Below are 144,179 nucleotides of genomic sequence, written 5' to 3' on the forward strand. Positions count from 1 at the left end.
CAAAGTTTCATCCTCTGGGCTCCTTGCTGCCTTCCATAAGACCTACCCAAAGGCCCTGCTGGGCTACTCACTGTTCACTATCCCTGCATGTCAACTTTTTACCTGTGCACAATTATGCAAGCACAACTCTCCTCAGTTCCTGGAAAGACCTGAATGCAGCCAGGGCCTCAGGTAAGAGGTCACAGATCTGGGTAAGAACCTACTTTACCTTACTAGTTCTGTGACACTAGAAAAGTGGGTTTGGGGGCCTTTCAACCTGTACAGTGGGTAACATGCCAGCATCTCCTTCCTAGGGAACTTGTCAGGTGTGTATGAGATAAAACTTGTAAAACTCATAGTGTGGTATCCCATGTAGATAATGCACACACTTAGAGATAAAATAATTATGAGAAAGAATGGGAGACAGCATAGAATACAACTCAAACAGGCCTGTGTCCAGCAGTGTGATATTGGAAAGTCACTTCCCCTCTCAGCCTCATTTTTCATTCCACACCAATAAGAGTTTGAGATGAAATGAAATTCAGATATTGTCATCCTCTGACATTGCTCCCCTTTCAGTGCCTTCTCATTATATTCAGAATCAGACCCGTGTCCTTCACTTTGGTGTATGTTGTGGGCAGCCTACAGGAAGGTTCACAACACTAAGGGGTTAATGATTCACTTCTGATGAACAGAATGCAATGAAAGTGATGGGATAACACTTCTGTCTTAGGTCAGGCTGTTATAGCAAAGATAGACTGAGCCACTTATCAAAAACAGAATGTTCTTTCTCACAGTTCTGGAGGACAGAGGTTGAAGGTCATAATGCCACCATGGTTGGGCTCTAGTGAGAACTCTCTTGTGAGTTTCTGACTGTAGACTTTACATTGTATTTTTAGCTGACAGATAGTGGAGGAGGGAGCTCTCTGGGGTTTCTTTTATAGAGCCAGTAATCCCATTCATGAGGGTATCACCTTCAGAGTCTAATTACCTCCCACTTCCTAGTACTGTTACACTGGGGGCTAGGGTTTCAACATATACAATTTTTGGTAGGAAAATGTTCAGTCTATTGCAACTCTCGTTATGTTATTATCAAAAAAGCTGTCATTTTCTCCTAGTCACTTTTTTCTGTGTTTTCTCTCTCAATCTGTCTCTCTATTTCTCTCATCTCTTCTACTTACTCTGTCCAGTGTTTTCTCCCTTATTCTCTGCCTATGTCTTTCTCTTTCTCTGTCAATATATATTTCTCTCCCTGTCTTTCTACTGCATTCCTCAAATTCAAAAAGCAAGTTCCAGTGTTATGAGCTGCCCTATGCAGGGGCCTACACAACAGAGAATAAGGAAGTGCTCAGGCCCCCAGAGACACTCAGGCTCTCAGTCTACACTGAATCCAGCCAATACCCACATGAGTGTGCTTGGAAGCCAATCTTCCCACAACCCAGCTTCAGCTGAGAACACAGCCCCAGCCTCATGGAGCCCAATGTGCAGGCAGCCAGTGAAGCTGTATCCAGATTTGCATGCACATAAATCGTGAGACAGTAAGCATTTGTTGTTTATAGGTGATACATTTGGGGACAATGTTGTCAGAGAGAAGCGGATCACTGTCTTCTTCTTCCAGGCCCCAGAGTCTCCTCTCTCCTCTTCTCTTTCCCAGGTTCCCTCTAGCCCCACTGGCCTCTTTCTCACATCCTCTGCCAAAGTCACTTCTGCCTGCATGTTTCTGCACCAGGAGTGGTATCTCTCTGGCACACAGTTCCCAGACTTGTGCAGGGCTGGCCCTCTGTTGTCATCCTGGTCATGGCATGAATGTCACCTCAGTGAGTCATTTGGGTCCCTCAAATGTTATGGCTCCCCTGCCCTCCCTCCCAACATCCTGCTTTATTTTTATTATAGCATTTACTCTTCTTTTACATGCACTTGCACTAGTGTTTTGTCTATACATCTTCAGACTGTGGGCTCCTTGAGTGGGATAAAGGGCCACTCAATCATTTCTCAGCACCACATGCTGGGCCCGCCAGGGCATTTGGCACAGATTTAGTTCTGTGGCAGTGTTGCTGAATCTATGAGGGAATGTCTAACCTCCTTGTCTGCTTCTAATTGCCTCATGATAGTATATATATATATTTTTTTGGAAACACAATGATCATTACAGTTGATAATAAAACATGAATGGCAAAATAATAAAAATTTGTGGTTTCCTGTTGAGTATTTGTAATAGCTTTTATTATATAATTATCTCTGTTATTATTATTTAAAGTTTCATGACAATTTTAACATAAGTAGTTTGATTTTTAATGAAAAACTGTTTTATTTAACTCTGAGTTGTGACAATAAATTTTGTAGTCTATCTCCAAATTATTCTATAGTTTAATAATTTTATTCTTGTTTTTATGAATGATTTCGACCCCAATATTTATTTTGGAAAGAGGAATTCTACAAGTTTCCTACCAAGTCGGACCAATTACATTGTGTCATCCAGGATTTAGCATCTGATGTTCCAATTAACAGGTATACAAGTTCATATGTCAAGTAACCCTGGGCCATATGTGCCCTAAATAATTCTAAACTATTCGATGAATATTTAAATTTTTGTTTTGTTTTCTTTTTTAATTTTATTATTATTATACTTTAAGTTCTAGGGTACATGTGCATAACGTGCAGGTTTGTTACATATGTATACATGTGCCATGTTGGTGTGCTGCACCCATCAACTCGTCAGCACCCATCAACTCGTCATTTACATCAGGTATAACTCCCAATGCAATCCCTCCCCCTTCCCCCCCATGATAGGCCCCGGTGTGTGATGATCCCCTTCCCGAGTCCAAGTGATCTCATTGTTCAGTTCCCACCTAAGAGTGAGAACATGCAGTGTTTGGTTTTCTGTTCTTGTGATAGTTTGCTGAGAATGATGGTTTCCAGCTGCATCCATGTCCCTACAAAGGACACGAACTCATCCTTTTTTATGGCTGCATAGAATTCCATGGTGTATATGTGCCACATTTTCTTAATCCAGTGTGTCACAGATGTTCATTTGGGTTGATTCCAAGTCTTTGCTATTGTGAATAGTGCCACAATAACATACGTGTGCATGTGTCTTTAGAGCAGCATGATTTATAATGCTTTGGGTATATACCCAGTAGTGGGATGGCTGGGTCATATGGTACATCTAGTTCTAGATCATTAAGGAATCGCCATACTGTTTTCCATAATGGTTGAACTAGTTTACAATCCCACCAACAGTGTAAAAGTGTTCCTATTTCTCCACATCCTCTCCAACACCTGTTGTTTCCTGATTTTTTAATGATTGCCATTCTAACTGGTGTGAGATGGTATCTCATTGTGGTTTTGATTTGCATTTCCCTGATGGCCAGTGATGATGAGCATTTTTTCAAGTGTCTTTTGGCTCTATGAATGTCTTCTTTTGAGAAATGTCTGCTCATATCCTTTGCCCACTTTTTGATGGGGTTGTTTGTTTTTTTCCTGTAAATTTGTTTGAGTTCTTTGTAGGTTCTGGATATTAGCCCTTTGTCTGATGAGTAGATTGCAAAAATTTTCTCCCACTCTGTGGGTTGCCTGTTCACTCTGATGGTAGTTTCTTTAGCTGTGCAGAAGCTCTTTAGTTTAATTAGATCCCATTTATCAATTTTGGCTTTTGTTGCCATGGGTTTTGGTGTTTTAGACATGAAGTTCTTGCCCATGCCTATGTCCTGAATGGCATTCCCTAGGTTTTCTTCTAGGGTTTTTATGGTATTAGGTCTAACATTTAAGTCTATAATCCATCTTGAATTAATTTTCATATAAGGAGTAAGGAAAGGATCCAGTTTCAGCTTTCTCCTTATGGCTAGCCAATTTTCCCAGCACCATTTATTAAATAGGGAATCCTGTCCCCATTTCTTGTTTTTCTCATGTTTGTCGAAGATCAGATGGCTGTAGATGTGTGGTATTATTTCTGAGGACTCTGTTCTGTTTCATTGGTCTATATCTCTGTTTTGGTAGCAGTACCATGCTGTTTTGGTTACTGTAGCCTTGTAGCATAGTTTGAAGTCAGGTAGCGTGATGCCTCCAGCTTTGTTCTTTTGACTTAGGATTGTCTTGGCAATGCGGGCTCTTTTTTAGTTCCATATGAATTTTAAAGCAGTTTTTTCCAATTCTGTGAAGAAACTCATTGGTAGCTTGATGGGGATGGCATTGAATCTATAAATAACCTTGGGCAGTATGGCCATTTTCACGATATTGATTCTTCCTATCCATGAGCATGGCATGTTCTTCCATTTGTTTGTGTCCTCTTTTATTTCACTGAGCAGTGATTTGTAGTTCTCCTTGAAGAGGCCCTTTACATCCCTTGTAAGTTGGATTCCTAGGTATTTTATTCTCTTTGAAGCAATTGTGAATGGAAGTTCATTCATGATTTGGCTCTCTGTTTGTCTGTTACCGGTGTATAAGAATGCTTGTGTTTTTTGCACATTAATTTTGTATCCTGAGACTTTGCTGAAGTTGCTTATCAGCTTAAGGAGATTTTGGGCTGAGACAATGGGGTTTTCTAAATATACAATCATGTCATCTGCAAACAGGGACAATTTGACTTCTTCTTTTCCTAATTGAATACCCTTGATTTCTTTCTCTTGCCTGACTGCCCTAGCCAGAACTTCCAACACTATGTTGAATAGGAGTGGTGAGAGAGGGCATCCCTGGCTTGTGCCAGTTTTCAAAGGGAATTTTTCTGCATCTATTGAGATAATCATGTGGTTTTTGTCTTTGGTTCTGTTTATATGCTGGATTACGTTTATTGATTTGCATATGTTGAAGCAGCCTTGCATCCCAGGGATGAAGCCCACTTGATCATGGTGGATAAGCTTTTTGATGTGCTGCTGGATCCGGTTTGCCAGTATTTTATTGAGGATTTTTGCATCGATGTTCATCAGGGATATTGGTCTAAAATTCTCTTTTTTTGTTGTGTCTCTGCCAGCCTTTGGTATTAGGATGATGTTGGCCTCATAAAATGAGTTAGGGAGGATTCCCTCTTTTTCTATTGATTGGAATAGTTTCAGAAGGAATGGTACCAGCTCCTCCTTGTACCTCTGGTAGAATTCAGCTGTGAATCCATCTGGTCCTGGACTTTTTTTGGTTGGTAGGCTATAAATTATTGCCTCAATTTCAGAGCCTGCTATTGGTCTATTCAGGGATTCAGCTTCTTCCTGTTTTAGTCTTGGGAGAGTATAAGTGTCCAGGAAATTATCCAATTCTTCTAGATTTTCTAGTTGATTTGCATAGAGGTGTTTATAGAATTCTCTGATGGTAGTTTGCATTTCTGTGGGGTCAGTGATGATATCCCCTTTATCATTTTTTAATGTGTCTCTTTGATTCTTCTCTCTTTTCTTTTTTATTAGTCTTGCTAGTGGTCTATCAATTTTGTTAATCTTTTTAAAAAACCAACTCCTGGATTCATTGATTTTTTGGAGGGTTTTTTGTGTCTCTATCTCCTTCAGTTCGGCTCTGATCTTAGTTATTTCTTGCCTTCTGCTAGCTTTTGAATGTGTTTGCTCTTGCTTCTCTAGTTCTTTTTTTTTTTTTTTATACTTTAAGTTCTAGGGTACATGTGCATAACGTGCAGGTTTGTTACATATGTATACTTATGCCATGTTGGTGTGAAGTTATTTTAATTGTGATGTTAGGGTGTCAATTTTAGATCTTTCCAGCTTTCTCTTGTGGGCATTTAGTGCTATAAATTTCCCTCTACACACTGCTTTAAATGTGTCCCAGAGATTCTGGTATGTTGTATCTTTGTTCTCATTGGTTTCAAAGAACATCTTTATTTCTGCCTTCATTTCGTTATGTACCCAGTAGTCATTCAGGAGCAGGTTATTCAGTTTCCATGTTATTGAGTGGTTTTGATTGAGTTTCTTAATCCTGAGTTCTAGTTTGATTGCACTGTGGTCTGAGAGACAGTTTGTTATAGTTTCTGTTCTTGTACATTTGCTGAGGAGTGCTTTACTTCCAATTATGTGGTCAATTTTGGAATAAGTGTGATGTGGTGCTGAGAAGAATGTACATCCTGTTGATTTGGGGTGGAGAGTTCTGTAGATGTCTATTAGGTCTGCTTGCTGCAGAGATGAGTTCAATTCCTGAATATCCTTGTTAGCTTTCTGTCTCTTTGATCTGTCTAATGTTGACAGTGGGGTGTTAAAGTCTCCCATTATTATTGTATGGGAGACTAAGTCTCTTTGTAAGTCTCTAAGGACTTGCTTTATGAATCTGGGTGTTCCTGTATTGGGTGCATATATATTTAGGATAGTTAGCTCTTCCCGTTGAATTGATCCCTTTACCATTATGTAAAGGCCTTTTTTGTCTCTTTTGATCTTTGATGGTTTAAAGTCTGTTTCATCAGAGACTAGGATTGCAACCCCTGCTTTTTTTTGTTCTCCATTTGCTTGGTAGATCTTCCTCCATCCCTTTATTTTGAGCCTATGTATGTCTCTGCATGTGAGATGGGTCTCCTGAATACAGCAGACTGATGGGTCTTGACTCTTTATCCAGTTTGCCAGTCTGTGTCTTTTAATTGGAGCATTTAGTCCATTTACATTTAAGGTTAATATGGTTATGTGTGAACTTGATCCTGCCATTATGATATTAACTGGTTATTTTGCTCGTTAGATGATGCAGTTTCTTCCTAGCCTCGATGGTCTTTACATTTTGGCATGTTTTTGCAATGGCTGGTACCGGTTGTTCCTTTCCATGTTTAGTGCTTCCTTCAGGGTCTCTTGTAAGGCAGGCCTGGTGGTGACAAAATCTCTAAGCATTTGCTTATCTGTAAAGGATTTTATTTCTCCTTCACATATGAAACTCAGTTTGGCTGGATATGAAATTCTGGGTTCAAAATTCTTTTCTTTAAGAATGTTGAATATTGACTCCCACTCTCTTCTGGCTTGTAGAGTTTCTGCTGAGAGATATGCTGTTATTCTGATGGTCTTCCCTTTGTGGGTAACCCGACCTTTCTCTCTGGCTGCCCTTAAGTTTATTTCCTTCATTTCAACTTTGGTGAATGTGGCAATTATGTGCCTTGGAGTTGCTCTTCTGGAGGAGTATCTTTGTGGCGTTCTCTGTATTTCCTGAATTTGAATGTTGGCCTGCCCTACTAGGTTGGGGAAGTTCTCCTGGATGATATCATGAAGAGTTTGTTCCAATTTGGTTCCATTTTCCCCCTCACTTTCAGGCAACCCAATCAGATGTAGATTTGGTCTTTTTACATAATCCCATACTTCTTGCAGGCTTTGTTCATTTCTTGTTCTTTTTTTTCTTTAGGTTTCTCTTCTCGCTTCATTTCATTCATTTGATCCTCAATTGCTGATACTCTTTCTTCCAGTTGATCGAGTCAGTTACTGAAGCTTGTGCATTTGTCACATATTTCTCGTGTCATGGTTTTCATCTCTGTCATTTCATTTACGGCCTTCTCTGCATTAATCTAGTTATCAATTCTTCCACTCTTTTTTCAAGATTTTTAGTTTCTTTGCGCTGGGTACATAATTCCTCCTTTAGCTCTGAGAAGTTTGATAGACTGAAGCCTTCTTCTCTCATCTTGTCAAAGTAATTCTCCATCCAGCTTTGATCCATTGCTGGCGATGAGCTGTGTTCCTTTGGAGGGGGAGATGCGCTCTTATTTTTTGAATTTCCAGCTTTTCTGCCTTGCTTTTTCCCCATCTTTGTGGTTTTATCTGCCTCTGGTCTTTGATGAGGGCAATGTACTGATGGGGTTTTGGTGTGGGTGTCTTTCCTGTTTGCTAGTTTTCCTTCTAACAGTCAGGACCCTCAGCTGTAGGTCTGTTGGAGATTGCTTGAGGTCCACTCCAGACCCTGTTTGCCTGGGTGTCAGCAGCAGAGGTTGCAGAAGATAGAATATTGCTGAACAGTGAGTGTACCTGTCTGATTCTTGCTTTGGAAGCTTCCTCTCAGGGGTGTACTCCACCGTGTGAGGTGTGGAGTGTCGGTCTGCCCCTAGTGGGGGATGTCTCCCAGTTAGACTACTCAGGGATCAGGGACCCACTTGAGCAGGCAGTCTGTCCGTTCTCAGATCTCAACCTCCATGCTGGGAGATCCACTGCTCTCTTCAAAGCTGTCAGACAGAGTCGTTTGCGTCTGCAGAGGTTTCTGCTGCTTTGTTGTTGTTGTTGTGGTGGTGGTGGTGGTGGTTTAGCTGTGCCCTGTCCCCAGAGGTGGAGTCTACAGAGACAGGCAGGCCTCTTTGAGCTGCTGTGAGTTCCACCCAGTTCGAGCTTCCCAGCGACTTTGTTTACCTACTTAAGCCTCAGCAATGGTGGGCACCCGTCCCCCAGCATCACTGCTGTCTTGCCCTTAGATCGTAGACTGCTGTGCTAGCAATGAGGGAGGCTCTGTGGGAGTGGGACCCTCCTGGCCAGGTGTGGGATAAAATCTCCTGGTGTGCCCGTTTGCTAAGTCCCTTGGTAAAGCACAGTATTGGGGTGGGAGTTACCCAATTTTCCAGATGTTGTGTGTCTCAGTTCCCCTGGCTAGCAAAAGGGATTCCCTTCCACTTGTGCTTCCCAGGTGAGGCTATGCCTCACCCTGCTTCAGCTCTCGCTGGTCGGGCTGCAGCAGCTGACCAGCACCGATTGTCCGGCACTCCCTAGTGAGATGTACCCAGTACCTCAGTTGAAAATGCAGAAATCACCTGTCTTCTGTGTCGCTCGCACTGGGAGCTGGAGACTGGAGCTATTCCTATTCGGCCATCTTGTTCCGCCCCCCTAATATTTTGTTTAGTTTTTTAAAGGATTTTATTTCTCCTTTGTTTATGAAGTTTAGTTTGGCTGGATATGAAATTCTGGGTTGAAAATTCTTTTCCTTAAGAATGTTGAATATTGGCCCCCACTCTCTTCTGGCTTGTAGGGTTTCTGTAGAGAGATCCACTGTTACTTTGATGGGCTTCCATTTGTGAGTAACCTGACCTTTCTCTCTGGCTGCCCTTATCGTTTTTTTCTTCATTTCAACCTTGGTGAATCTGACTTGAATGTCCCTTGGGGTTGCCCTTCTCAAGGAGTATCTTTCTCGTGTTCTCTGTATTTCCTGAATTTGAATGTTGGCCTGTCTTGCTAGGTTGGGGAAGTTCTCCTGGATAATATCCTGAAGAGTGTTTTCCAACTTGGTTCCATTCTCCCTGTCACTTTCAGGTACATCAATCAAATGTAGATTTGGTCTTTTCACATAGCCCCATATTTCTTGGAGGCTTTGTTCATTCATTTTCATTCTTTTTGCTCCAATCTTGTATTCATATTTTATTTCATTAAGTTAATCTTCAATCTCTGCTATCCTTTCTTCTGTTTGATCAGTTCAGCTATTGATACTTGTGTATACTTCACAAAGTTCTCATACTGTGTCTTTCAGCTCCATCAGGTCATTTATGTTCTTCTCTAAACTGGTTATTCTAATTAGCAATTTATCTAAGCTTTTCTCAAGATTCTTAGCTTCCTTGCACTGGCTTAGAACATGCTCCTTTAGCTCGGAGAATTTTGTTATTACCCACCTTCTGAAGCCTACTTGTGTCAATTCATCTAACTCATTCTCCATCCAGTTTTGTTCCCTTGCCGATGAGGTTTGTGATCCTTTGGAGAAGAGGCATTCTGGCTTTTGGAATTTTCAGCCTTTTTGCACTGGTTTCTCCCTAGCTTTGTGGATTTATCCACCTTTGGTCTTTGATATTGTTAACCTTTGGATGGGGTCTCTAAGTGGACATGCTATTCCTTTCTGTTTGTTAGTTTTCCTTCTAACAGTCAGCCTCCTCTGCTGCAGATCCCCTGGAGTTTGCTGGAAGTTCACTCTAGACCTTCTATGTCTGGGTATCACCAGTGGAGGCAGCAGAACAGCAAAGATTGCTACCTGTTCCTTTCTCTGGAAGCTTCATCCCAGAGGGGCACCTGCCAGATGCCAGCCAGACCTTTCCTGTATGAGGTGTCTGTCGGCTATCTGTTACGAACAGATAGATGGGAGGATGAAGGAATGGATGGATGGACAGATGTTTTTAAAAGCAGAAAGAAGAAAACAGTGAAAATGAGATCGAGAATGTAATTGAAGAATCAGGACAGATGCATGGAATAGAGGCACAATCTCCAGCCTTCCTTTGTCTCACCCAGCTGCACCACCACCTCCTTTGAGAAGCAGTGACATGTGATTTCAAATGATGTCCCCAGTCACCATGCTACTGCTGCAGAAGGTGTCCTAGACCTGGAGCCAATCATAGCTCATGAGGTATGTGCTGAGGGTGAGTTAGGAAAAGCCTCAGCACAATGAAGTCAATGCAGAAGGTCTTTTCATCTGCCATGGCTACCTGACCAGGCTCTAATGTTCCATTCAGTGTAAACACTCTGACAGGCTCAGAGGGAGAGATAAAGTTCTGCGATCACTGCAAATCAAAGCTTAATGTTAAAGTGAGAGTAAGACCCTTTCAGGTCCAGAAACAGCCCCTGGGTCCATAAGTTCAACAGGCCTAGAGACAGCATGCTTCAGTGGATTAATGCACCCACTCACCCACCTACCTTCATGGGTCACCTTCTCCCTGGACCACACAGGCCTGGATTGCATGTGTAAATCCGATGAGGGAGCGTGCACGGGAGCCAAGGCTTTGACATCACTATATCTGCCAACTGTAGGGCTTAACTGGTTGTCCCCAAGAAGCAGCATACAATTCTGTAGCCAAAAGATGTTAGAATGCTGTTGGAGGATTCCAGGATCCCACAGTCTGGTATTTTAGAATCCTGAACTTTAGACTTGTCAAGGACATGTGCTCATCTGTGGTTCAGACACAATACACTATATTTGCTAGATGGTAGCTCTGTGCATTCCACTCTTCTAAATATGTTTCAGCTATTAAGTCATTTAAGGGAGTCCATGAGGCTGATACTACTATCCCCTCTTTACAGAGGACACTGAGCACAAACAAGTAACTTGCCCACTGTCACAAAGGTGGAAATGGCAGAGCAGCTGGGATGTGAACCCAGAGGCTGTGTACCTAACCACAGTGCAATTCTGCTTAACTGCAGAACAAGGTTATGGGGGCAAGCTCTGATCGCAAGGCAGGCTGCACGGGTTTAGATTCTGCCTCCTTTACTGTGGAGCAGCATGGTTTTGAGTGAGTTAGCTGCCTGTGCTTCAGTTTCCTCCTCTGTAAGATGGGCATATAACAGTACCTCCTATGATTGGAATTTTGTCAAGACCTAGCCTCCCTGGGTTCCTCTGTCTCCTTCTTATTCTGTGCATCAAGACCTGCTTGTAATGAGCTCTTCCCATCACCCACCAAGACTTTGGTGAATTCATGTCCCTTCAGGGTGTCAGTGACTGATAACATCAATTTCCTTTCAGCCTAATCTAGTAATATGTCTTCCTAAGAATAGCATTCTAATGTGAGATTTTGTTCCTGAGGACAGGCTGATGGGAGAAATTAGATCCCTTTACAGTATTACTGGAAAATGAGGACTATCAGTATCTCTAAAAGAAAATGCTCTCTTGGAGTGTTGATGGGGTTACATGGCCAATGCAGGATAAAAGGCTTTCATTTGGCTCCCTGATTTGCTGGGTTTGGGAATTTTCCTGTTCCTGGTTATCACTTTCTCTCTTCTGCTCAGCATCGCTGTGTTTGGTCCCTAAACTTACACCTGTGCTCACACCTACACAGTGGGGACATGGTTTCATTCACAGCTATATACCCACGGGCTAGAGCAGGGTAGGCCCTGGATATATATGTGTGAATGGAGGGGCAGATTCTAAGTGCCTGAGATAGGGAGGTGGAGATAGGAAAATATGGGCAAGAACCCTCCTGAGGCTCAAGCACCTGGTATTTCTCACAGAGGTTATGCAGGGGAGAGAAATGAATCAGAGATTAATTTTTGATTAGGAAGCAAAAGATTCATGTGAGCAATAATTAGCAGCTGGAAGATAAATGGGAAATTTCTAACTTGGACTGCCTGGTTAAGGTGGAGAACTCCAAAGAAAAGGGTCACCAGCCCACCCAGAGTGTAAGAGAATCCCGGAAATGCCCCCAAGGAAAGCATGAAAGACATCTGAGCTCTGAGGGCCCCTGACTCTCAAGCTTCTAGTGGCCAGCACAAGATGGGGTCTGAATAGTGGGTGAAGAAACTGGACAATTGGGTCCAAGGGGAAGAAGACCATGGAGGAAATAGATGCCTACTGGAGGCCGCAGAGTGGCAGAGCTGGCTGTCATGTAGCTTCTTTGTAGCCCATGTTCACTGCGAAGTCACTCTGGCTCTTAGAAGGGGACAGAGACTCACCTTGGTCAGGAGACTGTCTCCCTCCGTGGCCCTGGCTCAGCCCCCTCCGAGGTGCTGGTGACTTTGGGCAAGACCCTACATCTCCTGCAGGCTTTCTGTTAGGACACAAATGAGTGGATTAGAGAGAAAAGCCAAAAAGGTGTTTATGTGCTTCCAGCCCTCCCCTCCTCTGTCCCTTTAGCATCTGTCTGGTAAAGTGGTGCCTCTTGGTCATGCATGCAACTCATTAGGTCACCTGTCCTGGGAGATATTTCTCACATTGGGGTTAGGAGGTTCTATTATTAACCCTTTAGGAATTGCAGATGGTCTAATAAACCCAACCCTATATGTCCTGCCCAAGGTCACTTTAAATCTACACCTTTAGACCCCTGGATTACCCCGAGTTAATACCAAGATGGGAGAAGCCATGAAAGGAGAGAAAGAGAGGAAGGGCAGAGACACAGGAGGGGATCTGGGGTTTAGTGATGGGGGAAGGAGAGGGTTAAAAAAGATCTGCTGGTGTTGAGAACCCGGGCCCTGAGAAGAGCTTCTGAAGAGAAAGAAGGCAGTGCAGAGGGGCCCCAGTGATCTTGGCTAGAGCAGAATGCAAGGGGGAGAAAGTGGAGTATATGGGAAAGTTAGAAGGAAGGGAAGAGTCAGACTTCAGAGACCCCTTCTCCTCAGACCAGCATGAGGATTTCAAATTTTCAAAGTCCTGGGGAGTGGGCAAGGGGGCACCATCTAACCTGGGTTTCAACACCTCACTCTGGCTTGGTAGTATAAAAGTTTTCTTATGCGAGAAGGCTGATGTTGTAATACTAGCTAAAAACATAATTGGGAAATATGTTTTCCTCATGGAAAGAGGAAAAAGTCACTTCCTCTGAAAAAGTCTCCAATAACAAAGATACTTATTTCACTAGAAAAGTTATGAAACTGTTAAAAATGGCATTAGTTAACAGATACAATACTGCTCAGATACAGTATTCTTGAACAGAGCTAAATAAATTGACTGGATTGTTTTTGTAATTGAATGTTAATGATAATCAGATCCAAGTAGAGTGGAAAACATGTGTTGACCCTTATAAAATAATCATTATACAGCCCATGCACCTAATAATAAAACCTTATGTATCTTCTGTTACTGAAGTCTAATATTTCCAAATGCAGAAAGGCTTTAATGCATTATGACAAAGCATATTTTCACCAGGTAAAGAAAGCATTTAGTAGTCTACTAACTGAGGACAATAAAACCCTTCATAATTTAGAACCCAGAGATTGAGTCTCCTTGCCATCTACAATGCAGTAAGACTTCAGAACCTTAAATCTGGGGCCCATAATTTCATAACTTAGACGGGTCTCTCCCCAAACCCTTGCAACTGTGTACTCATTGGAGATCTTAAAGTAAAGCTAAGCAGGGAAGTTTCTCCTCAAAAGCAGATGGCAACCTTGATGTAGATAGCTTTTTTTTGTAGAGGATTCTGCACCCAACCTTATATGTGAACTAACTTATGCCTTGATAAATAAAAGATAAAAGGCCAATGTGAGTGTTAATTTTTTTTTTTTTTTTTGGAGATGGAGTCTCACTCTGTCACCCAGGCTGGAGTGCAGTGGCATGATCTCAGCTCACAGCAACCTCCACCTCCCAGGTTCAAGTGATTGTCCTGCCTCAGCCTCCTGAGTAGCCTGGACTATAGGCTTATAAATTTTGGGGAGCAGTATGCCTATTTTAATAATATTAATCTTTTCTGTCCATGGCATGAAATAGTTTTCCATTTGTTTGCATCATCTCTGACTTCTGTAAGCAATATTTTGTAATTCTTGATGTAGAGATCTTTCACCTCCCTGTTTAGCTGTGTTCCTAGATATGCTATTCTTTTTGTGACAGTTGTAAATGGAATTGTGTTTTCAATTTGGCTTTTGGCTTCGATGTTGTTTATGTACAGGGATGCTACTGATTTTTGTGCATTTATTTTGTACCCTGAGATTTTGCTGAAGTTGTCAGTTTAAAGGGCTTTTCTGCCAGGGCTTTTCTGTAGGGCTTCCTAGATATAGAATTATGTCATCTACAAACAGGGATGGTTTGGCCTCTCTCTTCCTGTTTGAATGCATTTTATTTCTTTCTCTTGCCAGATTGCTCTGGCCAAGACTTCCAAGTCTGTGTCGAATAGGAGTGGTGTGAGAAGGCATCCTTGTTTTGTGCCAGTTTTCAAAGAGGAATGCTTTCAGCTTGTGACCATTCAGTATGTTGGTTGTGGGTTTCTTATAGATAATTCATTAGTTTGAGGTATGTACATTCAATCCCTAGTTTGAGAGTTTTTAACATGAAGGATGTGAAATTTTATGCAAGCTTTTTCTGCATCTATTGAGATAATCTGTGGTCTTTAGTTCTCTTTGTGTGATGTATAACATTTATTGATTTGCCTATGTTAAACCAACCTTGCATTTCAGGGATAAAACCTACTTGATAGTAGTGGATTAGCTTTTTGACATGCTGCTGGATTTGGTTTGCCAGTATTTTGTCGAGGATTTTTGCATCAAAGTTTATCAAATATATTGGCTTGAAGTTTTCTTTTTTTGTTTCACCCCCTATCAAATTTTGGTATCAAAATGATGCTTTTTTCTTTTTCTTTTTCTTTTTTTTTTTTTTTTGGTACAGAGTCTCACTCTGTCACCCAGGCTGGAGTGCAGTGGCATGATCTCAACTCACTGCAACCTCTGCCTCCCGAGTTCAAATGATTCTCCTGCCTCAGCTTCCCAAGTAGCTGGGATTACAGGTGCCCGCCACCACACCCAGCTAATTTTTGTATTTTAAGTAGAGATGGAGTTTCAACACATTGGTCAGGCTGGTGTTGAACTCCCAACCTCAGGTGATCTGGCCGCGTCTGCCTCGCAAAGTGCTGGGAGTATGGGCATGAGCTACTGTGCCCAGCCGATGCTATTCTTACAGAATGGCTTGGGGAAGAATCCCTTCTTAATATTTTGGGATTGTTTTAGGAGGCATAATACCAGCTTTTCTTTGTACATCTGGTAGAATTAGCTGTGAATCTGTCTGCTCTTGGGCCTTTTTTTTTTCTTTCTTTCTTTTTTGGTTGGTAGGCTGTGTATTACTAATTCAATTTATTAATCTATTCAGGGATTCAGTTTCTTTATTGTTTAGTCATGGAAGGATGTATTTTCCAGGAATTTATTCATTTTTTTCTAGGTTTTCTTGTTTGTGTGTCTAGAGATGTTTATAGTAGGTGTCAATATTTATTTGCATTTTTGTGGGGTCAGCGGTAATGTCCATTTTGTCATTTCTAATTGTGTTTATTTGGATATTCTTTCTTCATTAATCTTGTTAGTGGTTTATTTATGTTACTAATTTTTTCAAAAGCTTAACTCCTGGATTTCTTGATCTTTTATATAGCTTTTCTTGTCTATATCTTTTTCAGTTCAGATTTGATTTTGCTTATTTTTTACTTTCTGCTAGTTTAGGGGTTAGTTTGCTTTTGCTTCTCTCATTCTTACATTTATGATGTTAGGTTGTTATATTGAGATCTTTCCAACTTCTTGATGTGAGTATTTAGTGGTATAAATTTTCCTCTTAACACTGCCTTAGCTGTGTTGTAGAAATTCTGGTATGTTGTACCAAATGTTCTCATTTGTTTCAAAGAACTTCTTGATTCCTGCATTAATTCTACTATTTACCCAAAAGTCATTTTGGTGCAGGTTGTTTAATTTTCATGTAATTGTATGATTTCAAGTGGGTGTTTTTTTTTTTTTTTTTTTTTTAATTATATCTTTATCAGACTCTGGTCTAAGTGTGAGGTTGGTATAATTTGGGGAGTTTTGAATTTGCTGAAGATTGTTTTATTCCTGATTGTGTGGTCAATTTTAGAGTATGTGCCACATGGTGATGAAAAGAATGTATACTATATTGGTTTTAGATGGAGAGTTCTGTAGATGTATATTAGAAGTATTTGGTCAAGTGTTGAGTTTAGGTCCTAATATCTTTGTTAATTTTCTTCCTTAAAGAATCTGTCTAATAGTGTCTGTGGGGTGTTGTAGTCTCCCACTTTTATTGTGTCAGAATCTTAAGTCTCACCATAGGTATCTAAGAACTTGCTTAATTCATGTGTACCCATGGATTTTTATAACTCTCTTTTCTCCTCTGCTTTTTCCCCTAGAAACATTCATGTGCATACAGTGTGTCCAAGGCTACTCCTTAAATGCCTGAATCCAGTGTCTACTAAAGCTCAGATTCCAAGAGTTCAAGAACATGTCCAGAGACCTGGCTATTGTAGAAGAAAATATAAATTTGAAATAAGAGGTTTTATTCTTCTACCTGAAAATAAGGGAGAATATTTTGTTCATCTCTTTTTTCTTAAAGCACTTAGATTATATGTAGCAATTTTTCTCTGCTTTTTTGAAATATATATAAATTATATTAACAGCTAAGTTAACATTTTGTCATTTTCTTGACTCAGAACTGTCTTTATTTAGAACCTCAGAACCATTGCTTTGGTTTTGCTTTGGTAAATATTTACTTTTTTTATTTTTAGTCTTTTCAAGTGGACACAGATTTGTTTAGATTAAAGCTCATTTTAAGAACTCACAAAAGTTGAGCACAAACACAGGATTAAATTTAGCATTACAGAATGATAAAGACTGAAAGATACCGAGTAAGTTCCTTTGATAGAAAACTGCTTATTCAAGGTAATTATCTGATATTTGAGGTTGAAGTACTTAACACCGCAAAAACAATAGCAGTTCCATGTATAAACTGAACAGTGGACTCTAGCTATATTTCAGTTTATATTTATTACTTCAGAACAATTAGCATAGTTATGTGTAGTGTTTGTAGACAACTTGCATTCATGTCAGTAGAACAGTACTTTCTGCAATAATATAAATATGAGGCCACAATATTTACTTTGAATAAATCCCTTAAAAAGTCATGTTAATATTGTTATTCATACTTTTGAAATATAAAGCATTTTAACTTAATTATGGTTACTGACTTTTAAAAAAACTTACATACATTATCATTAGTACATTAAAATTATTTATACTTAGATATTTATATCTAATATCCAAAGAAAATTTACTACCAAATTGTTACAGTAGATAGTAGGCTGACATGCTTATTAATTTATCTAATAGGTATAATTATAGTTAAGCATAATTGTAGTGTCCTTTATTTGACGAAATTTGAATGCTGCTGTTACAGGACAAACAAACACAGATGATGTAGCCACCCAAAAACCCTAATAAGTCTTAAGTTAGCTATGTTGCAAGCTCAAATATATTCAGCTATATAAACAAAGTCAGAGTCCAATTCTTCATCAAAATGTGCTGGTTGAAATTGTCAGATGTGTTCCAATATAAATCCCCCATTCAGTAGCTAGATGAAAGAAGAGCAGAAATGAAAGAGAAACCTTAGAAAATTCTGCTGAGAATATGCTTCTTCATAATGCTCATTTTTTTCATGCTGAGAGTAGCTCTACACTTTGGGTGTTTAGAGATGCATTTCTTTGAGGGGAATATTTTCTGGCTAATTTGATCTTATATCTAATATAGGTTTTTTCTTAAGATATTTTTAATTTCTTTTTTTCTCTCAATACTGTCTTCCTCAGACTGAGAGATGATTTTCTCTTCAGTGCTTTGGGTGTCTTTCAGAAGCCCTATTAGGATTCCATGGTATCTGTGGATGAGGTGGGCTGTCACAGTGAGAAATACTCAGACTCACGCTGAAAATCCAGCAGTATTTTTTCCATGTCACCATAATAAATACAAACTGAGGCTGAAACACTCCTTCATTTCCCATTATTGTGAAGGTGCAATTCTACCCAGGAGGCCTGCAGACTCTCCTCCTGCAGCTGAGGCTTCACTCCCTGATGTAGCACTGAAGTGCTGCTGTGGCAATTGAGGTTCACGTAAGGTGTGAGCTGCCAGCTATGAGCTCTGTGCTATGGACTGTGCCTTAGTGGCAGATTATAGGAGTCAAAAAAGGACACTAGCCACCAGGAAAGAACAAACAGGAGTGATACAGTCCAGTGCTCTGGGAGTAGAGATTCATTGCTTTAAAATGTAACTAGCCAAAAAGCACCCTTCCAACTATTTCTGTTGCAGAGTGAGAGCCTAATTTCAGTAGGGACCTGGCTTCAAGTTGCAAAATAACCTCCTTTTATGAAAATTTAAAAAGTTTATTTTGTCATTGAATATAACCAATTAGTATACATGGATGGCCTCCCCAGTTACCAAGTGAATTCAGAATGAACTATTTATGACATGGTGCTGTAAATTCATACACTTGTGGACTGATTATGGTGATCATCCTTCTGTCTTTGCAATCTCTTAAGCAGATTGACTGTGACACATGTCACATTTTGGTTTAATTGTGTAATAAAAGTTTTCTTTCTGTTCTATCATTGTGGAGTTCCTCTGGGACTGGAGAAAATTTTTCTTTTAAATATATTTTGCAATAACTGGCTGGAATTACCAGACATGATATAAACATATAAGGTGCAAAACAAGCTTTACTCTAGAGAAAACTTACCCTATCAGCCTTCCAATTATGCTGTAAAGTATATGCCATCCCCTAAATATGCAGGCAGAATTGTATCCCTGCATATTTGGTATTCATAGTCCTCTACAATCACTTTTAGAGAAGCTAGATAAGATTTCTACAAACCTCACAAAGCAACAATCAGCCATTTTACCTCTTTCAATGACTCTTGTGTCTTCAGAACTGAAACTGATTCAGAGACTATGGGGCCCAGAAACCCAATCAGAGTAATATATGTGCACTGAGTAGACATCTGGATGTAAGAATCTCCACTTTCACCTTCCTCCTCTTGGTAAAATGCCTACAAATGTTCAGGTAACACATGCTGCTACTCCACCCATTGAGGACCTAAATCTGCAGCTCCAGATACTGAATCTAGCTCTTGAGATGTGAGAAAAAATACAAACTTTTATCTGAAGAATGCAAGTCTTTTTAGTTGTCAAACTTAGAAAGACCTTAAAACGAGAGCACAATTGTGTCTTTGATGACCATTTGAGCTATGCATTCATCTGTTGAAACTGTTCACTATTGCAACAAGTAGCTAAAAATTAAACTAATAATGCCACACTGGGCAATATAACTTATACCCTAAGTTTTAACAATGCATATTCAATCAAAACTCAAAGTTATTTCTGTAATAAATAAGAATTTTTGACAAAGGACTTTGTGTCAGTCCACTTTCTGTCCCTCTCTTTTTGCCTTTAAAAATCCACTTGTAACTGCTGCTAATCAAAGTAGATTCCAGGCAACTTGAATGTTTGCCCTCCGATTACAATCCTCAAGCTTGGCTTAAGTAAACTATCTACTTATATTCATATTGCCTCAGTTTTTTTCTTTTACGTAAACATTATTTAGAATGTGCTAGAGCAGCCTCTATGAGGGGAATCCCTGTTTTGATTGTATTCTGCTTGCTGTAACACCCAAGAACGCAGAGCCAGGTTGATCCCAGAATCTGCACATAAGGTCTGGTCTCTGCCTGGGATTTCAACACAGGGCCAGGCTTTTGATTGAGAATGTACAGGAAACCAACAGGAGGCATTTTCTGCACTGAGACATGTCAGCATAGATATCTTAAAGCCTCTGTTTGAAACTCTGGCTCTTTGAGCTTTTTAGATCTTTTCCAGTAACCTGCTACAGTTATGTGAGAAGCTGCAGGTGTGAATCGAATCTGATGGCAGAATCTGTTTTTTGTTTTGTTTGGTGTTTGTTTGTTTGTTTGTTTTTGAGACAGGGTCTAACTCACTCTGTCACCCAGACTGGAGTGCAGTGGCACCATCTCGTCTCACCGCAACCTCCTCCTCCCAGGTTCAAGCGATTCTCCTGCTTCAGCCTCCTGAGTAGCTGGGATTACAGGCATGTGCCACCATGCCTGGCTAATTTTTGTATTTTTAGTAGAGATGGGATTTCACCATGTTGGCCAGGTTGGTCTCAAACTCCTGACCTTGAGTGACCCACCCACCTCGGCCTCCCAAAGTGCTGAGATTATAGGTATGAACCACCATGCCTGGCCTGATGTCAGAATCTGTAAGTGTAAACAAGCATCTTAAGAGTGAGAGATCAAGGCCACAAAGTACCCAGAGCCATGATCACACCTATACCCAACCACCCATAACATCTGATACTAGAGTATTATTGATGTTCTTCTTACTCAAAGGCTAGCTGATCTGGACAATGGATCCAGGTTTTGAAGCTCCACCAGAGCAATTTTATTTTCTATTTGAAATCAGCCTGAGTCTCTCCTGCCTGGCTTGTCATTGGGCCATCAGCCCAGGGTCACTAGGAACCCTCTCACAATCAGCTGGGCATCTGTGAGATATTTGAGGATGTCCACAGGAGAATTGTGTCAGTCTGAAAAGAGTGGTTAATTCTGCTTCTGTCTCAGTGTAAGAGAAATGAGCCATCTTATGTTACTCTCCTCATACAAGAGATGTCTTTGGTTGGTACCTAGATGAGAGTTTCTCCTGTTTCCTGGTACTTGGGTAAAAAATAAGGAGGCAGTCTGGAGACTCAGATAAATTAATTGCTTCCATTTCATATGGCCATGTCAAAAATAGATGAAACAGTCATGGTCCCTACCATCCAGAAACTTTTAGTCTAGACTAGCAACTAGATAAAGAATGAAACAACATATGGTTGTTGCAGTGAATAAACATGTGCAAAAATCCTTGGCCACTTTATATTGTTGTAACTTCTAATGTCATCATCTAAAGGGATATTTATGGACAGAAGAGTTGTTGTTTTTATTATTTGAGATGGAGTCTCACTCTGTCACCCAGGCTGGAGTGCAGTGGTGCGATCTTGGCTCACTGAAACCTCTGCCTCCCAAGTTCAAACAATTCTCCTACATCAGCCTCCCAAGTATCTGGGACTACAGGCACGCACCACCACACCCAGAAATTTTTTTTTTTTTTTTTTTTTTTTTTTTTTTTTTTTTTTTGCATTTTTAGTAGAGACAGGACTTTGCCATGTTGGCCAGGCTAGTCTCGAACTCCTGACCTCAGATGAGCTACTGTGTCTGACCAAGAGTTATTATTATTTTTATTTCTTTTACCTTGCTAAGAAGACATGTTTATCTTCTAATAAAACCTTAAGAGATTTGTTTACATTGCTTATTAGTATATGTTATAAAATTGATAAGGCAGTAGCTTAAAAAAATTAAAATTACAGAAACTCTGAGTTTTAATTTTCTCTTAGGTAAGCTTAGGAAGAACAGTACTGGAAATACCCCAGTGGCATAGAGAACAGAATTCTATATAGGTTTCCCTCCTTGCCCCAGTTCTGTTCAAATTCACTTTTTGGGGGGACCTTATTTAGGTCTGGCCCTACCCTGGCATCCTGCCTCATGGAACTAATTGGAATAGATCAGAGTTTGAATGGTGAATCCTGCTGCCCTTTTAGAGCTGGTATTCAATTTTCTGACACCCAAAAGCAGATACATGGGAAAAATAAGGTATGTATTTTAGGGTCTTAATTTTTAATTTTTTAAAATAAAATCAGTGTTTGCAGAAATATTTCATTTAGCAACTGATTTTCTATACCTTCAGATACAGTGGTTGCTCCACAAGTCACAAAAATGTAAATATAAACACAATAAACATTTTCAAAACTACATTAAACTTTTTTCTGTATCCTTCTATCTGTCTCTATTTAACTTTTATTCTATACATTTTTAAAATCAGTGACAGAGAAACAGAAAAAGAAATAAAAATGCTGGGCCCTTTATCTAAATCCTGGGAATTATTAAACACTTAGTATCAACTTTCAGGGTGTTATAAGAATTAAATCACATATTGTGTTATTCCAAGCACAGTGAGTGTTCTGTAACATACTCTTAAGCACATAGTACCTGCTTAATAAACATTGCATTAGTACATGCATGCATGTTGTTTTCTAAATGCAGACTTATTCAGACATTGTTGCCTTCTGTTTATTTGTAAACTTGAAAGAACCAGCAAAGAATATGATACTTTAGGATGGCAACTTGGTTGTTTTCTGTTGTACTAGAAGTATTTCTGTTGTGATAAGTGTGCTGAATATAAGGGAGTCTGTGCTGTGCCTACTTTCTCTAACTAATGCTAATAATAAGCCCAGTGGGAGCAACATCAGCATTGACAGGGCACTTGTTTAAAACAACCATTCATGAACCCTTTGCAAACCTTCAGAATCGCATTACATAGAATGGGGCCAAAATTACGAAGTGATTTATAAGCTCATTACAGCTCAAGAGGCAACGCTTAGCTAGATGGTTGTCAGCCCAGGCTTCTAGTTAGGATTACATAGGCAATTTGCAGAAATATCTTTACTTGTGCTCTCCCGACAGTTTCTGCTTATTGTTCTGGGTGGAAACATTGATGTTGTTTTATTTAAGTGCCTCATAAGATGAGGCCAGAATCAAGTGTGAGGGGTTCAATATCCATTCATGAGAGCTAAGTTTAACCTTTATACTTAAAGGCTTCCCATAGGACCTGTTCTGTTTGGGTTTGGTAGAGACAGAACAGGGTGGCCCATATTTCCATTACTGTGGCAGAAATTGCTGGTGTCTGTCAAAAGGAAGGGCACCTGAGGACAGAAAAGGTGAAACTTACATTATTATGTCCATGGAGAAGCTCATTGTTCCTGAATCTCTTCTGTTATAAGGGACAGAAATGGCTACACTTTTTCTATGGGTCTTGGTCCTTCTGCTTGTGGGTATAATGGCAGTAGGTAAACAGATGTTGCTGATGCCTTTAAAGGAATATTCTTAAGATGCAGGTGTAATTTATCCAGAGAATCTCATCTGAGGAATCCCAGAGAAGGAGGAAAAAACTGACTTTTTTTTTTTTTTCTTTAAGCTAAACATGTCTCAGATCAAGAGTTTTGTGCACGGTACCTCCTGGAACACTATGCATTTGCTACTTGCAAACCTTTACTTCTCTACTTGTGTTTTTTCTCTATAATGAATGTAACTAAACAGTCAAGGGTCTCTGAAAAAATGTTCTTTCCTGCATGTCAGAGCCTTCTCTGTATTTTCTAAATTATGACTTCTTCTATGCCCTGAAGAATTCTCACCATGAATTTATAGTTTGCATTATTAAAAATATTTCCTTTTTGGTTGTTGAATATGGGAAGGTATGGATACTTGAGTTTTCTATTGAGGAAAAGAGTTATTATTTCTTAATAAAGATGGAGAATATGTAATGAGGTTCAATCTGTGTTGTCTATTAGCTGTATGCAGAACAGGATTAAGAAAATGCTTTTTAAAACAGGGTGGCATTTATTGCCCAGAAAGCTCTGAAAAAAACTTTTGGGAGATATCTGCTCATAGGGTGCTAAAAAAAGACTACCTAAAATCACTATTAAAAATTACAGAGGCTGGGCACAGTGTTTCATGCCTGTAACCCCAGCACTTTGGGAGGCCAAGGCGGGCTGATCACAAGATCAGGAGTTCTAGACCAGCCTGACCAACATGTTGACACCCCATCTCTCCTAAAAATACAAAAATTAGCCAGGTGTGGTGGCACATGCCTCTGATCCCAGCTACTCAGGAGGTTGAGGCAGGAGAATCACTTGAACCCAGGAGGCAGAGCTTGCATGAGCCAAGATCACACCACTGCACTCCAGCCTGGGTGACAGAGTGAGACTCCATCTCAAAAAAAAAAAAAAAAGAAAGAAATTACAGAACATTGGAAATATCTGTGTATTTAACTTTGCATAAAACTGATTTTTTTATGATTAAATTCAGACTATACTTTTTGGGGGGCAATATTTAAGCAATGATGCTGTGTCCTTCTGTGTTCATCATCACATCATAAAAATTTGTCCTAGTGCAGTTAATGTTATCGACTTGGGTAGTGAGCTCTGTGACAGAGTTTTTCATGATAGAGTTATTTTTCTCTTCATTGTTAAATATCTTTATACATACATTTAATACATTTAGTCTGGCAGCTGCTCTTTCTTAGGTTTTCTTTGCATATATCTGTGTTTGGGAAATTAAAGTTTTCATCTTTGCTTACAGGCAAGAAAAACTGGGAAAAGCTGGCTTTTTCACTTACTGGATGTTTAACAAAATAGTCTTCTCGGGCTAAAAACATTGGCTTTATTGCTGAGCTTGTTAGAAATGCAGAAACCCAGAGTTTATTTCAGATCATCTGAAAAAATAATCTGCATTAACTAGATCTTCAGTTTATTATACACACTAAAGTTTGAGAGGTACCTTCTAACTCAACATGTCTTTTCCGCCCAAAAAAAAAATACACATAACTCATCCTGAATAATGTAAATATAACACTCAAAAATGTACATGTTTGTGTTTATCCCCTTAATTTTATATTTTATCATCCAGGAAAGTTCATATATACACTGATGTTGTGGATCTTATGTCACACTCTTCTAAGAGTCAGAGAATACATTACAGAATATTTCTGTGTTGAAAATTATTTTATTGGATAATTTCAGTCATTCCTGTAAGTCAGAATCAGTTCTTTTTACTCCATCATTTCACCTTGAGTCAAATTTAAAATTTTGCACATGGCCACTTGGTAAATGTGTTTGTTTGTGTGTGTGTGTTTTTCAGGAACTGTTGACATTTATGGATATGGCCATAGAATTCTCTCTGAATGTGTGGCAATGCCTGGACCCTGTACAGCAGAATTTATATAGGAGTGTAATGTTAGAGAACTACAGAAACCTGGTCTTCCTGGGTGAGAATAACTTCAATACATAATTCCTAATATACTCTAAATGTTTTATTTCTCTTTTTTTAGAATGTTTTTTTCTGATAATTTATGTTTTGCATAAATGTGTTTCATATCCCTGTTTTCAAAAAAATATATTAGGGATTTGTCCACGTGAAAAAGAATTTCTTCAAGATGGTTCATCTAGACCTGAACTTTCTACATTCCTGAGCTGATCTGTATCTTTTACTCTAGATTAGTGGTAATTCCAGAAACTTAGTGGCATAAAACATTGTTGCCAACACATTTAAATCTAATCATCACCACCAATTTTTGACTCAATGGTACCAGGTAGTGAAATAAGGAACCTACAAATTTAAAATATTTTCTAAATATTTAGAAATTCTGTTATAAGTTAGTGTTTGGGGATTAATTTACTAGAATATTTATTATATCCTCTTTATTGAGCACATTATTAAGTTGGTGATTGGAGAATTTAAGCAAGATTCATGTTATTTATTTTTAATAAAACAGGTATTGCTGTCTCTCAGCCGGACCTGATCACCTGTCTGGAGCAAGGAAAAGAGCCTTGGAATATGAAAAGACATGGAGTGATAGCCAAACCCCCAGGGAGGTAAGAGAATACAAAAGATGAGAGGTTCAAAGGTCAAGGAGAAAGCCAGTGATTTGGGAAGCTGTGTTCCAAAAGAGATAGTTTCTGAGAAGCCTGAGTTCTTTTTCTTTCATTCTCACATACCCATCTTCTGTCTTAGACATTTTTGTTTGTTTGTTTATTTTTCTTTTTTTTTTTTAAATGAAGTTTCACTCTTGTTGCCCAGGCTGCAGTGCAATGGCACAATCTTGGCTCACCACAACCTCTGCCTCCTGGGTTCAAGCAATTCTCCTGCCTCAGCCTCCTGAGTAGCTGAAATTACAGGCATGCACCACCATGCCTGGCTAATTTTGAATTTTTAGTAGAGATAGAGTTTCTCCATGTTGGTCAGGCTGGTCTAAAACTCCCAACCTCAGGTGATCTGCTCGCCTTGGCCTTCCAAAGTGCTGGGATTACAGGCGTGAGCCACTGCACCTGGCCTGTCTTAGACTTTTAAATTCTCCAAGGATTCTAGTTTCCCTTCAGTGCTCTTTAAGTTTACAGTAAGAGCCACAGTCCTCTTCATGGAATATGAGAGTGCACAATCGATTGCTTTGTCATTTTTTTATACTCCACACAAGTATCTGCATAATTTTAAAAAACTTTATGTTAAACTATGTTTTAAGTTCTTTTCTTTTGCATTATGTCTGAAATGTGTGAGTGTAGTGGTTTCTGTTCCACTGTTTTTTTGTTCATTTTTTCTTGCACAGTCCATCCTGTTTTTATTACTGTAGTCTTAAAATATAGTTTGAAATTATAAAGTATGATGTCCTTCTGCTTTGCTCTTTTTCCTCAAGATTGCTTTGGCTACTCAAAGTTTATTGAGGTTTCATGTAAATTTTAAGATTGTATATTTTATTACTGTGAGAAAAATACCACTGGAATTTCAATAGGGAGTTTATTGAATCTATAGATCACTTTGGATAATATGTCACTTCTACATTACTCCTTTAATTCATAGATGTGAACTGTTTTATAATTTATTTGTGTCTTCTCTAATTTCTTTCATTGATACACCTTTCATTGTAAAGATTTTTTATCAATTTGGTTAAATTTATTCTCAGAAGTTTATTATTTTAATGCTATTGTAAATAGAATTGTTTTCTTTATTATATCAGATGGTGCTTTTTTACATGTATAAAACCATAACTTATACTTGTATGTTAATTTTATATTTTGCTAATTTACTGAGTATATTCGTTAGTTTAGACAGGATTTAATGTACTTTTTTTTTAATACATAGAAGATCATATGATCTACAACCAATGACTTTTTACACTTATTTGTCTTCAATTTTAATTGCTTTTTAAATTATTTATTTATTTATTTATTTTTGCTAATTCTGCCACATACTTCCAGTGTGACATTAAAATAAAAGCATTGACAATGGGCACAACCTAGTTTTGCATTGGTGTCTGTGAATATGCAAAACACCTCTTTCAAGTTTTTATAAACTGGTTTCAGAAAGTAGAGATCTTGTTTTGTTGGGCTCCAGGGTGATGAGATGCCCTCTGGGTTTGTAGTGGAGAAGAGTTGTAGCTTAGTCACAAAGCTGCTGCGTCTGCCCTAGGGTCCACTTTTAGTTGGCTTGTTACAAGAGGCTTGGGTAGTTGTAATTTCCATTACATATTTGAACAAACTAAATTTCTGTAGGGCAAACATTAGGGCAGGTTTTTGCAGTCAGGTGTGCATATGATGGGACTTATATCAGGATATGGATGAGTATGGCTTTTACTGAGTACCAGAGAGGATTTCCCCAGGTCACTGTATGGGTTTCTATGTAGGCAGAAGTGGCCATGAACTGTGGTTCAGGAAGCTGGAACTGAGTCCTTAAACTGCTTCAGAGATCACAATAAAGGTCAATATCTGCAGGTCACCCTGCATGGATATAAATGAGTATCTTTCTTAAGGCCTCTGGAAGGACAGGACTTCTCCCAGACTGTAGCTGGGAGAAGTTTGGAATGTTTACAGAGTAAGTTCAGAATTCTCAGGGGGACCAAGTTGGGTGGGCCATTTTCTGGTATGTAGCCAAAAACAGAGGTTTTGTAGTTTGCCACCTGAGTGAGGGCCTGCTTTGGGAAAAGAGCACTCTAATTTTAGGCTTTTGCAGTTTCACAAGTCCCTCCCTGGATCTCAAAGCTATCTTAAAGGCACTTACTTTTGAGATGAGGTCTTGCTGCATAACTCAGGATGGTCTTGAAACAGTGGCCTGAAGCAATTCTTCAAACTTAATGTTCCATGTAACTGTCATTACAGATGTGAGCCATGATGCCTGGTTCTCTCATGAAGACATTTTTATCAGTGATGGCTGACAAATTTTCTTGCTGTGGGGAGAGAAGAAAATAGGGCACCTTTTATTTTTCCATCTTACTGATGTTGCTCCCTCTATACATTTTTACTTTCTATTTTCCATTTCAAATTTGTCTGTAATTTTAGATTCAGACATTTAGGACAATATGCCAGAATTTGCATGTTATGCCTGAAGTAAATTAGATAATTAGTAGGTACTTCATGTTTACTAAAATAATTACTTGCAAATCTAAGTTTTCTGAAGGCAAAAAGAAATTACAGGATTTGCACCCACTTCTTCAGTCTGTATCTAAATAATAGCATAATTTATTTCCAAATATTTATTTTATATATCAGAGGCTCTTGCCATATTCTGCAAAATACACTTTTTTGTGTGTGTGTGTTTGTTTGTTTGTTTGAGTTGGAGTCTCACTCTGTCACCTAGACTGGAGTGCAGTGGCATGATCTCAGCTTACTGTAACCTCTGCATCCCAGGTTCAAGTGATTCTCCTGCCTTAGCCTCCCTAGTAGCTGGAACTATAGTTGTGCACTACCACATCTGGCTAATTTTTGTATTTTTAGTAGAGACAGGGTTTTACTATGTTGGCCAGGCTACTCTCAAACTCCTGACCTCAAAAGATCTGCCCACCTCAGTCTCCCAAAGTGCTGAGATTACAATAAATTTTTTCTTAGCAATGTAAGACTATTCTTTGCTTCTAAAATTGGATTACAGCAATTTGATCTTGTGTAAAATAGCATTTATTTAAAACATAAAAATTAACTCTAGTTTCTTCTAAATGCTTATCTATTAAAAGTTTTCCATTAACTCTAGTTTCTTCTAAATGCTTATTTATTAAAAGTTTTCCATTAGAATCTTCTATTTATGATTATACTGCATTACATCTGAAAGTTTATTGCCATACAGTGCATGCCAATGATTCACAATACCTGCCTTCCATGAGTACACAGTTACAGTCAAATATTGTAGTTTCCTAGATAACTTCTTTTTAAATGGTACATCAATGTTGCATATCAGATTTTTATGAGTAAATATTCTCCTTGTTGTTTCACAGTTCCATATTAGTGTGCTTTTTCAATATATGTTTTTTAACATTGATTTGTTTTTTGGTTTTACTTATGTATTATCAATTTAGACAATTTACCATTTTGTTTGTACACTTGAAGTTCATGTGGTCTTTAATTAAGAGATAAATCAGTCACAGGCCTATCACAATCAGATTTTGTGTGTGTGTGTGTGTGTGTGTGTGTGTATTTATCTCCAAATATAATCCCAATTTTGGTTATGGCTTATTTTGTATATATTCTTTTTTAGCTGATTTTCAATGGTTGTTTTTATATTGCCTAAGTGAATGGAAATAGTCTTGGAAGTCATGGAAATAGTCTTGTTTTCACCATGTGTTTAATAATGAATATATATTTTCTTTCTGTAAAACATTTTTGTGATTTGATGGTAATTTTTGGAAAGATTTATAATTCTGTATTTTTTCAGTTTTTGTTTTAAAAAATACTCATTGTCGCAATAATGCAACAGTCTTTCATTGTCTGAGACAATGCCTGGAGTTCTTTGTCTTACCTCCAAGAAAATTAAGAAGCACAGACATAAAGGGGAAGTTAAACCAAAAGTTTAATAAGTGAAATAAGAAAGCTCTCTGCCAGCAGAGAGGGGGTCCTGATATGGGGCCTGTTCTGGGGTTTTTATGAACCGGAAAGGGGAAGGAATGTGCTTAGTCTGCAGGCTTTCTTGGTGAATGTGTGACTCAGCTTGGCCTGGGACGTTGGCCCAGGAACAATCAGGAACTGAAATGATGATTCATAGATGCTGCTTAGCCTGACTTAGGACCTATCAGAAGCTGAAGTGAAAGCTTGGCCCAGATCTTAGCCGAGGACCAATCGGCGGCTGAAGTAATTCATAGAAGCCGGACTTACAGTCCTAATAAAGAAAAGTACAGCACCCACCTGAACCTACTGGAGTCCACCATGCCCATGCCCACCAAAAAAATAAAAAAAGAAATTTTTCTGGGAACCTGCTAGTATACAAAGGACAAAGGCATTTCTATGCCAGGCTTTGTTCCCTTTTCTGAGTGAGTTGGAGGTTTTGTGCAAGTTTTTATCCAAATGGGCTGGAGGTTTTTCTATCTGTGCAGCTGTGGGCATGTCTCTAGGCACAACTCCCTGTGCTAGTTCCCTTATCCGTGCCTGCAGCCTCAATTTTTTTCCCAGGCTGCTTTTTATGTTATGTGGGGATGAAGCAGTGACCCATGGCCCAGGGGCTCTCCGGGGACCCTTCCCTTGCTATCTACCTAAGGCAAGCTAACTCCTTTCAAAAACACATGCTATAAAATTTGCAATCTTAAATCTATTTAAGTGTACATTTCAGGGACAGACAAGATGAGGGTTCACCTCTGTAATCCCAGTATTTGGGGATGCCAAGACAGGAGAATTGCTAGAGTGCAAAAGTGTGAGACCAGCCTGGGCAACAAAGGAGGACTGCCCTCTCTACAAAAATTTTTATAAATAGCTAGGCATGGTGGTGTGCGCCTGTAGTTTCAGCTAATTGGGAGATTGATCAGGCAGCATAACTTGAGCCTGGGAGTTTGAGGCTGCAGTGAGCCATAATTGTGCTACTGTACTCCAGCTTGGGTGACAGAGTGGGAGACCCTGTCTCAAAAAAAAAAAAAAAAAAAAAAGTTGTACATTTAATGCATGTTAAGTATATTCAACTTCTTATGCAAAAGACTTCTAGAAATTTTACATCTTGTGGAACTAAAACTCAATATTCATTAAGTAACAGCTACCCATTTTACCCTCTCTCCTCCAGCCCTTGACAAACACCCTTTCTTTTTCTGTTTTTATGAATGTGAATACATAAGATACTTCATAAAGTGGAATCATATAGTATCCATTATTTTGTTACTAGCTTATTTCAGGTGACATGATATTCTCAAAGTTTACCTAAAATGTGACAAGATTTTCTTTTTAAGGCTGAATAATATTCTATTGTATATACATTTTTGTGTTTATAAATCAAGGGACATCTGGGTGGCTTCAGCCTTTTGGCTTTTTTGCATACTGGTACAATAAACATGGATGTTCAAATATGTTTTTTAGGTCCTTTGTTGCATATTTTAGATGTAGATTCACAAATTGGATTGCTGTAGTTGATGATAATTTTATTTTTAATTATTTGAGGAACATTGATAACATTTTAAAATAATAGCTGCATCCTTACTTTCACCAATAATTAATGTGGGTTTCATTTTCATTGCATTACCAACAAATGTGGTGTTTTTAAAAACTTTTTAGTGGTCATTTTAATTGGTATAAGGTGATTTTTGTTTTCATTGTGATTTTTATGCATTTCTCTACAAATCAGTAATTTTGCATGTTTTTTTTTTTAATTATTATACTTTAATTGCTAGGGTACATGTGCATAACGTGCAGGTTTGTTACATATGTATACTTATGCCATGTTGGTGTGCTGCACCCATCAACTCGTTAGCACCCATCAATTCATCATTTATATCATGTATAACTCCCCAATGCAATCCCTCCCTCCTCCCCCCTCCCCATGATAGGCCCCAGTGTGTGATGTTCCCCTTCCCGAGTCCAAGTGATCTCATTGTTCAGTTCCCACCTATGAGTGAGAACATGTGGTGTTTGGTTTTCTCTTCCTGCGATAGTTTGCTAAGAATGATGGTTTCCAGGTGCATCCATGTCCCTACAAAGGACGCAAACTCATCCTTTTTTATGGCTGCATAGTATTCCATGCTGTATATGTGCCACATTTTCTTAATCCAGTCTGTCACTGATGGACATTTGGGTTGATTCCAAGTCTTTGCTATTGTGAATAGTGCCGCAATAAACATACGTGTGCATGTGTCTTTGTAGTAGAATAATTTATAATCCTTTGGGTATATACCCAGTAGTGGGATGGCTGGGTCATATGGTACATCTAGTTCTAGATCCTTGAGGAATTGCCATACTGTTTTCCATAATGGTTGAACTAGTTTACAATCCCACCAACAGTGTAAAAGTGTTCCTATTTCTCCACATCCTCTCCAACACCTGTTGTTTCCTGACTTCTTAATGATTGCCATTCTAACTGGTGTGAGATGGTATCTCATTGTGGTTTTGATTTGCATTTCTCTGATGGCGAGTGATGATGAGCATTTTTTCATGTGTCTGTTGGCTGTATGAATGTCTTCTTTTGAGAAATGTCTGTTCATATCCTTTCCCCACTTTTTGATGGGGTTGTTTGTTTTTTTCTTGTATATTTGTTTGAGTTCTTTGTAGATTCTGGATATTAGCCCTTTGTCAGATGAGTAGGTTGCAAAAATTTTCTCCCATTCTGTAGGTTGCCTGTTCACTCTGATGGTAGTTTCCTTTGCTGTGCAGAAGCTCTGTAGTTTAATTAGATCCCATTTGTCAATTTTGGCTTTTGCTGCCATTGCTTTTTGTGTTTTAGACATGAAGTCCTTGCCCATGCCTATATCCTGAATGGTACTACCAGGATTTTCTTCTAGGGTTTTTATGATATTAGGTCTAACATTTAAGTCTCTAATCCATCTTGAATTAATCTTCGTATAAGAGGTAAGGAAAGGATCCAGTTTCAGCTTTCTACTTATGGCTACCCAATTTTCACCGCACCATTTATTAAATAGGGAATCCTTTCCCCATTTCTTGTTTCTCTCAGGTTTGTCAAAGATCAGATGGCTGTAGATGTGTGGTATTATTTCTGAGGACTCTGTTCTGTTCCATTGGTCTATATCTCTGTTTTGGTACCAGTACCATGCTGTTTTGGTTACTGTAGCCTTGTAGTATAGCTTGAAGTCAGGTAGCGTGACGCCTCCAGCTTTGTTCTTTTGACTTAGGATTGTCTTGGCAATGCGGGCTCTTTTTTGGTTCCACATGAACTTTAAAGCAGTTTTTTCCAATTCTGTGAAGAAACTCATTGGTAGCTTGATGGGGATGGCATTGAATCTATAAATAACCTTGGGCAGTATGGCCATTTTCACAATATTGATTCTTCCTATCCATGAGCATGGTATGTTCTTCCATTTGTTTGTGTCCTCTTTGATTTCACTGAGCAGTGGTTTGTAGTTCTCCTTGAAGAGGTCCTTTACATCCCTTGTAAGCTGGATTTCTAGGTATTTTATTCTCTTTGAAGCAATTGTGAATGGAAGTTCATTTCTGATTTGGCTCTCTGCTTGTCTGTTACTGGTGTATAAGAATGCTTGTGATTTTTGCACATTAATTTTGTGTCCTGAGACTTTGCTGAAGTTGCTTATCAGCTTAAGGAGATTTGGGGCTGAGACGATGGGGTTTTCTAAATATACAATCATGTCATCTGCAAACAGGGACAATTTGACTTCTTCTTTTCCTAACTGGATACCCTTGATTTCTTTCTCTTGCCTGATTGCCCTAGCCAGAACTTCCAAGACTATGTTGAATAGGAGTGGTGAGAGAGGGCATCCCTGTCTTGTACCAGTTTTCAAAGGGAATTTTTCCAGTTTTTGCCCATTCAGAATGATATTAGCTGTGGGTTTGTCATAGATAGCTCTTATTATTTTGAGGTACGTTCCATCAATACCGAATTTATTGAGCGTTCTTAGCATGAAAGGCTATTGAATTTTGTCAAAAGCCTTTTCTGCATCTATTGAGATAATCATGTGGTTCTTGTCTTTGGTTCTGTTTATATGCTGGATTACATTTATTGATTTGCAAATGTTGAACCAGCCTTGCATCCCAGGGATGAAGCCCACTTGATCATGGTGGATAAGCTTTTTGATGTGCTGCTGAATCCGGTTTGCAGTATTTTGTTGAGAATTTTTGCATCGATGTTCATCAGGGATATTGGTCTAAAATTCTCTTTTTTTGTTGTGTCTCTGCCAGGCTTTGGTATCAGGATGATGTTGGCCTCATAAAAAGAGTTAGGGAGGATTCCCTCTTTTTCTATTGATTGGAATAGTTTCAGAAGGAATGGTACCAGCTCCTCCTTGTACCTCTGGTAGAATTCAGCTGTGAATCCATCTGGTCCTGGACTTTCTTTGGTAGGTAGGCTATTAATTGTTGCCTCAATTTCAGAGCCTGCTATTGGTCTATTCAGGGATTCAACTTCTTCCTGGTTTAGTCTTGAGAGAATGTAAGTGTCCAGGAAATTATCCATTTCTTCTAGATTTTCTAGTTTATTTGCATAGAGGCGTTTATAGTATTCTCTGATGGTTGTTTGTATTTCTGTGGGGTCGGTGGTGATATCCCCTTTATCATTTTTTATTGCGTCTATTTGATTCCTCTCTCTTTTCTTCTTTGTTGGTCTTGCTAGCGGTCTGTCAATTTTGTTGATCTTTTCAAAAAACCAACTCCTGGATTCATTGATTTTTTGGAGGGTTTTTTGTGTCTCTATCTCCTTCAGTTCGGGTCTGATCTTAGTTATTTCTTGCCTTCTGCTAGCTTTTGAATGTGTTTGCTCTTGCCTCTCTAGTTCTTTTAATTGTGATGTTAGAGTGTCAATTTTAGATCTTTCCTGCTTTCTCTTGTGGGCATTTAGTGCTATAAATTTCCCTCTACACACTGCTTTAAATGTGTCCCAGAGATTCTGGTATGTTGTATCTTTGTTCTCATTGGTTTCAAAGAACATCTTTATTTCTGCTTTCATTTCGTTATGTACCCAGTAATCATTCAGGAGCAGGTTGTTCAGTTTCCATGTAGTTGAGCGGTTTTGATTGAGTTTCTTAGTCCTGAGTTCTAGTTTGATTGCACTGTGGTCTGAGAGACAGTTTGTTATCATTTCTGTTCTTTTACGTTTGCTGAGGAGTGCTTTACTTCCAATTATGTGGTCAGTTTTGGAATAAGTGTGATGTGGTGCTGAGAAGAATGTATATTCTTTTGATTTGGGGTGGAGAGTTCTATAGATGTCTATTAGGTCCGCTTGGTGCAGAGATGAGTTCAATTCCTGGATATCCTTGTTAACTTTCTGTCTCGTTGATCTGTCTAATGTTGACAGTGGAGTGTTGAAGTCTCCCATTATTATTGTATGGGAGTCTAAGCCTCTTTGTAAGTCTCTAAGGACTTGCTTTATGAATCTGGGTGCTCCTGTATTGGGTGCATATATATTTAGGAGAGGTAGCTCTTCCTGTTGAATTGATCCCTTTACCATTATGTAATGGCCTTCTTTGTCTCTTTTGATCTTTGATGGTTTAAAGTGTGTTCTATCAGAGACTAGGATTGCAACACCTGCTTTTTTTTGTTCTCCATTTGCTTGGTAGATCTTCCTCCATCCCTTTATTTTGAGCCTATGTATGTCTCTGCATGTGAGATGGGTCTCCTGAATACAGCAGACTGATGGGTCTTGACTCTTTATCCAGTTTGCCAGTCTGTGTCTTTCAATTGGAGCATTTAGTCCATTAACATTTAAGGTTAATATTGTTATGTGTGAACTTGATCCTGCCATTATGATATTAACTGGTTATTTTGCTCCTTAGTTGATGCAGTTTCTTCCTAGCCTCGATGGTCTTTACATTTTGGCATGTTTTTGCGATGGCTGGTACCGGTTGTTCCTTTCCATGTTTAGGGCTTCCTTCAGGGTCTCTTGTAAAGCAGGCCTGGTGGTGACAAAATCTCTAAGCATTTGCTTATCTGTAAAGGATTTTATTTCTCCTTCACTTATGAAACTTAGTTTGGCTGGATACGAAATTCTGGGTTTAAAATTCTTTTCTTTAAGAACGTTGAATACTGGCCCCCACTCTCTTCTGGCTTGTAGAGTTTCTGCCAAGAGATCTGCTGTTAGTCTGATGGGCTTCCCTTTGTGGGTAACCCGACCTTTCTCTCTGGCTGCCCTTAAGATTTTTTCCTTCATTTCAACTTTGGTGAATCTGGCAATTATGTGTCTTGGAGTTGCTCTTCTGGAGGAGTATCTTTGTGGCGTTCTCTGTATTTCCTGAATTTGAATGTTGGCCTGCCCTACTAGGTTGGGGAAGTTCTCCTGGATGATATCCTGAACAGCGTTTTCCAACTTGGTTCCATTTTCCCCCTCACTTTCAGGCACCCCAATCAGACGTAGATTTGGTCTTTTTACATAATCCCATACTTCTTGCAGGCTTTGCTCATTTCTTTTTCTTCTTTTTTCTTTTGGTTTCTCTTCTCACTTCATTTCATTCATTTGATCCTCAATCGCTGATACTCTTTCTTCCAGTTGAGCGAGTCGGTTACTGAAGCTTGTGCATTTGTCACGTATTTCTCGTGTCATGGTTTTCATCTCTGTCATTTCGTTTATGATCTTCTCTGCATTAATTAGTCTAGCTGCCAATTCTTCCACTCTTTTTTCAAGATTTTTAGTTTCTTTGCACTGGGTACGTAATTCCTCCTTTAGCTCTGAGAAGTTTGATGGACTGAAGCCTTCTTCTCTCATCTCGTCAAAGTCATTCTCTGACCAGCTTTGATCCGTTGCTGGCGATGGGCTGCGCTGCTTTGCAGGGGGAGATGCGCTCTTATTTTTTGAATTTCCAGCTTTTCTGCCCTGCTTCTTCCCCATCTTTGTGGTTTTATCTGTCTCTCGTCTTTGATGATGGTGACGTACTGATGGGGTTTTGGTACAGGTGTCCTTCCTGTTTGATAGTTTTCCTTCTGACAGTCAGAAGGACTGTCTGTTGGTCTGTTGGAGATTGCTTGAGGTCCACTCCAGACCCTGTTTGCCTGGGTATCAGCAGCAGAGGTTGCTGAAGATAGAATATTGCTGAACCGCGAGTGTACCTGTCTGATTCTTCCTTTGGAAGTTTCCTCTCAGGGGTGTACTCCACCCTGTGAGGTGTGGGGTGTCAGACTGCCCCTAGTGGGGTATGTCTCCCAGCTAGGCTACTCAGGGGTCAGGGACCCACCTGAGCAGGCAGTCTGTCCGTTCTCAGATCTCAACCTCCGCGTTGGGAGATCCATGGCTCTCCCCAAAGCTGTCAGACAGAGTCGTTCGCGTCTGCACCGGCCCCCGCTGCTTCCGCTGTTCAATTTTGCATGTTATTTCAAATACTTTTCACCATTTTTGTATCTTTCTTAATGAAAATTTAATTTGTTCATTTTTAAATTGTTAGTCAACTTTATGGTTTAGTTTTAAGAGTTGTTTATATATTCTGAATATTGACTCATCACATGTGATTTGCAAATATTTTCACTCATTTCCAGGAGGCATTGCCACTCTATTAAATGTTTTTTTTTGGGGGGGGGATATGCAGAAATTTTGAAGTATAGTGTAGTTAAATTTTTCTGTTCTTCTCTTTATTGCCAACGCACTTAATGTCACATCTAAGAAAATGGTGCCAAGACCAATGTCATGTCTTTCCCCTATATTTTTTCTAACAGATTTTTTAGTTTCTTTTTAAGTCTAACTATATTATTTAAAATATTTTTTTGTAGATGGCTTAAAGAAACGATCTGAATTTATTGTATCAGTGTAGATATCCAGTTTTTAACATTATATTTTGAAGAGTTTATCCTTTCTCTATTGTGTGTTCATGGCAACTTTGTGGAAGAGCATTTGATCACATATAGAAGGGTTTATTTCTGAATTCTCATCTGTTTATTTGTCTTTGTGTCAGTACCACATTGCTTCTGTTATTGTAGCTTTTAATATATTTTAAAATCAGAAAGTATAATGACTTTGTTTTTTTTTTTTTTAATGGATGTATGGCAAAAGCTCATAATAAAATTTAAAAATTTTAAACAATATTTCTGTAAAAAACTGCTATTGGGATTTTTATGCAGATTTCATTGAATTTGTTCACCACTGTAGGTTGTGTTGACATCTTTAAAAAGTTAAATATTTTGACGCTTCAGCAAGAAATGTTGGATTGTATTTTATTTTCACGTATTTTTGATTTGCCAGTTTTACTTCAGCTCTCAATTTGTAGTTTTATTCAGTGTCAGTCAGAAGACACAAATTGTATAATTTTGATCTTAAATTTACTTGTTGTTGTTATTGTTATTTTGAGATATGATCTTACTCTGTCACCTAGGCTGGAGTACACTGGCATGATTTTGACTCCCTGCAGCCTCAACCTCCTGTGCTCAACTGATCCTTTCACCACAACCTCCTGAGTAGGTGGGAGTACTGACATGCACTACCATGTCTGGCTAACTTTTTGATTATTTTAATGAACAGGGTCTCACTATGCTGCCAGGCTTGTTTTAAATCTGCAGCCCCAAGTGATCCTCTCTTCTTGGTCTTGCAAAGTGTTGGGATTACAGGCATGTGCTACCCACACAGTATTCCTAAATTTAATAAGACTCGACTTATTATGTGGCCTAACAGAATACACCAGATGCAAATAAGAATATTGTGTATTTGCTTGCTTTTGACTGGAAAGTTTTGTACATGTCTGTTAAGCCCATTTGGTCAATGATATGGTTTTGATGTGCATGTTCTCCAAACCTTATGCTTCTATGTAATCCTCAATGTTAGATGTGAGACCTGGTGGGATGTGTTTTGGTCATTGGGGCAAATATTTCACGAATGGCTTGATGCCATCCTCTTGGTAATCAAAAACATTACACTCCATTAATTCAAATGAGAGTGACTTTATTAAAAGAACCTGGTTCCTTCACCTCCACATTTGCTCTGTCTCTTACCATGTGATATGTTCAGTTACTTTTTGGCTTCCATTATGATTGTAAGCTTCCTGAAACCCTCACCGGAAGCAGATGCTGGCACGTACTTTCTGTACAGTCTGCCAAAATGTAAGCCAAATAAACCTTTTATCTTTATAAATTCTCCACTCTCAGGTAATCCTCTATATGCAAAATAATCAATACTGTCTCTATTGTTGTCCATGTTTCATGTTTTCTTATTGATCTTTCATCTGAATTTTCTATTTATTATTGAAAATGAGGTCTTATTATGTTGCTATATATTTCTAGTTTCACTGTTGTTAATTTTCCTTTATGTATTTTGGAGGCTGATGTTATAAATACACATACCTATAGATAGATAAATATATTAGTTTTAGATTCTTGGTAAATTGACCTATTTTACCATTATATAATGCCAATATTTGTCTCATACTAGTACTTGATATAAACCACATTCTGTCTAATATAATTATGATGACCTCACTGAATTGTAGTCACTATTTGCATGGACTAGATATTGTTTCTACTCTTACTTTCAGCCTATTTGACTCTGCTAAAATGAGTCTCCTGTAGGAAGCATATTGTGTGTATTTTTTTATAAACCACTCAGGCATTTTATGTCTTTTGCTTTATATACAATTATTTATTTACTTATTTATTTATTCATTTATTTTTGAGATAAGGTTTCACACACACTGCCAACCAGTCTGTTTTGCAGGGGCATGATCATCGCTAACTGCAGCCTCAACCTTCCAGACTCTGATGATCTCATTTCAGCCTCTCAAGTAGCTGTGTTACAAGTATGTGCCATTACACTGAGATAGTTTTTTTATTTTCTTTATTTTTTACTTTTTTAATGTATTTTGTAGAGACAGGGTTTTGTCATGCTGCCCAGGCTGGTCTTAAACTCCTGAAATATGTGATCAGCCCATTTTGGCTTCCCAAAGTCCTGGGATTACATTTCTTTTTATTAAGTAATTTAATTAATTTATTATTTTTTGGGGGGGGGTTCGCCTTTTTTTTTTTTTTTTATTTATTTTATTTTAAGTTCTAGGGTACATGTGCATAACGTGCAGGTTTGTTACATATGTATACTTATGCCATGTTGGTGTGCTGCACCCATCAACTCGTCAGCACCCATCAATTCATCATTTATATCATGTATAACTCCCCAATGCAATCCCTCCCTCCTCCTCCCTCCCCGCTCCCCATGATAGGCCCCAGTGTGTGATGTTCCCCTTCCCGAGTCCAAGTGATCTCATTGTTCAGTTCCCACCTATGAGTGAGAACATGCGGTGTTTGGTTTTCTCTTCCTGCGATAGTTTGCTAAGAATGATGGTTTCCAGGTGCATCCATGTCCCTACAAAGGACGCAAACTCATCCTTTTTTATGGCTGCATAGTATTCCATGGTGTATATGTGCCACATTTTCTTAATCCAGTCTGTCACAGATGGACATTTGGGTTGATTCCAAGTCTTTGCTATTGTGAATAGTGCCGCAATAAACATACGTGTACATGTGTCTTTGTAGTAGAATACTTTATAATCCTTTGGGTATATACCCAGTAGTGGGATGGCTGGGTCATATGGTACATCTAGTTCTAGATCCTTGAGGAATTGCCATACTGTTTTCCATAATGGTTGAACTAGTTTACAATCCCACCAACAGTGTAAAAGTGTTCCTATTTCTCCACATCCTCTCCAACACCTGTTGTTTCCTGACTTCTTAATGATTGCCATTCTAACTGGTGTGAGATGGTATCTCATTGTGGTTTTGATTTGCATTTCTCTGATGGCGAGTGATGATGAGCATTTTTTCATGTGTCTGTTGGCTGTATGAATATCTTCTTTTGAGAAATGTCTGTTCATATCCTTTCCCCACTTTTTGATGGGGTTGTTTGTTTTTTTCTTGTATATTTGTTTGAGTTCTTTGTAGATTCTGGATATTAGCCCTTTGTCAGATGAGTAGGTTGCAAAAATTTTCTCCCATTCTGTAGGTTGCCTGTTCACTCTGATAGTAGTTTCTTTTGCTGTGCAAAAGCTCTTTAGTTTAATGAGATCCCATTTGTCAATTTTTGCTTTTGCTGCCGTTGCTTTTGGTGTTTTAGACATGAAGTCCTTGCCCATGCCTATGTCCTGAATGGTACTACCTAGATTTTCTTCTAGGGTTTTTATGGTATTAGGTCTAACATTTAAGTCTCTAATCCATCTTGAATTAATCTTCGTATAAGGGGTAAGGAAAGGATCCAGTTTCAGCTTTCTACTTATGGCTAGCCAATTTTCCCAGCACCATTTGTTAAATAGGGAATCCTTTCCCCATTTCTTGTTTCTCTCAGGTTTGTCAAAGATCAGATGGCTGTAGATGTGTGGTATTATTTCTGAGGACTCTGTTCTGTTCCATTGGTCTATAGCTCTGTTTTGGTACCAGTACCATGCTGTTTTGGTTACTGTAGCCTTGTAGTATAGTTTGAAGTCAGGTAGCGTGACGCCTCCAGCTTTGTCCTTTTGACTTAGGATTGTCTTGGCAATGCGGGCTCTTTTTTGGTTCCATATGAACTTTAAAGCAGTTTTTTCCAATTCTGTGAAGAAACTCATTGGTAGCTTGATGGGGATGGCATTGAATCTATAAATAACCTTGGGGAGTATGGCCATTTTCATGATATTGATTCTTCCTATCCATGAGCATGGTATGTTCTTCCATTTGTTTGTGTCCTCTTTGATTTCACTGAGCAGTGGTTTGTAGTTCTCCTTGAAGAGGTCCTTTACATCCCTTGTAAGCTGGATTCCTAGGTATTTTATTCCCTTTGAAGCAATTGTGAATGGAAGTTCATTCCTGATTTGGCTCTCTGCTTGTCTGTTACTGGTGTATAAGAATGCTTGTGATTTTTGCACATTAATTTTGTATCCTGAGACTTTGCTGAAGTTGCTTATCAGCTTAAGGAGATTTTGGGCTGAGACAATGGGGTTTTCTAAATATACAATCATGTCATCTGCAAACAGGGACAATTTGACTTCTTCTTTTCCTAACTGGATACCCTTGATTTCTTTCTCTTGCCTGATTGCCCTAGCCAGAACTTCCAACACTATGTTGAATAGGAGTGGTGAGAGAGGGCATCCCTGTCTTGTGCCAGTTTTCAAAGGGAATTTTTCCAGTTTTTTCCCATTCAGTATGATATTAGCTGTGGGTTTGTCATAAATAGCTCTTATTATTTTGAGGTACGTTCCATCAATACCGAATTTATTGAGCGTTTTTAGCATGAAGGGCTGTTGAATTTTGTCAAAAGCCTTTTCTGCATCTATTGAGACAATCATGTGGTTCTTGTCTTTGGTTCTGTTTATATGCTGGATTACGTTTATTGATTTGCGAATGTTGAACCAGCCTTGCATCCCAGGGATGAAGCCCACTTGATCATGGTGGATAAGCTTTTTGATGTGCTGCTGAATCCGGTTTGCCAGTATTTTATTGAGAATTTTTGCATCGATGTTCATCAGGGATATTGGTCTAAAATTCTCTTTTTTTGTTGTGTCTCTGCCAGGCTTTGGTATCAGGATGATGTTGGCCTCATAAAATGAGTTAGGGAGGATTCCCTCTTTTTCTATTGATTGGAATAGTTTCAGAAGGAATGGTACCAGCTCCTCCTTGTACCTCTGGTAGAATTCAGCTGTGAATCCATCTGGTCCTGGACTTTTTTTGGTGGGTAGGCTATTAATTGTTGCCTCAATTTCAGAGCCTGCTATTGGTCTATTCAGGGATTCAACTTCTTCCTGGTTTAGCCTTGGGAGAGTGTAAGTGTCCAGGAAATTATCCATTTCTTCTAGATTTTCTAGTTGATTTGCGTAGAGGCGTTTATAGTATTCTCTGATGGTAGTTTGTATTTCTGTGGGGTCAGTGGTGATATCCCCTTTATCATTTTTTATTGCATCTATTTGATTCCTCTCTCTTTTCTTCTTTATTAGCCTTGCTAGCGGTCTGTCAATTTTGTTGATCTTTTCAAAAAACCAACTCCTGGATTCATTGATTTTTTGGAGGGTTTTTTGTGTCTCTATCTCCTTCAGTTCGGGTCTGATCTTAGTTATTTCTTGCCTTCTGCTAGCTTTTGAATGTGTTTGCTCTTGCCTCTCTAGTTCTTTTAATTGTGATGTTAGAGTGTCAACTTTAGATCTTTCCTGCTTTCTCTTGTGGGCATTTAGTGCTATAAATTTCCCTCTACACACTGCTTTAAATGTGTCCCAGAGATTCTGGTATGTTGTATCTTTGTTCTCATTGGTTTCAAAGAACATCTTTATTTCTGCCTTCATTTCGTTATGTACCCAGTAGTCATTCAGGAGCAGGTTGTTCAGTTTCCATGTAGTTGAGCGGTTTTGATTGAGTTTCTTAGTCCTGAGTTCTAGTTTGATTGCACTGTGGTCTGAGAGACAGTTTCTTATAATTTCTGTTCTTTTACATTTGCTGAGGAGTGCTTTACTTCCAATTATGTGGTCAATTTTGGAATAAGTGTGATGTGGTGCTGAGAAGAATGTATATTCTGTTGATTTGGGGTGGAGAGTTCTATAGATGTCTATTAGGTCCGCTTGGTGCAGAGATGAGTTCAATTCCTGGATATCCTTGTTAACTTTCTGTCTCGTTGATCTGTCTAATGTTGACAGTGGAGTGTTGAAGTCTCCCACTATTATTGTATGGGAGTCTAAGTCTCTTTGTAAGTCTCTAAGGACTTGCTTTATGAATCTGGGTGCTTCTGTATTGGGTGCATATATATTTAGGAGAGTTACCTCTTCCTGTTGAATCGATCCCTTTACCATTATGTAATGGCCTTCTTTGTCTCTTTTGATCTTTGATGGTTTAAAGTCTGTTTTATCAGAGACAAGGATTGCAACCCCTGCTTTTTTTTGTTCTCCATTTGCTTGGTAGATCTTCCTCCATCCCTTTATTTTGAGCCTATGTATGTCTCTGCATGTGAGATGGGTCTCCTGAATACAGCAGACTGATGGGTCTTGACTCTTTATCCAGTTTGCCAGTCTGTGTCTTTTAATTGGAGCATTTAGTCCATTAACATTTAAGGTTAATATTGTTATGTGTGAACTTGATCCTGCCATTATGATATTAACTGGTTATTTTGCTCGTTAGTTGATGCAGTTTCTTCCTAGCCTCGATGGTCTTTACATTTTGGCATGTTTTTGCGATGGCTGGTACCGGTTGTTCCTTTCCATGTTTAGGGCTTCCTTCAGGGTCTCTTGTAAGGCAGGCCTGGTGGTGACAAAATCTCTAAGCATTTGCTTATCTGTAAAGGATTTTATTTCTCCTTCACTTATGAAACTTAATTTGGCTGGATATGAAATTCTGGGTTTAAAATTCTTTTCTTTAAGAACGTTGAATATTGGCCCCCACTCTCTTCTGGCTTGTAGAGTTTCTGCCGAGAGATCTGCTGTTAGTCTGATGGGCTTCCCTTTGTGGGTTACCCGACCTTTCTCTCTGGCTGCCCTTAAGATTTTTTCCTTCATTTCAACTTTGGTGAATCTGGCAATTATGTGTCTTGGAGTTGCTCTTCTGGAGGAGTATCTTTGTGGCGTTCTCTGTATTTCCTGAATTTGAATGTTGGCCTGCCCTACTAGGTTGGGGAAGTTCTCCTGGATGATATCCTGAAGAGTGTTTTCCAACTTGGTTCCATTTTCCCCCTCACTTTCAGGCACCCCAATCAGACGTAGATTTGGTCTTTTTACGTAATCCCATACTTCTTGCAGGCTTTGCTCATTTCTTTTTCTTCTTTTTTCTTTTGGTTTCTCTTCTCGCTTCATTTCATTCATTTGATCTTCAATCGCTGATACTCTTTCTTCCAGTTGATCGAGTCGGTTACTGAAGCTTGTGCATTTGTCACGTATTTCTCATGTCACGGTTTTCATCTCTGTCATTTCGTTTATGATCTTCTCTGCATTAATTAGTCTAGCTGTCAATTCTTCCACTCTTTTTTCAAGATTTTTAGTTTCTTTGCGCTGGGTACGTAATTCCTCCTTTAGCTCTGATAAGTTTGATGGACTGAAGCCTTCTTCTCTCCTCTCGTCCAAGTCATTCTCTGACCAGCTTTGATCCATTGCTGGCGATGGGCTGCGCTCCTTTGCAGGGGGAGATGCGCTCTTATTTTTTGAATTTCCAGCTTTTCTGCCCTGCTTCTTCCCCATCTTTGTGGTTTTATCTGTCTCTGGTCTTTGATGGTGGTGACGTACTGATGGGGTTTTGGTATAGGTGTCCTTCCTGTTTGATAGTTTTCCTTCTGACAGTCAGAAGGACCTGTCTGTTGGTCTGTTGGAGATTGCTTGAGGTCCACTCCAGACCCTGTTTGCCTGGGTATCAGCAGCAGAGGTTGCCGAAGATAGAATATTGCTGAACAGCGAGTGTACCTGTCTGATTCTTCTTTGGAAGTTCCTCTCAGGGGTGTACTCCACCCTGTGAGGTGTGGGGTGTCAGACTGCCCCTAGTGGGGGATTTCTCCCAGCTAGGCTACTCAGGGGTCAGGGACACACCTGAGCAGGCAGTCTGTCCGTTCTCAGATCTCAACCTCCGCGTTGGGAGATCCACGGCTCTCTCCAAAGCTGTCAGACAGAGTCGTTCGCGTCTGCACCGGCTCCCGCTATTTCCCCTGTTGGTCTTTCAGCTGTGCGCTGTCCCCAGAGGTGGAGACTACAGAAACAGGCAGGCTTCCTTGAGCTGCTGTGAGCTCCACCCAGTTCAAGCTTCCCAGCGGCTTTGTTTACCTACTTAAGCCTCAGCAATGGCGGGCGCCCCTCCCCCAGCCTCGCTGCTGCCTTGCGGATAGATTCGGGCAGACTGCTGTGTTAGCAGTGAGGGAGGCTTCGTGGGCGTGGGACCCTCCCGGCCAGGTGTGGGATACACTCTTCTGGTGTGCCTGTATGCTTACAGCGCAGTATTGGGGTGGGAGTTACCCGATTTTCCAGGTGTTGTGTGTCTCAGTTCCCCTGGCTAGGAAAACGGATCCCCTTCCCCCTTGCGCTTCCAGGTGAGGCGATGCCTCGCCCTGCTTCAGCTCTAGCTGGTCAGGTTGCAGCAGCTGACCAGCACCGATTGTCCGGCACTCCCTAGTGAGATGACCCCAGTACCTCAGTTGAAAATGCAGAAATCACTGGTCTTCTGTGTCGCTCGCGCTGGGAGTTGGAGACTGGAGCTGTTCCTATTCGGCCATCTTGCTCCACCCCTCGGGTTCCTTAATTAATTTATTTTTAAAATGAATGCTTAAAGAAATAAAGTTAGCACTACCAGTTTCAGTGTTACTGTTTTATGTGTTTTTTTGAAGATATGTTTTTATTTCCTGTTTTACTGCTTTATTTTTTATTTTGCAGTGATGTTTTATTTTTTGTTTTGCATACTTTCTATAAATATTATCTTTGTAATCATCTTGAAAAATGGAGACTGCATAAAACATCTTAAAGTTAAAACAATATATTTTATCTCATAACAACTTTAATTGAATAGAAAAACTATACCTCTATATTTCCAGTTTGTTATTGATACTAAAAATCATTTTATATTGTATATCTATTAACAGATTTATGCAGATTTATGTTTTGTTTTTTATATTATGTAGATGAACTTTCAGGGTTCTAGGCACCATCATTATAATAGTAAAGGATTCTATAAGTGTCGTTATATAATATTTATAAGGACATAGATGTCCTTATATTTAATAGATGTTTACATTTAATAGAGCTTTATATTTGTATGTAGTTCTATGATGCTGTCCAGTATCATTTTATTTTTCAACATAATGGACTCATTTTAGCATTTCTCCTTTTTTATATGCAAAGTCTCACTATGTTGCTCAGGCTAATCTTGAACTCTTGTTCTCAATTAGTCTGACTGCCTTGGCCTCCTAAAGATGTAGGATTACAGGCATGAGCCACTGTGCCTGGCCACCATGTAGCATTTTTTTGTAGGACTGTGCTAGTGATAAAGAGTACCCTCACCTTTTATTTTGGAAAGTCTATTTATATATTGTTTTTGAAGTAAAACAATTTTAACTCAAGTATTGGTTAAGAATGTTATTACATCAAAAAAGTTTGCAGCCTTTTTTATCTTCAAGTAACCTCTACATTACTTTTTCCCTATATTCTTCTAAGATTCCTTTCATGAATATATTGATCTACTTAATGACCTCCAATAAGTTTTACATTCCATGTTTTAAATTTTTGTGTTATATATTTTAGGGTATGCCACCTCACACCAGTTAATTGTGTTTCAGTTTTTTTAGTTTATAATATAATTCTGTATGACAATACTTAACTTTGTGCAATTTAATATAGTGTGGAGCAGAATCAAATATGAATCAGCTGTATGTCTGTTGCCAATATAATTATCTCTGTTTATTTGTCTGGATAAATTTATCCCTGTATTTTTTAATGACATGTATATTTGTTGCATAGGTTTGTTATGAATGGTTGTTTAATTCTGTCTAGGTGAGTAGTCATAAAAGCTTTTCTAATTCCAACATCTATTTGGGAATCTATATTATTTTTGTGTGGGATAAACACTTTTGGAGTTGATGATAATTTAAAAACTATCCTAACTCTGAATCTCTTTTAGATATTATTGTTCACTTTTACTTGTCAAAAACACAACACAATTTACAATACAATATTTTCAAATATTGAAGTTAGTCATGTTAATTATATTGGCATTGCTATGCAACATATTGCTAGAATGTTTTTATCTTGCAAAGCTAAATCTCAATACACATTACACACCTTTGATTTTTCTCATTTCCTGGCATGTTTCCAACACCATTCTGTTCTCTGTTTTTAAGGGTGTAACTGCTTTGTATATTTTATACAGTTTCTGTCATTTTGTGGCTGGCTCATTTCATTTTGCATAATGTCATCAAGATTTATCTTTATAGTTGTTAGAATATTTTCTGCTTTTTGAGAATGGAGTAATATTCCAGTATTTTTTTATTTCAAATTATATCTACTGAATGACATTGTGACAGAAATTTGCATTGCTTTTACCCATTGGCTTTTAGTAACAATGTTGCAATAATTGCAAATGACTATTATGACCATATATGTGAAAGTTTGTATATGTGCTGCATTCTATTTTATTAGTATACTTTTTCACCTTTAGACTCATACTAATTTGTTTTAATTCTGTAGTTTTGCAATGTGTTTTAAAATCAGAAACTGTAATGCCTCCATCATTATTCCTTTTTTGAAGATTGTTGAGTACTTTATTGCCTCTTGAAATTCCATATACTTTTGAGGTTACTGCTTCTATTTCTTCAAAAATGCAATGAGAAGTTTGAAGGGCATTGCATTAAATCTGTAGATTACATTGAGCAGTATAGACATATTCATAATATTAATCACTTCAACCTTTGAACAAGAGCATGTCAAATAGTGTGTTGTTTAATTTCTATATATTTGTGAATTTTTCAACTTTTTTCTATCATTATTTTATACTCTCATTCCATTTTGATGATAGAAAGTAATTTATAAAAGTTTAGTTTTAAAAAATTAGTTAAGACTTTTTTTTGGCCTAACAGGTGATCTATCAAGAAAAATGTTTTATTAGCTATTGAGAAGGGTATTCTGATGTTTTGAAAGTGTTCTCTGTACCTCTGCTAGATATAATTGTTTTATACTGCCTTGAAGTCCTCTCTTTCTTTACTAATATTCTGTCTTTTATTTTAATTACAGAAGTGGGGTATTGAAATATTCTATCTAATTATATTGTTCTCTGTTTCTTCAATTCTGTCAATATTTGCTTTATATATTTGGAATCCTAATGTGAGATGCACACACACATACACACATACGCTTGCAAACACACATACATACACATATATACAAATTTGACATAGATTTATAGTGAATGAATCCATTATTGCTTAATGTCCTACTGTGTGTCTTTGGAGTTTTAACTTCAGTACATTTTATAAAATATGACAGTTTTTTACCTAAGATGTAGCTTATCTAATATTATTTTTATGTCTTCTGCTCTCATCTGGTTAATATTTACATGAAATGTTTACTTCTATCTTGCCACTTTTAATCTTTCTTTCATCATTAGATCTCAATTGACTCTTGTAGAAAAGCAAGTTGGATCTTGATTTTTACATTTTTAAAATAAATTCTTTTATTTAAAGCATGTCCCTTGATTGGAAAGTTAAATACATATATAACTTTCTGAAAGAGAAAGACCTATTAATGTCATTTTGTTTTATCTTATTCTTGTGTCTGTGTCTCTCATTTTCTCTTTCCATCTTTCTGTCTTTTTGATTTTTGTATTAATATACTTTCACCTATTTCTTGTTTTCTTTTGTTTATACATACAGATTTTTTGGTGTGTGGTATCTTGGAGATTACATAAAACCTCTAAAGAATATAACAATATATTATAATCTGGTAAAAATTTAACTTCAGCTGCATACAAAAGTTTTTCATTACATCTCTTGTTTGTTACTGATATTGCTAATTATATTAACAGATGTTTATAATAATTTCTATGCTTTTATCTTTCAAATTTTAGAGAATAAAAATGTTTCTGCACCATTGCAATGCTAACAAATTCTATTTTTGAATATGTGCATATCTTTCCCAGAATGTTATATATTTTCATCTGATTATATGTTCCTTTCTTTGGATCATGTCATTTTTAGTGGACGGAACTTATTTCAGCTGCTTTGATATGTAGGGCATATAGATTGCCAATATACTTTCTCAGAATTTGATTATTTTGGAAGGTCCTTTTTTTATTTGGCAGGACAGTTTTGCTGATTGTATTATTCTCACTTCACATGGAGTTTTGTAGTTTTTGTTTTTGTTCTTGTTTGTTCATTTGTTTGTTTCCCAGAACTTTGACAATATCACACAGTTCCATTCTGGCCTGCAAAATTTTTGTTGACAAATTCACTAGTTATCTGATAAGACTATGCTTATAAATGACACATCATTTCTATCATCCATCTCCTAAGATTCTTTTCTTGTCTGTGACTTTTGAAATTATGTTTATGTATTTGTTTGTTATAAATGTCTCTGTGTATATCCTAGTTTGCTTATTGAGCTTCATTATATCATTTTTTTCTTACTGTCAGAATTTTTCAATTCTTTTTGTATTTATTACCTCAAGTTTTTTTTTTTGATGTTTTTAATATTTTTGTTGTTATTCTTAATTTTCTGATTTGTAATAGTTGTCTGTGCTCCTGTTTCACTAATTGAGTATTAATCATACATCTTCATTTTTATATGGTTGCTTTCTGAAAATTTTGTAATTTTTTTAATGGGACCATATTGCCCTAATATTTTGTATACATTTTAATTTTTGACTGAGATTTTGGACGATTAAAAAAAAAAAAAAAAAAAGCTCTGTTTCCCAATCTTTATAATGTAGCTTTGTCCTGGCATAGTCTGAAACCAATTATCTTGGCTAGAGGTCCTGGGAGTCTCTCAAACATGTCCTTAAGATGTGTCTTGTCAAATTTTTTTGTTTTTTCATAAAGGAGTTATTCATGTTCCTTCTTAATAGTCAGTAGTCACTTGCTACACCTGCTTCCTATCTGTGGTACTGGAGTCTCTCTGCTGCTGTAACATTTACCTTTGGTCTCAGCAGACTCAAACTGTCATTGCAAATTATACCACTATTTCTTTCAGCATTTTATATCATGGAAGACAGAAACCAGTGTCTGAAAAGGCCCCTAGAAGCCAGAAAGAAAGATGTATGTGACACTGTTTTTCTTCTCTTCTGAAAAAGAAACCAGGAGACAGGGAGCAGTGGCTCATACCTTTAATCCCACCACTTTGGGAGGCTGAGGTAGGTGGATCACATGAAGTCAGAAATTTGAGACCAGCCTGGCCAACATGGTGAAACCCCATCTCTACTAAAAATACAAAAATTAGCTGAATGTGGTGGTGGGTGCCTGTAATCCCAGCCACTCAGGAGGCTGAGGCAAGAAAATCACTTGAACCTGAAAGGTGAAAGTTGCAGTGAGCCAAGGTCATGCCACTGCATTTCAGCCTGAATGATGGAGCGGGACTCCATCTCAAAAAAAAGAAACTGGCAATTTATTTCCAAAGGCACTATGTTATACTGGGGTGCCGGAAGAGCTGTGTTGTTTAAATGTAATGGATTTTTTTTTCTTTTTTTTGTGGCTCTTTAAATTATTCTCACCTGGAGCACAGTACACACTTAACTCATTATATTTTCCACAAAAGTATTTTGGTCTGGATGTTTTTGTTACATTTATATGTCTCTGAAGAAACTTGAGTCTGTGATATTTTACTGTGCCATCTTGCTTTTATGGTTTCTATAATCTTATAGGTTAGATTTGTAACATATATTTGAGTCTAGTAAGTGGAGTAATTTGGTTTTTCTTATTTCCTTCAGTTATGTGTTCTCATTTTCCTCAACTTCTTTGGCCAGAGGAAGACATGAAGGATTCTTTCCAAAAAAAAAAAAAAAAAAATACTGAGAAGATATGAAAAATGTGGACATGAGAATTTACAATTAAGGAAAGGCTGTAAAAGTGTGGATGAGTGTAAGGTACACAAAGGACATTATAATGAATTTAACCAATATTTAACAACTACCCAGAGTAACATATTTCAATGTAATAGATATGTAAAAGTCTTTCACAAATTTTCAAATTCAAATAGACATAAGACATACTAGAAAGAAACCTTTCAAATGCAAAGAATGTGGCAAATCATTTTGAATGCTTTCACAAGTAAATCAGCATAGGAAAACTCACACTAGAAAGAAGTTCTACAAATGTAAAGTTTGTGGCAAAGGCTTTAACTGGTCCTCAAGCCTTACTAAGCATGAGAGAATTCATACTGGGCAGAGACCGTGCAAATGTGAAGAATGTGGCAAAGCCTTTAACCAGTCCTCAAATCTTACTAAACATAAGAGAATTCACACTGGAGAGAAACCCTTCAAATGCGAAGAATGTGACAAAACATTTTACCAGCTCTCAGATCTTACTAAACATAAGAGAATTCATAATGGGGAGAAACCCCACAAATGTGATGAATGTGGAAATACCTTTAACTGGTTCTCAACTTACACTAGACATAATATAACTCATACTGGGAAGAAACCCTATAAATGTCATGAATGTGGCAAAGCATTTTACTGGTCCTCAACCCTAACTAGACATAAAAGAATTAATACTGGAGAGAAACCATATAAATGTGAAGAATGTGGCAAAGCTTTTAATCATTCCCCACACCTAACTAGACATAAGATAATTCATACTGGAGAGAAACCCTACAAATGTGAAGAATGTGGCAAAGACTTTAGTTTATTCTCAACTTTTACTGAACATAGAAGAATTCATACTGGAGAGAAACCCTACAAATGTAATGAAGGTGGCAAAAGCTTTATGTGGTCATCAGTTCTTACTAAACATAAGAGAATTCTGGAGAGAAACCCTGCAAGTGTGAAAAATGTGACAAACCTTTTAACTGTTCCTCACACCTTACTAGACATAAGAAAATTCATACCAGAGAGAAACCCTACAAATGAGAAAAATGTGGCAAAGTCTTTCAGGTATTCTCAATCTCTACTGAACATAAGGTAATTTACACTGAAAAAAACCCCTACAAATGTGCAAATGTGGCCAAGGATTTAAATGGTCCTCAACCCTTACTAAACATAAGATAATTCATACTGGAGAGAAACCTTACAATGTGAAGAATGTGGCAAAGCCTTTAACAAGTCCTCAATTCTTAACAGACATAAGATCATTCATACCACAGAGAAACTCTACAAACCTGGGAATTGGTACAATGCTTTTGACAACACCTCAAACTTTTCTAAACATAAAAGAAATAATAACAATGAGGAACCCTAGAAATGTGAAGAATATGAAAAAGCCTTTAAATGTTTGTCACACTTGATTGTATGTAAGATAATTCATACTGGAGAAAACTCCTACAAGTGTGAAGAATGTGAGAAAACTTTTTACAAATGCTTACACCTTACTGCACAGTAAAGCATTTATACTTGGGGAAAATTATATCAATATAAAGAATGTGGGAAAGCCATTATTATCTGCTCACAGTGTTCTCAACCTCAGAGAGTTTGTACTTAATAAAAGCACTATAAATGCAATTTTTGTCCAAAGATCTTTCAGGAAATGTAACCCTTTAAAGTGAAGAAGAGTATTCTGGAGACAAACATTACAAATATAAAGAGGGTTGTAGTATCTTTATTTGTTTCATAGATCTTATTCTACACATTTTGTGCTACAGGAAAACTCTAAAGCCAGTTGCTCAAATTTTGTTCAACAAGATGGAGTTTATATTGGGGTTTAAAAAACCTACAAATGTAATGAATTTGGGAAAGCATTGTTTTCAAAAACTAAAGTTTACAAAACACAGGAGCATTCGTACTAAAATATATTTTTGCAAATGCAATAAATTTGAAAACATATTTAATCCAAAATTAAGTCAATGTAAATGTCAGAGAATACACAGCAGTAATACCTAAGCCATTGAAACTTCAGACACTACTCAAAATCAGAGTTTTGAGTACAGAAATTTATGTAAAACTAAAGTTGTTAAATAAATTATTTGCATATAACTTTAAAAGGAGTAGAAGATTTTTTGGAGAGTTACTACATTCAAAGCACACTTTCTTGAGAAAACTATAGATTTTTTGAAAAGCAAATAAGGGTATTCCGCTCTCAAATTACACATGTGAAAGCATATGATACACTGTTACTGCATCAGAGATATGAAAAATTATTTCTTATTAAGTGGGCATTTTTTATGACCCTTTCTATGAAAGAGGAAAGACATTAAAATGTAAGATGCATCATGGAAATCCGAATAGAGAGGTCTCTGTGGTTAACTTATAATATTGAGTGAAGCATGAGGTAGGTGTTCAGGATAATATTCTTCTGCATTATCGTGAGAAAAACATTTTTAATTGTAGTTTAAATTAAAGGTAATTAATTATTGGTATATCATTTTACTAATTGTTTGGGGTTTTTTTGTATGTGTTTTTGATATAGAGTGTTGCTCTGTCACCCAGGCTGGAATTCAGTGGTGCAGTCTCAGCTCACTGCAACCTCTGCCTCCTAGGTTCAAGTGATTCTCCTATCTCAGCCTCCTGAGTAGCTGGGATTACAGGCACCTGCCATCATGCCCAGCTAATTTTTCTATTTTTAGTAGAGACAGGGTTTCGCCATGTTGGCCAGGCTGGTCTTGAACTCCTAACCTCAGGTGATCCACCTGCTTTGGCCTCCCAAAGTGCTGAGATTACAGGCATGAGCCACTGTGCCCAGCCCTAATGGTAATTTTATGCAATAGAATGCAGTACAGTTTCAAATTTTTAGATTACATGTGAACTTAATTTTTTAATTCAACATTTTTTAATATGTTAAGACTATTGTTCATTCAAAGAAGCATTATTATGCCACTAACTTTAACCTATCCCAGCTCACTAAAAAATGTAGATAAAAGATGGTAATGATATATTATTTGGTGATATGGTTTGGCTGTTTCCCCACCCAAATTTCATCTTGAATTCCCACATGTTGTGGGAGGAACTCAGTGGGAGGTTATTGAATCATGGTGCAAGTCTTTCCCACGTTGTTCTTGTGATAGTGAAATAAGTCTCACAAGATCCAATAGTTTTAAAAATAAGAGTTCCCCTGCACAAGTTCTCTCTTTTCCTGCTGCCATCCATGTAAGATGTGACTGGTTTCTCCTTTCTGTCCACCATGATTGTGAGGCTTCCCCAGCCACATGGAACCATAAGTCCAATTAAACTTCTTCCTTTTGTTCATTGTCCAGTCTTGGGTATATCTTTATCAGCAGTGTGTAAATGGACTGGTACAGTAAGTTTTTACTAGTAGAGTGGGGCACTGCTGAAAAGATGCCCCAAAATGTAGAAGTGACTTTGAAACTGCATAACAGAGGTTGGAACAGTTTGGAGGGCTCCAAAGAAGACAGGAAAATGTGGGAAAGTTTGGAACATCCTAGAGACTTGTTGAATGGCTTTCACAAAAATGCTGATTGTGATATGAACAATAAGGTCCAGGCTGAGGTAGTCTCAGATGTCAATGAGAAACTTGCTGGGGACTGGAGCAAAGGTGACTCTTGCTATGTTTTGGTAAAGAGACTGGCAGCATTTTACCCCTGCCATAGAGATTTGTGGAACTGTGATCTAGAGCAGCAAAGCATTCCAGAGGTGACTTGGGTGCTGTTAAAGGCATTCAGTTTTATAAGGGAAGCAAAGCATGAAAGTGTGAAAATTTCACAGTTTGACAATGTGCTAGAAGAGAAGATTCCATTTTCTGAGGAGAAATTCAAGCTGGCTGCATAAATTTGCATAAGTAACAGCCAAATGTTAATCTTCAAGACAATGGGGAAAATGTCTCCAGGTCAGAGCTTCATGGCAGCCTCTCCTGTTGGGGGAAAGAAAGAGAGATCAGATTGTTACTGTGTCTATGTAGAAAAGGAAGACATAAAAAACCCCATTTTGATCTCTCTTTCTTCTCCCCACATCTCCTATCACAGGCCTGGAGGCAAAAGAGGAAAAAGTGGCTTCTTGGGCCGGGTCCAGGGTTCTCATGCTGTTTGGAGCCTAGGGGCTTCGTGCCCTGCCTCCCAGCAACTCCAATCATGGCTGAAAGGGGCCAACATAGAGCTCAAGTCATGGCTTCAGAGGCTGCAAGCCTCAAGCTTTGGCAGGTTCCACCTCTTGTTGAGCCTGCCAATATACAGAAGTCAGGCATTGGGATTTGGGAACCTCCACCTTGATTTCAGAAGATGTATGGAAATGCCTGGATGTCCAGGCAAAGTTTGCTGCAGGAGCAGGGCTCTCATGCAGAACCTCTGCTACAGCAATGCTTAAGGGAAATGGGTCAGAGCCCCCCCATTGAATCCCTACCATGGTACTGCCTAGTGGAGCTGTAAGAAGAGGGCCAATGTCCTCCAGACCCCGGAATGGTAGATCCACTGACAGCTTGCGTTGTGTGCCTGGAAAAGTCACAGACATTCAATAGCAGTCAATGAAAGTAGCAAGGAGGGAGGCTGTACCCTGCAAAGACACAGGGGCAGAGCTGTCCAAGACCATGAGAACCCACTTTTTGCATCAGTATGGCCTTATTGTGGGATTCAGGAGGACAAGAGAGACCTCAGGTTGAAACAGGAGAATCTTTATTGAGTGCACTCAGGCCCAGCTGACTCAACATCCAAAAGACTGGATCTGGAACAAAGATAGCACCTGACTTTTATACACACTTCACAAAAGGGGGTGGGCTAGCTTGAAGGATGCTCGAATTGGTGTGAAGCAGGGATACAGAGGCAGGACAAAGACAGGATTGCACATGACCATTGCCAAGCAACCCAGATATCCATTATCTAGGTTTGCCTGGGCACGGGCTTATCTTATTACCTTCACTATGGTGCCCAGGCAGCTATAGTTCAGGCCTACTCAAACTTCTCATGACCTTCATTGTACTTAGATCAAAGAGAATACTTGAAGTCACTAGTTACAGAGAACAGGAATCTATAAACTCATTCCATAAAACAAAGAAAGATGTGTTTTTCTTCTCCTTATGTTGAGGGTGTGCTGGGAGAGTCTCTGGAGCACATTAGATAATATTATCAAGACTTTTTCTAAGTCTGGGCTGTGCCTGTTGCTGCCTCTGGGACAAGTCAGCCTAACACAGGAAAACTTATTTCTCTTTCTCTTTAGTTTTGTTTTTCTTTAATTTCCCGCCTCAGCAAGGATATGAGATATGGAGTCAAAGGAGATCATTTTGGAACCTTAATATTTGATGGCTGTGCTGGATTTCAGAATTGCATGAGGCCTGTAGCTCTTTTGTTTTGGCAAATTTCTCCCATTTGAATGGTTGTATTTACCTAATGCCTGCAACCCCATTGTATGCAGGAAGTAAACTGCCTTTGATTTTACAGGCTCGTAGGTGGAAGGGACTTGCCTTGTCTCAAATGAGACTTTGGATTGTGGACTTTTGAGTTAATGCTGGAGTGAGTTAAGACTTTGGGGAACAGTTAGGAAAACATGATTTTTTTTGAAATGTGAGGACATATGATTTGGGAGGGGCCAGAATGGAATGATATGGTTTGGCTGTGTCCCCACCCAAATCTCATCTTTAATTCCCACGTGTTTTGGGAAGGAGCCATGGGAGATAATTGAATAATGGGGCAAGTCTTTCCCATGCTGTTCTCATAATAGCGAATAAGTCTAGCAAGATCGGATGATTTCAAAAAGAGGAGTTTCCCTGCACAAGTTTTCTCTCTTTGCCTGCCACCATCCATGTAACATGTGACTTGCTCCTCCTTACATTCCACCATGATTGTGAGGCATCCCCAGCCACATGGAACTTTAAGTCCAATTAAACTTTTCTCTTGTAAATTGCCCAGTGTCATGTATGTCTTTATCAACAGCATGAGAATGGGCTAATATATTTGTAATATAATGAACTTACATCTCCAGTAATCTCTTTTGCCAGTGTCTTTAAAGTGCAAATAAGCTTAGGAATATTGTTCCTGTAGGTTAAATTATTATTTTTTGTCTTTAAATTTGTTTTTCTTAATTTTTGTGGCATATAGTATGTATAAACATTCATGCCAGCTATGGCACATTTTTATACAGGCTTGTAATATGTAATAATCACATCAAGGTAAGTGAGGTATTCATTACCTCTAGCATTTATCCTCTGTATTAAAAACAATCTAATTATACACTTTCAGTTAATTTAAAATGTACAAGTAAACTTTTATTTCCTACAGGGTCATTTTAATGATTATAACAAAAATTACATACATGGATAAAATCCAGACATTTCTGAGTCCTAAATAATTATTTTTCTGAGGCAGAGTCTTGCTCTGTTGCCCAGGCTGGAGTGCAGTGATGTGATCTCAGCTCACTGCCATCTCTGCCTCCCCAGTTCAAGTGATTCTCCTGCCTCAGCCTCCCAAGTAGCTGGGAATACAGGTGCCTGCCTCCACTGCCAGCTAATTTTTACATTTTTAATAGAGATGGGGATTTGCCATGTTCGCCAGACTGGTCTAGAGCTCCTGACCTCAAATGATTCACCCACCCAGACCTCCCAAGTTACCAGGATTTTGGGCATAAGCCATGGTGCCCAGCCCCAAATAAATTTTGTTTAATTTATTATATATTTTTATTTGAACATGTTGCCTCTCTGCCTGCAAACACATATAGACTTAGTTTTGATTTACATAGAGTTAAACATACACATATATTAGTTTAAAGATAAACCTTTGGCATAAGGAAATTGTGGAGTAAGTAAATGTGTTTGTGTCAGTATAAGTTTGTATCTATTTTCAGAAAACAAAAAGCAGTATTGGAAGAAACAAACCTTTTAAGGAGACTAATTCACTAGAAAACTAAAAACCTCAAGAATGCTGAAAGCAAATCTATACTCTGCTTTGTATTGTATTCATTACTGTAAATTTTATGGTTTATGGTTCAACATCTCCCCATGTAAATTCTCTTTTACTTCTCTGGTACTCATGCTAGACCCACAATTTCCTTCTTTCTTGTCTTTTTGTTTTGTTGTTTTATAGTGTATGGAGTATTCATCATGTGAGCTGGTCAGAAATTACATGAATGATTTTCATAAAATGTAGTAGTGCACACATAATAACTGTTAGATGTAATTTCACAGTTAGTGTATTAAGTTACATTTCATTTAGTTAGAACATTCCATTTTGTTCTTTCAATTGGAGAACTGTATATAAGCCTACTGATTTTTAGTTATTGTGTCTTTCACTTTTTGTAATTAACATAAGTAAATTTATTTTCCGATTGAGCTAATTTGTTCAGGTGAATAGTAGGGAGGTTACATTAAGTTAAGAGGACATTATATATAAAGTATCAAACAAACATGACAATGCTTGCTGTGTAATAGATTCTCCATGATAAGCCATAAATATTCCTGCTGGAGTTAATTTGTAACTTCAAGTCAGATATAGATATATCAGTGGTGAAGAAATAACATTGATTTTTTCTTTTTTTGACACCAAAGTCTTGCTCTGTCACCCAGACTGGAGTTCAGTGGCACGAACTCACTGAGGCAGTTCAGGCCTCACTGCAGCCTCCTCCTCCCAGGTTCCGTGATTCTTATGCCTCAGCCTCCTGAGTAGCTGAGACTACAGGTGTGTGCCACAATGCCTGGCTAATTTTTGTATTTTTCAGTAGATGTGGGGTTTACCATGTTGGCCACTTGATCTCAAACTCCTGATCTGAAGTGATCCACACACCTCAGCCTCCCAAAGTGCTGGGATTACATGCATGAGCCACAGTGCCTGGCCAACACTGATTCTTTATGTTTAGTAGACATTTTGTTCCAGGCTACAAAGCTGACTCTTGATGAATTTAAAGAGAAATTCTATCTTTAATTTCATTTTTCTTATTATTTGTATTCCAACTATATATGCATCACAGCCCTTTTGTAAAAAATTTTTTTCTGAGTTAGGGCTGTTGTTTTCTCACTGTTGCCTTCATGCCACATTACTTTACATGGTACTTTGTGGGTTCTGATGAGACAGTTGGTATTTTTTAATGCACTGAAAAATTGGTTTTACCTGGAGAATTTGCCGGTCAGTGTAACTTTCAGATCAGTTAATTAAGATAAGCATACACTGTCCAAAGGTAAGATTACATCAGTTAGCATTGTTTTTCTTTGTTTGTAAAAATAAAATGTTATTAGATTCTTACACAAAGTGTGACAAAGGTAAAATTATTAGAAAATGCATATTTAAAATTAGATTTTTAAGAGAGTTGACATGGTAAGTGAAAATTTCTAAATTTAATTTTCTATGATACGCTTAGAGCACAACTTATGTTTCCATGCAGAATGCTCTACTTTTAAGTGTGAATGTTACATGTTGCAAAATAATCTCTGGATTTGAAATTTAAAACAATATTTCTTTTCCATATTGATATTACAATTTGGAGAAATTTCTCACTCTTATTCTATTTAAATTTTTAGTGGGTGAAGTTCAGTCTACAGTTTTTATCCTGAGTCACCTAACTGTGGCCAACTCTTTGGACACTTTCTCTGGAAAAAGTTTGAAGATCATGGCAGCTTTTGGATTAAAACATTTTCTGTTATTTTGTATGCAAACTTGTTTACTGTGTTCACAGAGTGGCCAGTCAATGGGACCATAAGCAACACCTGCCCTTTTAGTGTCTTTCATGACATTACCATCAGCACCAGAAACTCCAGGTGCCAGAAGCTTAAAGTAAAAGCTGAAGTACATTGACTCCTCCCATTTCCTGTCCTGGGTCTAGAAAATGCTGTTAAACATCAGCATTTCTATGGTTATGTTTGACAAATTAATTTCCTATATAGCACAAAAACTATATATTTTTGATACCATTTAGCCAGTTTATGTCAAAGACAGTATTTGAAATACTGGTATCCTATAATGTTTTAAAAATCTATTTTTAAACTTGACAGATAAAATATGTATTTATTTTATAAAACATGATGTTTTGAAGTATATATACATTGTCAAATGCTTAGTTCTAGGTAATCAGTTCTTTACCACACACAGTTACATATTTGTTTTGAGACCACATGAAACTGTCTTAGTATTTTTTAAAAATTTAATACAGTATTATGAACTATAGTTACTATGCTATGCAATAAATCTCTCAAACTTATTCCTTCTATCCACCTGTAGTTATGTATTTTTTAGCAGACATGTTTCTGATTCCCCCTTTCTTCTAAATACCTTGGTATCTGGCAATCACCATTTTACTCTCTACTTCAGTGAGATTAAGTTTTTTAGAATCTACGTGCAAGTGAAATTATGAGATATTAATCTTTCTGTGCCTGGCTTATTTCAACTAATATAATATCCTCCAGATTAATCTATGTGATTGAAATTAATATAAATTTCTTTTTTAAAGAGAAATAGTATTCAGTTGTGTATATATACCACATTGTCTTTATTTACTCATTAGACATTAAACTGTTTATTCTATATTTTGGCTATTGTGAAGAGAGTTGCAAACAACATAGAAGTGCAAATGCTTCTTCATTCTGATTCCTTTTGTTTTGGATATATATCCAATAGTGCAATTGCTGTATTACATGGTAGTTTAATTCTAAATATTTTGAGAAATCTGTTTTTTTTTTTAAATAATGACTGTCCTGATTTACATTCAAACCAACAATGTGCAAGCATTTTCTTTGTCTCACATCTTTACCAACACTTCTTTTTCTTTTAGTAAGAGTCATTCTCCTCACAGGAGTGGATTGATACCTCATAATTTTTGTGGATTGTCTTTTCCTTATAATAATTGACATTGAGCATTTTAAAATATATCTCTTGGCCATATGTATGTCTTTTTTTGGAAAATATTTAAGCCTTTTGCTCTTTTTTAGTAATGATTTGTTTTTTGTTGTATAGTCATTTGACTTTCATACATATTTTCATAGTAAACCCTTGTCACATGTATGATTTGTAAAAATTGTCTCCCATTTTTTAATTGTCTCATCTTGTTGATTGTATCAGATTCTGTGCCATGACTTGTTAATTTTAAGTAATCTGACTCATCTGTTTTACCTTTTGTTCCCTGTGATTTTGAGGTTAAGTTTAAAAAGTCACTGCCACAACCAATGTTATGGGACTTTCAGTGTATATTTTTTGTAGTAGTTTTAGAGTTTCAGAACTTACATTTAAGTATCCAATTTATTTTGAGTTGATTTTTATATATGATGTGAGATGAGGGTCTCATTTTATTGCTGTACATGTGGCTATAAGTTTCCTCAACACCGTTTATTGAAGATACTGACCTTTCTCTAAAAAATTGTCACCTATATCTAAAATCATCTGTAAATACATGAATATATTTCTCTTCTCTCTTTTCTGCTCCATTGGCCTATATGTCTGTTTTTATTCAAGTACCACAATGTTTTGGTTGCTATAGTTTTGTAGTATATTTCAAAATCAGGTAGAATGATATCTTCAGCCTTTTTTGCTTGATTGCTTTGGCTATTCAGGGTCTCTTGTAATGCCATACAAATTTTAGACATATTTTTTAAACTTTCTATTAGGTATGTTACTGGTATTTTGATAGAGACTTTATCATCTCTTTAGATCATTTTGTGTAATACAGATACTTAAGAATATTAATAAGGCCAATTCATGAATGAGTAATATTTTTTATTTGTTTATTAATTCCTTACTTTAATTTTCTTTAGATTCTAATATATAGGTGTTTCAATGTTTTAGTAAAATTTATTTTAAAGCATAGTTACTACCGTTATTGTAAATAGGTTAGTTTTTAATTTTATTTTGAGATACTTAATTATCGTATAGAAGTACTACTAACTGACAGGGCATGGTGGCTCAAGCCTGTAATCCCAGCACTTTGGGAGGCCGAGACGGGTGGATCACGAGGTCAGGAGATCAAGACCATCCTGGCTAACACGGTAAAACCCCGTCTCTACTAAAAAATACAAAAAAAAAAAAAAAAAAAAAAAAAAAAAAAAAAACTAGCCGGGCGAGGTGGCGGGTGCCTGTAATCCCAGCTGCTTGGGAGGCTGAGGCAGAAGAATGGCATAAACCCGGGAGGCGGAGCTTGCAGTGAGCTGAGATCCGGCCACTGCACTCCAGCCTGGGCCACAAAGGGAGACTCCAGCTCAAAAAAAAAAAAAAAAAAAAAAAAAAAAAAAAAGAAGTGCTACTAACTTTTGGAATGTTAATTTCTTATTCTCCAAGGGATAATTTAACTTATTTTTCTGCCCCTCCCACCCAATCGGGATGCCTTCTACTTTATTCTCTAATTTGTTTGAAAAAGAATTAGAAAACTTCTAAGAAATAATTTGAGTTATACCTGCCTGAGGCCACATATCTTACTTGATTAGATCAATATTTTCTGTGTGTTTGTGTGTATGACTAAATCCTTATAGCTTTAGGAAACTTAGGAATTGCAATCAGGAAAATAAAAAATTTAGGCTTTGAGAATTTAATTCAGCATTAAAGATATTTACAGAACCTGCATAATGTCCCTTGTAATATATTCCAGGATTATGTTTTCATCAGAATCTACTGAACATTTTCATTTTAAGTAGTTTTTGTTGTTGTTGTTGTTGTTGTTGTTGTTGGAGACAGAGTTTTGCTCTTGTTGTGCAGGCTGGAGAGCAGTGGCACAATCTCTGCTCACTGCAACCTCTACCTCCTGGGTTCAAGTGTCTCCTGCCTCAGCCTCTGGAGTAACTGGGATTACAGGCATACACTACCGCACCTTGCTAATTTTTGTATTTTTAGTAGAGACGTTGTTTCACCATGTTGGTCAGGCAGGACTTGAACTCCTGACCTCAGGTGATCCACCTGCTTCGGCCTCCCAAAGTGCTGGGATTAGAGGCATAAGCCACTGTGCCTGGCCTTAAACAGATTTCTTAAAGATTAGATTTTCATTTAAAAATACTTGGTTTAAAACTCTAGGTAAAGATACCTGAAGTTCTGTAAAACTCAGTGAATAAACATTTTTCTTGTCTTCTACTACATTCATAGAATTTATAATAAGAGATGCCCAGAATAATATTCATAGAAAATAGGCCTAAATGTATTATGTAGAAAATTATGGCATTATGCTAAGGCATTATATTCAGGATAAATAAATTACAAATTTATTTTAAACAATATGGTGAAATTGATCCCTAATCTCCACTTAATAGCTACATGAACTAGTCGATATATGAACTAGGTTTTCTTTGTTCCCCTCATTAGTTATTTCAGTTCATGGTGAAAACCGTGTATAGATATATTTTCTTGCTGGCTTTCATGTGAAAGCAGTTTTACTGAGAATTTTATTTTCCTCAGATATTTTGTTACATTTGGTTCTAGAACATCTAGTTTCACAGCATCAGCTAATTTGAAGGCCCTGAATTTGCTAATTCTTAAGATTATACTATTTTGAAAATTATTATTTTAATCAAGGTAATAAATATTCAGAGGTTATTTGTTGTAAAGTCTAGGTCTGTTCCCCTAATTCCTTTTTTCTCTGTTTTAAATTAAACCATATAAACTCTAGAAATTGCCCTTTGTTACTGACATATACTTGAAAACCACTTTTCTGTCAACTTCCCTTTCCCACTCCTCTAGCAATTCAAAGTATTAACAGCGTAATTTTTACCTAAACTTGTACTCAGTGAATGCTGTAAGGTAATTAATTAAATATTATTAATGACAGACCCAAGCAGTATACTATGATTTTATTACCTTTTGGATACAAATTTATTTCTTGAATTAAACAATTATTTTAATCTATACTAGTTTGATTTTGTTTATGCTTATTGAGTTCTGCTGAAATACTACCACTTAACTTATATTTGTCCTGAAATAGTTTTTCATTTATTGACAAAACTTTAAATTATCTGTGGGTTACATTTTTCTCCCCTGCAGATGTCTCTCCTGCAGCCTGCCTTCCTCCTCCTCAGATTTGCTTTCTTTCTAGACAGTGTGAAGCTGTGAATGGATGCCCCGACTCTGGGACCTCCTTTTTTTCTGCTGTCATTTTTCTTGCTGACTCCACAGAGAGTTAGCATCCTGATGTCCACAGAGAGTGTGCATGTTAGGTAGATTTTTTGAGATCTTGGATATCTAAAAATGAATGCATTCTACCCTTTATATTTGATAATTACATAGTTTGGATATGTGTCCCTGACAAAATCTCTTGTCAAATTGTAATCCTCAATGGTGGAGGTGGGACCTGGTGGGAGGTAAGTGAATCATAAGGGTGAAATTCTCCCTTTGGTGTTGTTCTCATGTTAGACTTCTCTCAAGATCTACTTGTGTGAAAGTGTGTGGCATCTCCCTCCTCCATCTCTCTTCCACCTGCTCTGGCCATACGAAACATGCCTTCTTCCCCTTCACCTTCTGTCATGATTATAACTTTCCTGAGGCCTCCTCAGAAGCCCAAGAGATGATCAACACTATGCTTCCTGTACAGCCTGTGAAACTGCGAGCCAACTAAATCTATTTTTAAATAAATTTTCCAACCTCAGGTATTTCCTTATAGAAATGTAAGAAAAGACAAATGCAGATGATTTTATTTAAAGTGAATTTTTGTTTATTGGGCTCCTACTGTCTATCATGCATTATTCTAGGAACTGAGGATGTGAGAGTAAATAGGACAAAATAAAAATGAACTAGGTTCTAATCTAAAAAGAGCTTTTATTTTGGGGGGCAGAAGAATATAGATAAATAATAATAACAATGTGTCATTCACATATAGAGAGATATATGTCAACATGTCTATATATACACACACATGATTATGTAAGAAAAGCAGGGTTAGGGTCTTGGAGAGTAATGGTGGTGTTTAATTTTCTCTATGAAAATCTCAGGCTCAGAAAATTTGAGCAGAGACCTAAGATAAATGAGGTAATTAACCATTTCTATATTTCAGATGAGAGCATTTGAGACAGAGTAAAGAACACCTGACTTCTGCTGCTCTGACATTGAACCAAAGATGTGAATTTCTATGATATCTCTACTGAATTAGCTTGCTTGGCCACTGCAGAGATTAATGCACCATGTAAAATCTCTAGGGTCTCAGTGGTCTTCAGATTGTCAAGACAGCCTCTTCAATGTGTAAGAAAATGTTTTGCACCTAGAAACATGTATCTCTGCAAAAGAGGCACAACTCTTGTTAACCCCTTTACATTTTGGAGACAAACTATGCCATATTTGAGAATGCTGCTTCAACACATGCACAGAGTAACTGAGAAAGCTGCCCATCTTGACTGAAACTCAGAGCAAAAGACATCTCTGCAGAGGTGCAGCTGGAGGGAAGGCAGCTCTGCAGGATGGTGCTTGAGCATCTGCAGCAGGCCACTGTGCTGTATGGAGTCTCCAGTAAGCTCAAGGGATATCTTCAGTGCAGAATTCCACGGATGTGAAAAAACATATGTTTCTGTCAATTATCTACTGAAAATAGCTCCTGGCTTGCCACTGCACTCTTGTAGAGATTGAACAACTGATCATGGGATTCCAAGTAACAAGATCTGAGATATTTCTTATGAACTGTTATAAAATCTACTGGGAAATAGCATGGTATGCACAGGTGCTGTGTATAAGCAAGATACACTGGTCTATAGTCTATCAAGCTGAAGCAGATGTGGTAGGCATGAAAGGATTACATGTGGAGGTGACTCAGACCTCCATGGCACCTACTACCATGCATTGAGACTCCCCTCTCAACCCACAGCTAAGGCAGTCCCATTGGTGTTTCTTATGAACAGCTAACCAATGGAGGAAAAAGAGTACCTATATACAGATGTTATTACCAGTATAATGTAGGCTGGTAACTATTTGGCCCAAACAATAAACAAACAAACAAAAAAAACCCACAAAAAACTGGAGAAGAGAAAGTCTTCCAAATGGCAGAAATTTGGAAAGAATATCTGTTTTTATTTACATCATCTAAAGGTATGCACCTGCATGAATTTATTACTGATGGCCGTAAGTTTGGAACTGGAAAGACCTTGATATAAACAGGAGATTCAGCAATGAATCTGCAATGAGGTGTATGACTGACCAGCTGGAATGAGTAGAACATGAGAATGTTTGTTTCCCATATGCATGCTCTTTATGAGTATGAGGGGCTACCCATAGTAGAACCAATAAAGAACTGAGGTGTAAATATTAGACTTTTTTTCACAGTTTCTTCAGTGTTTGCTTAATAGGTTCATGGGAGACATTGTGGCCATGTTCAGAGTAAGGAGGTTTTTCACGAGTTCAAGAACATGGACTTTCCTTTACCAATACTGGCTACTGACCCAAATGAGCACCAAGATTGCCAAAAATGACCAATGCTTAAACCCTGGAAAAGTGAGCTACTTTGACTAGACCAGTTAGATTCCTGGTGAGATTCTAGTAATATTCTTTCTCTTTTGTCCTGGAAGTGGTAGAGAATTTTTCTTACTGGAATTAACACATATTTCAATACTGATTTTTCTCATTTCAAATTCATAATTTGAACTATGCTTTCCCTAGCATCAAATTACTGCATTTGCTGAGTTCTTATTCTCTGTCCTGATACCTTACATATGATTGCCACTGATGACAGAGCTCATTTTCCAGAAAAAGAAGTACTGCAGTAGGCTCCAGTCTATAAGACTTATTGGTCTTGTGATGGCCCACATCACCCAGAGCATAGTCTTAAAAGAATCAGTTATTTTGTGAACTGTGAGACCATATTCTAAGAGGCTAGGTTTATATTATGCAAGATGTGGTGTATATTCTGGACCAGGAGCCAATACATTGTCTCATAGCTGGAACACATGGTTCCATGCATCAAGAATCATTTCACACTGTTTATTGAGCTTCCTTTGTAGAGCAGTGGATGAAAAACCACAATCTCCAGAAATGCTGCTTTTTGGGTCTTTGTCCCACTCATTTCTTTCACAATTCCAGTGTCCTAGAAAGCTTCTGAAGCATGTTTCTTGATTGTCTACTTTAAAACTAACTGTGTTACTTTATATAAAATTTTGATTGCAGAATGTGCGGATGTAGAAAAAAAAGTCCTCATAGGTGTTAGAAATGATGCTGCATGGCTTTGTTTTTATGAATGTTTTTACAAGTGGTAACAACAATTTTTCTTGTTCAGGTGTAAATAAGCAGTTAAGATGTAAACAATTTATGTATGCTGTGACTTAGTCTACGGATTAATTCCAAAACTGCTTGGTCACCATGCAGTGTCTGTATTTTTATATAAGTGTTCATATATACATAATGATTGTAATACATAATAAGAATGAGGTGGTATTACATCGTTCCTAATAATAGGGATAATGCTGTTCATTCTCAAGAAGGAGTAAATTTGTTCTCCTCAATTAATGCCCTTTTATTTTGGGACCAGGCTTTTCTTTTCCCTGATATTATTTCCATTTAATATTCTTTTCTCTCAAGAAAAAAACATTTGTTCTTTCTTTATTGCCCTTCATAGCAGACCAAATATTGCCTCTCTGCCATAGACAGCTACTGTCCACACATGCTATAATTTGACATTCTGGGTGGCAGATATAAGGTATTTAAAATCTATTTATGCTTTATAGGGAAATCAGACATTAAAAGTTCATGCATTACTTATTACAAATTACTCTGCCTTATCCAAATTTACATCTAGCTATTAGGATTTTCATCCCAAGTAACAGGAGTAATTCTATGGTTTTATTTTTCTGTAAACAACTGAAAGAAAAATTAGATCATATTCTGGTATGTTCTGAAATATCTTTAAGACTGATCTCAAAAACTAACTTCTAAGATGATTTCATCTCCTCATAGCATAGAGTTTACTTTCTACATGTTTGAAACCAACTACTGTAGAAGATGAGGAATCTATTTGTAATTTTTTGCTTTATTTTCATCTGTCAACGGACTTATTTGAAATTTTCACTTGAGTCAAATTATTTTTTATATTAGTTTTTCATGCAAACTTAAAAATAGCAATCATTTTAAATTGCCAAAATTTCCAAATTACTGGTAAAAATTATCTGAAGACAAACTTATGGGTAATAAAGGCTAGTCAGAACCCTATATACATAAAGTGTAGTTACCGTACAGATTAATATGTAGCAAAAATGTATGCTTGATAATTCTGAACTGTGTTAATTTTTCTGCTGTATTCTAGCTGAGCAAAACAATATTAAGAATGCATCTTTATAAATGGGTGCTGATCAGTAATGGAAACAATTTAGTAATGGAATATATAGGATGTTAATGAAGCCATATGTTTATGTCTGAATTAAAACATTTTAAACAATCATTTACTATGTCATTTTTCTTTGCCTTGAAGAACATAAAATGTTATTTCAGTTCTACAAGTCAGCAAGATATTATTTATGGCAAGAAATATTCCATTGAAATGTTGTGCTGTAACATGGGAAAATGTAAATGTTTTTCGTGGTTTCTATAAATGTGAAATAAAATTTAATTTTGAACAAAAAATCAAGCAATTTTATGTATTTGAGTGGGTATAATGTACAAGAATATTTTTTAAAAATTGGTTGTACAAAGCTGGAGGCATCACACTACCTGACTTCAAGCTATAATACAAGGTTACAGTAACCAAAACAGCATGGTACTGGTACCAAAACAGAGATATAGACCAATGAAACAGAACAGAGCCCTCAGAAATAATACCACACATCTACAGCCATCTGATCTTTGACAAACCTGAGAAAAACAAGAAATGGGGAAAGGATTCCCTATTTAATAAATGGTGCTGGGAAAATTGGCTAGCCATAAGTAGAAAGCTGAAATTGGATCCTATCCTTACTCCTTATATGAAAATTAATTCAAGATGGATTATAGACTTAAATGTTAGACCTAATACCATAAAAACCCTAGAAGAAAACCTAGGGAATACCATTCAGGACATAGGCATGGGCAAGGACTTCATGTCTAAACCACCAAAAGCCATGGCAATAAAAGCCAAAATTGACAAATGAGATCTAATTAAACTAAAGAGCTTCTGCACAGAAAAAGAAACTACCATCAGAGTGAACAGGCAACCCACAGAGTGGGAGAAAATTTTTGCAATCTACTCATCAGACAAAGGGCTAATATCCAGAACCTACAAAGAACTCAAACAAATTTACAGGAAAAAAACAAACAACCCCATCAAAAAGTGGGCAAAGGATATAAACAGACATTTCTCAAAAGAAGACATTCATGCAGCCAACGGACACATGAAAAAATGCTCATCATCACTGGCCATCAGAGAAATGCAAATCAAAACCACAATGAGATATCATCTCACACCAGTTAGAATGGCAATCATTAAAAAGTCAGGAAACAACAGGTGCTGGAGAGGATGTGGAGAAATAGGAACACTTTTACACTGTTGGTGGGATTGTAAACTAGTTCAACCATTGTGGAAAACAGTATGGCGATTCCTCAAGGATCTAGAACTAGAAATACCATATGACCCAGCCATCCCATTACTGGGTATATACCCAAAGGATTACAAATCATGCTGCTATAAAGACACATGCATACATATGTTTATTGTGGCACTATTCACAATAGCAAAGACTTGGAATCAACACAAATGTCCATCAGTGACAGACTGGATTAAGAAAATGTGGCACATATACACCATGGAATACTATGCAGCCGTAAAAAAGGATGAGTTCGTGTCCTTTGTAGGGACATGGATGCAGCTGGAAACCATCATTCTCAGCAAACTCTTGCAAGAACAGAAAACCAAACACCGCATGTTCTCACTCATAGGTGGGAACTGAACAATGAGATCACTTGGACTCAGGAAGGGGAACATCACACACTGGGGCCTATCATGGGGAGGGGGGAGGGGGGAGGGATTGCATTGGGAGTTATACCTGATGTAAATGACGAGTTGATGGGTGCTGACGAGTTGATGGGTGCTGATGAGTTGATGGGTACAGCACACCAACATGGCACAAGTATACATATGTAACAAACCTACACGTTATGCACATGTACCCTAGAACTTAAAGTATTAAAAAAAAAAAAAAAAAAAGACAGAGTGAAATAATGATTACCAGAGGCTGCAAAGTTGGGAGATTGGGCCAAAGTTGGTCAAAAGAAAGAAAATACCAGTTATCAGAAAGAATTTCAAGAGATCTATTGTGCTTCATATTTCTCTCTTTTTTCTTTCTTTTTTTTTTTTTTTTTTTTTTTTTTTGAGATGGAGTCTCATTCATTGCCCAGGCCGGAGTTCAGTGGCACCGTGTCCAGGAATTTATCCATTTCTTCTAGGTTTTCTAGTTTATTTGCATAGAGGTGTTTATAGTATTCTCTGATGGTAGTTTGTATTTCTGTGGGGTCAGTGGTGAGTTCTCCTTTATCATTTTTTATTGTGTCTATTTGATTCTTCTCTCTTCTTTATTAGTCTTGCTAGTGGTCTATCAATTTTGTTGATCTTTTCAAAACACCAGTTCCTGGATTCATTGATTTTTTGGATGGTTTTTTGTGTCTCTATCTTCTTCAGTTCTGCTTTGATCTTAGTTACTTCTTGCCTCCTGCTAGCTTTCGAATGTGTTTGCTCTTGCTTCTCTAGTTCTTTTACCTGTGATGTTAGGGTGTCAATTTTAGATCTTTCCAGCTTTCTCTTGTGGGCATTTATGCTATAAATTTCCCTCTACACACTGCTTTAAATGTATCCCAGAGATTCTGGTATGTTGTGTCTTTGTTCTCACTGGTTTCAAAGGACATCTTTATTTCTGCCTTCATTTCATTATGTACCTAGTAGTCATTCAGGAGCAGGTTGTTCAGTTTCCGTGTAGTTGAGCGGTTTTGATTGAGTTTCTTAATCCTGAGTTCTAATTTGATTGTACTGTGGTCTGAGAGACAGTTGGTTATAGTTTCTCTTATCTTACATTTGCTGAGGAGTGCTTTAATTCCAACTATGTGGTCAATTTTGGAATAAGTGCATTGTGGTGCTAAGAAGAATATATATTCTATTGATTTGGGGTGGAGAGTTCTGTAGATGTCTATTAGGTCCATTTGGTGCAGAGCTGAGTTCAATTCCTGGATATCCTTGTTAACTTTCTGTCTCATTGATCTGTTTAATGTTGACAGTGGGGTGTTAAAATCTCCCATTATTATTTTGTGGGAGTCTAAGTCTCTCTGTAAGTCTCTAAGAACTTGCTTTACCAATCTGGGTGCCCCTGTTTGGGTACATATATATTTAGGATACTTAACTCTTCATGTTGAATTGATCACTTTACCATTATGTAATGACCTTCTTTGTCTCTTTTGATCTTTGTTGGTTTAAAGTCTGTTTTATCAAAGACGAGTATTGCAACATCTGTCTTCTTTTGTTTTCCATTTCCTTGGTAGATCTTCTTCCATCCCTTTATTTTGAGCCTATGTGTGTCTCTGCATGTGAGATGGGTCTCCTGAAAACAGCAAACTGGTGGGTCTTGACTCTTTATCTAATTTGCCAGTCTGTGTCTTTTAATTGGAGCACTTAGCCCATTTACATTTAAGGTTAATGTTGTTATGTCATTATGAATGACAGAATTTGATCCTGTCATTATGATGTTAGCTGGTTATTCTGCTCATTAGTCAATGCAGTTTTTTCCTAGCATTGATGGTCCTTACATTTTGGCATGTTTTTGCAGTGGCTGGTGCCAGTTTTTCCTTTCCATGTTTAGTGCTTCCTTCAGGAGCTCTTGTAGGGCAGGCCTGGTGTTGACAAAATCTCTCAGCATTTGCTTGTCTGTAAAGGATTTTATTTCTCCTTCACTTATGAAACTTAGTTTGGCTGGATATGAAATTCTGGGTTGAAAATTATTTTCTTTAAGAGTGTTGAATATTGGTCCCCACTCTCTTCTGGCTTGGAGAGTTTCTGCAGAGAGATCCACTGTTAGTCTGATGGGCTTCCCTTTGTGGGTAACCTGACCTTTCTCTCCGGCTGCCATTAACATTTTTTTCCTTCATTTCAACTTTGGTGAATCTGACAATTATGTGTCTTGGAGTTGCTCTTCTCGAGGAGTACCTTTGTGGCATTCTCTGTATTTCCTGAATTTGAATGTTGGCCTGCCTTGCTAAGTTGGGGAAGTTCTCCTGGATAATATCCTGAAGTGTTTTCCAACTTGGTTCCATTCTCCCCATCACTTTCATGTACACCAATAAGATGTAGATTTGGTCTTTTCACATAGTCCCATATTTCTTGGAGGCTTTGTTCATTTCTTTTTACTCTTTTTTCTCTAGACTTCTCTTCTCACTTCATTTCATTCATTTGATCTTCAGTCACTGATACCCTTTCTTCCAGTTGATTGCATCAGTTACTGAAGCTTGTGCATTTGTCATGTAGTTCTCGTGCCATGGTTTTCAGCTCCATCAGGTAATTTAAGGACTTCTCTACATTGGTTATTCTAGTTAGCCATTCGTCTAATCTTTTTTTCAAGGTTTTTAGCTTCTTTGCGATGGGGTCAAACTTCCTCCTTTAGCTCAGAGAAGTTTGATTGTCTGAAGCCTTCTTCTCATTCATTCTCTGAAGTCATTCTCTGTCCAGCTTTGTTCCATTGCTGGTGAGGAGCTGCATTCCTTTGAAGGCAGGGAGGCACTCTGGTTTTTAGAATTTTCAGCTTTTCTGCTCTGTTTTTTTCCCCATGTTTGCAGTTTTATCTCCCTTTGGTCTTTGATGATGGTGACATACAGATGGGGTTTTGTTAAGGATGTCCTTTCTGTTTGTTGGTTTTCCTTCTAACAGTCAGGACCCTCAGCTGCAGGTCTGTTGGAGTTTGCTGGAGGTCCACTCCAGACCCTGCTTGACTGGGCATCAGCAGCAGAGGCTGCAGAAGAGTGAATATTGCTGAACAGCAAATGTTGCTGCCTGATCATTCCTCTGGAAGGTTCATCTCAGAGGGGTACCTGGCCATGTGAGGTGTCAATCTGCCCCTACTGTGGGGTGCCTCCCAGTTAGGCTACTTGGGGGTCAGGGACCCACTTGAGGAGGCAGTCTGTCCGTTCTCAGATCTCAAACTCTGTGCTGGGAGAACCACTACTCTCTTCAAAGCTGTCAGACAGGGACATTTAAGTCTGCAGAGGTTTCTGCTGCCTTTTGTTTGGCTATGCCCTGTCCCCAGAGGTGGAGTCTACAGAAGCAGGCAGGCCTCCTTGAGCTGTGGTGGGCTCCACCCAGTTTGAGCTTCCTGTCTGCTTCATTTCCCTACTCAAGCCTCAGCAATGACAGGCACCCCTCCCCCAGCCTTGCTGCTGCCTTGCAGTTAGGTCTCAGACTGCTGTACTAGCAATGAGGGAGGCTCTGTTGGTGTGGGACCCTCTGAGCCAGGCACGATATAATCTCCTGTTGTGCCATTTGCTAAGACCCTTGGAAAAGTGCAGTATTAGGGGGGGAATGAGCAGGTGCTGTGTGTCATTGTTTCCCTTGGCTAGGAAAGGGAATTCCCTTACCCCTTGCACTTCCTGGGTGAGATGATGCCTTGCGCTGCTTCAGCTCTCTCTCGGCGGGCTCCTCCCACTGTCCTGCACCCACTGTCTGACACGCCCCAGTGAGATGAACCCACTACCTCAGTTGGAAATGCAGAAATCACCTGTCTTCTGCGTCGTTCATGCTGGGAGATATGGCCTGGAGCTGTTCCTATTCGGCCATTTTGGAGCCACCCCCACCAGTTTTTTTTGTTTGTTTGTTTATTTGTTTTTTGTTTTTGTTGTTCTTTCTGGTGGGATATTAACAAGTAATAAGGTCATGTGGTCCTCTGCTCCACCCGTCCCAAAATCCACAGTGAGCCCAGGTCTCCCAGGCCCTTTTTCTGGTCTCTCTAATGGAGGCATTTCAGGCACTGTGGTCACACGAGGGAAGAGTTGGGGGAGTAAGGTCCTCTGCTTGCTTGATTTAGAGGCCTCCAGCAGGGAGGGACAGTCCCTGTCCTCTGACTCCCTGAATCCCCTCCCCACCACAGGTACACTCTCCTGCTGCTGCCCCAGATTTGCTGGGTTCCTCTCCAGGGTGACCAACTTGGAGGTCCCCAACCGTTAGGGTCAGGGGCAAGGTCAGTGAGATTATCCTCCATCAACCATTTTGCACCCCAGCCACACTGATCTCAAACCCTGGTTAACTGACCTTGATCAGCTGATGCAATACCCCCACTACCTCCAGTGAGCCCTGATTCTAGACACTCCCAGCTCCAGCATTCACTGCTTTGCAACCTGGGCATGAAGCCAGGCCTCCTGGAGGCTTCTTTCTCATCAAGAAAGGGCAATGGAAACCATGCCTACCTCAGGGCCTCCTGAGGACTCAGTTGAATGTGACTATCACCATTGTTCTCATCATTATATTTATCAAGAAGAGCCAGATGCAAGGACCCTCAAATTCCCTTTCTCCCTTGAACCTCATCAGGACCCTGTAAGGCATGCACAACAGGCTCATTATTTGTACATTTTTCAGATGAGGAAACAGAGACCTGCTCAACCAGGTCTCCTGAGACACTGCATCTTACTTCCTCCATGGCTGAGCCTGGAATGGAGATGCCCATAGAGTCCAGAAGATGGAACCCTGGTCAGTAGTGTTGCTGGGGTGTGTGGTGAAGGTAACTGGGACAGGGCCTCCAGGTGGGAGGAGGAGTTCGTCTCTCCTGTTGGGACCTAGGCAAGTTACTGTCTGCTTTGGGTCTCTGTTTCCTGCCGTGTTGAGGTGCAAGACAGAATTACCAGCAGAGGCCTGGCTTCCTAGGGAATTGCTGGGTTAGTCTGGGGAAGAAAGGAAGCCCCACCTGCCACATCCAGCCCACAGCCTTGAAAGAGCTCCATGCCAGCAGGATGGACCAGCATGGGAGCCAGAGCCCTGCTAATTCTGCCACTCATCACCCTGCTCAACAGCCCAGCTGCCATCACCCCATTCCATTACCAGGGTCATCTGAATACCAAAAAATTTAGTGTTAAGCACGAGTATGAGGACACCCATGTCTGTGTTAGTGACTACCTTGGGGGATGTGTTCAAAACACAGGAGGCACAGTTGGAAGCTCTAGCTGCCATTTGTGCAGCTGTGAGGGTGGAAATTGCACTGGCTGAAAGTGGAGAACTGCCTTGCTAAACCTGACTGGGAGCCTAAGATCTGGAATCATCAGAAAGCATCTAGTGAAGACAGAATTTACCACAGAAGAGGTGTAAGATTACCTTCCCCATTTTAGAGCAATCCACTCATGCAGCAGAAAGCAAAAGCCCAACACATGGAGCTGGGAAATAATGGACAGTCTTTGCAATAAACCTGAACTGTCTGAGAGTACACCTTTGTAGAACTATTAGACATAGCAAAAATATTTAAATAGTTGCTGAGAGGAAGATTAGCCACATGGATGGTGTGACTAGGACTCTGATAGAAATGGCATCTCCCTAGCTGACAGTGAAGCTAAAGCAATTAACAAATAACCACTCATCCTGCTTTGAGACAATGTTTGCACAAAGCTAGAACTGTTCAGGGCAATCACAGTGTTATGGACTTGATTATCATGACCATGAGCGAGGCCTGGCCAAAGGAAGGAGACTTCTCAGGTCAGACCCTGGCATGGCCATCGCTGGAGGAAACATACATCAATTTAAGCAAGTTGGGTATGTGGCAAGCCATATATATCCAATAATTTGAAGGATGAGACAAGGCTGTGTTTACCATGGTCATGAAAAATCAGTAGTTAACAAGATGTCCCTTGGGATTGACATGGTGCCCTCATATACATCTTGAGTTCCCTCATGGGAAAAGATGTGTATGATGTAGGAGAACTGTAGCTAATCTTGGAGAAAGTGAAGAAGGAAGAAGTAAGGTCTGATTGGTTACCAAAGGAAAAGGAAAAGAAGGACATGCCAAGTCTTTCAGGTATAAAGACTCAGTTAGGGTTATCAGAAAAACTAATGTATAATCTAATCTCAGCTGCGGTAGACAAAGAAAACGCCATGTTTGTGGGCCTTTGGAAGGAGTTGACTTCTGCTAGTTCCCTGCCTAGTGCCCCAGCAGAAGAGTAGAAAGAAGAGAAAACTTTGCAGAAAAGAACTCCAATCCCTGTATTCAATGAGTGGCGTTCTTCCCAGGCTAGAGAATAGGGTTAAGGCCAAGGTTGCCTTCATGTATGAGCAATTGCAGGTGACCAGAGCCCCATGTGGAGTTCACAATTCATTTAAGTCCAGAAAACAAGCAGAGGACCTTAGCAGTGGTGGGCCCAGGTGTCAAATGCACCTTAATTCATGGAAATGCAGAAAGACATCCTGGTAAGTGGGCAGCTACAGACGGCTATGGGGATGAACAATCTGAGTTAAACACACTTCTTTCCTCCTTGGTTCTGGGTAGAACCTCCTGCTTGCTTTACTGTATCTCATCTAGTCCAGAAAACATCTTGGGTACAAATGTCCTCTTAGGGCACACTTTAAAAATATCTGTTGTAGAATTATGCCTACGGATTTGGGTAGTAAAAGCTATGTTAAGAGGGAAAGTAAAATGAAAACCTGTACACCTTTCTTCCCCACAGTGTGCTATATTATTTGGCCAGCCCAGAGTCCCTTCAACAGTAGCAATGTCTTTGGATGTGACCATAAGTCCTGAGGGGAACACTTGGGCTCTCTGGCAAGTCCAGAATAAAAAAAAAAAAAAAAAAAAAAAAAAAAAAAAAAAGTTCCCCTAGGATGTTTGTGGATGAGTGGTGAAATCCACTGTTTTGATTGAACATGTATACAAGGCTTGCAGCAAATGGGTTCCATTTGCTGGTTTGCAAAAGGGCAAACCAGACAGCCACCATCAAGGGCTTGAAGCAGCTCAGTGTCATATATGGATATCCTCAACACATTGATAGTGAATTAGGTACACATTTCACTGAATATGCTGTCCAAGTTTGGGTACATGAAAAGGATATAGACAGGGGACTCCATTTACTATGTAATCCTCAAGTGGCAGGTTTGATTGAAGGGAAAAATAGCACTAGACATAACTATGAGCACTCTTAAAATCTAATATTTTGCATGGCTGTGTGAAGGTTTTGCCTCCAACCATTAGATACCTTAATTCAGTTGAAACAAATATAGGGTTGGCACTATACCAGTGATTCAGGATCCCCATAAAGGAGGGTCTATTAACCATCATTGGAAAGAAAATCCAACCAGATCCATTTCTATTGTAGCTAATAAAAGGCCAATGGCATTAGGACTCCCCAAGACCTCAGCCAAGAGAAGGAGCCCTTCAATAGTGGTTGGACTGGCAAATTTCCCCTGGTTGGTCCTATCCAACCAGAGAGAGACAACTTCCCCAGCCAGCTAAAGTGGTCTCTGTTGATCCTGTTGGAGTCTATGCAAAAATGCTCCAAATACCAATACACTGGAACACAACTTCTTTTAAAGAACACTTTGTTCAGTGGTTTAACATGGTCTTTTGCTGTCCCTGTAACTTTACAGATAATACTGGCACATTTACCCCTTAGGCCCCATGTTTGGTGTGCATTCCCAGCCCATAATCCTTTGGCTGCCTATGTCCTAAATAACAGGGACAAAGTCACTACAGTCATTCTGCTTGATGGGAAAGAACTGCCCTTTCAACTACTGTTAACACTTGTATTTCCACCCATAGTCTTCTGTTCCTGCTGCTGCTGTGCTGTATTTTCTCTACAATGGGCTCAACATTATGCTGGCAGTTCATAAAAGGATGCCTACTGGCATCAGTGGTTATTTCATTCCTGCACCTCTGGTATGCCTTGGTATGTATCACCTTTGCAGAAAAATGACTTGCAGAATTTACAGATATTCATCAAGGGTCTTCAACAGTGGAGTACACCTTTAGAAGACATGACAAGAAGTGATGTAATTAGTTAGCGTATTAACAAGACACTTAACAGTTATAGACATGGACAGCCCTTTTCAATAAATGCCACACAAAAGCATGTAGTAACCAGAGCTACGCCACAACCAAAGGACTCTAAGGAATAAGTCTTATTACAAGACCTTGACATTCTCACTGTAAAGAAGGTCTTTTTAAAATTTGGGATGGTTTCATTTGGCTGACACCAGCTATAGGGCATTTATGTCAATTAGTGCCCCTATGTTGTGAGCAATGAAACCATGCCTCATGGCTCAATTATACCCATAGTAAGGGCTGGATGTCCCAGGAACAATGCTAACACATTGTAATACTGCAAGGTTTACTCAGACTCATCTTGACAACCTGGAATAAATTGGCAGCTCCAAATGGTACTGAACGGTTATGTGGATTTAATCTCTGGCCTTGGTCACCATTGGGGTGGCTAGGACACTATATGTTAAGTTTCCTATTGGTCCAAGGATGATGGAAAAAGCCAACTGATAAACCTGTTAATTTCCCATATGTGACTAGTAGGTAGATAAGGGCTTTCTTTTATTGGTATGATTATTTAGCTTCAATCTCTGTGCCATTTGTGGGCATTGAAAACACACTAACTGCACTCAGCTTTTTCTCAATGACAGCCTCCAAGGTATTTTTTAATGAACTCTGACATGACCCCCATGCCGAAGGCTATTCTACAAAATTACATGGTATTCGATGTATTAACTGCTGCACAAGGAAAAGCTTTTGCCATGATTAAGATGGAATGTTGTGTATTTATTCCTGATAATTCTAGCAGTATAACTCTAGCCCTACAAGACACGCATAAACAAATAACCACAATGTCTGACTCTAAACTTTCTCCCAATGGCTCTCTTCCTGGTTTGGATCCTGAGGAACATGGTGGCAGAAAGTGTTATTAATTCCGTGTTTGATACGTGTCATAGGAGTCATTGCCTGTTGTTGACTGTATTGTTACTGCGGTATCTGCTTATAAGCAAAAAACACATTGATAAAACATGTCACCTACAGTCTCTCCACAAAAGCTAAGGGACCATCACAGAAGAGCAGAATGCATGAGATGGTAACAGGTGGATAAGATGGGTGGAGTGTAAAGACTAAAGTAACTCCATTCTGAATTACAATTTGCCATTTGACTATGACACACATAGATAGGAATCTCATCATTTTCTGGAAGGTCCACTTTGATTGTCCTGCAAATTGGTCATATGCCCTTTTCCATAGTGTATAAGCCCTGGGTCTGGAGGGTTACAGTGCAGAGATCTACCTGTACTGCAGCTGCCAAAGATCATGCTTCATTTTCTGTGTTCACCCAATAAATCACCCTCCACTGACAAACTGGATTTGTGTGCCTTAGTTGTATTTTCATGAATTCTTTTTATATTTTTTAACAGAAAATTGTGTCATTTACAATAAATACAGTTCTACTTTTATATTTTACAATCTGGAATACTAAAGTGAAAATTCTTGTCTTCTCCACAAACTTTCAGGTAAAAAAATCACTAGTTTGTCACCATTAAGTATGATGTTAGCTATAGATTTAAAAACTAGATACCTTTTAGTAGGTCTCAAAATTTCCTTCTATTAGTAGTTTGCTAGGGGTTTTCTCAGGAATGGATATTTGATTTTTGAAATTTTCTCTGTGCCTATTTAAATTATCACTTTTTGTTCTTAACTAGTATTGAGCATTATCTTGATTAAATTTTAGATATTAAGTCACAATTGTGTTTATGAAACAATATCATATGGTCTTCATGTATATGCATATTTTATGTGACTAGATTTGGTTTGCTAATATTTTCTGAGGATGTATGCATATACATAAATATGCCACATTGGTCCATAGACCTTCTCTGTTACATATTTGGGTCTGCCCTTAGTATCACAGAAATAGTGGCCTCCTAGAATAAATTGGAAAATGTTCCCTCTTTTTCAATTTTTGAAAATATTTTGGGTGAAGAATTAGTATTAATTATTTGTTGAATATAGAAGAAATTTCCATATAGGTTATTTTGCCCTGGAATTTTTCTTTGTGAAAATATTTTTAATTAATAATTTTGCTTTACTTGTTATATAACAATTCATAATATATAAACATATATTCATCTATTTTATTTAGTGTTTTTGTAATTTGTACATTTCAAGATATTAATTTCTAATTTGTAGTATTCTATGCGTAAAAAATTTTTCTAGGCTGTTAACATAGAAAAATCAGAAACATAGAAAAATCAGAAATAATATAGAGTAAGCCTTCAGTCCTATTAATGAATGACTCAAAGTCTCTTTATTGTAGGACAGGTAATTAAAATATAATTTTATCTTTACTATTTATATTTATCTTGTGATGCAAATAAGGTATTGAATTTTTAAAAATTAGTGAAACTGCCATTTAGCTGGGGCTTTTATCAAGAGGGCGACTGAGTAGACCTTTTAATTTTCATTGATATTTAAATAAGAAACATAATTTGTAATTAGAACAAATAGAAAATAATATTCTATTTGAAGAATGGTATAAAGATGATAATTTGATGAATCATATCAATTAGTACTTGGTTAGTGCATACAATATGTTAGATAAGATTCTAAGCCATTACACACACACACACACACATAGAGAGAGAGAGAGAGACATCATACATAAGAGTTTAAAATGAGGAACCCAGGGATTCTTGAGCAGTGACAAATTGACATATTTTCAATATTTCTTGGTAACTTTAAAACTATAATTAAAATCTACTGTTTTGGCTTACAACAACTAAATGCACATAAAGGTATTAAATAACTTTATTAGAAAGCTTGACTAACTCTGCCTGGAAATAAATGTGCAGCACAACTGAAATGTAACCGAAGGACACACTATTATAAAATACCACACAAAACTATTTTAAAAGAAAAAAATATATTAGGACTGAAAGATGCCATTAAATTCGTCACCGCAGAAATACAACAGAGCACAATTTTAGGCACTGTGATATGTTAACAGTATATTAATTTATGTGTAAACACAGTCCCGTGTGCTCATCATTACAGGAAAATAAACTTTTAAAACTAATAAACTAATTCAGTAATGTTGCAGGATACTATATCAATGTACAAAACAATAAATTGCATTTCTATACACTTATAACAAAATATATGGGAAAAATTAAGAAAATGCCATTTGCCATAACATCAAAAATAATACTTATAAATATAACTAAGATGGTAAAAAATTTGTACAATAAAAACTCTAAAATAGTGGTAAAGGCAATTATAGAAGAGACCAAAAAAAAAAAAAACTTAGTGTTCATGGATTGGATAAATTAATATTAAAACATTCATACTACTAAAAGTGATATAAAGATTTAAAGCAATCTCACTGGGTGTGGTGGCTCACACCTGTAATCCCAGCAGTTTGGGAGGCTGCGGCGCGTGGACTGCTTGAGGTCAGGAGTTCGTGACCAGTCTGGCCAACATGGTGAAACCCTGTCTCTACTAAAAATACAAAAAAAGTTAGCCAGTCATGGTGGTGTGTGCCTATAATCCCAGCTACTCAGGAGACTGAGGCAGGGGAATTGCTTGAACCAGGAAGGTGGAGATTGCAGTGAGCCAAGATCACCTCACTGCACTCCAGCCTGGGCCCTGAGTGACAGAGTGAGAATCCATCTCAAAAAAAAAAAAAAAGAAAAAAAAGGAAAAAGAAAAAAAAAATTAAAGCAATCTCTATCAAAATTAAAATATCATTTTCCAGAAAAATAAAAAATTTCTGCAGTTTGTGTGGAATTAGAAAAGACCCAAAATAACCAAAGAATTTTGAGCAAGAACAAAGCTGAAGGCATCAAACTTCTTAATTTCAAATGATACAAACAAAGCTATAGTCATCAAAAGAGCGTGAAATGGGCAATAACCCAGACACATAGACCAAGGAAACTGAATAGAGAGCTCAGAAATATCCATCTGAATACAGTCAACTAATTTTCAACAAAGACATACAAATACACAGTGAAGAAAGAATAAACTGTTCAATAAATGGTGATGGGAAAACTGGATATACACATGCAAAAAAAATTTAACCCATCTTTTACAGAACACACAAAAATCAACTTACAGGGAATTAAAGACTTAAATATTGGACCTGAAACTATAAAACCTTTGGAAGACAACATTGGGGAAAATTCTTTGGCACTGTTTGCGGCAATAATTATTTTTTGTGTTTGACACTAAAAGCCCAGGGAGAAAAAAAATGAGACTACATCAAACTAAAAAGTTTCTACTGCAGAGCAAAAGACAGTCAATCAATTTAAAAGGCAAGCCACAGAACCAGAAAAAAATACTTGTAAGCCAAATATCAGATAAAGTGTTAGTATTCAAAATCTGTAAAAATTCAAAAAATGTAACCCCTTCAAAATAAAAATAGCAATAAAAATAACACATTCTTTTTAAAAGTAGCCAAATAATCTAAATAGATCCTTTTTTGAAGAAGCCATTAATAATCATCAGGAAAATGCAAATCAAAACCAAAATGAGATAGCACCTCAAACACATGTTAGGGTAATATTTATTAAAAATTCAAAACAAAACAAATTTTATCAATGATGAAGAGAAAAGGGACCTTGTACACTGTCACTGGGAATGTAAATTGGTAAAGCCATTAAGGAAAACAGCATGAAGATTCATCAAAACATTAAAAATAAAACTATCATATGATTCACGAATCCTACCTCTGGTTAAATATCCAAAGAACAGAAAATCACATATTGAAGAGATATCTTCACTCCTGTGTTTCCTGAAGCATTATTCACAACAGACAAGATACGAAAACAACATAAATGTCCATCAACACATAAATGAATAAAGAAAATGTCATAAAGCTAGGCATGTGGCTCATGCCTATAATCCTTGTATTTTGGGAGGCTAAGGTAGGAGGATTGCTTGAGGCCAGGAGTTCAAGCCCAGCCTGGGTAACATAGCAAGACCGTGTTCCTACAAATTAGCTTGGCATGGTGGTGCACCCCTGTAGTTCTAGCTACTTTTGAGGCTGAGGTGGGAGAATGATTTGAATCCAGGAGTTTGAGGTTTCAGTGAGCTATGATAATGCCACTGCACTCTAGCCTGGGGAACAAAGATGGACAACTGTCTCTAACAATAACAAATGAGAAATTAATATAAATATGTGCAAACAGTATGAAGGCTATATTAATAATAATGTATAAGTAAATTATATTAATGAAGTAGATTTCAAATGTACTCACCACACACCAAAAAAACCCTAGTAAGTATGAGAAGTAATTGAGATGCTATTGAGCTTGATTTTGGTAATTTTACAATGTGTGTGTGTTTGTGTGTCTGCGTGCATGTGTGTATATCTCGAAACATCATATTGTGCACCTTAAATATATAAAATTTTTGTCAATAATATGCCAATAGAGGTGGGAAAGTATCAAGTATAACCAAAACAGTATCTAGCCACATATAAATTTCATTTAAAACCCTTTAAAATAAATTCTAGATTAAATTTAAAATCCAAATTGACATAATTTTTTTTAGTCAGGGAGGTTAAAATGAGTAAGCATGGCTTAAAAGCTAGAATTGAATATTTAGCTAAAGTATCATTCATAAACAGAGTAAGTAAAATATTTTCAAAAGTAAAAACATTGAGAGATTTGATTACCGAAAGAAGATTTTTTAAGAGTATACTTCAAAAAGAGAGAAACATTTTCTTGTACAAAGTTAACATACAAATAAAAGTATTAAAGACTTGATATTGAAATGTCAATCTATAGTGGACATTGAACAGAAGAAACTACATAGTCCTTACATGCCTCAGTTTCAGAAGCATAAAAATATAATAAAAGTGTAATTCCATGCATTTCATTTAAACTCAGTAAGCTAAATTTGGGGCTACTTGAACAATTTAACTATAGAATGAGTCTACTTTTTAGAAATATTTTTCATCACCAACACATTAAAAATTTATAGCACTTTAATTCCATTTTCTGGAGAATATTAGCTATTCTTCTATCAGAACTAATTTGTACCAATGGAACAAGAGTGGCATAGACATTGCCTACAAGGTTCTGGATGCTCAGGATGACTGGGTTATATGTCCAAAACAGGGCTGAAGACGATGAGATGATAAGGTTCACCCAGTACATGACCACAAAGCAACTCACCAGTGGCAGGATGATCTGGGTAACCCTTTTCTCTGGCGAGGATCTTGGGGAGTGGCTGGTACTGTGAAGATGCTGGGATCACCTCTGATGCTTGGACAAAAAGATCGCCATGTATGCACTTGACAGCAGTGTAATCCTACAAAGAAGACATCCCTGGATAATGTCAGAATAAAAAACACTCCCCACATGATGGGCTTCATGGGAGAAGGTGAGTAGTATTTGCTGACCTTAAGTGGATTGGTCTGGGTCACAATGGAAGAAGCCACAGTGAAGAATATTATGTTACTACTGAAAGACAAATTGAGGGAACAAATAAAAGAAAAACGAAAAAGGAAAAAAGAGGACACTGACAATGTTATTTGTAAATTTATGTTTAAAGCTTGCCAACCAGAAGTTGCTGAGGCTGATTGTGCTGGCCTGGTGTATACTCAGGAGACAGGTGGTACAGATACATAGGCCCCTTGTCACTTTGTTTATGTAGATCAAGGACTTACATTTGAAGTTATTCCCAAAATGCAGTGATTCAAGCATATCTGGAGGCAAAACATCTGCTACAGTGAGGATCATCACTACCTGAATGAAGGTCAAGTGACAGCTGATCAAGTCACATGGCTTAGGTTTGTGATCCTGAAGGAGTGTGAAGATGTGGAAGAAAAGCAGAAAGGTATTGGCTGAAAGTCCAATGGCAGATTCAGAAAAAAAAAAAAAAAAAAAAATTTAAGCACAACTGAGGTGAAAAGTGTGTTCATATTAATGACAAAAATAAACATATTTCATATATCTGGGAACAAAACAATGGATCTCACATTATCAATGTTTGTTCTTTAGTGTCTAAAATGATCACATCATTATTTTAATTTTACCCACTTCTTCTTGGTTAACTGTATCATATAAATTCTGCATAATGCAATCTCTGCACTGTTTTCTACACCAAATAACTTATATATTGTAAAACATCAACGCATTCATAATTATGCCTGTGTAGATACACAATTTCTAAACTTCTATTATACATATGCCTCTCTTTTTAGAAATCATATCCTTGTTGTTTAATATTTCTGCATTCTATATTAAGCATCTAGAATGGTAAGGAACATATAAAATTGCTCAATGGTATTTGCTAAGTTAAATTAAATAAAAATGTATTCTAATAGGAAAGAATCACCAATAAACAAATGCTAATATCTAGTTGACTCTTTCTCACATCCCATCACTTTGATACATCTCATTTCTTTATCACTCTCCTGTGATTTTGGACTCGGTAATTCTACCCAATGCATTATAATAATTAATGATAATATCCTTATTTTCAATCAGCTGATTCTCAATCTTGATTTCATCTGAAACCTTATATTTCCTTTGCCATGAACTGTGAAATATTCTCAGTATCTGAGAATTAAAATGAACATACTTAAGGGGCATTATTGCCCCTTAAAGATAATATTGTGTGTTTACCAATAATCTAATTCTTTTACCTAAAAATGATGCTGATTTTCTCCAAGTTTATTTTTCATCCCGGAAATATTTTATGAGACTCTCTTCCTCTCAGTACGGGAGTGCCACCTGTCAATTATCAAGAAAAAAATTGCCACTTCAGTCACTGCTTGACAAGCATGAACTTGCACCTAAATAATCACATGTTGATTCTTTTCCTGAGACATCACTTACTGCAGGGATACTCTCAAAAGCCTAGAAAAATACTATCTGCAATAGTAAAGGTAATTCCCCTAAAGTTTTCTCAGAATATTTGCAATACCAGAATATCTTGTAAAGTTTCACAGAATAATGATGCAGTTACTGTCTCACGTTATTTAGCTTGGGTTCGGGCATCATTATTTTATCAGTTGAATTTAATCCAGAACTAATAACAGTTTAGCTTTATGACATGGAGAAATAGAAAACCACCACCTTCACTCAAATTCTTATGAGATGAAGTTGTGTCCATCTCTATATTCAAGGACACTTATTACGGTACTGTCCCATAAATATAAATATGTAAGGCAAAGCAGAAATGTTGACAGCATTCTTGGCTAATAATCAGGCTAGTCTGATTAATGACTGAGGTAGAAAATTGCCTTAAAGCCACCTGATACATATATAAAATGTTATAAGACATATGTTGTATAGTTAATTAAATAATTGTTACTTTTTTAAAGGCTTAATCTAGTAAGAGAACACGTTTATTTTAGCTGCAAGAACCAAACGACAGTGAGCTCCTACCAGCATACAGTGGCACCCTTGGCACAGTTTGGTTCTACTAGCAATTTGGAACCAGAAATAGTAGGATCATATTAAATTAATGACTTAATGTTCTCTAAATATTAGGATTACACTCCATTACCAGTAACAGAATAGTTGGGTATGGATTAATAATATGTGTACAATGATTTATTGACTATATTTATGTAATTTTATTGATATACTCCATGTTATAAACCATACATCAAAAAGAAATGATGTAAATAGTTAGATAAAATAACGTTGATAATGTTAGCATTTTCTTCTCTCACTACCAATAGATATTGAGCTCACCCTCTCTAATTCATGCCCTTCCCTCTGTTAAGTGGCCATCACACACTGAAAAGGACTTGACTTTCTGAACTATCAAATGGTGTATTTCTCCATGAGAACCTGAAGGGCATTGCTACTGAGCCTGGACAGGAAAGAACCATGGTCCCCACGGAACAGGTGTACAAATAATTACTTTTAATAATAAATTATTTTTATTGTATATTTAAAAAATATATCTCAGTTGACACAACTGAACTGATTGTTGTCTTCAATGTATCAAAAGTGTTTTATGCAAATTTTAAACTGTGCATCATTAATTTCTTCTAATGATTCTGGCAAATTTATTTTGAAAAAATCATGGAATTTGCAATAACAGGATGACAAACTGGGAGAAATAAATAAAAAATCCATGGAAGTTACTTACACTTTGGTCAGAGTGCAAAATTAATTGAGTTTTATTTGATACACTAAAAAAATAAAATCTGAACACATTTTAGCTCTCAATATGAGAAGTGACAACTAGATACTGCTAGGGCTAAGGGTAAAGCTATTCTCAGAAAACACACAATACAAATTAAGTTCACTATCATTTTACTGACTTTAGTTTTAGGCTGTTCTCAATATCATAAGTCTCAAAGTGTAGACATAATCATGGATAATGATGGGGAAAATAACACCATTAAATGCACTGGGCAAAAAAAGACTGATTATAACATATGTGGGGTTAGATCAGACATCCGAAGAAAAGATAAGGCATATAATGAAAGAAAGAAGTCATTTATAAGAACCCAAGAACTATTTGTATAGAATGAATATGTTCCATTGAGGGGAAAAAGTAGTCTGGTAAAATTTATTTTTTTACCTTCATCACAAAATTTAACTTTTAAAGTGGTTTTATTTTATAAATAATATTTGAATAGTGAGTGATCTTTTCACTTTGCCTCCTGTAGATTTAAGAATAAAATCTATTTTTGGCCGGGCGCGGTGGCTCAAGCCTGTAATCCCAGCACTTTGGGAGGCCAAGACGGGCGGATCACGAGGTCAGGAGATCGAGACCATCCTGGCTAACACGGTGAAACCCCGTCTCTACTAAAAATACAAAAACTAGCCGGGCGAGGTGGCGGGCCCCTGTAGTCCCAGCTACTCGGGAGGCTGAGGCAGGAGAATGGCGTAAACCCGGGAGGCGGAGCTTGCAGTGAGCTGAGTTCGGGCCACTGCACTCCAGTCCGGGCAACAGAGCGAGACTCCGCCAAAAAAAAAAAAGAATAAAATCTATTTTTAAAAACTGTTTTGTTATATTAATAAAAAGTGTCATTTTTTAACATATATTTTTTCCATATTAGTTGAGGAACCCTGTAAGACCTATGATTGGTCATGATAACAAAAGTAATTATGAGCATTTTGGGTGTCAACTTGAGGGGGTTGATTGACAAGTGGCAATAAGTGGCAACCTCAAAAAGTCAGATGACAAATTTAGAAAATATAAAAACTCATTTTTCACTAAAATTAGTTTCATAAACATATCTTTTTAAAATACACAAATGCCAGAAGTATAACTAGATAAGCATCAAATGTTACTGATTTATTGCAGTGCATCAACAATTCTCTAGAAATTAAACTTAGTGTGGGGTGCAGCTGAAAGTACAACTCTTGCTGACAAGCATATTGCTAATTCTGAGCATTTAATTCTCAGTTGCACTGGGGGAAAGCATAGGCAGGGAAAGTGTCACTGCTGAATTAGGAGGCAGAAAAATAGCTGGAGAGAGATGACCACAAATTGTGTGCTACCAATTTTGAAAACCCTACAAATACTACAGGAAAATTTTTAGTTTCTATTTTGTTTATTTTTTTCTGACCATCCCAACCAAGAAGATATCAATTAGTAGACACCCATCTTTACTAAAGGCTTGAAAGTTTTAATTTTACCCATTATGTCCATATATATTACAGTAAAGAGATTGCAAGTCATAGCTATTAACTGTGTCAAACATTAAATTTGGAGGGATAGTTCCAAGTGGGAAATTGAAATGTGAAGGAATGCATTCTTTTCTGTGTACACTAATTAAAAGCAATTGAACTTCTTTCTGATATTATCCTCCCTCAGTGCATAAAATGCAGACAGAACATTTGAAATGCTTTAATTAATTTATTTAATATTCACAGAAATAATGATTCTGTGCTTTTAACTTTTCTGGAGAATTCTATGCCTTCATTGAACACAAATTTTTGACCTGAGTTTAGGCTGCTGGCCTAAAAACAGACACATGTGCCCAACTGCTGTCACTGCCAGGGCCCAAAAACTAGTTCTCTGGTGTCCAAGTCCCCAGGTAAACATCAGCACAACTTCAACTAGTATCTACACCCTAAGCCACTGAGGAAATCACAGAAACCACTGACCCTATGTACTGCCAAAGAAGTCATAAAAAATCACACTACCACAGGCACACAAAATCAAAGCCAGAGTAATTTCTTCAGTCAACAATGTACATATATCCTTAGGAAAACATATTTTTCTACAAATGCAATTTTAAAAAATTGGAACACAAGACATGCACATATCAATAGAATGACACAGGAAACATAAAAAAGCAGGAAAATATGACACCACCAAAGGACCACAACAATTGTCCAGTGATATAGTTCAGATGTGTGTCCCTGCCCAAAATTCATATTGAAATGTAATTCCCAAGGTTGGACGTAGGGACTGGTGAAAGGTGACTGGATCATGGGAGTGGATTTCTCATGAATAATTTAGCACCATCCCTCTTGGTACTGTCCTCATAATAGTGAGTGAGTTTTCATGAGTTCTGTTCATTTAAAAGTGTGTAACACCTCCCCTTTGTTCTATTGCTCCTGCTCTCATCATGTGATGTGTGTGCTTCCCCTTGGCCTTCTGCCATGATTGGAAGCTTCCTGAGGCTCCTCCAGAAGCAGGTGTCACTATTCTTCTTGTAATGTCTGCAAAACTCTGAGCCAATTAAACTTCTTTTCCTTATAAATTACCCAGTTTCAGGTATTTCTTTATAGCAATGCAAGAACATGCTAATACATTCAGCAACAGACCCTAATATAAAAAGAATTGCTCAAAATGCCACATGGAGAATATAAAATGTTGATTTGAAAGAAGCTCAGTGAGATACAAGAGTGTAGGGAAAAGAAAAAAGATCAGACTGTTACTGTGTCTATGTAGAAAGGGAAGACATAAGAAATTCCACTTTGACCTGTACCTTGAAAAATTGCTTTGCTTAAATGCTGTTAATTTTTAACTTTGCCCCAGCCACTTTGCCCCAGCCACTGTGCCCCAACCTTGTGCTCCCAGAAACATGTGTTGTATGGAATCAAGGTTTCAGGGACCTAGGGCTGTGCAGGACATGCCTTGTTAACAAAATGTTTACAAGCAGTATGCTTGGTGAAAGTCATCGCCATTCTCTAGTCTCAATAAACCAGGGGCACAATGCACTGTGAAAAGCCGCAGGGACCTCTGCCTTGGAAAGCCAGGTATTGTCCAAGGTTTCTCCCCATGTGATAGTCTGAAATATGGCCTCGTGGGATGAGAAAGACCTGACCGTCCCCCATCGTGACAACCATAAAGGATCTGTGCTGAGGTGGATTAATAAAAGAGGAAAGCCTCTTGCAGCTGAGATAGAGGAAGGCCACTGTCTCCTGCCTGCCCCTGGGAACTGAATGTCTTGGTATAAAACCCGATTGTACATTTGTTCAATTCTGAGATAGAAGAAAAACTGCCCTATGGTGGGAGGCAAGACATGTTGGCAGCAATGCTGCTTTGTTATTCTTTACTCCATTGAGATGTTTGGGTGGAGAGAAACATAAATATGGCCTACATATACATCCAGGCATAGTACATCCCCTTGAACTTAATTGTGACGTAGATTATTTTGCTCACATGTTTTCTTGCTGACCTTCTCCCTATTGTCATCCTGCCCTCCTACCTCATTCCTCTTGCTGAGATAATGAAAATAATAATCAATAAAAACTGAGGGAACTCAGAGACCAGTGCCATTGCAGGTCCTTGGTATGCTGAGTACCAATCTCCTGGGCCCACTGTTGTTTCTCTATACTTTGTCTCTGTGTCTTATTTCTTTTCTCAGTCTCTTGTCCCACCTGACAAGATATACCCACAGGTGTGGAGGGGCAGGCCACCCCTTCACAAGAGAAATCTAGAAACAAATGCAAAGAAATCATAAAATCAATTCAGGATAAGAACTGAGAAATTTACCAGAGAGATCAATATTTTAAAGAAAAACCAAGCAGAAAATCTAGAACTAAAAAATTCATTGAAAGAAATATAAAATACATTGAAATAATTAATAATAAAATAATCAGAATAAAAATCTCAGAAATTGAAGACAGGTCTTTTGAAATTATCCAGTCAGACAAAAAAAAAAAAAAAAAAAAAAAAAAAACTAAGAATGAGCAACATCTTCAAGATGTCTGGGACTACACAGAGTGATGGAACTTATGAATTATCAGTATTCCTGAGATCACCCTCTATTATTCCATTTTTGCACTGCTATAAAGAAATGCCTGAGACTGGATAATTTATAAAGAGAAGAGGTTTAATTGACCCACAGTTCTGCAGGATATACAGAACGCATACTGGTTTCTGCTTCTAACGAGGCTTCAGAAAGCCTCCAATCATAGCAGAAGGCAAAGGGGGACTGAGGCACATCACATGGCTGGAGTAGGAGAAAGAGGCAAGGAAGGTGCATACTACACACTTTAAATCAACCATATCTCACAATAACTCACTTACTATTACAAGAACAGCACCAAGGAAATGATACTAAGCCATTTATGAGAAACTGCCCCAGTGATCCAATCATTTCCACTAGGCCCCACCTCTAACATTGGTGCCCCACCTTCAACATGAGATTTGAGTGGCGACGCAGATCCAAACCATATCACCCTCAGATGTAGATAGATCAAAACTTTAGAAAATATATGTAAGGAAATAATCAATGAAAACTTCCCAAGTTTATCAAGAGAGTCAGACATCCAGATACAGGAGGCCCAGTGGTCCCCAGGAAAATACGTTGCACAAAGGACTTAACCATGGCATATTATATTCAGAATGTCTAAAGTAAAAGTGAAAGTATTTTAAAATCAGCAAGAATAACATATCTAGTCACCTATAAAGGAAACTGTGTCAAACTAACAGCAGACTTTCCAACAGAAACCTTGCAGGCCAGAAGTGAATGAGATGGTATCTTCACAAAGTGCTTAAAGAAAAACACTGTCAGCCAGAAGTTTGTATCTTTTTGATAAACTTCATAAATGAAGGAGAATTAAAGTTTTCTCTAGACAAGCAAATGCTAAGAGACTTTTTCACCACTAATCTAGTCCTACAGGAAATGCTCAAAAGGTTCTTAAACATGGAAAAAAAAGTTGATATTCACAAAAATATACAAAAGATATAAAATTCACAGTTTGTATAAAACAATTGCACCAGGAGCAAGGGAAAAATATAAAATGGCAACTTGACAGAATTTCATCAAACCACAAAGACAGAGAAAAATAAAGAAGAAAAGAAGTTATAAAATAACTTGAAAACAACAATATAACAGGAACAAAATCTTATATATCAATGTTAACCTTGAATATAAATATAATAAATCCTCTACTAAAGGATAAAGATTGGCAGAATGAATTTTTTAAAACCATAGCGCCGGGCGCGGTGGCTCAAGCCTGTAATCCCAGCACTTTGGGAGGCTGAGACGGGCGGATCAAGAGGTCAGGAGATCGAGACCATCCTGGCAAACACGGTGAAACCCCGTCTCTACTAAAAAAAATACAAAAAACTAGCCGGGCGAGGTGGCAGGCGCCTGTAGTCTCAGCTTCCTCGGGAGGCTGAGGCAGGAGAATGGCATAAACTCGGGAGGTGGAGCTTGCAGTGAGCTGAGATCCAGCCACTGCACTCCAGTCCATTTGACAGAGCAAGACTCTGCCTCAAAAAATAAAAAAAAAAATAATAAAACCATAGCATAATTAAATGCTGCCTGTAAGATACTCATCTTACCCATAAAGACACAAATAAACTAAAAATAAAGAGGTGGAAAAAGATATTCCACACAAATGAAAATCAACGGTAAGCAAGACTAGGTATACTTAAAAACTGTACAACAAAAATCGTTTTAAAGAAGACAAAAAGGTCATTATGTAATGATAAAGAGATCAACTTAGCAAGAGGATATAACAATTCCAAACACATATACATCCAACATCAAGCACCCAAATTCAGAAATCCAATATTCCTAGACCTGAAAAAAGAGATAGATACAATACAATAATAGTGGGGGATTTCAACATCCTGCTCACAGCACCAGACAGATCATCAGACAAAAATTAACAAACGTTGGTCTTAAATTAGACTTGAGACCAAATGGACATAATAGACATTTACAAAGCATTCTACCCGATACATATTCTTTTCATCAGCACATGGAACATTCTCTTAGACAGACTACAAGTTAGGTCACAAAACAAGTCTTAAATTTTTAAAAATCAAAATCATATCAAGCATCTTCTCAGGCTACAGTGGAACAAAGCTAGAAATCAACAGCAAGAGGAACTTTGGAAACTATGTAAATACATGGGAATTAAATAGCATGCTCCTGAACAGTCACTAGGTCAATAAAGAAATTAAGATGGAAATTAAACATTTTTTGGAACAAGTGAAAATAAAAACACAGCATACCAAAACCTATGATATACAGCAATAGCAGTGCCAAGAGGGAAGTCTTAAGATTAAATGCCTATATCAAAAAAGTAGAAGGACCACAAATTTACAAGCTAATGTCACACCTCAAGGAACTAGAAAAGAAACAAACCAAACCCAAAGTTAGCAGAAGAAAATAAATAACAAGGAACAGAACAAAAATAAATAAAATAGAACCCTCCAAAAATACAAAGGATCAATAAAACAAAAAAAATTAGTTCTTTGAAAAGCTATACAAAACTGATAAACCACTAGCTAGACTAAGAAAAGAATAAAGAAGACCCAAATAAACACAATCAGAAATGACAAAGGAGACATTACAACTGATACCCCAGAAGTACAAAAGATTACTAAAGACTATTACAAACAAGTATTTACAACTTAGATAACCTAGAGTAAATGGATAAATTCCTGAAAACACACAATTTCCCAAGATTAAACCAGAATAAAAGAGAATTCCTGAACAGACAAATAATTGGTAATGAGATTGAAATCGGTAATAAAAAATCTCTCAACAAAAAAATCCCAGGATCAGGAGGATTCAAAGCCAAATTACACCAAACATACAAAAAATATTAATACCCATTCTTTTGAAACCATTCTAAAACATAGATAAGGAGGGAATCCTCAACAAAACACTAAAAAATGTAACCCAACAGCACATCAAAAAGATACTACACCACGATCTGGTGGAATTTATCCCAATGGTGGAAGGATAGTTCAACATATGGAAATCAGTAAGTATGATATATCACATCAACAGAATTAGAAACAAAAACCATGATCATCTCAACAGATGCAGAAAAGGCATCCAATAAAACTCAGCATCGCTTCATGATAAAAATCCTCAACAAAGTAGGCATAGAAGAAATATACCTCAACGTAATAAAGATTATATACAACAAACCCACAGCCAACATCATACTTTTTAAAAAATAGAAACCTTTCAGATCCTCCTGTGCATCATTCATCTAAAAGAATATTGTAGTATTTGTGCTTATTTCAAGCTGATTAATATCAATCTCTTTTTCTTTCTCCCACCAGAATCAGAAGACCTTTCAGAACAGGATTTTCTTGTTCACTTGTTTTACCTACATCCTTAGCAACTAGCACAGGGCCCTAAATAGAGAAATTCGAAAAATACATTTAATGATGCTGGTAGAAATATTTCTGAGGACATGTTTTTTGCATAAGCAAATGAGTAAGAAGACTTTTTCCTCACTTTTTGCAAAGACCTCAATCATAAGGCTAAAATATGCATTACCTAAATTCTATCTCATTTTTTAATAATTCTATCTCATTTTTAAAAATTTTAGATTCAGGGGTACCTGTGCAGGTTTTTTATATGGGTATATTTAGTGATGCTGAGGTTTGGGCTTCTAATGATCCTGTTGCCCAAGTAGCAAAATAGTACTCCACAGGTAATCTCCCAACGCTTTCTCCCCGTCCTCCCTCCCCTAATTTAGAGTGTCCCATGTCTACTCTTCCCATCTTTGTGTCTATGTGTACCCAACAACATCATATCTAATATGGGAAAGTTGAAAGCATTTCCTATAAGAACTAGAACAAGACAAGGATGCAAACTTTCACTACTGTTACTCAACACAGTACTGGAATTTCTTGCCAGTGCAATCAGGCAGAAAAAAGAAATAAAATGCATTCAAATTGGAAAAGAGGAAGTCAAGCTATCCCTGTTTGATGATGATATAATATTATTCCTGAAGAGCCCTACAGATGCCGCCAAAAATTCTTAAATTTGACAAAGGAAGCAGTAAAGCTTCAGGATAAAAAATTAATGTACAAACATCAGTAGTGTTTATAGACACCAATAATGAGCCAGCCAAAGACCAAATCAAGAAAAAAAAATCCCATTTACAATAGCTACAAAAAATACTGAGGAATATCTTTAACCTAGAAGCTGAAAGACTTCTAGAAGGAGAACTATGAAACACCGATGAAATAAAATCCTAGATGACATAAACAAATGAAAAACCCCCACGCTTATAAATTAGAATATGCAATATCATTAAAATGACCATACTGTTCAAGGCAAACTACAGATTCCACACAATCCCTATCAAATTACCAATGTCAGTTATCACAGAATTAGAAAAAACAATGCTAAAATTAATATGGAATCAAAAAAAGGGCCTGAATAGCCAAAGCAATTCTAAGCAAGAAGAACAAAGATGGAGACATCACATTACCTGTCTTCAAATTATACTACAAAACTATAGAAACCAAAACAGCATGGTACTGGCATAACATAGACACATAGATCAATGGAGCAGAATAGACAACTCAGAAATAAAGCCCCATACCTACAAGCAACTTATCTTTTAAAAAGTCAGCAAAAATATATTCTGGGAAAATGACACCCTATAAATAACTGGTGTAGTAAAATTGGATAACCACATGTGGGATAGTAAAACTGGACCCATACCTCTCAACATATACAAAAATAAACTCAATATAGATCAAAGACCAAAGTGTAAGACCTGAAACCACAGAAATCCTAGAAGAAAACTTAGGAAAAACTCTTCTAGACATTGGTCTAGGCAGAGAATTTATGACCAAGTCCTCAAAATCAAATGCAACAAAAATAAACAAATGAGACAATTAAACTAAAAAGTTTCTGCACAGCAAAAGAAATAATTAACAAAGTAAACAGACAATCTACAAAGTGGGAAAATATATTTGCAAACTATGCATCCAATAAAGGGCTTCCATCCAGAACTACAAGGAATTCTAACAACACAACAACAACAACACAACAACAAACAACCCCATTAAAAAGTGGGCAAAGGATAAAACAGACATTTTTCAAAAGAGTACCTACAAGCAGTCAACAAACATGAAAAATGCTCAATATTTCTAATCAGAGAAATAAAAATTAAAATAGTACAATATAATCTTATATCAGTCAGAATGGCTATTATTAAAAAGTCAAAAAAAAAAGATGTTGGTGAGGATATGAAGAAATGGGAATGCTTATATACTGTTGGTAAAAATGTAAATAAGTACAACCTCTATGGAAAACAATATGGAGATTTCTCAAAGAACTAAAAACAGAAATACCATTTGACCCAATTCCATCACTGGGTATATACCCAAAGCAAAAGAAATCAGTATATCAAAACTATAACTGCACTCATGTTGATCACAGCACTATTCACAATTGCAAAAAAAGAAATAAACCTAAATGCCCATCAGTGGAGAACTGGATATAGAGAATACTACTCAACCATAAAATCATGTCTTTTGCAGCAACACTGATGGTATTGAAGGGCATTATCTTAAGTGAAAAACTCAGAAACAGAAAGTTCTAATTTGATTGCACTGTGGTCTTAGAGACAGTTTGTTGTGATTTCTATTATTTTATATTTGCTGAGAAGTGCTTTACTTTCAACTATGTGGTAAATTTTGGAATAAGTGCGATGTGGTGTTGAGAAGACTGTATATTCTATTGATTTGAGGTGGAGAGTTCTGTAGATGTCTATTAGGTCTGCTTGGTGCAGAGCTGAGTTCAAGTCCTGGATATCCTTGTTAACCTTCTGTCTCGTTGATCTAATATTGATGGTGGTGTGTTAAAGTCTCCCATTATTATTGTGTGGGAGTCTAAGTCTCTTTGTAGGTCTCTAAGGACTTGCCTTAGGAATCTGTGTGCACCTGTATTGGGTGCATATATATTTAGGATAGTTAGCTCTTCTTGTTGAATTGATCCCTTTATCATTATGTAATGGCCTTCTTTGTCTCTTTTGATCTTGTTGGTTTAAAGTCTGTTTTATCAGAGACTAGGATTGTAACCCCTGTTTTTTTGTTTGTTTGTTTGTTTGTTTGTTTTTGGTTTCCATTTGCTTAGTAGATCTTCCTCCTTCTCCTTATTTTAAGCCTATGTGTGTCTCTGCACGTGAGATGGGGCTCTTGAATACAGCACACTGAAAGTCAAATACTACATGCTAACTACAATAAACAGTGTAGAGAAGACATTAAATGACCTGATGGAGCTGAACACCATGGCACAAGAACTACGTGATGCATGCACAAGCTTCAATAGCCAATTCAATCAAGTGGAAGAAAGGGTATCAGTGAATGAAGATCAAATGAATGAAATAAAGTGAGAGAAGTTTAGAGAAAAAAGTAAAAAGAAATGAGCAAAGCCTCTAAGAAATATGGGACTATATGAAAAGACCAAATCTATGTTAGATTGGTGTACCTGAAAGTGACAGAGAGAATGGAACCAAGTTGGAAAACACTCTTCAGGATATTATTCAGGAGAACTTCCCCAACCTAGCAAGGGAGGCCAACATTCAACTTCAGGAAATACAGAGAACACCACAGATACTCTTCAAGGAAAACAACTCCAAGACACATAATAACCAGATTCACCAAGGTTGAAATGAAGGAAAAAATGTTAAGGGCAGCCATAGACAAATGTGGGGTCACCCACAAAGGGAAGCCCAACAAACTAACAGTGGATCTCTCAGCAGAAACTCTACAAGCCAGAAGAGAGTGGGGGCCAATATTCAACATTCTTAAAGAAAAGAATTTTCAACCCAGAATTTCATATCCAGCCAAACTAAGCTTCATAAGTGAAGGAGAAATAAAATCCTTTACAAACAAGCAAACGCTGAGAGATTTTGTCACCACCAGGCCTACCTTACAAGGGCTCCTGAAGGAAGCACTAAACATGGAAAGGAACAATCAGTATCAACCACTGCAAAAACATGCCAAATTGTAAAGACCATTGATGCTAAGAAGAAACTGCATCAAGTAACAAGCAAAATAACCAGTTAACATCATAATGACAGGATCAAATTCACACATAACAATATTAACCTTAAATGTAAATGGGCTAAATGCACTAACTAAAAAACACAGACTGGCAAATTAGATAGCGTCAAGAACCGTCAGTGTGCTGTATTCAAGAGACCCATCTCACGTGCAGAGACACACATAGGCTCGAAATAAGGAGAAGGAGGAAGATCTACTAAGCATATGGAAACCAAAAAAATAAAAAAAATAAAAAAAACAGGGGTTGCAATCTTAGTCTCTGATAAAACAGACTTTAAACCAACAAGATCAAAAGAGACAAAGAAGGCCATTACATAATGATAAAGGGATCAATTCAACAAGAAGAGCTAACTATCCTAAATATATATGCACCCAATACAGGTGCACACAGATTCCTAAGGCAAGTCCTTAGAGACCTACAAAGAGACTTAGACTCCCACACAATAATAATGGGAGACTTTAACACACCACCGTCAATATTAGATCAATGAGACAGAAGGTTAACAAGGATATCCAGGACTTGAACTCAGCTCTGCACCAAGCAGACCTAATAGACATCTACAGAACTCTCCACCTCAAATCAATAGAATATACAGTCTTCTCAACACCACATCGCACTTATTCCAAAATTACCACATAGTTGAAAGTAAAGCACTTCTCAGCAAATATAAAAGAATAGAAATCACAACAAACTGTCTCTAAGACCACAGTGCAATCAAATTAGAACTCAGAATTAAGAAATTCACTTAAAACTGCAAAACTACATAGAATCTGAACAACCTGCTCCTGAATGACTACTGAGTAAATAGTGAAATGAAGGCAGAAATAAAGATGTTCTTTGAAACCAGTGAGAACAAAGGCACAACATCCCAGAATCTCTGGGACACATTTAAAGCAGTGTGTAGAGGGAAATTTATAGCACTAAATTTCCAGAAGAGAAAGCAGGAAAGATCTAAAATCAACACCATAACATCACAATTAAAAGAACTAGAGAAGAAAGAGGAAACAAATTCAACAGTTAGCACAAGGGAAGAAATAACTAAGATCAGAAGAGAACTAAAAGAGATAGAGACAAAAAAAAAAAAAAAAAAAAAAAAAAAAACAAAAAAACCCTTCAAAAAATCAGTGAATCCAGGAGCTGGTTTTTTGAAAAGATCAACAGAATTGAAAGACTACTAGCAAGACTAACAAAGAAGAAAAGACAGAATAATCAAATAGATGCAATAAAAAATGATAAAGGGGATATCACCACTGATCCCACAGAAACACAAACTACCCTCAGAGGATACTATAAACACCTCTATGCAAATCAACTAGAAAATCTAGAGAAAATGGGTAAATTCCTGAACATATACATCGTCCCAAGACTAAAGCAGGAAGAAATTGAATCTCTGAATAGATCAATAACAAGCTCTAAAATTGAGGCAATAATTAATAACCTACCAACCAAAAAAAAATCCAGGACCAGAGGGATTCACAGCCGAATTCTACCACAGATACAAAAAGAAGCTGGCACCATTCCTTCTGAAACTATTCCAATCAACAAAAAAAGACGGAATCCTCCCTAGCTTGTTATATGAGGCCAGTATCATCCTGATACCAAAGTCTGTCAGAGACACAACAAAAAAAGAGAATTTTAGACCAATATCCCTGATGAACATTGATGCAAAAATCCTCAATAAAATACTGACAAACCAAATCCAGCAGCACATCGAAAAGCTTATCCACCACAATCAAGTCGGCTTCATCCCTGGGATGCAAGGCTTGTTCAACATGTGCAAATCAATAAACATAATACATCACATAAGCAGAACCAATGACAAAAACCACATGATTATCTCAATAGATGCAGAAAAGCTGATAAGAAACTTCAGCACAGTCTCAGGATACAAAATTAATGTGCAAAAATCACAAGCATTCTTATACACCAGTAACAGACAAACAGAAAGCCAAATCATGAATGAACTTCCATTCACAATTGCTTCAAAGAGAATAAAATACCTAGGAATCCAACTTACAAGGGATGTAAAGGACCTCTTCAAGGAGAACTACAAACCACTGCTCAGTGAAATAAAAGAGGACACAAACAAATGGAAGAACATTCCATGCTCATGGGTAGGAAGAATCAGTATCATGAAAATAACCATACTGCCCAAGGTAATTTATACATTCAATGCCATCCCCATTAAGCTACCAATGACTTTCTTCAGAGAATTGGAAAAAACTGCTTTAAAGTTCAAATGGAACCAAAAAAGAGCTTGCATTGCCAAGACAATCCTAAGCAAAAAGAACAAAGCTGGAGGCATCACGCTACCTGACTTCAAACTATACTATAAGGCTACAGTAACCAAAACAGCATGGTACTGGTACCAAAACAGAGATCTAGACCAATGGAACAGAACAGAGCCCTCAGAAATAACACCACACATCTACAACCATGTGATCTTTGATAATCCTGACAAAAACAATAAATGGGGAAAGAATTTCCTGTTTAATAAACAGTGCTGGGAAAGCTGGCTAACCAAATATAGAAAGCTGAAACTGGATCACTTCCTTATACCTTATACAAGAATTAATTCAAGATGGATTGGAGACTTAAACGTTAGACCTAAAACCATAAAAACCCTAGAAGAAAACCTAGGTAATACCATTCAGGACATAGGCATGTGCAAGGACTTCATGTCTAAAACACCAAAAGCAATGGCAACAAAAGCCAAAATAGACAAATGGGATCTAATTAAACTTAAGAGCTTCTGCACAGCAAAACAAACTACCATCAGAGTGAACAGGCAACCTACAGAATGGGAGAAAATTATTGCAATCTACCCATCTGACAAAGGGCTAATATCCAGAATCTACAAAGAACTCAAACAAATTTACAAGAAAAAACAACCCCATGAAAAAGTGGGCAAAGGATATGAACAGACACTTCTCAAAAGAATATATTTATGCAGCCAACAAACAAACAAACAAAATGCTCACCATGACTGGTCATTAGAGAAATGCAAATCAAAACCACAATGAGATACCATCTCACACCAGTTAGGATGGTAATTATTTAAAAGTCAGGAAACAACAGACACTGGAGAGGCTATGGAGAAATAGGAATGCTTTTACACTGTTGGCAGGAGTGTAAACTAGTTCAACGATTGTGGAAGACAGTGTGGCGATTCCTCAAGGATCTAGAACTAGAAATACCATTTGACCCAGCTATCGCATTACTGGGTATATACCCAAAGGACATAAATCATGCTACTATAAAGACACACGCACATGTATGTTTATTGTGGCACTATTCACAATAGCAAAAACTTGGAACCAACCCAAATGTCCATCAATGATAGATTGGATTAAGAAAATGTGGCACATACACACCATGGAATACTATGCAGCCATAAAAGAGGATGAGTTCATGTCCTTTGCAGGGACATGCATGAAGCGGGAAACCATCATGCTGAGCAAACTATCACAAGTACAGAAAACTAAACACTGCATGTTCTCGCTCGCAGGTGATAATTGAACAATAAGAACACTTGGACACAGGGCAGGGAACATCACACACAGGGCATTGTCATGGGTGGGGAGCAGAGGGAGAGATAGCATTAGAAGAAATACCTAATGTAAATGATGAGTTAATGGGTGCAGCAAACCAACATGGCACATGTATACCTATTTAACAAACCTGCACATTGTGCACATGTACCCTAGAACTTAAAGTATAATAAAAGTAAAAAAAGAAAAGAAAAAAACCATAAGCCTGTGAATCCTTCACCAGCAACCAAGGTATCCAGGTTCTCTCTTCAAAGTTGACTAGAAGGCTGGCATGACTCAGGGAGAGAAAGAACAGGCAGCATTCCCACCTGAGAGCCACACAGTGAAGGGGAACCACCTCCCCCTAGCCAAGGGAGGTGGTGAGTGAGCCAAGGGAGGTGGAGCTTGCAGTGAGCCAAGATCGCGCCACTGCCCTCCAGCCTGGGTGACAGAACGAGACTCCGTCTCAAAAAATAAATAAATAAACAAATAAAAATTAAATAAGTAAATAAAATGAAAAATAAAATAAAACCTGTTAATCCTATTGCATTAAAGATAAAATATTAAAAAAACAAATAACAAACAAGGAATATTTTCCAAAATATTTTGCTAAATTAGAAGTGAATGCTGATTTACCTGTTACCTTATAGCACAGGTTTTCAAATTCTGTTAAATCATGTTATGTAATTTTGAGTAGAACCCTAAGGAGTCACTGTTTATGTGTGAGAGTGGGGAGTTGGAGTTGTAGCTCATCTTAAGGAAACTGAAAATGCTGAGCTTCAAACGTTTTCCTGGAGTTTTGATTAATGCAAATATAACTGCTAGGAACCTCATATGTAAATATATATGTGTACATGTGTGTATATATTATATATATATATATATTGTTGTGAATATACATGCAAATAGAATTGCTGGATCATAATCATGTTTAATTTTTGAAGGAACTGCAAAAAGCCAAAATGTTTCCCAGAGTTGTTCTAAAAATTATCTACTGAAACCATCCGGGCCAGGACATTTATTTTTTTATAAGCTTTTAAATCACAGATTGCATTGATTTAACATTTAAGATACTCAGGTAATCCACCATATGTTGGGAAAGCTTTGGCAGTTGGTGTTTTTTAAGGAATTGAACAATTTTCTCGACTTATTCTAATTTATGTGCACAGAATTGCTGGTAGGGTTCCCTTATACTCATTTTAATAACTGCAGGATTTCTAGTCAGATCATTAGGATCTCTCTTTGTTTCAGTGATTTTTTTTTTTTTTTTTTTTTTTTTTTTGCTCTGAAATCTACTTTTTCTTATAGCCACTTCTGATTTCTTTTTTAAAATGAATGTTTTCTTGGTATATCTTATTTATTCTCTTACTTTCAACTTACCTGTGTTGTTATATTTGAAGTAAGCTTTTTGTTTTGTAAATATGGTTGTACTTGGAGTTACTTTTATATACCACATTCATTTTAAATAGTGGCAGGATTTAAAAAGTGGCAGGATATGAAATTCCACTGGTTTAGCACACATCAAGATTCAAAGACATCAATTAGAAATTTCAGAGTGTGTTTCATGGTCTTACAAGAAGTGGAAAGTCATTTACAGATATTTTCTTGTTTAGTATTTTAGAGAAGCACCCTTTGGAATTCAGCAGATGATAAATCTTTAATTAGTGTTAAATGTAAGCAGTGGCCTATGCTGAGCCCAAAATTCTCTGAAATTAGTAATTACTGAATTTCACAATTGTAAGGTGAAGTACAAGTATACTATGGGGCATAGAAGAGGGCTGATTTTATGATAGAAAAAATAAATCAAAGAAATAAAACATTCCCTTAGGATCATCTTAATACTTTATGTAGTAAAAAATTAAGAAAGAAATTATCAGAAATTCTACATTCATATACATATCCACATGAATGTCTTTACATTTTTTCTAGTCCCAAAGTATTAAGTTAATCATACTTTTCAGAGCGTGACCCAAGAAAGAGCTCTCTTCTGTGTATGTATGCACATATGCATACACGTATACATCTATCTTTCCCTTTATCTTCCCCAAACATGTGATAGGTATTTGAATTCTCATAATATTACATTTTAATAAATGTGAATTTTGTGAAGTCCACTTTATCTCTATTTACTTTCATGTTTAGACATTTTTATTTAATTTTTTTTTTTTTTTTTTTTTTGAGATGGAATCTCACGCTGTCACTCAGGCTAGAGTGCAACGGTGCGATCTCGGCTCACTGCAGCCTATGCCTCCCAGGTTCAAGCAATTCTCCTGCCTCAGCCTCCCGATAGCTGGAACTATAAGCATACACAACCACGCCTGGCTAATTTTTGTATTTTTAGTAGAGACAGGGTTTCACCATGTTGGTCAGGCTGCTCTTGAACTCCTGACCTCAGGTGATCTGCCCACCTTGGCCTCCCAGAATGTGTGAGCCACCATACCCAGCTTATTTAAAATTGATGCAAGATTTTTCTTGGCCCCTTCATCAGATTTGTGACAGGGACAAACACTTACACAGCCCACTGTGCTCAGCCCCTTGTGGGAGGGAACATATGAGTGAGCCAATGCGGGATCAGCTGCTACTGGTGAGAGCAAGCTCTGTGCCGGACCTGTGGCAGCGCCCAAGTAGGGGAGTCTGTGACCCCAAAACCCCAGAGGGGGTGTTACAGCTCTCCTTTAGTCAGACCATTTGTGGATGGCTGTGTGTTAACAGCTCAGTTGTCCTCTTGCCTCATCCCGTGTGGAAACTGCGCTCCACCAGTGAGGGCAGAGGGCTGGTGTGACAGCCTCTTTGGGTACCCACACTTGGTGGGCCCCAAGCTCTTCTCTGGCATCTAAGAAGAATGCGGTTGCATAGGCACTCAAAGGGTGGTGAAAGCAGAGAATTTTATTGAGTGGTGGGAATGGTTCTCAGAGGATATGGGAGCTGGAGAGGGGATGAGAAGGGCAGATAGATCTGCCTGAATTCCAGCCACCTTCCCTGAAGTCAAGCTGTCTCTTCTTCCCCAAAGTCCAGCTGTCTTCGCTCTAAAGTCAAGCTGTCTCTTCTTCTCCAACGTCTAGCCATCTTCTCTCCAAAGTCAAGCAGTCTCTCCCCTCTACTGACTGTGTCTGGGGTCTTTATAGGTACAATATCGGGACAGGGTGGGCCATAGGTAGTTTTGGAAAATGTAATATTCATTCGGTAAAAAGACATTATTCAGAAAGAACCAATCAGGAGAGAGCAGGCAAACATGAATAGCAGTTCTCTCTTTGGGCCACAGGTTTTAGGCTACTTTGGCTTGAAGGTGGGGTTTCACCAGGCACCTGCCCTTGTCTGCCTAGAATTTCCCTGCCTCCTCCCTTATCAAAATTATGATAATAAAATTATGCTGAAGTCTTCATATAGTTCCCTGTATGCAATTTTGGTGATATTGTAATATTTTCTTCACATTGTAAAGTTCTCTGTAAATAATCCAACTGGAAATTCCAGATTTAAAACTAGATAATCCCAGCTGACATTTCTAGTTAAGATTTTTTTGGCTTCAGATAGCGGGTTAATGTGCAATATCAGTTACCTGTGGTTCTCAAATATTAGTTATGAATAAAAGGGTAGATTCCCAACCCCAATACAACATAATAATGAGATATCAAACACCGTGCTAAAGGATTTATGTGAGTTTTCTCATTTAATTAATACAAAAATCCCACGAGTTATTTGTTATTATTATTCCCACCTTTTCAAACTAGAAAAGCAAGTCTAAGGAGAAATTCCATAATTTTCATTTTTCTTTTTTCTTTTTCTTATTATTATTATTATACTTTAAGTTCTAGGGTACATGTGCATAATGTGCAGGTTTGTTACATATGTATACTTGTGCCATGTTGGTGTGCTGTACCCGTCAACTCGTCAGCACCCATCAATTCGTCATTTACATCAGGTATAACTCACAATGCAATCCCTCTCCCCTCTCCCCTCCCCATGATAGGCCCCGGTGTGTGATGTTCCCCTTCCCGAGTCCAAGTGATCTCATTGTTCAGTTCCCACCTATGAGTGAGAACATGCAGTGTTTGGTTTTCTGTTCTTGCAAGAGTTTGCTGAGAATGATGGTTTCCAGCTGCATCCATGTCCCTACAAAGGACGCAAACTCATCCTTTTTTATGGCTGCATAGTATTCCATGGTGTATATGTGCCACATTTTCTCAATCCAGTCTGTCACTGATGGACACTTGGGTTGATTACAAGTCTTTGCTAGTGTGAATAGTGCCGCAATAAACATACATTTGCATGTGTCTTTATAGCAGCATGATTTGTAATCCTTTGGGTATATACCCAGTAATGGGATGGCTGGGTCATACAGTACTTCTAGTTCTAGATCCTTGAGGAATCGCCATACTGTTTTCCATAATGGTTGAACTAGTTTACAATCCCACCAACAGTGTAAAAGTATCCCTATTTTTCCACATCCTCTCCAGCACCTGTTGTTTCCTGACTTTTTAATGATTGCCATTCTAACTGGTGTGAGATGGTATCTCATTGTGGTTTTGATTTGCATTTCTCTGATGGCCAGTGATGATGAACATTTTTTCATGTGTCTGTTGGCTGTATGAATGTCTTCTTTTGAGAAATGTCTGTTCACATCCTTTGCCCACTTTTTGATGGGGTTGTTTGTTTTTTTCTTGTAAATTTGTTTGAGTTCCTGGTAGGTTCTGGATATTAGCCCTTTGTCAGATGAGTAGATTGCAAAAACTTTCTCCCATTCTGTAGGTTGCCTGTTCACTCTGATGGTAGTTTCTTTAGCTGTGCAGAAGCTCTTTAGTTTAATTAGATCCCATTTGTCAATTTTGGCTTTTGTTGCTGTTGCTTTTGATGTTTTAGACATGAAGTCCTTGCCCATGCCTATGTCCTGAATGGTATTACCTAGGTTTTCTTCTAGGGTTTTTACGGTATTAGGTCTAAAATTTAAGTCTCTAATCCATCTTGAATTAATTTTTTTATGAGGAGTAAGGAAAGGATCCAGTTTCAGCTTTCTAGTCATGGCTAGCCAATTTTCTCAGCACCATTTATTAAATAGGGAATCCTTTCCCAGTTTCTTGTTTTTGTCAGGTTTGTCAAAGACCAGATGGCTGTAGACTGTTTGGCATTATTTCTGAGGGCTCTGTTCTGTTCCACTGGTCTATATCTCTGTTTTGGTAACCAGTACCATGCTGTTTTGGTTACTGTAGCCTTATAGTATAGTTTGAAGTCAGGTAGTGTGCTGCCTCCAGCTTTGTTCTTTTTGCTTAGGATTGTCTTGGCAATGCGAGCTCTTTTTTGGTTCCATATGAACTTTAAAGCAGTTTTTTCCAATTCTGTGAAGAAAGTCATTGGTAGCTTAATGGGGATGGCATTGAATGTATAAATTACCTTGGGCAGTATGGCCATTTTCATGATATTGATTCTTCCTATGCATGAGCGTGGTATGTTCTTCCATTTGTTTGTGTCCTCTTTTATTTCACTGAGCAGTGGTTTGTAGTTCTCCTTGAAGAGGTCCTTTACATCCCTTGTAAGTTGGATTCCTAGGTATTTTATTCTCTTTGAAGCAATTGTGAATGGAAGTTCATTCATGATTTGGCTTTCTGTTTGTCTGTTACTGGTGTATAAGAATGCTTGTGATTTTTGCACATTAATTTTGTATCCTGAGACTGTGCTGAAGTTTCTTATCAGCTTAAGGAGATTTTGGGCTGAGACAATGGGGTTTTCTAAATATACAATCATGTCATCTGCAAACAGGGACAATTTGACTTCTTCTTTTCCTAACTGAATACCCTTTATTTCTTTCCCTTGCCTGATTGCCCTAGCCAGAACTTCCAACACTATGTTGAATAGGAGTGGTGAGAGGGGGCATCCCTATCTTGTGCCAGTTTTCAAAGGGAATTATTCCAGTTTTTGCCCATTCAGTATGATATTGGCTGTGGTTTTGTCATAAATAGTTCTTATTATTTTGAGATGTGTTCCATCAATACCGAATGTATTGAGCGTTTTTAGCATGAAGGGCTGTTGAATTTTGTCAAAGGCCTTTTCTGCATCTATTGAGATAATCACATGGTTTTTGTCTTTGGTTCTCTTTATATGCTGGATTACGTTTATTGATTTGCGTATGTTGAACCAGCCTTGCATCCCAGGGATGAAGCCCACTTGATCATGGTGGGTAAATTTTTTGATGTGCTGCTGGATCCGGTTTGCCAGTATTTTATTGAGGATTTTTGCATCGATGTTCATCAGGGATATTGGTCTAAAATTCTCTTTTTTTGTTGTGTCTCTGCCAGCCTTTGGTATTAGGATGATGTTGGCCTCATAAAATGAGTTAGGGAGGATTCCCTCTTTTTCTATTGATTGGAATAGTTTCAGAAGGAATGGTACCAGCTCCTCCTTGTACCTCTGGTAGAATTCAGCTGTGAATCCATCTGTTCCTGGACTTTTTTTGGTTGGTAGGCTATTTATTATTGCCTCAATTTCAGAGCCTGCTATTGGTCTATTCAGGGATTCAACTTCTTCCTGGTTTAGTCTTGGGAGAGTGTAAGTGTCCAAGAAATTATCCATTTCTTCTAGGTTTTCTAGTTGATTTGCATAGAGGTGTTTATAGTATTCTCTGATGGTAGTTTGTATTTCTGTGGGGTCAGTGGTGATATCCCCTTTATCATTTTTTATTGCGTCTATTTGATTCTTCTCTCTTTTCTTCTTTATTAGTCTTGCTAGCGGTCTATCAATTTTGTTGATATTTTCAAAGAACGAGCTCCTGGATTCATTGATTTTTTGGAGGGTTTTTTGTGTCTCCATCTCCTTCAGTTCTGCTCTGATCTGTTATTTCTTGCCTTCTGCTAGTTTTTGAATGTGTTTGCTCTTGCTTCTCTAGTTCTTTTAATTGTGATGTTAGAGTGTCCATTTTAGATCTTTCCAGCTTTCTCTTGTGGGCATTTAGTGCTATAAATTTCCCTCTACACACTGCTTTAAATGTGTCCCAGAGATTCTGGTATGTTGTATCTTTGCTCTCATTGGTTTCAAAGAACATCTTTATTTCTGCCTTCATTTCATTATGTACCCAGTAGTCATTCAGGAGCAGATTATTCCGTTTCCATGTAGTTGAGCAGTTTTGATTGAGTTTCTTAGTCCTGAGTTCTAGTTTGATGGCACTGTGGTCTGAGAGAGAGTTTGTTATAATTTCTGTTCTTTTACATTTGCTGAGGAGTGCTTTACTTCCAATTATGTGGTCAATTTTGGAATAAGTGTGATGTGGTGCTGAGAAGAATGTATATTCTGTTGATTTGGGGTGTAGAGTTCTGTAGATGTCTATTAGGTCTGCTTGCTGCAGAGATGAGTTCAATTCCTGGATGTCCTTGTTCAGTTTCTGTCTCGTTGATCTGTCTAATGTTGACTGTGGGGTGTTGAAGTCTCCCATTATTATTGTATGGGAGTCTAAGTCTCTTTGTAAGTCTCTAAGGACTTGCTTTATGAATCTGGGTGCTCCTGTATTGGGTGCATATATATTTAGGATAGTTAGCTCTTCCTGTTGAATTGATCCCTTTACCATTATGTTATGTCCTTCTTTGACTCTTTTGATCTTTGATGGTTTAAAGTCTGTTTTATCAGAGACTTGGATTGCAACCCCTGCTTTTTTTTGTTCTCCATTTGCTTGGTAGATCTTCCTCCATCCCTTTATTTTGAGCCTATGTATGTCTCTGCATGTGAGATGGGTCTCCTGAATACAGCACAGTGATGAGTCCTGACTCTTTATCCAGTTTGCCAGTCTGTGTCTTTTAATTGGACCATTTGGTCCATTTACATTTAAGGTTAATATTGTTATGTGTGAACATGATCCTGCCATTATGATATTAACTGGTTATTTTGCTCGTTAGTTGATGCAGTTTCTTCCTAGCCTCGATGGTCTTTACATTTTGGCATGTTTTTGCAATGGCTGGTACTGGTTGTTCCTTTCCATGTTTAGGGCTTCCTTCAGGGTCTCTTGTAAAGCAGGCCTGGTGGTGACAAAATCTCTAAGCATTTGCTTATCTGTAAAGGATTTTATTTCTCCTTCACTTATGAAACTTAGTTTGGCTGGATATGAAATTCTGAGTTTAAAATTCTTTTTTTTAAGAGTGTTGAATATTGGCCCCCACTCTCTTCTGGCTTGTAGAGTTTCTGCTGAGAGATCTGCTGTTAGTCTGACGGGCTTCCTTTTGTGGATAACCCGACCTTTCTCTCTGGCTGCCCTTAAGATTTTTTCCTTCATTTCAACTTTGGTGAATCTGGCAATTATGTGTCTTGGAGTTGCTCTTATCGGGGAGTATCTTTGTGGCGTTCTCTGTATTTCCTGAATTTGAATGTTGGCCTGCCCTACTAGGTTGGGGAAGTTCTCCTGGATGATATCCTGAAGAGTGTTTTCCAACTTGGTTCCATTTTCCCCCTCACTTTCAGGCACCCCAATCAGACGTAGATTTGGTCTTTTTACATAATCCCATACTTCTTGCAGGCTTTGTTTATTTCTTCTTCTTCTTTTTTCTTTAGATTTCTCTTCTCGCTTCATTTCATTCATTTGATCCTCAATCGCTGATACTCTTTCTTCCAGTTGATCAAGTTGGTTACTGAAGCTTGTGCATTTGTCACGTATTTCTCGTGTCGTGGTTTTTACCTCTGTCAGTTCGTTTATGGCCTTCTCTGCATTAATTATTCTAGTTATCAATTCTTCCATTCTTTTTTGAAGATTTTTAGTTTCTTTGTGCTGGGTACGTAATTCCTCCTTTAGCTCTGAGAAGTTTGACGGACTGAAGCCTTCTTCTCTCATCTCGTCAAAGTCATTCTCTGTCCAGCTTTGATCTGTTGCTGGCAATGAGCTGTGTTCCTTTGCAGGGGGTGATGCACTCTTATTTTTTGAATTTCCAGCTTTTCTGCCCTGCTTTTTCCCCCATCTTTGTGGTTTTATCTGTCTCTGGTCTTTGATAATGGTGACGTACTGATGGGGTTTTCGTGTGGGTGTCCTTCCTGTTTGTTAGTTTTCCTTCTAACAGTCAGGACCCTCAGCTGTAGGTCTGTTGGAGATTGCTTGAAGTCCACTCCAGACCCTGTTTGCCTGGGTATCAGCAGCAGAGGCTGCAGAAGATAGAATATTGCTGAACAGCAAGTGAATCTGTCTGATTCTTGCTTTGGAATCTTCCTCTCAGGGGTGTACTCCACCGTGTGAGATGTGAGGTGTTGGTCTGCCCCCAGTGGGGGATGTCTCCCAGTTAGGCTACTCAGGGGTCAGGGACCCACTTGAGCAGACAGTCTGTCTGTTCTCAGATCTCAACCTCCATGTTGGGAGATCCACTGCTCTCTTCAAAGCTGTCAGACAGAGTCGTTTGAGTCTGCAGAGGATTCTGCTGCTTTGTTGTTGTTGTTGTTGATTAGCTGTGCCCTGTCCCCAGAGGTGGAGTCTACAGAGACAGGCAGGGCTCCTTGAGCTGCTGTGAGCTCCACCCAGTTCGAGCTTCCCACATCTTTGTTTACCTATTTAAGCCTCAGCAATAGCGGGTGCCCCTCCCCCAGCCTCGCTGCTGCCTTGCCGTTAGATCACAGACTGCTGTGCTAGCAATGAGGGAGGCTCCGTGGGCGGGTGTGGGACCCTCCTGGCCAGGTGTGGGATATAATCTCCTGGTGTGCCCATTTGCTAAGGCCCTTGGTACAGCACCGTATTGGGGTGGGAGTTACCCGATTTTCCAGGTGTTGTGTGTCTCAGTTCCCCTGGCTAGGAAAAGGGATTCCCTTCCCCCTTGCACTTCCCAGGTGAGGCGATGCCTCGCCGTGCTTCAACTCTTGCTGGTCAGACTGCAGCAGCTGACCAGCACCAATTGTCCTGCACTCCCTAGTGAGATGAACCCAGTACCTCAGTTGAAAATGCAGAAATCACCTGTCTTCTGTGTCGCTTGCGCTGGGAGCTGGAGACTGGAGCTGTTCCTATTTGGCCATCTTGCTCCGCCCCCTCATAATTTTCATTTTTAAAGGCACTCCAGGGCCAGGCGCAGTGACTCACACCTGTAATCCCAGCACTTTGGGAGGCTGAGGCGGGTAGATCATGAGGTCAGGAGATCAAGACAATCCTGGCTAACATAGTGAAATCCCATCTCTACCAAAAATACAAAAAAAAAAAAAAAGAAAATTAGCCAGGCCTGGTGGTGGGCACCTGTAGTCCCAACTACTCGGGAGGCTGAGGCAGGAGAATGGCATGAACGTGGGAGGTGGAGCTTGCAGTGAGCTGAGATTGCACCCCTGCACTCCAGCCTGGGCGACACAGTGAGATCCTGTCTCCAAAAAAAAAAAAAAGCACTCCAGATGATTCTATTATAGGTGTTTCAGAAAATGAGGTGAGTTATATCATACTTCCAACACTAGAATTGATAATATATGGATATGATATGCAGCATATTATCATGATAAAATATGAAAGATTTTCTAAATTTCTGTTTGTAGGTTTAGCCAATAATCTAAGGTGCTGCAGGAAAATTATGTATTTGTATAATGAGAAAAAAGATGCGTTCCTTTTATATGAACACGCATGATGAATCCAGGAGAGGAAAATATTTCCTTATTTTTAAATTATATATTCAAACAAATTGTTTCTGATATTGAACTTTTTGACCTTAGTTACATCATTTAATCATAATTTGAATTTCTTTTAAGCTGAGCATTGTCATTGTTTTGACATTCCCCAAGTTCCTTGATTCTTAATTAGGGTTGACCTATTGGATAGTAACTATAGCAGATTTATAGCCTTAGACTGCTTAAATTGTTTATGAATAAGCCATATTCACAATCCATTTCTGAAACCTAATTTTTGTTTACTTTTAATTTTTTTGAGAGATTCATCTTTTATTTTAAAGCAGTGGTAAATTTAAAAATTTGATGTATTTTTCTCAAGATCAAAGAGAAATCACTTACATATTTTATATTACTTTTGTTGGGAGCCATGCTTTTTCTTCATTAATTACCTTTAGAAACACTGAATTTATCTGAAACATGAAGTATCCCTGTAGAGTTTGCTTTGACTACTTCAATGGAAGATTTATGTTAAGATTTTAAGTAACGAAGAACAATAGTTTTAGGTATGAGACTACTGAGCCTATCCAAGAAGCTAAGTTGTCTTTGAGTCTCAGATAATTATTTACAGTTAGAAATGGGATGAATATGTTTCTGTGAAGCTGATTGGAAGAGGAAGTATCGATTGATTCATCTGTATAATAATTATGTTTAGAAATGGCAACTTGGGTGGCTCCTTCTCCTTAAGGAAAATAACAAAGCCTAATATTTAGGTAAAGTATTTATAAAGATAAGTATAAACAATATTCTGTATAAACACTGGAAATTATTATCAATAATTAATATTTAACCTTAAAGAATCCCAAAAGGATCTAATAAAGTGAGAATTAAGATAGATTAAAACAATGTCCTAAGTCACCTTGGAGGCAAATTTAAGATTCCTTATGGGAAGAGTTTTTGAAGAGAAAATGCAAAGGTTGAGGTTCAAGTTTACCTCTCAAACTTCTGATTAAAGAGTCATGATGAGAGAACACACAATTTTTTGCTGATTGATCATTTAGTCGAGAATATTTCCAATGCTTGATACAAAGTGAAGTGTGGTTATTGAAATAAAGTTTTACTTGATTTATTTGAATGAACAAAAACTCCATCACACTTCAATTTTTCCCCACAACTCTCTGATATTTATCCGTATATACCTTTGCCATTTTAATGTGAATTGGATGAAAATAAGAACACTATGTAGTATGATTCTTCTCCAGTTCCACACAGATTCAAGCATGGAAGACTTTCATCTAGTTACCTTAATTACCTAGTCCCTGAACAAGGACTGAACAAGGCAGGAGGATTGATTTTTTTCTACATCTGTATCAATCTTTGTATCCTGTACATCTGGAGTAAAACAGTATCTTTGTTCCCTGATATGTGCTGTTCTCTCTAACATCTACTATGCTTATACGTTTCCTTGTTCTGTACTTCTATTAGATGTTAAAAAAACAAATTCAGTTTACAGAAAAAAGGAAATTATTTTGGCTTGTTAATTTGTTTAAGTTCCTTATAGGTTCTGGATATCAGACCTTTGTCAGATGCACAGTTTACAAATATTTCCTCCTATTCTGTAGGTTTTATGGTTACCCTGCTTATAGTTTCTCTTGCCGTGCAGGAGGTCTTTAGTTTAATTAGGCTCCATTTGTCAATTTTTCATTTTTGTTACAATTGCTTTTGGCATTTTTGTCTTGAAATATTTGCTGAGTCCCATGTCCAGATTGGTATCTCCTAAGTTATCTTCCAGGGTTTTTATAGTTTTAGGTTTTATATTTATGTCTTTAATCCATCTTGAGTTAATTTTTGTATACGGTGTAAGGACGGGGTCCAGTTTCCATTTTCTGCATATGGCTACCTAATTATCCCATCACCATTTATTGAATCAGAAAAGTCAGCAAAGGACATGAACAGACAATTTTCAAAAGAAGACATGTGGCCTAAAAGGATATGAAAAAACACACAATGTAACTAATCATTGGAGAAATGCAAATCAAAACCACAATGAGATACCAGCTCACACCAATCAAAATGGCTATTACTAAAAAGTCAAAATAACAAATGCTACCAAAGTTTTAGAGAAAAGAAAATGCTTATAACTGCTGGTAGGACTGTAAGTTAGTCCAGCCATGGTGGAAAGCAGTTTGGCAACTTGTGAAGAACTTAAAACAGAATTGCTATTTGATATGATTTAGCTGTGTTCCCACCCAAATCTCATCTAGAATTGTAACTCCTAAAATTCCCATGTCTTCCAGGAGGAACCCGTGGGAGGTCATTGAATTATGGTGGGAGGACTTTCCTGCACTGTTCTCTTGATGGTGAATGAATCTCACGAGATCTGATGGTTTTAAAAATGAGAGTTTCACTGCACAAGCTCTCCCTTTTTGACTGCTGCCATCCACGTTAGAGGTGTTTTGCTCCTCCTTGCCTTCTAGATTGTCAGGTCTCCCCCGCCATGTGGAATTATAAGTCCATTAAACTTCTTTTCCTTCCCAGTCTCGGAAATGTCTTTATCAGCGCTGTTAAAATGTCCTAATACAGTAAAGTGGTACAAGTAGAGTGAGGCACGACTGAAAAGATGCGCAAAAATGTGGAATCAACTTTGGAAGTGGGTAACTGGCAGAGGTTGGAACAATTTGCAGTGCTCAGAAGACAGGAAAATGTGGGAAAGTCTAACTCCAAGAGACTTGTTGAATGACTTTGACCAAAACGCTGATAATGATATGGACTATGAAATCCATGCTGAGGCAGTCTCTGATGGAGATGAGGAACTTGCTGGGAACTGGAGCAAACGTGACTCTTGTCACCTTTGGCAAGATGGTGGTTGAGGAGAGGCCTTGGCAAGCAGTGGCTGTGATGCCTGAATGTAGCGAGGGGCCTGAAAAGGGAACTCAGAGCAGACACTGGGTTTTAGAGCCTGAAACTACAGAAAGTCCGCTGCGTTCAAGGCCTGCTTCCCCCAAAATCTAGCAGTGTGGCCTCAAGCAAACCACTTCACTTCTCTTGGCCTCAGTTTCTAAATCTGCAAAATGGGATTTGTATTCCCACCCCAGCCCACAGAATTCAGAGTCAAATGAGAAGGCGGGAAGAGCTCACTTGCCAAGGGACTCTTTCAAAGACTTGAGGTGGAGAAACTGAGGCATCGAGAGGGCTAGGGCTCTGCTAGCTGTCACCCAGAGATAGTGATGGACCTGTGATGAGAAGCCAGGGCTCCTGTCCCTAGTTCCTCGCGCTTTCCTCAGGCTGGGGACTGAGTGTGGTGAGATGGAAAGGGCGCACCCTCCTGCTCTTTCTCTCTGGACAGGGACAGGATGCTGGGTGAAGGGTGAAAGGAAGAGGCTGGAGAAGGGAGAAAAGCTCCAGCTCACACCAAGTCTGAGATTTTTTAAAATGCCGACTCCACGGCCCCTCCCATGCCCGCCCCATTCTTCTGAAGTCCTGGTTGTGAAGGAAGAAGTCTCAGTCAAAGTCTGCTGCTCCACCTCTCTGACTGCAGACCCAAGGGGCCCGCGCAGGCTGCAGTGGGTCCTGAGCCCCCAGGGCTGTGCCCACTGGTCCTGACTGAGCTCGCTGCCAAGGTCAGTCCAACGCCAAGGGCACGGGGCCAGGGCAGGTGGAGCAGGGCTACCCCAAGTTCACAGAGGCCGCTGGTGTCAATATGACGTCTTCTGGGGCGCCTGGCATCCCTAGGAGTGGAGCCACTGATGAAGTTAAAACTGCCTCCTCCTTCAGGAAGATTTTGCTCCCATAGCTAGCGAACAGGGAGCGGAGCAGTGTCAGGAGGATCTGCGGGCGCTGCTGCGGGCTTCTATGCAGGGACAGTGCAGCAGGCAGCCTCTCAGGGCCAGGGGAATTTCAGGACAGGGGTCATCAGCAGCCCTGCGCATTCTCCATCCCTGGATCGGTGCAGGGCCATTTGGATGCTGTGAGAAAGTCGCGGTCTTGGGACATTGGGTCCAGGCTCCGGTAGAAGCAGGTGATAAACGCACTCCGGCCAGTTCGGAGCGCCAGCTAGGCTGTGGTGCCCACGATGCCCAGGGTAGGCGCCATGAGGAACAGGAAATTGGCTAGGGTGGGAGCTCACTGGTAGGCGGTCTGGGAAGTCAAAGATCTGCTGCTCCAGCGCTGCCACCAGCTGCAGGCAGCAGAAGGCGACGAGCATGTGGCACCAGCGCATTCGCCCATCTCTCCACCAACCACTTTATCCAACCTTCAATAATTATCTTTTCATTATATCCAGTGATTGTTCTACTTATTATAGGGAGCAGCTGTCAGTCCAGTAACACACTTAACAAATGATACATCTAGTCCTCAAGGTTAACAAAAACGTGAAGACCAGCCCAACCCTGAAAATCAGTTTGCAAACCTTCACTATGTCTGATGCCATTCCTAATAATTTTTAGGGACAAGTTTTGTTTGTGGTAAACAACGTAAGTTGGGGTGTGTGCTGAGCCCAAAGCTAACCAATTGCTCACAGTTACTCATAACTACCCATCGACTTGACTTGATCAAACTTCAGTCAGTCTTGTCACCTCTCCTCAGGCCCCTGCGCCTTGGCTCACCACCTAAGACTGAACAAGCACTAAACGACAGACCAGCCCCCTAACAGCTCACTCCGAAAATAAGCAGGCCTCGTAGAGAAACGATTTTTGTTGGAGCATCCTGGTTTTGCCACCTGCTCACACCACTACCTGTCCTTCTCTCCAAGGAGGCTTCTGCCAGCCCTGCTTATCCTTCCCTAGAAAAGGAAAGCCTTTTCCTGTTTGATCCTGAGACACTTGCACATTGAGTTTGGAATGTTCTCCCTATTGCAATCGTCTTTTTGAATAAGTTTTATTTTTCCCTACCTCTGGTTGATTTCTGATTAATACCAGTGAGCTTGGATGAAAGCCTGCACACCTCAGGTGTGTGTGTGTGTGTGTGTGTGTGTGTGTGTGTGTGTGTGTGTGTATTTTAGCATTACCATGAAGGCAATAACAATAAAATCAAAGAAAAGCAAATGGATAAGCAATATGTTGGACTAACATCTCAAATCTGAAAATGGCATTGATATGATTTATTTTCAAAATGGTAAGCTTTTTGAAGTATAATCTTATTTTAACCTAAAATCTTACTATCAAAAAATGCAATGTACGTTAAAATGTTCTGAAATGCTTTTATTCACATTTATTAAATGGTCATACTCACTCAGATATCTACAAATTGGTTTTTCACTTATGTAATTGTCTTATAGAATATTCAAAAGTCATGCAGAATGTGAGATAATTTTCTGTTGAATATGATCGTTTTATCATTGCAAGACATCAAACATCCCTGTTTCCTGCCAAATAAATGTACAATAGCAATAAATGTAAGGGTGTGTTTTTTAAAAAAGACACATTTTTGAGTTACAAAACAAGGATTTTAAAACTTGAATTGTTACAGTGAATATGTCTTAATATAGGCTACGGTCACTTTAGATAAAAAATTACCTCACATCTATTCTTTTCAGTATCACTTAAAGGTATTCTTTTAGTGGCAAAGATTTTTTTTTTTCTGCCTAGAGGCAGATATTTTGCCATATGGCTATTTATGGTATGAAACTGTATTTAAATGTATGTACACATATAAAAGCTGCCACTGTGGTGGTAAACTATTAAAATTTATCAAGATTAAAAAATAAACAAATAAAAATATTTCTGTTTTCCTATGAAATGTCTTTACTCCAGTCCAAATTTAGAGGTTTAAAATGCTTGAAATTAATAAAACCAAGTGTTTCACATATTTAAGTTTAAATGGCCTTTGTCCTAGTTTTATTAGTGAAGCAGCAGACTGCATTTTTTTCACTCTTCTACACCTTCAAAAGGTGGACAGAAAAATTTGATAAAACTTCTAGGGCATTATCTGTTGAAACACATTAAACACTAAAGGAGAAATACAACCTCATTGTTTATAACAGACATATAAGAATATACTGCATACATGTATCTATCAGTTTTGTATTTTCAAGAAATATTTGCCTTAAAGTGAGCTTCATTAGAATACATGTTCTCCCACAAAGCCAAGGAAAACAGGTTAGATACAAGGATCTGGAAGTCTACGTGTGTGACATAATTTCATTCAACACATTCCACAAATAAGGCAAGAAATGTATCATTGTGACCCAAGATATTCTCTAAATTTTCTCAAAGCAATGTGGCCACATCTATTATCTTTTACTATGACTAGTCATCATTTCATGCATTTCAACATCACCTCACCCATTCTCAGCCTCCTATCTCTGAGATTAATTGTGGCTAACATTCTCAGCAGTCCAAACATCTCGCAAGTGACAGCTTGAAAAGGCCTACCAGAATGATGTTCACTCTGCCACCTGACTAGCTTGTCTTCCATCTAGACATTGCAGTATTTAGAAGAGCGCTTTTAGTATTGTAAATTTCATGCAACATGTGTTCAATGAGATGAAATCTTAAATATTGCAGTACATGTTAATTGGGAGAATGTTAATTTGCTTCTGTAGTTTTAAGTGTATTCTCAGAGGTAGATGAAGACATATCATTGGATTCAAGAAATAAAGCAAATAGAAGAAAAAGTATGTTATTTTAGTTTGGTTATGTTTATGTCTTAAGTTTTCTTTTCTAGATACATGAGAACCTATTAAATAAACTGGAAAAAAAAAGTGGTAGCCTTGGGTTAAATATCATACTTTATGTTTTGTTTCTTAATTCCAGGGTAGAGTAGAAAAATATGCTCTCTTATATAACACAAAAATGATATGGGGGAAGAAGGAAAAAATTAACTTGGAGACATCATTAATTAATTTCTTTTATAAATGAAATACTAAATAGTTTCTATCTGTTTTGACAAATAGAGAATACATTTAGAATCAATGCTTTATTTCTTGGAAAGCGGAGTGAAAATTTTAAATATATTATTCCAATTGTATTATTACTATGCACTACAGATCACATACATTTGTCTTTTCTTCATATTAGACATTAAGTAATGGCAAGTATCCTTTCGAGGGCAATTTAATATAAGTAGTGAAGTATCCAGAAATTCTGAAATAATAAAAGTGACCTAAATCACTGTGTTTGGGAGGGGAATACTTACATTCTCATTATTCCCAAACGGACTCTTACAAGTCTTCTCACTGGGCACATGGATGCACCTCAGTAATACCCAATAACTTAGATAGCCACAACTGCCTGCACTTTTTAATGAGATTCATGTCAACATTATTATTCCTTGCCACCTCAATATCAGATATTTTCTCATGTAATCTTTTACTTCTGAGGAGCTGAATTCTTAATCCATAAACTGAATCCATAGCTACCTATCTGTGGATGTTTTTAAATTATGTGAAAATTTTGTAGATGCATTTTTCAGGGGAAAGTATCAGAACATCCACCTGGTGATTGTAACAAAAACAATCGCTCGTGTTGATATTTAAGTCTTAATTAATTCAGAAAAATTTGCACATGCCTTAAGGTCAGATATTATTTTGTACTCTACATATAAAAACTCCTTTTTTTTTTTTTTGGAGATGGAGTCTCACTCTGTTGCCCAGGTTGAAGGAACTCCACCTCCCATAACATTAATGATCACTGATCACAGATCACCATAACAAATATAATAATAAGGGAATATTTAAAAAATTGTGATGATTACCAAAATGTGAAACCAAGACACAAAGTGAGCACAGGCTGTTTGCTAAATGGCACCAATAGACTTGTTTCACCAAGGTTGTCACAAACATTTCATTTGTAAATAAGAGAAAAAAAGGCCATATCTGTGAAGCACAATAAAGAGAAGTGAAATACAATAAGATATGTTTGTATTAATTTGGTTAACTTTATTCCAACTTTATGTAAATTAGTTTTAAATCAGTTTATAAAACTCTAAAATGAACTTGGCAAATTTAGAGCAATAATAAAATGATTTAAATTAGAAAAGTCTTTTTTAAAAACGATAAATAACAAATGTCTCATTGGAATTATTAAAGTTGTTTCAAGGTCAGCTCTGAAGTTCTTAGAAACTAAAGTAAAAAAAATGACCAGTTTCTGAAGTCAAGATAAAATCATACAATCTTTAACTTAGAAAATTATCTTCTGTGTTGTGTCCTAAGCATAAAACAAGTGTAAGGACTTGCCCTGATACTCTGTAAGTCGTTCCACTCCAATATGCACTGCAGAAATGTTTCCTGGCAAGAACAGCAAGTCAGAAGCCTTTTCAGCATGGTAAGGAGAGAGAGAGACTATGCTATGTATAAAAAAAATAAGATGAGGAGGAACAATAGAGCCTTAGATAAGTGAGAAGTCTAAAAAGAGACATGTATAAGGGGAGCAGTTGCAACTATAAGGAGCAAAATATGGAATGATGAAAAAAGATGCTTTAAAGAAAGTTTTCCTCAGTACTTTGCGATGCTCTTGCCACCTTCTGAAGAAAGCTGGCTCCTCCTGTACCCTTAGGGTATTTGGACCCAGGCTTTGGAATCGGGTGACCATCTACATCAAACTACCTTAAACTGAAATTTGAGTGCATAGAATAAGAATAATTGGGTTAAACAAAATTCACTTTTAATCTAAACTGTCATTCATTAGTTTGACCAACTTTCTTTACCACTGGTCACTTGATCTTTGTCTTATTTGACCAAGGTTGTCAAACAAGGTTTGTTGTTTCCTTCTTTGAAGGAAAGAGTTAGTGTTTCTTCCATTCCAATGCACCCACTTGAGGAATTTTTTAATAAAATGGGCAATGAATGGGCAGTAGAAGAAGTTACAGGTCTGCTAATAAAACACTAAGTAATAAACCATGGAAATTCTAAAATCATTTGCATGAACACCTTGCTTATTTTGTAACTATTATGTATTATCATACGTATACTTAACTCTTTGAATGTGTTAGTATGTGTTCCAAGTATAACTTAATTATATATATATATATATTTAAATTACATAAAATAAATAAAGCCAATAAAACATTTTTAAACATTTTCTTATATTTCCTTTCAGTATTTTTATATGCATGCATCTGTACCCAGTAATATTCCTGAATGCATGTTTGTGTTGACAAAGCCTCTCTCCTTGCCAAAACTCTTGTCAGGATCCTCTAAGGTCCCTCTAGGTCTCAGCCTTCAGTGTTCTTCCTAGTCTGGCCCACATCTCTCAGGTTTAGGAAGAAACTTGCAGAGAATCCCGCACTCTCAATACTGATCACCTTTGATATCTGATCCAATTTGTTATCTACCACCACTCTCCAGATGATTTCTGATCAGCTTGGCCTGTCTTCAGTAAGAATCCTGTTAGGTCTGTTTAACCTAAATCCCTTTTACCCCTAAAGTTTCCTCTTAGTATCCCCAATTGAGCAAATTTTCAAACATTAAAAAAACTTGGACAAAATTAAGTTCAGATAGGTTCCAGAGTATTTAGGTTCAGCTCTTGGCTTTCTGAACACCTGACATATCCTCTTTAAATGGCCTCAAAACAAGAAAATACAAAATGAATAGAAGTAGACATTAGAAATGGGAAAAATGGGGAAATACAGGAATGAACAGAAGTTTCTATTTCAGGTAATTAGATACATTTTAAGATGTTTATAGTTAACTTTAGTTAATTAGATTTAGCCCCTTGAACCTTTGAGAACATGTTATTACTATATTTATTGAACATTATATTTTTTATTTTAACATAGAATGGTATTTTCACTCAAATCTCTTGAAATAGATATTTATAGTTAATAGTTAAAATGTATTTAATACTGATTGTTTCATTTTATTAGTATTTTCTTTTAAAAATAATTTTGGCCGGGTGTGGTGGTTCACGCCTGTAATCCCAGCACTTTGGGAGGCCAAGGCACGTGGATCACCTGAGGTCGGGAGTTTGAGACCAGCCTGACCAACATGGAGAAACCCCATCTCTACTAAAAATGCAAAAATTAGCTGGGCATGGTGGTGCATGCCTATAATCTCAGCTACATAAAATTAAAAATAAAATTATTATTTTAATTTTATTTCAATATATTTGTTCCATACCTTCATAATGGGTTACCTCAAATGAATTTATTATATAGCTGGAGCTCAAATCTAACTTTATTTATAAAATATGATTATAATTCAGCCTTATTGATTTGCAAAGATTATAAAAGAAAATCAGAGGAAAAAAATCCTATACCTTCTATAAATACAATACTTTCCCGAGGTCATGTGCATACATCATGCTTAATGTCAATCATTGATATCCCCAGTCCAAGAACCATATGCCATATGGAACATGTGGACTCTATTCTGTGGCTCCAGAGCAACATGAGACTTCTGTTTTATATCATTTTTTCCAAATGCCTTTAAAATCATAAAGAAATACTTAATAAATTATAAAGAAATAACATTTTATACATTTTATACCTCATGAAATGAGGTGGATTGTGTTAGTTTACACACTGAAATTTTTATAATTTTATGTTAGACAAATATTGTTCATACTTATTCTCTTCCTTGGTTTGGAGTTAATTTTATGTTTTACTTGAAAGGACAAAGACTTGACCATATGGATTGTTTTAGCTAATGAAATATGAAGGAAAATTATGTGTGCCACCTTTGGGCATACAAACTTTAAGAGCTGAAATTTCTAATCCTTTTAGCTTGTGTCCCAGATAAAAGAATATATGGAGCAAATTAACATCTATATTAATACAGAGATATATAACATATCACTTACACGACAATAGAAGGTTATTTTTACTTACAAGTAGCTTAATAAGGGATCAAACAAAGGTATTGAAGCTCTCCAATCTGCTATTGGAGTGTATCTTCATAAACCTATCTAAGAATATACATATTTGATTTAGAAGTATAACAATGCTGACATGTTATTGGAATACAAACTCCATTGGGCTGGAATTTTTTTTTTTTTTTTTTTTGGTTGGAATTTGATTGCTGTGCACTCTGTAGTGTCTCAACTCTTCCTAAATATGTAGCCCAATTGAATCTTTATTAAGTCACTGAGATTTTGGATTATTTTTGCTAGCGAAACCTAAACTATTGTCAATTACACTCCTGTTTATGTGCTCTGTCTTCTCAAATTTTCTCATGAGTTCAGCTTTTTTCTATTTCTTACTTAACTAATTTATCAATGAATATTAACTCTGAGATGTGCCCAGTCTCAATGACCCTAAGAAAAAAACCTCTGCTGTTAAAGCTAAAGGAACTAATGGCGAGGGCACCCTGAGTCTCCATTGAAGAGCAGAAATATGCACCTCTGAGTCATAATAGTCACCGACTGATGATTTTATGTCCGCTCTCTAAATCTGATTCTCACATTTTAATGATTTATGTTTTACATTTAGAAAGGATTGTAAGTAGCTACCAAGTAAAAGATGTTAAAATATTCTGCATTATATACAGTAGTTTTAAACATCCTCATACAGCCATATGAATTAGGTATACTGCATCTATTAAATGACCTCAGGAAAAAAAAAAGAAGAAAATTTAACTGAAACAAGTTCATGATGGACAAAATAGTAACTCCTTAGTGAAAGCTAGTGCCTGCCCAGGCCCCTCTAGGGATTGATGTTCCTCCTCAACCCTCTGGCTTCTCTCCTCCACAGGCCTCCACATTCCATAAAATCTCTCAACTCTTACCTGCCCCACCCACAGGCACTCCATAAAATCTCTCAACTCTTACCTGCCCCACTCACAGGCTTTCCATAAAATCTCTCAACTCTTACCTGCCAACCCACAGGCTCTCCATAAAATCTCTCAACTCTTACCTGCCCCACAGCTCTCCAGGCTGGACCAACCACTTCCTTCCCAGGCTTCCATCTCCAGCTGTGAGGAGCCAGGTGGGGCCTGTTTATGGGGGAGCCTTGCCTCATTGTACTTCTGCCAGTACCTGCACCCCAGCTGTGCCATGTGGAGACCCCCTTCCCACAGAGCCAGACATCCCTTCAAGACCCCTTGGCCAGAGCCTATGGCTTCCCATCACTTTAGGTGGGGGCAAAGCTCTTGTTGGTGTGTGAGACACTGACCTACACTCTAGGTCTTCTGTCTCAGAGTTGAACCCAGGCTCTTCTCAGGGGCTGGTATGACCAGGAGTGAGTCTCTAACTCGTTTGAAATATTTTGGGTGGGAAGAGGGGTCTTTGTTGGCTCCCCTATTCTAGGGCAGTGGTAGGGAAGAGCTGAGGGTCTCCTGGTGGGTGTAGGCCCTGCAGCAGTGAGGTGCCAGATCTCCTGGGGATGGGTGCTGCCTCTCAGGACACTGTGCCCTGCTATGGCAGATACCCCCTGAGATGCCAGTGACAAAAGGCTGGCCTTTCCTGGGTCCTCTGTTCCTGCCCTCTCACTCAGCCCCTGACATGGCTGTCACCTACAGCCTCCTGCTGGCTTCTCAGGCCCCTGGCCAGGCAGCTTTGGGGGGTGATGGGTAATTTGCAAGTTCTCTTTTCAAACCCACCAAGTTGCTCTTCAAAATCCTTCCTGAGCCCTGAGGCCAATCAGCATGGGAGGGGGTGTGGCCGGTCCACCCTCAGTGCCCTTTCCTGTCATGCAGGGGCCCACAGTGTCATCAGCAAGGGTCTGATCTGCTCATTGCTGTGGAAGCTGCAGAGCTCCAGGAGCTCATCCTGGCCCCTGCCTGTAGGACGATGCAGGAGAGGGTCTGGCACTTCCTCCCCATGAGGAAGGCGAGAACAGGAAAAGCACTGGTGATGATCCTGACACCCAGCGGTCACCGAGAGCCTCCTGTGTGTGTGCCAGACATTGTCTCCAAACCTCACATTTAGAAAACCCTCCAGTGAGGTGATGTCTGCCTTCAAAGCTGAGGAAATGGAGGCGCAGTGTCTTGTCTCTCACCCCAGGTCACACAGGATCACAGTCAACATCCTGGCCTCAAACCTGTGGGAGCACAAAGACTCAGAGCTTGCGGTGGTGGGGGGCTGTTCCCACACTGGGCCCCTTATTGTGAGGATGGGCCAGTCACCGACCCCCAGAGTCCCTGCCTTGGCTGTGGTCACATCCCCTTTTTTGGGGGGGGGCGGCTCTTGCCTTCCCTAAGTCCTGGCTTCTCTTTCTTCTGAGAGTCTCTTTAGAGGTCTGGGTGAGTATTTCTCCAAGTGTGGCCCCTGAACCAGACCCCGGGTGGTCTGTGGAAAGGCATGTTCCCAGGCCCCATCCCAGCCCCATCGTTCTTAGGTTTGGAATGAGGTCTCTTTCTGTGGGACCAGGAGAGTGGCTTTCCAGGAGAGAGCTTTCTCTCTGAAACTGCAGCCTCCCCAGCCTCCCCAGATCCTCCTGTGTCCACTGTGACCACCATCCTTGCCATCACTTTCTGTGTCATCCCCAAGGGGAGCTCCTGAGGACAAGGCTTTGCTCTGTTTGCTGCTCCAGACTCAAAGGTCACAGCAGAGGTTTTGGTCCCAAGTTGAGAATTACCTGGCCCAAAAGAGTGCTGAGGTGGGAAACCCAGCTCTTGCCTCAGCATGTCACTGCATGAATGAATCAGGGAATCCCTGCAGCAGGGGGACAGGGTGGCACCTCCCCTGAGACTGCAGGAATGAGGGTCAAAAGAGGGCTGGGGTGAGAGGGGGTGAGAAAAGGCCCCCACAGGCTGTTAGAAATTCCCTGTGTTGGTGGTCTACCGAGAAGTATCTGGCCCTGGACGCACAAGTCACCAGTCTGCTCCTGAAGCTGCTACACTCACCCATGGGCAGGGTGTACCTGAGGGCCACCAAGGCCCTCGCCAGCTGCCAGAGGCCCCTGAGGGCTGCAAGGTTGTGCAGGCCCATGTGCATACCCTCCGTGTCCCGGAGGAGGACAATGACAACAAGGCTTACAAGTGCGAGACCTTATACAAGACGACCCAGATCGCCATCAATGTCATTGAGTGGAAACCCTGAGCCCCTCATTGGGTCAGAACTGATCAGCCACCTCTGCACCTGAATCAATGCGCTCAGTCTCTTTATTTCAAGTTGGAATAGCACTTTCTGTTTCTGGAGCACAGTCATGTCTCTTCTCACTCTCTTGCCAAAGGCTAAATGCCAGGCCCAGAGGCACCGGATCCTGGATGGTACAGGCCGAATGCAGTGCTGGGGGTGGGTGGGAGATGGCCTTTGAGTTTCACTCTCTGCTGGGGCCAAGAGTTTTCCTCAGAATGTAGAGAGGACTGAGACCTCCATGGGCAAAGCTGGGGGCAGGAACTTGGGCTGGGGGAAGGAAGGAACACAACTGCACCAGGCACCACCCAGGTTTCAGAAGCTCCAGTGATTGACCCATGGGGTGTGGCTGGGTGTGGTTCTGCTCAACCAGGTCTGCCCCCTCCCCACCCTGGCTGGCAGGAAGGAAGGCAAAAGGTGAAACCCGATGCAGGTTCTTATGACTGAGGATGACTCTGTCTCAAGAGGCTCCCCGAAGGATGAGAGCTCAGGACAGGGAGAGGTTCTGGTTTCCTCCTTAAGATCTTCCCAGCAAAGAGCTGCATTCTCTAAAGTCACCCAAGCACGCCCCCAGGATGGTCTGAAGCCCAGCCACCTCCAAGGCACATTCCTGGTGCTGTCCAGGAGGGGAGCTTAGGAATCGCTTCTCTATGCCAAGCCATGGGAAACGCCTGACTGCGGAGCTTGAGCCTCCCTCAGATGTCCCTGTAGCACGTGTTGGCCTGCCCTTTAATTCAGCTCCCTGGTCAGCTCCTGAGAGGGCTTCACCCTGGGTGAAGAAGACACAATCCCTTTTCAGTGAGTGCAGGCTCCCAGTTTTGTGCACCATGACATCATCCCACTGGGCAGCCTCCACACCAGCATCTCCTGGGCTCCCGCCTCTGCAGTCCAGGCTGAGGAGATATTAGAGATGCGGGAAATTATCAGCCAGGGACGGAGGTGCCTCTGTTACAAGGGGAGGGCCAGGAACACAGCCTATGTTGGGACCTAGAAGTCCTGAGCACCACACCTTTGCCTCCATTCTCCAAGGCCTGTTCACCATACCGTTATCAGCTTCTGGAATTTAAGAAGCTGCTGCCAGGAGAGGTATGGGAGCCAGCGTGGAAGAGGCAACTGGTCATTCAACTGTAGCCCAAAGGCACAAACTGCCACCCCAGAGAGCTGAGGCTGCACAAGGGTAGTGGGACAGCCAGTGGCTATAAGCCCACACTATGACAGGAGCCTGCTGTGTTGAGACCCCAGGTCTATCTACGGAAGAACTGTTTATCTACGGAACCTGGGGCAAGTTCATTAACTGCTCAGTGCCTCAGTTTTTCTAGCTCTAAAGTGGGGATTGTAATTGTGCCTATCATAAATGGGTATCATTTTGGCAGTGCCAGGTGCATCATGCTGACAATAAGTGCCTTGTACATTGTGGGTGCCCAAGAACACTGTTTACAGCCCCTCAGAGGAGACAGATCAGCAGGCATCTGAGGGAGCCTGGAACCCAGCATCCTGCAGGTGCCTGGGGTCCTATACCCAGGAGAAGCTGCTCCCTCACTCCACAGCAGTCTACACAGCACCCCCTCCTGACCAGGGGTACACTGGTTTGGGCAAGTGTTAGGAGGGAGCCCTGGGCCTCTCTGGGCTCTGACCTTCCCTGGAAGGACTGTAGAGGGTCCAGAACACTGCCTTCTCCCAGCCAGGCCCCTCCCTCCCTTTCCCAAACTCACGGCCTCCTCACCGCTCTCTGCCACAGACTCAGGACTCATCTCATTATGTCCTTCATCCCTGTTTGCACCAAGAGCTGCAAGAAACTCAGCTCACCTCCCCTTCATGGCCCTGAATACTCCTTTTCTGACCCCATCTGCTGAAATCTTTTTTCCAAGCCCTCTGGAGGCCCCAGGGCCTCAGAATCTCCCAGGAACATTCTTTCCTTTCTTGCCTGGACTGAAACCTAGCTTTTCTGAGACCTGCTTCCCCACCCTAGGCATCCTCCTATGTGGGGCTGCTTTCCTCCCTCCCTGCCCCTCATACCCTCACTGGAGAGGGACAGGTCCTTACAGACCATCTCCTGTGCCCGTTCTGAGGAGCCCTCTGGTTCTGAATCTCTGCACAGGCTCTGTGGCTCTGGCCTTCTCCCCTCCCCAACACCACACCACCAGATTGCTCTTGTAGCGCTCTACGTGGTCTCCATGTGGCTGAGCCCAACCACCAATCCTCAGGCCTCATCTTTCTCTGGCCATGAGCATTTCCCCAGTGGAGCCTCACCATTTCCCTTCCCTGAAAAACTTCCAGGAAATGAGGCCACTTCTCTGTCATTTTGGTTGTTCAAAATAGCACATTTGCTATTGTGCTCTTTAAGGAACTGATATACATCGTGGTGTGTTTAAGCCTTTAGGGAAGTGGGAGGATACTGGAGGCTGCTCTGTGAGCATCTCTATGCTATACCAAGTCAGATCAGTGAGGGAAACTGGACCACTAAGCTGCAGGGCTACCTCCCCCTCCAGGAGGCTTTTCACATCTTCCACGATCCCCTCACTGGAGACCTTTCATGGCCCGGACTCATCTTAGGCCTCCCTGTTCTCTCCATGTGCTACTGGGGTGCCTACCGATCAGAAAATGAGCGATGCTGTCACTGAACTGACTGCCCATGGGGACTCGTGGTCTTTGGTGCATTCCAGGTTCCACCACAGACTCTGCATCCACAGGCAACTGTGGTCCTGGCTGCTCTCTGCCATCAGGTTTCCCTTCCATTTTTACTTATTGCCTAAAGAACTTCATACAAATTTCTATTTAAAACCAGTTTATTGCACAGTCTCACATAGAACACATCAACTATTTTAATTTTTTTCTTCTTTCCTATCACTGTCTAAAAGCACATTTTTTTTTACACAGTAAGACCCAGTGTGGTTCACTGTATCTAATCTTTCACTATTAGATGGGCAATTTTTTTTTTTTTTTTTTTTTTTTGAGATGGAGTCTTGCCCTGGGTGATTCTCTTTGATTCTCTTTGTTCTCATTCCTTGAGAAAAACCACATGCTCTATGGGAGCATAGTCCTTCAATTGCACTGGTACAACATGTCAGTAACTTTTCACTCCCTGAGCCAAGAGCTTCTGCATCCAAGTTTCAGCAAGACCAATTTCTGACCCCTGGAGCAATGAGTAACACCAGCCTCACTAAGCTCACATGCCCAGCTGTGGAAGCACATTTCATTTTATGGTAAGTCTACTTTGCCACCACAGGCTACTAGCATGTTAGTTTATAGATTAGCCTTTCGTGTTAAAGAGATCCAGCTCTTCGTGTATCTCATGAGTAATTTACTTAAATGAGACTCACATTCCTCATCTGTATAATGACTATAGCAAAACTAATTCTGTCTCAAAGTGATTGTGACACTTCAAGGAGGCAACATAGAGAAGTACCCATAGAGTATCTGATACTCAATTTATATCTGTTATTATTTTCATTCTTATAACTTAAGTACCTGCTTATTAACTACAGTCATATGGGGCAGAATGACACTTTGCTCAGTGACAGACCACATGTATGACAGTGCTCCCATAAGATTATAACAAAGCGGAAAATTTCCTTTTGCCTAGCGAAGTTGTAACTGTTGTAATGTCGGCACAATGCATTACTTAGGTGTCTGTGGTGAGGCAGGTGTAAACAAACCTACTGCACTTCAGCATTAGAGTAAAACAACATTTCTTTTTGGTAACAATGTTAAGTAATATGTTATACAAATGAAAGACTAACCACAGTGATGGAATTTTTAGAAAGTGATAAAACTAAGAGTCCACGAGGATTTGGAGAAATGGCTACTCACATATGCTGTTAGAGGAGCATGAATTGGTGTCATCATTTTGGAAAAAGTTTGGCATGATTTATGACAATGAAAGATATGCCCCTTCTAACAGTCTGCTCCACAGAAGTGAGTGCTGGTGTTATTCCAAAACCATTGACAAAAATACTCAAAGCATCATTACTTGAGATAGACACAATTATATTAAAAATAACCCTGGCCAGGCATGGTTGCTCACGCCTATAATCTGATCATTTTGGGAGGCTGAGGCGGTCAGATCACCTGATGTCAGGAGTTTGTGACCAGCCTGGCCAACATGGTGAAACCCTGTCTCTGTCAAAAATATAAAAACTTAGCCAAGTGTGTTGGCAGGTGCCTGTAGTCCCAGCTACTCGGGAGGCCAAGGCAGGAGAATGGCATGAACCTGGGATGCGGAGCTTGCAGTGAGCCAATATCCTGCCACTGCACTCAAGCCTAGGTGACAGAGCAAGACTCCAGCCCCAAAAAAAAGAAAACAAAGAAAGAAAAGGAAAAAGTCTAGAACTCAAGTGATGAATATCAACTTAGAGAACAAAACCAAAGCCAAATTTTTGAAAACAGGAAATATTGTGATACTATCTTTTGTGGGAAGAAATTCTTGGCTTCCCCAAAAATTAGAGAACTGGGGAGAAAGTAGCCTCATCTCAGAATCTGTGACTGGATTGGGAAGTGGAGGCTGGAAATGTGCTCAAGGTCAAACTTTCCTCCTCCCTTCAAAGGAGACTGGAGTTTTACCAGTGAGCCCAGAGTGAATATTCACTCCGCCATCCATCCCAGGAGATCCCTTTAAACCAGGAGTGCACAGTGAGGACAGAAACATGACTGTGCACTAACAAGTCTTGAAAGTTCAGAGGGTGATTCTCGATTTCTCCTTGGCACACAGCAGAAGAACTGTGTCTCTAGGTTCCAGGAAATGCCTGTGAGAAAGCTGTGTCCCCCAGATTCCCTTCAACACAGATGATACCCAGTGCTTAAGCCTACACCCCTTGTGACTGATCCCAAGGAGTGTTGATTAATCTAAACCAAAGGCTCTGATGTTCCACAGGCAGAAAAGAGCAGGTGGACTGCAAAGAGAATCTCTCATGAACGCAGCACCCTCATAGCCCATACAGACAGTTCTTACCATGGTGCCATGAAACTCTGAAAACAACAAGCCAGACCTCACACATATTTCCACTTTCTTTCTGATTTCAAACCCCCTCCTACAGCCCCTCCTCAAAATCAGCAGGGATAACCTGGAGGCTCCTGGGACTGGATGAGTCTCCTCGTCACTTATACTCTCCAGCATCAAGTCTTTAGAAACAAAACCAGCAGGATAAGTCATCAGAGTGACTCACCCACTCCTCCTACTTTAGCTGAAGCTGAATGATGGGTTAGTCTCCCAACCCACGCTGCTTCATACATGATCCCCAAATCTTTCTTCTGGGTTGACAAACCTTCCTACAGCTTTTTGGGCCAGAGTTCTATACTGGCAAAATCACTTTCACGAAAACCCCAAGCCTCTTTCCCAGCAGGAAGCCAGAATCAGGTTTCTCTACCATGAACCTAGCAAGTTTTCTCCTCGGGAAGTGAGTTATTTCATGGTACATACCGCTTTCTTTCCAAGCTTTTATCTGCAATTATATAAAAGAAAACATGAGAATCAGATTCTGCTGTGTGCTTCACACAGATCTGTTATTCTCTGGACAATGATAAAAAACCAGAAGGCAGTACAGTGATTGAGCCATAGGTCAAAATACCCAAAGACTAGCACAGAGGATAGCTATAGAAAAACAAGACCTCTATTCACAGAATTAACCTTCAAATATGCAAATACACAATGCTTCATCCAAGGAGGAAAACTGGTATTGTGGAAAATGTCTCAGTATTCCAGTTGATAATGGATGCGTTCATTTAGAAGCAGAATAATGTACCAAGTATCAGTTGGGAAGACACTCCTACTGAATTCCAGCCCCACAAAGACAATAGTGTACAGTGTACATAATGTGCATTGCCAGGTTTTCACATCAAAATTAATTGAGAAGAATCAGGAAAGCAAGATTGCTGTGGAAGACAAAAAAAGTGGGTCTTACCTGGACATCACCATCATCATCATCATCACCATCTTCACCATCATCTTCATCTTTGCATTCTGGTGAACATCTTAAAAACAGGCCGTCCTCAGGATGAGCTGGAAGGACACAGAGGAAAGATCAGTGCACCGGTGGTTGGTGACTGTGAGTCACTCAGGGAGCTTTGCTGGATGTGGTGTATGGAGGTGGTTGATTAGCAAGCATGGACTGAGTTGATGCTGGGCTATTCCCCTGAGGGGAAGAGGGATGGCAGAGAAGGGGAGCAGGAAAAATATGAGACATGGAGGTCTTGGCCTTGTACTAGAGGCATCAGGCAGCAACACAAAACAGTCAACCCAAAATGGAAATAAATGCACACTGAGGGTCAATGGAAGACTGCCTTCCTCCCTCTCAAATGTTTTGAAAGTCTACAAAACAAATAGCATTTTCTTAACGTATTCAAGACCATGTCAGTACACTAGGATCTAATTATGCTGGTGCCACATTTAACATCTGTTTTAAAGGATTTATTACTTGATTAAAAGCCTATTTTATTGGTGAAATGGACTCAATTTTACCCAAATTACTCTATTGTATTAATCACAAATTCTTTTCCATAGAGATCATTTAAAAATTCAATATTAAAATGCTATAATTAAAAATAGTGATGATTTCCCATTTGTAAGTCATCTTCTGAAATGACTTCTACACACCCTTTTGGGGCCCTGTGATCAGGGGCTTCAGCAGCTCCTGTGTGACTCTCCCTGGGGAGATTCCCTAAAAATCAAGCTTCATTCAAACAGGCCAAGCTCACACAGCCTGCTCTAGCTACACCAGTGAAGCTGAGAGACATGACTTTGAACACTTTCTACCATGAAAAAATGTTTACAAGTATGGGGGTGATTTTTGGTTAACTAGTTTACATAAAAATTATTTTTTTTGGCCGAGCAATCGCTCACACCTGTAATCCCAGCACTTTGGGAGGCTGTGGCCTTCTGTGGCTCCCACATCCAACTTGCCAGGCTCTATGGTAGTGGATTCTGATGTTGCAGCAGCCACAGCCTCATAAATATCAGATTCATAACAGGGTGCCACCTTCCCCCTGTACCAGCTACAGGTGGAGTCGATACAACAGGTCAGTATACACCCCATGGGGCACCCACACTCCTCTCCACTCCTGTCTGAGCCTTCGATGAAACTGAAACGGTGCTGTCCTAGCAGCCACACTACTGAGGCTGGCACAGCACTTGTAAAAGCAGCCTGACCCCAGGGAGATCTGGGGCTTCAGCCCTTATTCTGCCGCCACCTCCCAAACTGGCTGGTCTATGATGTCGGGGACCTGCTGTTTTCTCTGAAAAATAAACGAACATGACAAGCGCCAAGAGGCACAAAAACTGCTGTGAGACAACACGGTCGGAGCTCCTCCTCCTTCCACTACTAGCTACCGACTGAGGGTTGCTGGCCCTGGCTGACGCCTATAACCCACAAAGCTTCCTATGTCACCTGCTTACCAGGAAACAGCCAGGTCAGGCTAGTGACTCACAATGTCCAGACCCACAGCCCCACGCAATGCCTCACAATGCCCATCCCTGCTGCTGCCCACCTTGAGGCCACCCTGCCCCTCTGTGGTGACTGCACTATGCAGGCTTTTATTCACCCTGGGCTGCCTGAGCTTTCCAGTCCTGAAGAAAGTGCAGGGGAGTTATTATTGGAAGGCACTCTCAGCAAGAAACTCAATAGAAAACCCTAGTACACCTGGGAGTGGTGGCTCACGCCTGTAATCCTAGCACTTTGGGAGTCTGAGGGGGTGGATCACCTGAGGTCAGGAATTCGAGACCAGCCTGGCCAACATGGTGAAACCCTGTCTCTACTAAAAATACAAAACATTAGCTCAGTGTGGTGGTGGGCACCTGTAATCCCAGCTACTCGGGAGGCTGAGGCAGGAGGATTGCTTGAATCCAGGAGGCAGAGGTTGTGCAGTAAGCCAAGATCACACCATTGCATGCCAGCCTGGCTGACAAAGGTGAAAGTCTCTCTCAAGAAACAACAAAAAACAAAAAGCAAGAAAACCCAGTTACTAAAGTCAGTTCCAGGAGCATTTCTGTTTTTCAGAGTCTGATGGCTTTCATTTGCTCACCAAATATAGTTATACACAAGTTTTTGACTGTTTTTGTAATTAAATGCGTCTCTCCTGTCTTACAAGTGTTAGTTCTTATCTGCAACTCCACCATAGCTACCCCCAGGGCCCAGGGCCCCCTCTCAATAGAGAGTCATGGCTGTGTATCCTGAATGAAAGCCTGGGACACATCACACTTTCCCCTCCTGGTCTATAAAATAGGGACTGAACACATCCTTCCCAGCTCTGTAATGCTATGACTTACCAACTCCCTTTTCTCCCTCTGTTTCTTCTTTCCATGGCAGGGGTACTCAGATATTTCTTTTATTTACTTATTTATTTATTTTTGAGATGGAGTGTTGCTCTGTTGACCAGGCTGAAGTGCAATGGCACAATCTCGGCTCACTGCAACCTCCACCTCCCAGGTTCAAGCGATTCTCCAGCCTCAGCCTCCTGAGTAGCTGGGACTACAGGCATGTGCCACTGCATCTGGCTAATTTTTGTATTTTTAGTAGAGATGAGGGTTGCACCACGTTGGTCAGGTTTGTCTTGATCTCCTGACCTCAGGTGATCCACCCACCTCGGCCTCCCAAAGTGCTGGGATTACAGGCATGAGCCATCATGCCCAGCCTCAGATATTTCTTCTACTGACAAATCATAAAGCATTATCTTCTTATACAAAATTGAGAACCCCACAGTGGGGTACCTTTGGCCTCATAGGATAAAGATGAACAGTCAACATCTGGCAAGCATTATGTGCCTGACAGTGTGCCAACTGTGGCATACTCATTTAACCCTCAGAAACAGTCCCATTGTACACACTTTACAGCATAAATCTAGATGGGAAAGTCAAGTAACTCCTCAAGGTCCCACAACTGCTCAGTGAGTTCAGGCAGGTGAGCAAACAAAGCCTTAGAGTTCAGTTGTCTGAAGCTACACTGCTGGACAGTGGATGAACCTGGAATACAAAAGGCTCATTCACTGTCCAGCACTAGAGTTTAAGTAGAGTTTAAATTTTATTCTGGAAACATGAGAGTCACTGAACCACACAGAGGTGAGGAGTCCCTATCAGACATGTTTGCAGTGAGGTCTCTCTGCACAATAGAAGACTGATGGAAGCAATGGGACTAATTAAGAGACATTATGTTGGGAGGCTGAGGTATGTGGATCATTTGAGGTCAGGAATTCGAGACCAGCCTGGCTAACATGGTGAAACCCCATCTCTACTAAAAATATAAAAATTAGCCTGGCATGGTAGTGGGCACTTGTAGTCCCATCTACTCAAGAGCCTGAGGCAGTAGAATTGTTTGAACCCGGGAGTTACAGGTTGCAGTGAGCCAAGATCATGCCATTGAACTCCAGCCTAGGTGAAAGAGAGAGATTCTGTCTCAAAAAACAAACAAACAAACAAAAAACAGAGAGAGAGAGAGAGAGACATTACATTCATCTGGAAGAACAGGTGAGGCTAAAGGCAGTGGAAATGACTGAAGTGGATGGAAAAGTTTTGTGATCATTTGGGAGAGAACAGGAGGTGCTAGATGATTAGATGTGGAAGAACAGGGGAAGTAAAAGGAAAAACAGGCTGCTAAGGCTCTAGTTTGAAGGACTGGGTAAATAGCAGTGACTTTCTCCTGCACAGAGAATGTAGGAAGAGGGGTACGTATGGGGAATAAGATAGTTTTCAGCTGGGTGCAATGACTCATGCCTGTAATCCCAGCACTTTGGGAGGCTGAGCTGGGCAGATTATGAGGTCAGGGGTTTTAGACCAGCCTGGCCAACATGGTGAAACGGCATCTCTACTAAAATTACAAAAATTAGCCAGGTGCGATGGTAGGTGCCTGTAGTCCCAGCTACTCAGGAGACTAAGGCAGGAGAATCACTTGGACCCAGGTGGCGGAGTTTGCAGTGAGCTGAGATCGTGCCACTACATTCTAGCCTGAGTGACAGCGCGAGACTCCGTCTCAAAAAATATATATATATATATTTTTTTAGACTATTAAGTATTACATTGAAATGGAGCTCTCTGGTAGAAAGTTAGATGGAAACCTCTGTAGGATAACTCCATTCTGTGACATCACAACTCATGTTCTAAAAAATACACATACAAAGTCAAACCATTAAGGAAATATTCTAAAATTTACATATTAAAATATGAGAACTTTTTAGTTATTACTTTCTTAGAGCAACTTTGAATTTACAATCGTAGTGAATGAGGTGACATGTAAAATAAAGCTGTTATATAAAAACAACATTTAAATTTTATTGCCATCAGAGCATAGAAAAAGCAATTGAAGCCATGGGTATGGCAGGGATTGCTTTAAAAAGGTGTGTCTAATGAGGGGAGTTGGAAAGAAGGGAGACTTGGGGGCAGGGTGCGGTGGCTCACACCTGCAATCCCAACACTTTGGGAGGCCTACGCAGGCGGATCACCTGAGGTCAGGAGGAGTTCGAGACCAGCCTGGCCAACATGGTGAAGCCTGTCACTACTAAAAATACAAAAATTAGCCGGGCGTGGCGGTGGGCACCTATACTCCCACCTATTCGGAAGGCTCAGGCAGGAGAATTGCTTGAACTCAGGAGATGGATGTTGCAGTGAGCTGAGACGGTGCCACTGCACTCCAGCCTGGGTGACAGAGCAACACTCTGTAAAAAAACAAAATAGAAAAGAAAGAAGACTTGGGGAATAGGGATGTTTAAGTGGCATTAAGTAAAGCCTACAAATGTGAGCAGTGAGAGTCAGGGTACCTGAGTGTTCATCAGAAATGGCCGAACAGGTGAGTCTCATCACAATGGAGATGGCGTCTGCTTCTCATTTCTATAATTGCTGTACCTAGCACAGTACCTTGTCAACAGGGACTCAATACATAATACCCCAATGAACACAGTAAAATTCTGCCAATTCAAAACTGTGTCTATACCCACCAACTTCCCTCGTGCAGTTTTACTTCTTTCACTTACTGTAATGTTTTGAAGTCCTTGCCTCCTGTGGCCCTGTATGCATAGTTTCTTTTCTTTGTATAAGTGAGCAGCGCTCCACTGTATGCACAGACCATGTGGGTCTATCCATTCTCTAGCTGATGGCACCCTTGGGTTGTTTCCAGTTGTTGCCTGTAGTGAATGAGGCTGCTGAGAACATTTATGTATACGTCTTTTTGAACACATGCTTTCATTTCTTCTAGATAAATTCCTAGGGCTGGAATTGCTAGGTCAAATGGCTAGTTTATGCTTAACTTCTTTTTTTCACCTTTCTTATTCATAGAAAATATTACACTGATACATAATATTGAACATTTCTATGAGGTGCATGTGCTGTTTGGTTCCGTGCATCCAATATGTCATCATCCAGACAGTGTATTTGGAGTATGGCCATGAGTATTTATCATTTCTATGTGTTGAGTATATTTGAAGTTCTCTCTTGAAGCTATTTTGAAATATACAATACATTATTGCTAACCATAGCCACCCTACTCTGCTATCCAACATTAGAACACACTCCTTGCATCTAACTGTAGGTGTGTATTCATTGACCAACCTCTCTGCATTCCCTTTTCATACCTATAGGAGAGGGGAAGGAGGGAAAGGAGCTGTGGGTAGCTGAATTAGGGCCCAGGGATGGCTGTGTCCCAGTCCCGGGACCTGTCCATGTGCTGTGTTGTGTGGCCACAGGGACTTTACAGATGTGAGGATGTGAAGGAGCCTGAGGTGGAAGATGATCCTGGGTTATCTGGGTGGGTCCAAGGTGGGCTCTTTATAAGGGAAAGAAGGAGGCAGGAGGGTCAGAGTGAGAGCAGGTGTGGGGGTGGAGGGAAAGAAAGGGAGAGAAAGAGGGAGGGTGAGAGAAGATGGTGGGGAGAGAGAGAGAAGTGGGAGAGAGACTTGAAGATGCTGAGCTCTGGCTTTGAAGTTGGAGGAAGGCCCAGGAGCCCAGGGTGTCCTCTAGAAGCTGAGAAAATCCTGGAAATGAATTCTCCCCACAGCCCTCAGAAGGAGCCTGGCCTGGCTGACACCCTGACTTTAGCACTCTAGGATTCATTTTGGACGTCTGACTCCACACCAGGAGAGAATCAATATGTGATGTTTTAAGCCTCTAAATTCGGGATCATTTGTGACAGCAGCCACAGGGAAGTCAAACAGGAGCCATCAGAGAGACTCCCTAGGATGCCCCGAGTGCCCCTCCCTGGCCCCACCCACAGAAACACAGGCCTGACCACTGCTGGTGCCCCCAACCCTCGAACACCCTGCTCAGCAGGAACCATACAGGAGGGGCTGGGTGTAGCTGGGCCACGCTCTCTCCTCTCACACCTTCTTCTCAGAGAGCAGCTGGAGCCCCAGACCCAGGGAGCCTCACAGAGAAATTCCCAACACAGAACCTGGTTTTCCACCTGAGGCTCAGGATCCAATGGAGAAGTATTTCCCAAAAATGATGCTTCCCCCAAAGATGACCAGTGACTTCCTGTGCCAAACATCTGAGAAAATCTCCATGTCCTAGGGCTGCCAGGCAGTCACCTGTGCACATGTCGGTGCCCAAATCCCATCGAGAGTGAGGCCTTGGGTAAAACACATCCCCACTTTTAATTATGATGAGCTGCCTGGTCTCAGCATTGAAAACACCAATTTCCCTTGAGCAGACTTGTTTAATCTCTTAGAAATGATGGAGCACACCAGCCTGAACAACTGGTGAAACCCTGTCTCTAATAAAAATACAAAATTTAGCCAGGCATTGTGCCAAGTACTGTAATCCCAGCTACTCAGGAGGCTGAGGCAGGAGAATTGGTTGAACCTGGAAGGTAGAGGTTACGGTGAGCTAAGATCATGCCATTGCACTCCAGCCTGGGCGACACAGCGAGACTCCACATCTAAAAAAAAAAAATGATGGAGCACCTACTAACCTTCTTGCACTGGTTCCTGGGGAGCTCAGAGCCTATCTTTTGCAAGTCTCCTGATCCTCTTCAGGCCTTTCATGTGTGTTTCCTTCCTGGCTTCCTCCATTTTTCTCACACCTTTGAACCTGCTGTCAGGTGTAAAGTCAAGGTGGGCCCAAAATTTAAGAGCTCATGAATTTCAAGGTGTGGGAGTGTCCTAGACAGTCCAGCCCTTGGGTATGAGGAGTTGGGCAGAGAGGAGGGAGGGCATTCCAGGGGCCAGAGCCAGAAGCAGAGGGACTCCAGACCCAGAGTAGGATTTCCAGGCTGAGGAAAGAGAGGCCGTGGGTGGGGAGAAGGTCCAGATCAGGACAGGGACAGAGGGTGTATCTGGAGGCTCAGCCAGAAATAGCTCCCTCCAAAATGCAGGCAGCAAGTTGGAGGGGTAAGCTGCAAGGAGGAAGGGGAGGTGGGAGAGAATGAATGGACCGGTATTCAGTGAGCCGTCTCTTCCTCTCCTGGCCTATTTCCCCAGGAGACACACCTGGGAGGCTGTGATCCTCTCCTGCAGGCTACTTTCCCACTGGTGCCAGGATTCCCCCAACGCCACACTGAGAACCCAGGAGAAGCATCAAATTATATGAGAGATAAGAAACGAAGAGAGGAAGCAGGATTTCTGGTTGACAAAGGATGTTTATTGAGGGTTTACTGGGTACAGGGAGAAGGGCTGGATGGCTTGGGATGCAGAGAGATCCCTCCCCTGGGATCCTGCAGCTCCAGGCCCCTGTGGGTGGGGTGAGGGTTGGGAGAAGTCACTCATGAGACACATCAGTGTGGCCTTGTTGGCTTGGAGCTCCTCAGAGGATGGCGGGAACAGAGTGACCGAGGGGGTGGCCTTCGGCTGACCTGTGTGGACAGAGGAGGGGGTGAGAGATGGCAGAGGTAGCGTGGGGTGTGTGGAGCACCTCTGTCTAAAGTCTGGGAGGGTTCATGGTGTGTCCATCTGTTCCACCCAGGGCCTCTCCCTCCCTCTTAATTCCCTCCTTTCGATTGGAGCCCTCTGGAGAGCAAACAGTCCTGCACCTTCCTAGGGGCCTTCCCAAGTCCCCTTTCCCAAGTGTCCTGGCCCAGTCATGTCCTCTGCAGCCTCGATTTCCCCGTGTGTACCCAGGCCAGGCTGTGCTCCCTCCTTCCTGGTTTCTGCAGTCTGAGTTTGGAATCCAGGAGTCTCTCCCACAGCACACAAAACTGTCCTGGCAGTGTGTCGGGAGGCCCAAGCCTGGCATGGCCTGGAGCCTCCCGTCCCCTGGGACACCAGGCCCACTCAGCTCTCCTGGTAAAGCACGGGCTCCACCCAGACAAACCCTGGGGATCTGCCATTGACCAAGTCCCACCAGCCTGACCACAGGACCCTTCACATCGGCTGGGTTCTTGGGGCTGCTCGCCCAGACTTTGGTCACCGCAGCCCCCATGCCCACCCCAGCAGCCTCTGATGCTCCTGGACTTCACCTGGTGGCCCTGGAGTTCTCTGCACCCGTTTACTCCCCACTAGTCACCTTCTAAGCTGCCCTTCCTCAAATGAAGGCGGGAGGTCGACCCGTGAACAGAGACTGGACCCCAGAGGTGACGGGACTCCAGGGACAGACACATCTCTGCCCCAAGAGAACCTCTCCTTTCTTGTGACTGTCCTGGGAGAGCTGGGCTCTCCGACCTCACCCAGTCTCACTCATCTGTCCCTCGGTGTCCCCAGGTCCTCCCGACCCAGCACAAGCCACAGAGCTGCAGCCTAGACCCAGAGTCCTCTCTGTGCCTTCCATTGGTCTCCTCTTGGGGTGACCTGTGTGCCGAGGCCCCCGTGTGGCCCTCCCACACTGGATGAGCATCCAGCCCTCAGCCTAGACCCTGGGGTCCCAGGGACTGTCTCTAAGGCCACTGCAGGGCCCCTCATCAGAACTGGCCTCTCTATCCCTCACTCAGACATCTGCCCTGGGAGAGGGGAGGAGCCCTGACCCTGCCCAGTCCCAACACAGGCCCTGGGCAAAGGCTGTGTCCTGCTCTTGGAACCTGAAGGTGGCTGCTACACTGTGGGGGCCCTTCCTGCAGGGTACCCTGAGACTAGCCTGCTTCCCCCAGACTCCATGGAGAAAGGAAGGGTTCCATGCTTAAGACTTGGAGGGCAAAGGGGAAGAAGCCCCAGAGAAAGAAAGCAGACTTTTCCAGAGACAGGAGAGGGTGGGACAGGCTGGGGAAAGTTGTGAGAACCACGTACCTAAAACGGTGAGCTAGGTCCCGCTGCCAAACACATGCTTCCGTGAATTATGCTTGGATTGAAACCCCGGGGCCAGCACCTGGGGCCAGTCCAGGAGCCGTGCTGGAGCAGGAACCTGCTGGGTGTGAGGGGCACAGGGCTGCAGTGTGTAGACTGTGACCTAAGCAAAGGGCATGGGGAAGGCCAGTATCCCAGTAGTGTCTCTGTGCCTGTCCCTTCTCTGCAGCAGGTGCCGCCCACAGCCTTGGAGTCACCCCAGCCTCTGTCCCCATCTCTGAAGCTGTTGGTGCTGATGGCAATGTTGGCCCAGTGGTTCCCAGCAACTCCCCGAGTGACACATCCCCTCAGGCAGCTGTGTGGTGTGGCTCAGGAGTGCTGAGCTGGCTCGGACCTGCCCAACCTCAGTTGGCCCCATTTTAAGGGCCTCTGAAATCCACCACAAGTGTCCCCAGTCAAGCCAGGCTGCCAGGCTGACCTCCTCCCTGGACCAGGACACTGGGTCACTCCCGACTCAAGAGGAGATTCCTCTGCTTTTATATCTATCCAGGGAGATGCAGCTCAGTCTCACTTTCTTCATGAAGCCTTTTCTGATCATTCATTCCATCTGTCCATCTATGCATCTGTCCATCTACTCATCTGTCTCTGCATCCATCTATCATCTCTCCATTCATCCATCCATCTACCTATCCGCCCATACATAAATTCATCCTGTCTACCAGGCACTGTTTCATGTGCTGGGGACATGGTGTGGTCCTCCATGCTCTCACCCCCATCTCTCCCAGGTCATGGCCAAAAAGGCACTCCTCATGGTCATGTCCAAAGTCCTTCTGCTGTACCTGGTGTCTCTGCTGGATGTGACACGGGGCTGGCCCCTCTTTCCAGTGACTCTTTTCCCCTTGGGGTCTGACTCCCCTTTCCTCTTCCCTTGGCATCTGTTTCTCCATGGCCTATGCCCGGCTGCTGACTCCCCCAGACCCCACTCAGTCCTCTTTCTTGGTCATCTTCACACTCTGTGACCCCCACTATTGCCCACATGGTGAGGCTGGAGTCAATCCCAGCTCCAAACCCTCTCAGCTCCTCAACTGCCTACTGACCACGCCCAGTGAGCTACCCAACAGGACTCTCAAACTAATCACATCCAGAGGAAATGACCACCTTCCCCCAGCCCAGCTCATTTTCCACCTTCAACTCATCACAATGACCATGGGAGGTCTCAGCCCCTCAGCCAGAAACCTGGAGTCCCTGGACTCAGTCACCTCGCCTCCCACACTGAAATGGCTTCTGCGTACTTAGCTACTGCATCTAGACATTCCTTTTTTTCTTTTTTTTCTTTTTGCTTTCAGATACAATCTCGCTCTGTCACCCAGACTGGCGTGATCTTGGCTCACTACAACTCTACCTCCCAGGTTCTAGGCAATTCTGTCTCAGCTTCAAGAGGAGCTGGGATTACAGGTATGTGCCACCACAGCCGACTAATTTTATATTTTCAGTAGAGATGGGGTTTCACCATGTTGGGCAGGCTGGTCTCAAACTCCTGACCTCAGGTGATCTGCCCGCCTTGGCCTCCCAAAGTGCTGGGATTAGAGGCATGAGCCACTGCACCCAGTGACATTCCCTTTAAAGCTACGAGAAGGCTCAATATAATCAAGAAACAATAAAACCACCTTCTCAGACTCCAAAACCACAAGCAGCGTGAACTTCGCTTTTCTGGATTTTAATCTCAAACTCTCTTTGGTACAAGGATGTGGTGCTGAGCTGGGGCTTACTGGGTGCAAGCTCCCTGCCAGGGGTTCAGACCAGAGTGTTTCTACCTTAGAAGCTGGTCTAGTAATTGGTGATTGGTTTTGTGATGTGAACATAAGATCTTTATTTATTTGCTTATTTATTTGTTGAGACAGGGTCTCACTCTGACACCAAAACTGGAGTGAAGTGGCGCCATCACAGCTCACTGCAGCCTTGATCTTCTGGGTTCAAGTGATCCTCACACCTCAGCCTCCTGAGTAGCTGGGACCACAGACATGTGCTACCATGCCCAGCTATTTTTCTTTTAATTTTTTTTTTGTAGAAATGGGGTCTCACCATGTTGCCCAGGCTGGTCTTGAGCTCCTGGGCCTCCCAAAGTGTTGGGATTATAGGCATGAGCCACCATGCCCAGCAAGATTTTTTCTTTTCTTTTCCTTTCTCTTTTTTTTTGAGGGGGGTGACGGAGTCTTGCTCTGTCACCATGTTGGAGAGTAGTGATGCAACCTCAGCTGCCTGCAACCTCTGCCTCCCAGGTTCAACTGACAGTCCTGCCTCAGCCTCCAACTAGCTGGGACTACAGGCGCACACCATCACACCCAGCTAATTTTTGTATTTTTAGTAGAGACAGGTTTTTACCATGTTAACCATTATGGTTTCAAACTCCTGACCTCGTGATCCACCCACCTCCATCTCCCAAAGTGCTGGGATTACAGGCCTAAGTCACTGTGCCTGGCCTTTATTTTTTATTTTCAAGAAAAACCTTGTTTTTTGAGATGGAGTCTCGCTCAGTCACCCAGGCTGGAGTGCAGAGGCGGCATCTTAGCTCACTGCAACCTCTGCCTCCCAGGTTTAAGTGATTCTCCTGCTTCAGCCTCCAAGTTGCTGGGACTACAGGCACGTGCCACCATGCCTGGCTAATTTTTCTTTTTGTTTTTGTTTCTGTTTTTTTGAGCCTCCTGAGTAGCTGGGATTACAGGTATGCACCACCACGCCCGGCTGATTTTTTGTATTTTTAGTAGACATGGGGTTTCTCCATGTTGCCCAGGCTGGTTTTGAAATTCCAACCTCAGGTGATCCACCCTCCAAACAGCCTCCCGAAGTGATGGGATTACAGGTGTGAGCCACCACACTTGGCTCCATTTTTATAATTGTGGTCAAACATACATAGCATCAATATTTCCACTTTAACTATTTTTAAACATATAGCTCTGTGGCACTAAGTACATTCACACTGTTGGGCAACCTCCACCACCATCCAT

At 39.4% G+C, this 144,179-nt stretch overlaps 1 protein-coding gene and 1 long non-coding RNA gene across 2 annotated transcripts; both read left to right on the plus strand.

Moving 5' to 3' along the window:
• Positions 1-23,280: 23,280 nt before the first annotated feature.
• LOC104669575 (zinc finger protein 100-like) lies at positions 23,281-84,073 on the plus strand. The gene is given in 7 exon segments (XM_030915309.1): positions 23,281-23,403; positions 24,848-24,974; positions 25,482-25,574; positions 50,905-50,969; positions 50,971-51,185; positions 51,673-52,071; positions 83,950-84,073. Coding segments are annotated over 7 exon segments (1,146 nt in total).
• Positions 84,074-115,837: 31,764 nt separating this feature from the next.
• LOC115892634 lies at positions 115,838-117,492 on the plus strand. Its single transcript, XR_004052492.1, has 2 exons — positions 115,838-116,051; positions 116,690-117,492. It is a non-coding gene; the product is annotated as an uncharacterized LOC115892634 (long non-coding RNA).
• The last annotated feature ends 26,687 nt before the right edge of the window (positions 117,493-144,179 follow it).

Source organism: Rhinopithecus roxellana, chromosome 13, assembly GCF_007565055.1.
Source record: "Rhinopithecus roxellana isolate Shanxi Qingling chromosome 13, ASM756505v1, whole genome shotgun sequence".
NCBI classification, from domain to species: Eukaryota; Metazoa; Chordata; class Mammalia; order Primates; family Cercopithecidae; genus Rhinopithecus; species Rhinopithecus roxellana.